General features: G+C 35.8%; 1 protein-coding gene across 2 annotated transcripts; it reads left to right on the top strand.

Moving 5' to 3' along the window:
• Positions 1-30,831: 30,831 nt before the first annotated feature.
• Positions 30,832-116,729, top strand: LOC138697595 (fatty acid hydroxylase domain-containing protein 2). Of its 2 annotated transcripts, none has more exons than XM_069822970.1 (8): positions 30,832-30,969; positions 99,977-100,151; positions 103,544-103,647; positions 103,970-104,115; positions 106,360-106,541; positions 107,207-107,479; positions 111,236-111,400; positions 115,690-116,729. In XM_069822970.1, exons 2-7 carry the CDS (start codon positions 99,985-99,987, stop codon positions 111,393-111,395), a joined length of 1,032 nt encoding a protein of 343 aa, XP_069679071.1. In that variant the 5' UTR covers positions 30,832-30,969; positions 99,977-99,984; the 3' UTR covers positions 111,396-111,400; positions 115,690-116,729. The 2 variants fall into 2 exon arrangements, with proteins under 2 accessions (XP_069679071.1, XP_069679070.1); XM_069822969.1 differs by lacking the exon at positions 30,832-30,969 and adding an exon at positions 58,359-58,844.
• The last annotated feature ends 799 nt before the right edge of the window (positions 116,730-117,528 follow it).

The following is a 117,528-nucleotide window of genomic DNA, read 5'->3' on the forward strand; positions in this document are numbered from 1 at the left end:
TAATATATTTAAATGAGTTTTGAAGTTACACAGTGCTTGAAACACGTTTGAGTTTCTGAGTGTTTGTACGTAATACTCAATATATCAAATCTTCGTATTGATTTCACATTCAGAAGATGATAGAGGAAATAGTCGTCCTATGTGCGCAATAGTCGTTCCTGAAATCACTTAGAAACATTGCAATATAATTTGTTTTATGAAGGTGATGTCAATAAGGACCAATGATGTCTACAGCTGTTATAACCTTGAGGTGTTCACGCGGAAAACACTTACTAGAAAAGTTATAACAACTGAGAAATAAAGATGAAATATGTACATATGTTTTAATTTTTCAGTGATTATAACTTTCTTAGTTAAACGTAATGTAATTTATACCTGTTGGACATAAATTAAGAATCTTAATCTTCAACACAGCAAATGTAATTATTTCAGAATTTCATCTCCCAAGATTTTGACCATTGAGAAATTTATACACTGCAGATGCGAAATGTAACATACCTCTTTCATTGACTGATATTAAACAGTTATTTATTATGTACCGATATCCGTAAATTGCATTTTATGTTCCTGGAATTTTAGTACATTTATATTCACTTATTACTTAAGTCACACCAGGTTAAGTGAATAAAAATAAATAAAACATTTTACTTATATTAACTTAAAGCAATACTTTGGAAGAGTGAATAAAAGTAAAGTCAGTAAATACTTGTAAGTGTGTACTGATACCTTTCAAATAAATTCTTAAAATAGTTTACTTGTAAGTGTGTACTGATACCTTTCAAATAAATTCTTAAAATAGTTTACTTGTAAGTGTGTACTGATATCTTTCAAATTTAAAATAGTTTACTTGTAATTTCAAGTAAATACTTCTGTTCTTATCAGTTTGTTTGTAAGCTTGCTTGAAATAACTAACACTTTAACAAATGGAAAATTTTGTCTACATTCGTCATGTAAAAATGATACCGGTAGGTAATATTTGGCAAGATGTCTGTAAACATTAGGTGTGTCTTTGTGTCTTCATGTGTTTTGTGTGTCGTGTGGAATTCATTACAAATTATTTTCTGCCCAAAGGAAATGAAATAAGGAGAGCACTCATCTCAATTAAGAAAATTGAGATTTTTCTTCTGTATGTGAATGATTAAATAGTAACTACTATACTACGATACCAGTACTTTCCCAGTTTAAAGAAATTTACAACATGAAGATTATTTGTTGATATAATAATTTAGGATGATGCTAGAATATTTACACAGTTTGAATTTACTTTGTGTGCTATCACCATTACCTATTAATTTCATTCTTTGGAAGTAACATGGCCTACTCTGTGAATTTATAAGCTGGAGTATTTACTGAATTTCTTAGTACACATTTACAAGTAAAAGCAAACGTTTATTCACTCAAAAATAAGTAATTGCTTTCGTTGATAAGTAATATACCGGTATATTGATTACTTATACTAAAAGTATTACTTATAAGTACCTATGGGTATTTACTCTTTTTTTATTCACCTCATCCATTTGTGCTGCGTAACTTTCATTATTTTAGAGTATTCTTGATAGTATGGACAGAAACTGTTTTCTGCCATTATTCCAGTTCTTGATATATCATCGTTTTATTATCTAGCATTGGCTTTAATTTCTTTTGTATCAATGAAATGCCTCTAACTATAATGGCTGTCAGATACGAAAGTAGCCAGCCAGTTGGTACCATAAATCAGTCAGCCAATTGCTGATGTAGTTGAATCAATTTATGCAGTATATTACTTTTAATAAGTAGGCTACTTCTGGTATGTAAAATAAAAATAATTAGTTCTTATACACAAAATACAACATATGTAATTAATTTTGTGCCCAGGAGATTTGTTTTCGAGATCATGTTATTTGTATATGTAGAAACGCCTTGAATTCCGTTGCCTGCATAACTGATAGCCAGTATTAGCAATTGTAACACCAATTTTACTATAACTTACCTGTTAGCGATCTACTGGTTTCATTTTCCTTACTACATTTTTGTCATTCCACGAATATGTGAAGAAAATCTTGTATTATGAAAAGGCTTTTAAAGATAATTTACCTTTTCTGATGTAAGCAGTCATTGAATTGTAAACAAATTTAAATAAGTGCTTATTAAGCTTTGATAAACATTTTATTTCATATAAACTTTATTCCATATTTGATGATAACCTCCATTATGCTGAGGTACATTGTAAAAAAATTACTAATGGTGCTTTGTAGCTTGTTTTAGGGAAAATATATGCATTTCGATTTTTTTTGGAAGTACTAACCATCAGTAAGCTATGGTAATGTTGATCAGATTCATAATATTGACAAGAAGCAAATTAATTTTAAAATCTCGATAAAAAAATTAGTGAATTTATACTTAAATTTGCTTTTCTTGTTCTTCATCATATCTTTATAACAAAGAAGTTTTATAATTTTTCATTAGAACATCAGTTGAAGGTATATTTTTACTTGTACATAAATATCCTTATTTGCATTGCATTCAGCTTTCTTTAAATACCAACAGAGCAAACTGTATGCAATATGTAGCATTTGCAAATGAAAATTCTGTCTAAATGCAAGGAGTCTATTTGACTGCCATTATTTCACGTTATGCCTTACTAGTCTTATACATAATACTATATTCTACATACATGATCATTACAAGACATGCTTGAATTATACATGAGATGAACATTATTAATTGTTAAGCAAGACCATATCACTTTTCTAAAATACATAATCAGATTTGGAAGTGATTAATAAATCATTGTTTATGTTCATTTCTACTCTTTACCAAAAACAAAAACAGTTTTTGTTAATACATTGGTACGGTAGTATAACAACTTTCTTCTTCTTTCCCTTGAACTAATTTGTTATCAAGTATTATAATTTGGTTCTGTCTGCAGATGTGATAAACAAAATGAATTTATACAATGCAATTTTAATTTCGTTTTTCAGAGATTAAAGACTATTAACTCAATATGTACAAACATATTGCATAAGTAGCATTTAAATATGAAGATATCCCTGTACTGTGCTTTATCCTTGAAGTTACCATACTGAGAAAAATAACATTGATCTTTTCAGATAACAGGTGTAGATAAAACAAAATTAAGAAATGTTTGAGGTACTACATTATCTTCTTTTATTAGAAGAGTTTTAATAGGCTATATCCTTTTTTAAATATATAGACAATTGAGACTTTTATATTACAGTATGATGGTAGAACACTCCATTATGTATATTGAAATTTAAATTTAATTTTTTATATGAATAATTAAAATAAAAGTCAGTGAAATTATCATTTCAGTCTACTGTACATCTAGTTTTCTAATTTTTTTCTTAAATTATAGATGACTCATTCTCGGTTTCACATTTTAGTAGGTTTTCCGAGATAAAAATGAAAAGAAAATTACGTAATGTATTGATAATTTTAGTCAACTTTATATCTCATTCCAGTACGTTTGTTTTCTGGAACTGTTTTGACGCATATTGTTTACATTTCCTTAGATGAACTGTTCAGAATGTCCTTCTGTCTGAATACAGGCCTCAGCTGACCATCTCATTGAGATCCGAACATGCTTCTAAATTTCTGGTAGTTTTTATTGTCTTTCAGCTTTGCAGAATCCACTAATGGAGAGTTTCTTCATTATCCGTAAGAGTCGAATACACAAACGACTTTAAATGCCCCCACAGAAAGAAATCCAATGAGTTGAGATCTGGTGAACGTGAGACCGAGCATGTTTGGATCTCAATGAAACAACGAGCTGCACCCTGTATTCAGGCAGGAGGTGGACATTTTGAACAGTTAGTCTAAGGCTATGTAAACATAATGCATCATAATAATTTCAGTAAACAAACATGCTGGAGTGCACTATGATCATACTTGTAAGTCTTACTCAGAAGCGAAGCATTTCCGGACCCATGTTGATATAAGGTAACCATTTTTTCCTCTATACATTCGAGGAATCCATACCTGAAGTTTTGCCCACTTTTTTTGTTACCCCCTACAGAAAATAAATCATACACTACTGAGGCCGTGTCTCAAAGCTCAAGTCCATACTACACACTAGTGACTAGCAACTAGCTGACTTGTAAACTACACACTAGGGAGCTTTGGAAATGTATGCTTGAAACATGGCCTTCTTCATAGACTATTTTTCTAAAAACCATGACATCACGGTGCAGCACTAAATTAAGAAGGCAGTGTCCTAATGCAGTTTCATTACGAGTTATGTGGAAAAGATAAGGGCTTAATATATTACAGTAATGTTTAAAACATTGTGCAGAAGGTACTAACAATGTCAGTGTTCAAAGCTAACGTGTTATTCTACACTACATTTACATTATTTCACTTCCAAAGCATTTTAAAATTTCATAACCCCAATTGCTGTTGAGGTATCCATGTTTGTTTAGTGAACAAGTCAACAATCAAGCAAGCATTTTCGTTTACTAGCTACTAAGGACTTGATTGCTATGCACTATGTAGCTTTGGATCATAACTTCTGACGTCACATCCGGCTATTTAGTCAAAAATCTAGTTCACTTCAGCTGAAAATGTAGCTTTGAGACACGGTCTCGGTAGACCTACCACTACTAATATTAACATTAGAACCATTTACCCTGAACAGTAATAATGTACTCGCAAAAAGGAGAAAGATTATCTATCTCGATTAAGTTAGACATGGTGCGAGATTTTTTTTGGGTTTTTGTCTCCCCAAATTACAAATGTCATCGCCGTTGTCTTTTTAAAAAAGATAAACTTTTTTTGCAGACCCACTAAAGGCCTGGTTTCACCTGCGTTATAGGTATTGTGGGTCTGATCATTACTCCACTAATCCTAATGCGTATTAGTGAAATTGAAATCACAGAAATGTTATTTATTAAACTAATGGTAATGTAGTACCACACCATTTCTTTTACAAATTTGTAGCATGGACAATAAACAGGGGTGTAGTCGTGCCAGGACGTCGCCCTGGTACTTTTGTCTGCAGACTGAGTGTGTGCTGCTTTTTTATTTTCAAATTTTTAAATAATAATTATCTTACTTGTTGCTTACTCAACTTTGTATTTTATAAGTATGTATTATTAGTAAATAGCAGCGCCATTACTACCACTACTACTGCCAGGGTGCGAATTAATGGGGGGATAGGGGATTTCCCCCCCTGTTGGTAAGTTATCCCCCTCTTATAAATTCATATTGACATCCCTGCCAGGAGTAACTTCTATCTTCCCTCACAAAATATAATTGTTTCAATACGAGTATACTTTATAAAGTACCGGTACAGTATAAAGTAACCAAAGAAAATAATATTGATGTGTTATCATCACCGGCAAGCTGACAACAATCAATAACTCAGGAATTACACATCTTATCTTAAGCCTGGTCATGGATATAATCATTATTATGATCAAGATGCAAGACAAGCAACTCAGTGCGACCAAGCTTTGAGCCGTATCGAATGAGGATAATAATAATTTTATGTATGGTATTCCCTATCTAGGATTCTATCCCCCTCATCAGAAATCTTAATTTGCACCATAACTACTGCTAATAATAATAATAATAATAATAATAATAATAATAATAATAATAATAATAATAATAGAGTTTTTACCTGTGCACTTAAGTCTACATACTGTACATAAAGATATGGAAGTAAAATTTGGAGCTACCTTATTGTATGTTTTGCTTATAACACTGTGCATGTACAGTAAACAAGAGCCCCTTTATATATGTTACTTGTGGACAGTCGTGCGAAATTATTGCCTACATACAGGTGGATTCCCATTTAAGACTCGCTCCAAATTTTAATTCCGTATCTGTACAATACCCCACCCTCTTATTCGGCTCTGTAACTGCGTGCTCAAGCCTACATACAATTACAATATCTAACCTTTTCCTACACCCTCTTCCTACACAACTTTCCTCAGTTGGCCGTAATTCTGGAAATTTTTTGATCAGTTTATTTTCTTTGGTGTATTGAAGTCTCTGTGACTGTGATTCTCATTACAATAAATGTTAAACGGAAAGCTCTTGTTCTGATGATATGCCATTCACTGTAAACTGATGTTTAAATCGTCTTGAAAATGTGATTATTCATTATAAGTATTCACATACCAGGAAAACAACTATAAGTTCTTAAAAGCTTCTTCTCCCCCCCCCCCCCGAAAGAATTAAGTACATACCGGTATTGTTAATGCCTTTGAGGTGTTACATAAAGGGGTTTGTACTACTGTCCATGAAAGTGTAATTCAATAAGAAAATGATAATAGATACTGTACTGGTATATAAGTAAAAATTAGACTACGGACTGATTATTTAGTCCTGACAGCTCAGCGACGCGAAAAAGGGGAAGTAATAGGAGTAGTGGGGAGAGTTCCGGAGTAGAGATAAGGGCGAGCGGTCGGTAAAGGAATGTAGTACAACTTAATTGTACTGGAAACACAATGCTACACCGCATGCGTGATATCCGATTGCTCTGTCTGCAGGCAACAGACTAATCTGAACATCTCTTGGCGTAACTAAAGCTTGGTTCAGACAGTGCTAGTTGCTGTGATGGATTCCAAGATGGCTGTGTTGATGGGTGCCCTGCGTGCTCACTTGGTGGCTCCCGTGTTGCCTACGGTGATGGTAGTTGTTCACACGGAGCTGGCTCTTTTCACAGTTCAAATTGGAAAATCATCTGCTGCTTCATCTGTTGCCAACACTCATGGTCAAAAAGAAACTAAACCGTGAGTGGAAAACAACTAAAGTCCTACATTAACAGTAGTAAATGTCGCAATAAAGTAATTATGCCGTAAGTGCAAAACAGCTAAATTCCGATACTTAATTGTTGTTTCTTAGAAACTAAAGAATATAGAAAAAACAGATTTAGTTGGAAAACAACGAACATGGCGACATGGTTTCATGGTGATATTATATGATCATCTTTGGATCCAGCCTGTAAACCATCACGAAAAATAGCAAGGAACCTACCCTCGAAATCCAGCAAGCTAGCCATCCACTGAGCCACCAGAGTGCATTACTTCCGGCTAGTGAGCACACAGGCGACCCATCAGCGCAGCCACCTTGGAATCCATCACAGAAACACGCACCGTTTGAACCGGGCTTTAATGGACTCGTTTGACCCAAGTGCACATTGCCGGCAACTGTCAGGACTAAATAATCGTACTTACCTAGCTTAATAGCCAATTGCTGTAAAGACGTGGTTTACACACGGTTCAGTGAATAGCGTTTTGTCGGGGTTTATCATAATAATAGTAATAATAATAATAAACTTTTCGCTATGCGCCTGGTACTGTTGTATTTACGACTACACCCCTGAAATAAACAATGAGAATAACTATGCTTGCTGTAAACACTCTTTGCCTATTCCTTCCACATTGATCTGCACCTGAATCACTTGTTTAAGTTGCAGGATATCAAATTTGTTTGCTTGTTATACCTCATGCTTTAATTCTAATAAACTATAAGGCCTACTCATCATCTGCCTAAGTTCTGCATTTGAATTTTCTCCACTTGCAGTAACTAGCTGGCAAGCACTTTTTGAGTGTGTTTATTTTGTAGATATTCTTTGTGACTCTGCAAATAGCTTTGCATTACTGTTCACTGAAAATGAATGAAGGTAATTGGAGTGAAAAATGTTAAGTATCAGAGTATTTCATACAAAATGTTGTATTGAAAACTTTTAAAAAGTAATTTGACCTGTTGTATTAATTTAAGTATTTGTTATTATTTGTATCTTTATGTAATGGCGCAAAATGCTATGTTTATGCAGCTTCTTCAAGAATGAGGCATGTAAAGTTATTTTGAAGGATTGAGCACATTCATTGATCTGTATGAATGTAATCATGTCAACATTTGACAAAAGGACAAATCTGATGGATGTTAGTTTAAACAGTATTTAACAACATTGTATTTTACCCAACTAAAACAAATGAGACTAAATATCAAGTTACCTATAAAAGAATGATCAGGATCAGCTTTTCAACATTTGTATGTGTTAACGTGCATCATGTCTTTCAATAACAATGTTGTATGTTAAATTATTGTGGGGAAGAGACATGAATAGTTCCATGTCACATGCATAGAAAATTTCATATTTCTTTCAAATTTTTAAAACTAATGTTTTATGAATTTTAAGTTACCAGTAGGCCAAATGTTATTTCTGCGAATTTTGACTGTTAGTCACAACACAATTATTGTTATTGCTATTTTTATTATTACTGTACTACTACTTCTACTACCGCTATTATTACTAATATGGTACTACTATATTATTACTAGTACTTCTACCACCACCACCACCACCACCACTACTACTACTACTACTACTACTACTACTACTACTACTGCTACTACTAGAGTCGATGGCAATTCGGAAGGTGGTTGTCTGCTAGCGTTTGCGTCGAGAGAGACAGATAGAGCAAGGCAGCGTACAACATTGCCACATCGTACTTCACGAGCACGTGCAATACAAATACCGTAGGAGAGAATTTAAATTATCAAAAGACAATAATGTCCTTAGCCGTTGATTGCTGTAAGCATGACACCAAACAAACCCTCTTTCCTTCACTAACAATATTCTTTGCACGGTTCTCAATCCGACACCACATGCTTCTGCAGTCGTTTCTTGCATGTTGGCAACGTTGCTGCCAGCATCAAGATGGCCAGCAACGTTCTGCTCGTTAACGTTTTTAAAGTAATTGTACACCTTAAACACTATTTTCCGCGCCTGCTTGTGTAATACTTGTGTTTTTACAGTCTCTTCTTCCATTTATTCACCTTACATACACACAGTAAATGTTAGTTTTACTTATTCAATGTATTGAAACACTCGCACGTGAACAAACGAACTCGGGAAGTGCTTGTTATAGACTGATTCTGATTGGTTCTACTGTACAAGCTTGTGACGCCACATACTAGAAATGCTACGGCGCATATAGAAGCTAACCGCCTTCCGAAATGCCGTCTAGTCTAATAATAATAATCCATGGCACTACAGACCCCTGCTGGCCTCACGCCCACATGTCGAAGCAGAGGTGGACGATCATCCAGCCAGAATGGAGGTATCGTGTGGTTAGCACGATGATCCCCCCAGCTGTTATAGCTGGCATTCGCAACCGGACTTCGCTACCTATCGTAGCTCCTCAAGTGCATTACGATGGTGGGTGAGCACCAGTCCCATACACTGGCCGAAATTTCATGAGAAAATTTCTTCCCCCATGAGGACTCGAACTAGCGCGCATTCCGTAACACGAGTCCTAGGCGAGATGCCTTAGACCGCGACGCCACGGCTACTACTACTACTACTACTACTACTACTACTACTACTACTACTACTACTACTACTACAATTAAATAAGAGGAAGAATCTGTTCAAGAGTCTTCATTTCATTCTCTGTTATTGGAAACTTTTATAAAAATCTACTATTTGACAGGAGTAGGCTACGTGCTGGCATTGGGTTTCCCCCTTTGAGTTTGCAACTGTCATGAGCATGCACACTTGGAATATATGAGCAGAAAAGTCGATGTGCGCATGCTTATGACAGTTAAAAACTGTCGGAAACTCCTGTACAAACAATCCTAATATAAAACACAATTTTTTCAACATTATGGGTCATAGATAGATCTAGTACAGTAATTATTGTGCTTAACCCACATTTTACTTTGTTTATATATTATTTGTAGCTATTATTTCACTTCTGATAATGGTGCACAAGTTCCATCCATGCAAATGTGTTTCGGACAATGTTTATAAACTTACCCACATGTAGGCCTATGACACACAGTTATGGTGTTTTAACATTGTAAGTAACAAAGACGTAGAAATAATGTACCTACTTAAATTCTTTGTGTCTCTAGAAAACCACCCCCACAAAGAGTGACCTTGAATGAAATTGACAACTTCTTTAAATGCTACAAGATGAATTAAGGAATATTTTTGTCTTAAAAATAAATTGCTTTCGATATATATTTTCCCAATATACTTTTAGTTCCAGAACGTTGCCTTATGGAACAGATGTATTAAAAATCATGCAACACATGTTGATAAGTTGATCCATTTAGTGTTTGATAATAATTATCATAAACGGCCAGAGAGGCTAAATTACATTTTCATGCCTTAACTGAAATGTGTATAGCTTTGTAGACAGGGATGAAACTCAAACACTAGACTTGCCAGTGCTGACTATATTGCACTTTTACATTCTTGCTTTCACTTTCAAAATCTCTTTTAGAAAAAAAAAATATTTAGAATATACGAATATGTTGGTCATTTATAGGTAACAGAAGTGCGGGAACATTTCAAGTTTTCAAGTTGAAAAAATATTTGTTGTACAATTTACATCTCACTAGTTTATTCTACTATATTATAATTGATATATTTTAACGATATTCTCTAATATATTATGTAAAATTTACGTTTATTTTTTCACAATTGTCCTTACATAACCCATACATTCATTCTAATGACTTCAAAATATGGTTAACCTAAAACTCCTTATATATGACGGCATTTAAGCACTCTGTTGCTGCAAGAAATATGCCGGTATGTTGGATTTATATACCGGTACCAGTAATTTAGTTCCGGTACTTGCAGAGATAAGGAGAGCAGGAAATATTTAGTTCTTTCATTTACTTTTACTTTTAAACGACCAGACATTTTTTGTGTGACCGTTGTGTGTGTCTTGTATTGCCTACAAACAGTACTAGGCCTAATTCTTTTTCAAAATCAAAATTCATTAACTAAAATAATGTGTGAAAGCCATAAGACCCATAAAATTAGCATCTTCATATATATTATTGTACTTCTCAATTTCAGTGACAGCAAGAATGTTTATTAGTGCTCCCAATAGCGGTACAAGTTTCTGTATTATTCTAAATGCCGTATATCGTTTTATGCCCATACTTATTTTATTATTTAAAGCATACATTAAGAATGCTGTCTGTTCTGGCAAAAATGTTTATTTTTTATCCCTTATTTAGTAAGTTCCTATGATTGTATAATAAATTAGATTTATCGTCTTATTAGGTAATATCATGTACCTTCCAGAAGTCAAGTAAGATGTAATTTTGTGATATGTTTTTAGATCATTACGTCAGGTGCATATAAACGTGATTAAGATTCTAAAGTAAATGTGTTATTTCCGTCATATCCTTAAGTTTAAAATGCTAGATATTTTTAGAATATCACATCTATCATCTGAAAGCATAAGGAATGTAGTACCTAGTTTGAAAATCTAATTAGTCCTAAGAAATAAGGGACTCTTGCATTTTAATCAAACTGAAGAGTCATTAAATTCTGTGAATGGTCATTATTATCAACCGTAATATCGACAGATTTAATTAAAATATGAAGTACTGCGTTTATATGCACCTGAAATTTGGTTACTATTTTTACACATGGGTTTGGGTGATGTTTATTGGTGTTTTGGAACTAATTTTGTAGCAGCCTAATTGTCCATAGATACATTTAGATTTTCATGTTCTACCATTATGTATTATGGACAATTTATAGCCAGATATTACATGTTTTCAATGTTGTTTAATGGTGATGCATTTCTAATTTCGGTTCGTGTTTTACACACATTCATTTCCACATTGAAATAGAAGCTACATTTATAAAATATATTGTATATAAGTAAGATATACATATGCATATGATATATTACTAAACTACTGAATATGTGTAACAAAGAAATTATTAAAACATAGAACTGTGTAAACATGGATGATAGGATCGATCATTCCAATATATTTTCCATGTATATTGTTTTAGTTTTAAATTAATATAATTTCTTATTCTTGAATCCATTAACACGTGGATAATTAAACTGTATAGAAACTTATTTATTATATCAGTGCAAATAAACATACATTAATTTGTACAGACTTTTGTTTGAAACCAGTCAAAATAGAATGATACAAACGTACAGGAGTGTAGCTAGGTTATTTAGTTGAAAATCTAATTTCTATGTAATAATTCAGGTAGCGACTCTCACTGCTTCGTCACTATAAAAAATTAAGGTGGGGTCAAGTAGTCCATCATACACTGACTGTTGGAACCACATGCAAAACCTAAGTCTGCTCTGATAATCGGATTCCGTTAACCTCTGAACTACACGAATTTTGTCAGGTTTTAATTTTAATTGTGTAGTACCTCTTATCACTGAAAAATTTGACACCCCTGCCTGCTGAGCTACATGGCGAGATGTTGTCATAGAACTTCTCTGTAGTCGGTGGCCAATTTCATCTAACATCTCCTGTTAGCCTGGTTGGCGCAGTTGGTATAATAATAGTTTTAATAATAATAGTTTTATTTTCCCTGGCAGAGTTAAGGCCATCAGGCCTTCTCTTCCACTCAACCAGGATCAAATCAGATACAGAAAAATACATACTTACTTACTTACAAATGGCTTTTAAGGAACCCGAAGGTTCATTGCCGCCCTCACATAAGCCCGCCATCGGTCCCTATCCTGTGCAAGATTAATCCAGTCTCTATCATCATATCCCACCTCCCTCAAATCCATTTTAATATTATCCTCCCATCTACGTCTCGGCCTCCCCAAAGGTCTTTTTCTCTCCGGTCTCAAATATTAACTTAAAAATAATAATAAACATAATAAAGTAAAAAAGAGAGATTGAATACATATACACAATCAGGATTAACTTTAAAATAATAATAATAACAAAATATATATAATAAAAAAAGAGACTGAATACATAATCACAAACAGGAAAATACATCTAGTATACAGTATTAACTTAAAAAAAAAGAATTAATACATATGAATACAATCTCACAACTAAAGGAATAGTACAATTAGTATTATCAGCACAGCACGGGTTACATTGAGACAATGACAATTACCTAGATATTAGTGTTAATGGAAAAATAAAGTAATGACTATGTAAAATAATAATAATAACAATAATAATAATAATAGTAATGATAATAAATACAAATTATTGCGTTGGCCTTCTATGCCCGAGGTTGTGGATTCGATCCCAGGCCAGATCGATGGCATTTAAGTGTGCTTAAAATGCGACAGGTTCATGTCAGTAGATTTACTGGCATGTAAAAGAACTCCTGCGGGACAAAATTCCGGCACATCAGCAACACTGATATAACCTCGGCAGTTCCGAGCGTCGTTAAATAAAACGTAACATTTTATTTTTCTAACATCTCCTCGTCCACACCTGTGGAGTAACGGTTAGCGCGTCTAGCCGCGAAACCAGGTGGCCCGGGTTCGATTCCCGGTCGGGGAAAGTTACCTGGTTGAGGTTTTTTCCGGGGTTTTTCCTCAACCCAATATGAGCAAATGCTGGGTAACTTTCGGTGTTGGACCCCGGACACATTTCACCGGCATTATCACCTTCATCTCATTCAGACGCTAAATAACCTAAGCTGTTGATAAAGCGTCGTAAAATAACCAACTAAAATAAAAATAAAAAACATCTCCTCAGTAAGAACATGCTTCATACATGTTCGTTTCTTATCCAGTACTGATCCAGTTGTACGAAATTTCTTCACTAAATTGTAAATCATTGCTTTAGAAGGCTCTGGCGAGTCAGGGGATGACTGACTGAAGTTTGTTACAACTGTTCTCCAAGATTCGTATTTCACAAAGTTGTCGTAAATAAACACTCGTTTTTCAAGGCTATATTTCATAATGGACACACTACCGCACTCTAAATGTACGCGAGCAAGAGTCTGATCACTGCGATAGCGCAGCAGTTACTACTCATACGACTTTCTGCTGACGCCGGTCTAGTCCTGATTGACTCATTGTAGTACTATTATAATGAAATTTAAAATATTAAATTTGTTCTTAACAGACCTATTGTTTTCAGTATATTGTTTTTATGTTTTATTTAACGACGCTCGCAACTGCAGAGGTTATATCAGCGTCGCCGGATGTGCCGGAATTTTGTCCCGCAGGAGTTCTTTTACATGCCAGTAAATCTACTGACATGAGCCTGTCGCATTTAAGCACACTTAAATGCCATCGACCTGGCCCGGGATCGAACCCGCAACCTTGGACATAGAAGGCCAGCGCTATACCAACTCGCCAACCAGGTCGACGTTTTCAGTATACAAACTTATCCAGTAGAAGGAAATAATGTGTTAATGTGTGAGCATGAGTGCACGTGAATTTCCACTTATCTATTCCATCAAATCGTTCTTAAGTTTAGCAGTCATTAACTCATGGAAATAATCTGTTAGGTCACGAGAACTAAAAATTCGGCTGTATCCAACATAACATTATTGTATATGCACGTTAATAACCTTAGCTATATGCTCTTGCGAACATAAGAAATGTCTCGAGGTTCAGATCGTTTATCATAGCTTGTTGTTCTTAATATAGTTTTATAAACAGTGATAACCTACAAAAAAAAAATCAATGTTTCACAATGATGTCTTAAAACATGAGTTGCGTATAATGTGATCTTACAAGGCGGGGTCATTGTTTCGCTGAAATTAGCATTTCAATTTCCAAGGCCTCCTCTAGACATTATCGGACGAGTGTGCTACGAAGCAATTGCAAATGTTTTCAGCGCGAGATAAAATAGTACCGGTACCAAAATCAATCTGAATAGATAATCCCATTAGAATGAATTATTATCAGGGCCGTAACAAGGAGGGGTGACCAACCCCTAGTTATGCTGCAAGCAACCCTAAAATTTTTCTTAAGCCTCAGGGGCTGCACTGTAAGCATTCGGGTCCCTCCTCCATATTAAAAAAACTCATATATGTGTAATTTAACGCGCAATACTAGGGGAACTTGAAAGAAGATTCAGTAATAATCAAAAGCTTGTTTCAGCTATTACTACAGCAGAAGATTTAAAGAAAAAGACAGAAAATTATGACAGTCTAGCTAGTTAGGCATAAACATACTACCTAAAGAAGGGGTGATCGTTGCAAAACGTTATTTGGATAAGTTTAACGAGGAGTAAGCTGGTGTTCTTTAAAAACTATGAGATGAAAGCTGTTTTTTAAGCTAATTTTCTGGCTAATGTAGAATTTTTGGCTGCAGTACAGCAGTCTGTGAAAGCTCCTCTACATTTCTTACCAGAATTAACAGACCACAACGACAGAATATGAAAAGTGAACATGAAGTGAATTTGGTGTTGTTGGTCTTCGGGAAAAATGAGACGAAGTGCTTGAATATTTCTAAGTTTCTGAAAGATTTTAACAGAAGACTATAGCTATTTTAGGTCCCTGATTATCATCATCATCATCATCATCTTACTTAAAAACTTACAAATGACTTTTAAGAAACCCGGAGATTCATTGCCACCCTCGCATAAACCCACCATCGGTCTCTGTCGTGAGCAAAATTAATCCAGTCTCTACCATCATATCGCACCAATCTCAAATCCATTTTAGTATTATCCTCCTATCTACGTCTCGGTCTCCCCAAAGGTCTTTTCCCCTCAGGTCTTCCAACTAACACTCTATATACATTTCTGGATTCGCCCATACGTGCTACATGCCCTGCCCATCTCAAACATGTTGTTGTTGTTATCTAATGCCAGGCCTTGGCAACGAAGCCATTAGCATTCTTGCTCTCCAATATTTCTCTGTGGTGGATCCATCAGGTAGAACTTCACAGGTTATGAGATGATCTTCAGTCATTTCTTCTTCTTTGTTGCATAGAGGGCAATTTGGATTTGTGTAAATTCCTATTTTATTCAAGTGTTTGGCCAAATAATCGTGTTCTGTAAGCAGTCTGAATTTTGCTACTGCAGATTTACGTGGGATTTCTGGAATAATTCTGGATTTAATGTTCCTAATTATGTCAGGTGAAGAATACAATGCGTGCAGTTCTGCGTTGTGTAACTTTTTCCATTGTCCTGTAACTTCATCCCTCTTAGCCCCAAATATTTTCCTGAGTAACTTATTCTCAAACAACTTAACCTCTGTTCCTCTCTCAAAGTGAGAGTCCAAGTTTCACAATCATACAGAACAACCGGTAATACAACTGTTTTATAAATTATAACTTTCAGATTTTTCGAGAGCAGACTGAATGATGAAAGCTTCTCAACCGAATAATAACAGGCATTTCCCATATTTATTCTGCGTTTAATTTCCTCTCGACTGTCATTTATATTTGTTACTGTTGTTCCAAGGTACTTGAATTTTTCCATCTTTTTCAGAGGATAAATTTCCAGTTTTTATATTTCCACATCAAATCATCATCATCGTTATGTCGATAAAATAGAGTCCAACAATCTAGGGATTTCTAATCCCACCTTCACTTTTGCGTGGCAGTGTTGCCAAATAATCGAACCAGAAAGAACGAATAGTCGTCCTCGGTGGTGTAATGGTTACCGCGCTGACTGTTGCAGTTTCGCGAATTCAAACCTGGCCACAGCGATGCACCATAAATGGAAATAAAAATTCTTAGCTTGGCTTCCTCTGAGAGGGAAATAAAGCTGTGGGTTCTGTGTCGTATATTTACGGGACGTAAATAAACCTTGACCCTGATAGAGGTTTCCAGGCAAAATTTGTCGACCATTTCTCACCCACATTGAATTTCGACACCGAAGATCTCTGCAGTTGGAAGCGTCGTTAAATAAACTACCGCCACTATTATTACGAATTAGTTCGCTAAGCACGTTTTGTCACTTATTATTTTCAAAGTATGAGAGACATTAATTCAGTTTCTGAGAATGGGTGGATTGAGTAAGCCGCAGTTTATACCCCGGATTCAGCCCACTGCAATATCTATTTAGCTTGTTAACAGTTTGCGCTGTCATAAATCATAATTCGCGGTGGAATGAAGATGCAGTAGTTCTTGTGCCCGAATCTGCTTAGCTTATTCTCAGATCGCGTTTTTATTCTTATACTGTAGTTACATTAGGCCTACATAGAAAAGATCCGAGTTTCTAGGTTTTAGTATTTTTTAACCTTGCTTCCTATACCTAAAATTTCGACGTAGTCTTTCATTTCTTGTTTCTTGAAATCATATAGACTAACAAGCGAACGTTCTGATGGGAGCAGATAAGAAAGTTAATTTTTTCTTCCACCCTGTTAATATGTTCAAGGAAGTGCTTACATAAATTCTGGCCACTCGAGCGCTATTACGAGGGCAGTCCAGAAAGTAAGTTTCCCCGAAACCGTTTACAGAAAGAAAACACAATTTCATGTAAAGATTTATTGGAACAGATACAGCAATTCTCAAGTTTAGGTTTTGGTTAAGACTGGTTTTCCTAGTGTTTATTTCTGAATGTCAACATTTCGTTCCCTTCTTGGTTTGTAATATTACGTTCTAATTGGAATTAATTCGCTCATATCATTTTAAATCTGTATTCTGTAGCAGATTTTTATGCATTAAAAGTTTATATTTTCAAGCGGTACGCCTATAGTTTATAAACATACTGCTTAATATCTTCAGACCTATTAAATGCCATTGTTGTAATTCAGTATTTCAACTGACAAAACTTTGAGGAAAGATAAATCGTACATTCGTAAATTCTCTACTAAATGACAAACGTTGGTATAACTGCAAGCCACAAAGTTAGGCCTACACCATTAAGTTTCTCTTATCTACTCAACACGAAAATTAGAATTGGATATATTTTCTGAAATTAATCATTTTTACAGGAAATAAGCCTACGTATTAATAATAGTACTATGAAAGAATGCTACTCTCACGCCTGTATTAAATCTTGTTGCTCTACAACAAAAGAAATTATGAAGAAGTAAACATGTATTTTCCTAAGAAAATACCGGTACTATGGAAAGCTAAGACTGTGCTTTAAATAGCTATATAAAAATGTTATTTTCATTAACAAAAAAAAGGCTAAATGCTGTTTACATAAAATTCTATCCTTGATCATAACCTTCATCACGATTTAAGTTAATTTACCTGTTGGGCATTACAAGTTTAGGTTTGGTTAAAACTGGTTTCCCTAATGTCTTTTTTTCTGTTTGTCAACATTTCGTTCCCTTCTTGGTTTGTAATTTTACGTTTTAAATGGAATTCATTCTGTGTACTTAGTAGTTAGCCTTTATTCTCAATAGTCGCTCATATCATTTTAAATCTGTATTCTGTAGCGGATTTTTATGCATTAAAAGTTTATATTTTCAAGCGGTAGGCCTATCTATATATATAATTTGAACTGGTAATGGAAATTACGGGAAAACGGCTGAACGGATTTTAATAAATGGCCCCTCATTTTGAAGCTTGGAACCAAAAGTTTTTCGGAAAAGTAGTAGTTTTCAGTGAAATGTCAATTTTCCTACATAATTTTCCTATTTTCCAAAATCCATCTGTTGCCAGTTTTCAGAACTAATTTTATCGAATCACGGCCGACTTGATTGAATTTCGGAACAAAACACAAACTACAATAAACAACAGGCTATTACACGAAGGCCATGACCTGCAGGATTGCCGACATATTTAGAGCTCAATTAAATTTGTTATTAAAAACTGATTCTGCAGTGTATAACAATTTTCTGAGTACAGCTGTGTATTGGATATTCAAATCTACGAAACTTGAGGTGGTTTGATGACATTATTATCATTAGAAATTAAATATTATTATAGTTAATATCATGATGCATCTATTTTTCATTAATTGTGCATAATATTGATGCTATATTGATGACATGAAAGTGAAACGTTTTGAGGTTATGTAAGTAAATGTAGAGAATATCTTAATTTAGATCTTCATTCCTATAATTTACTGAGTGGCTGCTATATATAACTACAAAACTTAAGTAAGATAATAATATTGTTATTAAAAATCAAATATTTTTATACTTATTAGCCCAGTGGGGTTGGGTCTTTTTCATATACTTAATGGCGGTGTAGTGTATATATTGATATGTGTCATTGTCTTCAGTATTGGCTCGAGAGAGCGCAAAAATTACAGTTCCTAAGGAAAGATCAAAAGGTATTACTTACTGATCAAATAAGAGGCCTAGAAAATTTTGTAGTCTCCAGGTCATTTCAGCAAGATCTCTTAGTAGGATAAAATGATTTTACGCTCTACATTTCAAGTTCTATATGCAGCAGCTATACGAAAATGCTATTGTTCGAAAGCTTAGCAAACCTGACATTTTTTTAACTTTTGCCTACATTCCACAATGACCTGAAATAGCTACTGCTATCGTCCTGACATTGATACTTGCGTTTTCGCGTTGAAACTCAAAAACTGAAGTTGGGTAGGTTCAAGAGAAAGTATTTGGCCTAAAAAAATCCATTCAGAGGGAGTATGTTTCATTATTATGGAAGCAAATAACTATTAAAAAGACAAGTATTCTTCATTGAAAATAAATTTGAAAAATGTTTATTTGAACGTCTAACGAACTTAGTTTGCAGCAGCATTTGCTGCACAAGCCACTAGTAGTTTATAAACGTACTGCTTAATATCTTCAGACCTATTAAATGCCACTGTTGTAATTCACTATTTCAACTGACAAAACTTTGAGGAAAGATAAATCGTACATTCGTAAATTGTCTACTAAATGACAAACGTTGGCATAACTGCAAGTTACAAAGTTACGCCATTAAGTTTCGCTTATCTATTCGACATGAAAATTAGAATTGGATATATTTTCTGAAATTAATCACTTTTACAAGAGATAGGCCTACGTATTAATAATAGTACTATGAAAGAATGATACTCTCACACTTATATTAGTTCTTGTTGCTCTAAATCAGAAGAAATTATGAAGAAGTTTTAATAACTTGCCTTCTTGTAAGTTACGAATGTGATAGTTTTAGGCGGGAAATTCTTATTCCTAGGATTCCACTGTTTTCGCTAGGTTGGAGAACGTGTTCATGCGATAAATGCAGCAATGTGAGCACAACAATGAACTTGGTGTTGAAATGTGACCTAAAAATGATGGTTGTCATAAGGTAGCCCCAGTTTACGGTACTTGTCCTTTGGTATCTCCACGGTGGTCCTTCATAGTGCTGACCACACAGTTAGGGAGGTCCGCAATGTGAACATAATGTTGATCAGCTCATAAATCCTCCTTGCAATCCATTGACGTGTAGGTTGATACAAAAGGTTAAATAAAACAAATTAAAAGAAAAGGTAAAAATAATGCATATATACTGTAAGCATTGGTGTACAAGCGCCTATAGAACCAGGAGATTTACAGGTTAAACATGCTCTGCTAAGGTCAATAACTTTCCTTATAAAATAGGAAAAACGACCTTAAAGCATATGCGCTGCGGGTTGCTTACGCCAGTGGTTACTCCACGTTACAATTGGACATTTTCTTTTTCTTATCTTCAAGTATTCAGGCTTATCGCCTGTTATGCCTCTATTTGCTGGTCTATCCAGCGTTTCCTTGGACGGCGTAAACTTCTTCTTCCCCTTGGCTTGTATTCCATTATTTGTTTCGGAATACGGTCATTATTCATTCTTTGAACATGCTGTGTTCTATATTCTTCTACTTTCTTTATTAAACTTTCAACATTGAGTTCCTTCCTAATATCTGTATTCCTTTTCCTATCCGTTGAACTATATCCAGCCGTTGCTCTTAGGAATCTCATTTCTGCTCCCTGCAATCTAGATATATCTCTCTTCGTCATGGTCCATGTCTCACTGTCGTATAAGCATGTTGGTATCGCTATCACTTTATAAAACTTCATTATAGTTTCCTTCCTTACTTTTCGTTTAAGCGTTCTTCTAATTGTGCCGTTCATTTGATTAAATTTTGCTATTTTTCCGTTAATGTCAATTTCACCATGGTAAGATATATCACATCCCAAGAAAGTGAAGCGATGAATCTGTTTAATAGGAGTGTTATTAATGACTATCTTGGATCTTACAGTATTTATACCTTTGAATGCCATTACTTTAGTTTTTGATGTCGATATTTTTAAATTATAGTTCCGTCGCTCTAATTTCCGGCAGCCAATCGCGTTGCAGGTCGGCTACATTTAAACGTGTGCGTCTTGTGATTCGCTGATTCATTTCTTAAGGCTCGATAAATACTTAATATAATCGCCCGCCATTTTAGCTCTTTAGTTGGCGTTCGCAGAAAGCACACGAAGACGTTATTTGCCGCTCAATTATTTGCTGAATTACATTGCGTTTGATTTATTATCATAGGAGTTACGACATGATAATGTTTAACGGTGTTGCAAATAGATTCCTCGTATGGTAGCTCGGCAACGTAGGAACAAAAATGGCGAATGATACTACCTACATAGACTTTATAGAGCCTTCACTTTCTAAGACGTAAGCAAAGAGGCGGAGTCACGCCGGAAATAACAGCGTCGGGACTACATGTTTCAACTATTTTTTGAAGTTCATGTACCGCTTTCTGTAAATTATTGTCATTATTGGCTATGATTACTTGGTCATCCGCGTATAATATAGACATTATACTTTTTCTCACAATTGGAAAATACTATAATGTATCGTTCATTATTTTTTACGCAGTCGTGTTTTTTGTTGTATTTACAACTATTGTTGTTAGACCTTGAAAGTTATAATTCACACACAGAAACTTGTTGCTACGAAAATCATTCTTCATAACATAAAACTATACTGAAATAGACTCATTACAGTGTACTTAGTTTATTGTTGTGTAGTTACCATTGCAGTATTGTTTTGCGAAGACTTCGGAATAATATTGCTGTAAATGTTCAATGCAAAATATATTGTATTTGCAATTTTAAAAATATGATCGTGCAAAAAATGTTGTACAATACAAGTTTGTGAAGTACATTAAAAAAAAGCACTTCCCAACTTGTATCGTAATATACTATAACCGCCACTTACAAGTCAGCGCGTGGTTTACCCATGTCCGCCATATTAGGCCTACTCATTCCTCTCTAGCTCTCAAATCCTTACACCATACCTCTGTTGGTGATGTGTCGCATCTTACTCATACGTATATTATCTACCAGCCTTTGGACAAAACCACGAGGAACAGTTGTTGTGACGAACGGCCAATTCGGCGTCACACAAACACAAGAAATGCACAACCTTACGTCCAGACGAAAATGATAATAAAAGGGGAATTGTGGGAAGGCTTGGTGGAATGACGAGAGAAGTACAGGAGAACCCCGAGGAAAACCTTCACAACTGCTCCCTGTTATTATTATTATTATTATTATTATTATTATTATTATTATTAATTTATTATATTGTGTTTAGGGTAAACTAGGGTCTGTTGGACAGTCGGGCATGTTGGACACTCTGTAGCCCCACTCGTGGCTACTTCCGTCATTGACTTCTAGCAGAATGTGGTGCCCACAAGTGGCGAGGTAACACGTTAAAGTACAGAGTGTCCAGCATGCCCGACTGTCCAACAGACCCCAGTTTACCCTATTATTAATTGTCATTATTGACTGTAATTAGTTACCATTGCCACCGGGTATATACCCATTTGCAGTGTGAATAAATACATAGGGCCTACATACAACTTTGGCTCTGTCCACCACAAATACAACTCCGTCATTACAAGTATTTGAACTCGTCTTCAGCCATAGCTCTGCCAACTAAAGGCTGGTTCACAATAAACCTGGAACGGAAACGACAACGAGAACGAGTACGGAAATAATGTTTTTTTTAATTGGTTATTTAACGACGCTATATCAACTACGAGGTTATTTAGCGTTGGTGAGATTGGTGATAGCGAGATGGTTTTATTTTATTGGTTTATTTTACGACGCTGCATCAACATCTAGGTTATTTAGCGTCTGAATGATATGAAGGTGATAATGCCGGTGAAATGAGTCCGGGGTCCAGCACCGAAAGTTACCCAGCATTTCCTCGTATTGGGTTGAGGTAAAACCCCGGAAAAAACCTCAACCAGGTAACTTGCCCCGACCGGGATTCGAACCCGGGCCACCTGGTTTCGCAGCCAGACGCGCTGGCCGTTACTCCACAGGTGTGGACGAAATAATGTTAAAATAAATGTATTTAAATGTGAGCATTCACAATAGGTAATTGTGAATACTCCCATTTAAATTAATTTATTTTAACATTATTTCCGTTCTCGTTCTCGTTGTCGTTTCCGTCCCCGGTTTATTGTGAACCAGCCTTAAGCGGTGGAGCGTCCCCTACACTAATTATAATGCTTTCAATATTTAACTCACTACCTATTTATTTTTTTATGATCAAGTAAACCGCAACTATTTGTTATAGTCTACAGCAGAACCTCGATTAACCGTTCTGTGGATTATCCGTCACCAAAAAAGAGCACGTTTTTAAGTAGTATTTACTTACAGTAATGACACATTGCTCTTTCCTACTTTCTGAATAGTGCCCACCACGAACAGGGTAACTTCGCTGAATATATAATTTTCGTTCGTTTGTGTGTAAAGTTTAAATAAATACTTTCGAACCTATCCCGTGCAAGATTAATCCAGTCTCTACCATCATATCCCACCTCCCTCGAATCCATTTTATATTATTCTCCCATCTACATCTCTTCCTCCCCAAAGGCCTTTTTCCCTCCGGCCTCCCATACTCTATATATGCATTTCTGGATTCGCCCATATGTGCTACATGCCCTGCTCATCTCAAACGTCTGGATTTAATATTCCTTATTATGTCAGGTGAAGAATACAATGCGTGCAGTTCTACGTTGTGTAACTTTCTCTATTCTCCTGTAACTTTATCCCTCTTAGTCCCAAATATTTTCATAAGCACCTTATTCTCGAACAACCTTAGCCTCTGTTCCTTTCTGAAAGTGAGAGTCCAAGTTTCACAACCATATAGAACAACCGGTAATATAACTGTTTTATAAATTCTAATTTTCAGATTTTTTGACAGCAGACTGGATGACAGAAGCTTCTCAACCGAATAATAATAGACATTTCTCATATTTATTCTGCGTTTAATATCTTCCCGAGTGTCATCTATATTTGTTACTGTTGATATTTGAACTTTTCCACCTTTTCAAAGGATAAATTTCCAATTTTTATATTTCCATTTGGTACTATGTTCTGGTGACGAGACGTAATCATATAATTTGTCTTTTCAGGATTTACTTCGCTTCCAAACCTATCTCTTTACTTGCTTCAAGTATGCCTATAATGCCCGTGTTTTTCCTAATCATTTGTGGATTTTCTCCTAACATATTCACGTCATCCGCATAGATAAGCACCTCATGTAACAATAATAATATTTTGAAATTGTGCTGCGTAACAACTTATAATTTCAACTCCCGAAATATTACAATTCTTTCCAGTTATCCAGGTTCCCTTTTGTTCGTCACGATACACTTTTCTCCGCCAAACCACAGTAAAACTATTACATAACACTATGTTCTAGCAGACCATGACTAAACAAAAGCATACAAAACAGAAAAAAAGTGAGTTAATTTTCTTTTGTCCATTCTCAGTTAACCACACATTTTCTTGTGAAATCAGAATGCCGAGAACGTTGTTTTGAGTCTTGTAGGTCGAAAGTTTATCTACTGTATTCATATCAAGAGAGTTATAGTCTTCTTGATTCATATTAGCGAATACTGTCACTAGTACACACCAGACATTAACTAAACTGGCATTACCTACAACACTTTTAGAAGCGCTGCTAACTCGCTGCCGCTTGTGAAAAATGTATTTAAACGGAGGCCTTATAATAATAATAATAATAATAATAATAATAATAATAATAATAATAATAATAATAATAATAATAATAATAATAATAATAATAATTTTACTTGAAGCAAGTAAAGCGATCGGTTTGGAAGTAAATCCCGAAAAGACAAAGTATATGATTATGTCTCGTGACCAGAATATTGTACGAAATGGAAATATAAAAATTGGAGATTTAGCCTTCGAAGGGGTGGAAAAATTCAAATATCTTGGAGCAACAGTAACAAATATAAATGACACTCGGGAGGAAATTAAACGCAGAATAAATATGGGAAATGCGTGTTATTATTCGGTTGAGAAGCTTTTATCATCTAGTCTGCTGTCAAAAAATCTAAAAGTTAGAATTTATAAAACAGTTATATTACCGGTTGTTCTGTATGGTTGTGAAACTTGGACTCTCACTCTGAGAGAGGAACATAGGTTAAGGGTGTTTGAGAATAAGGTGCTTAGGAAAATATTTGGGGCTAAGAGGGATGAAGTTACAGGAGAATGGAGAAAGTTACACAACGCAGAACTGCACGCATTGTATTCTTCACCTGACATAATTAGGAACATTAAATCCAGACGTTTGAGATGGGCAGGGCATGTAGCACGTATGGGCGAATCAAGAAATGCATATAGAGTGTTAGTTGGGAGACCGGAGGGAAAAAGACCTTTGGGGAGACCGAGACGTAGATGGGAGGATAATATTAAAATGGATTTGAGGGAGGTGGGATATGATGATAGAGACTGGATTAATCTTGCACAGGATAGGGACCGATGGCGGGCTTATGTGAGGGCGGCAATGAACCTTCGGGTTCCTTAAAAGCCATTTGTAAGTAAGTAAGTAACTAAATAATAATAATAATAATAATAATAATAATAATAATAATAATAATAATAATAATAATAATAATAATTCAATCTTCCTCAACTTGGTGAGGTTGCCAAAGACAAAGAATGTTAAACAGTAACATTTAAAATGTCTTACAAGAAATTTGTTTACAAAAGGAACTAAAATTTGCAGTAGGTAATATTTCACATAATGAAAATTTATAAGAAATACAGATAAAAAAAATAGACTGAGAAAATTCAACTGTAATTTGAATTGAAACACAAATGTCGCCGTAAAATCTGCAGAGGCTATAATAGAAATTTCCTTAATAAGTTGTTGTTGGGACTCCAAATTTATGACAGAATGACACCTTCACGACCACAGAATCAGTCGCGCTGCAGACGCTCTGAGTGGCCACTAAAAGTAGCGCTTCTAGTCGTGATAGGCTACATAGAATTAAATGGTAGGTTTCAGACGGGGTCACAGCTAGGCCACTATTTCAGTGGCGCTTGAGTAGAGCGTTCGTGGCGCTGCTAGCGGACGTCTGTTGGGCCACCAATTTCCTACACCTACGCTGTCACGACAGTATATAGGCCATGTTACGACAGAATAATTTATAGAATGACGATAATAAAAAATAATAATAATAATAAAAGTAATAACAAATAATAATAGATATAACATAGACTAGGCAACTAAATAGCTGGACTAGTGCGAATTACGAATATATTATTTACGTAGTAAAATCTTCTTTATTTCACGTTAAAATAAAATAACGCATCTAAAATAATGTAAATAAATTAACAAAGAGATTAAAAACTAGATGATCTCAGGTTCGAACCTGGGTTCAATTACATCACGGCCTTTGACTTTACCATTACACTACAGACACCTATTGTACAGGGTTGGGCAGATGAAACCGGCCCCATCTCGTCATATGATTTGGAAAATAAATAATGTAGGGTATTGTTTTCTTTTCTTTCTTTTTTCTTGAAAATGTAATTATGTTGGCTATACTGTATCTTCCGCGTGTTTTGTGTCATTGTTGTTGCGCCATTGTTGCTTATAACCTCTTCTGGTCGCTGTTTAAAAGTCAGACGTTCTAAACACATGTAAAGAGTTGTTTTTTAAATAAGCATGACTTATTCAATACCAGAGCGAATATTCATTGTGGAGGCGTGCGTACAGACCAGCTCTATTAAGGAAACACAACAATTATTCAGAGACAAATATCCGCTTCGCTCAGTACCAGCGAAAAGCAGCATTCAAGATTTGGTGCGAAAATGGCGCACGACTGGATCCATAAAAAATGTAACAAGGAACAGAACTCCTTCTGTCCGGACTCCTTCTGGATCCATAAAAAATGTAACAAGGAACAGAACTCCTTCTGTCGTGACTCCTTCTGGATCCATAAAAAATGTAACAAGGAACAGAACTCCTTCTGTCCGGACTCCTTCTGGATCCATAAAAAATGTTACAAGGAACAGAACTCCTTCTGTCCGGACTCCTTCTGGATCCATAAAAAATGTAACAAGGAACAGAACTCCTTCTGTCCGGACTCCTTCTGTCCGGACTCCTTCTGGATCCATCAAAAATGTAACAAGGAACAGAACTCCTTCTGTCGTGACTCCTTCTGGATCCATCAAAAATGTATCAAGGAACAGAACTCCTTCTGTCCGGACTCCTTCTGGATCCATAAAAAATGTAACAAGGAACAGAACTCCTTCTGTCCGGACTCCTTCTGGATCCATAAAAAATGTAACAAGGAACAGAACTCCTTCTGTCCGGACTCCTTCTGGAACCATAAAAAATGTAACAAGGAACAGAATTCCTTCTGTCCGGACTCCTTCTGGATCCATAAAAAATGTAACAAGGAACAGAACTCCTTCTGTCGGGACTCCTCAACTTACGGCGCGAATTAATGAATTTATCACCCATGAGGAATTGACACGTGTTTTCATGAACCTGTTAAAACGTGCACAGAAGTGTCTAGATGCAGATGGAGGGCACTTCCAACATTTATTATGAAGGTACATGCATTTTATTTTCATTCCATTTGAAGTTTGTTTCAAATCATTAGTACCTATCAATGTCATAACACGGGCCGGTTTTATCTGCCCAACCCTGTAGTATAGCATATTGGTTGAATTACGTGCTATGAATGGTTTCATGTTTGCTGCCTATTATCCTATATATAATTTTGAATTCTTAAATATTAAACAAAAATATGTTTTATGCCATATTGTTCCTCATTTGCGCAATTTTTAATTAAAATTTTTTATCGTTCTGATGTAAATCATCAAATAAGGTATGGAGTAGTCCTCGATTCAGTCTTAAAAAAACTAATGGATGGATCCAGACTCTTTTTCTATTTTTACGTCCATTCTTTGACAAAATTGCCAAAAATTATATCTACTTCTACGTCCATGTTCACTGGAAGACTGAAAAATGCTCTAAAAAAATTAATTTATAGAGCAGCGCCACTGACGCGCGATCGCAGCGCCACTATAGTGGCCTCGTCTGAAGGCACCCTAAGTCTGAAATGAACTTCCGTGTCGGGGGATTCGTACATCACCCATCCTGAAACAAACTCTCTTCCTGTTAGCTCACTCTTTCCTCTTTTGCACAGCTCACATGCCACATTTCGCCTTCGCATCTCTACACAAGCTAAATCAATAAAGATGAAACTCTAGAGACTACAGGACATACGACTCTTTGACTTTCTTCTTACCACACACAGCTGAACCCAGCAGGAGAAGATAATTTATATAGTCGATTGTTAAATTGCATCTATACTACATTCAGGATATCTATAGAGCGGAGGTAAACAAAATAAGTTAAAAAGTGTGGTACACCAATCATATTTCTTCATGATAACGGAAATAAAACATATGTGACATAATAAGTTTATTAATACACAAATTGTATGAACCAGCAATAGCGAAACATTCGATTGCGATGTATCGATAGATAGCGAACAATTTTTTTAAATATTAATTTACTAAAATTAGTCAGAATATTAACAAGTTATTCATCTTACATAATTTATAGTTATATATATATATAATCAAATCTTCCTCAACTTGGTGAGGTTGCCAAAGACAAAGAAAGTTAAACAGTAACATTTAAAATGACATTAAAAATGTCTTACAAGAAATTTGTTTACAAGAAACCGTAAAATCTGCAGAGAACCCTTCAAAGCTGTAATAGAAATTTCCTTAATTGTTGTTGGGACTCCAAATTTATGACAGAATGACACAAATTGTTTTGTTATGGTCCCTCTAGCACCCACCATTAATCCGATGACTTCTATATCCCTGAGTTTATACGATGTTTTGTAATAAGGGATAGTGGGTCATAAATTCATAATTCACCTTATGCTAACTTGAAATAGAACCTTGTGAACTGAGCTTTTAACTTATATATATATATATATATATATATATATATATATGTTGTTGTTTTCTAATACCAGGCGTTTGACAATAAAGTCTTTGACCTCTTGCATTCCAATATTTTTCAAAGATATTATCATTGTCAGCCACTGAAGCACAGATTTTGAGGTGTTCCGAATCCATTTCTTGGTTTGAGTTACACAATGGGCAGTTAGGGGACTGATATATTCCAATTCTATGGAGGTGTTTGGCCAAACAATCATGGCCTGTTGCCAATCTAAATGCAGCTACAGACGATTTTCGTGGTAAATCGGGAATTAACTGTGGATTATGATGCAGAGAGTTCCATTTTTGCCCTTGATATATGTATTATATTTCCATTCTACAAATATCCTGAATGTAGTATAGTAATATAGGTTTTAAGTTAGTGTAAAAGACTGTGAGAAGGAAAGTTTCACTTCATGGGGATGGAAGACTGGATACCAGTGTGCGAACATAATAAACATTTTTTTAAGTAATAAAATAAAAGGAGCCTGTATTACACACGAACTTGTTTACCATGATATTGAGGACAAGCAACATCATTATTAATTTTGGTGGTGTTGAGAGTGACGGAAGTGATAGGCCTACTACCGAAACGGCGATGACTCTGATAGCGTTAAAGAACTAAATCGACTAGGAGCATTGAGGTAAGTGGTAAAGTTTTCGTTTTAGCGCATGTAACGTCAGTTATAGCTGTAGACATAGCTATAGTAATCCACGTAGCCTAATCCTATAAATCAGTGAAAAAAAAAAGACGAGTATTTTCCCTGGGCCATACCTTAGCAGCACTATGATGATGATGATAATGAACAGGAATACAAAGCTAATGGATAAAAATTAGTATTTTACGATCTACCAAACTTGTGTTAAAACTGCTTAAGTACACATTACCGTGAATCACTATAGCTGTTCCAAGTTTCGTTACATTGTCTCCAAAACTACGCAGCCAATATCATTAAGGGACGACATTTTGCATGGAAAATCGCTGTCCTCTAGTTCTCACCCCTCCCCCCTCCTATAAAACTGCTTTCTGTTCCGTCAGTTAAAAAACTGCATAGCGGTCAGTGTAGAATGTTGTCTACTCGTCTAAACAGGTTCAGTTCACTTTCAGAACACAGACAGACAATTAAGACAATCCCAACATTGCGCTCTGATTCAAACTAGTCCTAAGCTCGAACTCCCATATGCAGCGTTACAATTGCGTTTGCTTAATTGTTACGTACCATTATTTTTAACTGTTAAAAGATAAGATTTGCAGATATTATTTTGGTATCATTGAATACATTTATATCACAACTGACAATTAATAATGTGGTTAACAAATCAATTCACTTTTTGTTTGTCCGATAAAAAAGTAGGATTCAGAGGATGACGCAAACCATGTCGAAACTAGTCATCAGGTAAAATACCACAAGAATTTATAATATTAACACAGTGAAGTAGATATTACTTGTTCAGTAACATTCATCAGTGATTGTAGGACTGATTGTTGTTTCTAACGCAAAACTTATGGCGCTAAAGTATCTGTGTATAAAAAGGGCTTTATTAAGTCCGATAGGAATAGACCTACATACTTTAATTACTGTTTCAGCTTCTGCTGACTTTAAAATATATATCTGTTGAATATAACACTTGTAATTATGTTTGAGACTGGAATTCCCTAAATCTTTTGACTTTAAATTAATACAAAAAGGAACCTTTTGAATTATCTATAATTAGTAACAACATTGTTGTTCATTAATATTTTCCAAACGAAATGTTAATACAGTAATACATTCTGCTCATTTCTTCAAGGTATGCCCTAAAAATTACTTAACAACATTCGCAATGAACTATTCTTAATTTTATGATCAGCAATACTCCTTAAAATTTAATGTACGTTCTCGTAATCAGCACCATGAACTGATTGTGCGCGGTACGATCTTACCATGCATTCATTTGTTTAATAATTTTCAGTAACCCCGCTAGAGGGTTTCTTGAGTTTCCTGTTAGTATTTCATGAAATATTATTACAGCATTTCGTATAATTTTCGTGACTGTAGATAATGTGAATTTTTCAAGTGTGTGTAGATTATACATTACGTGTCTTCATTTCAAGTTGGAGTATTTATAAATTCTATTTCAGGTAAGCTTATATGAAACGTATGTAGCAACAACAAAATTCAGATAACCTGGTGGTGTTATTGCTGAAAGAGGGTGTGTATTGCATAATCGACTGTGCTTTTGTTCCTACATAATTATAGATAACAGTAATTTGAAAGTAATAATTGTATTGGTTTATGTGTTGATAATACGAACAAAGGCTCGTACGTAATCAATAGAACATCGTTGCGAAGCTTCTGAATCCGACAGTGCGCATGCTTGAGGTAAGAAGCGCGCGAAGTGAACGATTTCATAGTTCCATATTTTTTCTACAATCATTTATGGTTAATAATAGTTTATAAATCTACTATAGACTCATGCTACTATAAACTGCTCAAATTAATTTATACCGGACGAAATTATTTGATCGAAATAACACTTGGGGAACAAAGAATAACCTTGTTATTTTTAATAATCAACTCTCTTGTCATAAATGGTCTCTGTTTATATTCATATTACCCTCCCAGAATGTAGTGTTCGACTGTCAATGTATTAAGTTTTTATAACATTTTATCTTCATCTTGTTTATTTTTGTTATATATCCAGTAAAGTATTTCAGAATATTGCGGCCTTATGCTAGCCTGTTTGGAGTCCCGCTTTCCTTTTCAATTTATATTATGTATCGTCATTGTTATTGTCTTCATTAAAATTGTTATGAATATGGAGTCTACTTTATCATAACTTTAAAAACACTAAATAAGAAAGGGATCTGCTGATTTGCTACTTGCTCTAAAAAAGAACTAGTAAATTAAGAATGAGTGAGAAAGAATTTATTTTAAGTGAAAAGAAGAAAAACAGGAGTAAGTTTACTCTTACTCAAATTACGTAAATTTTAAAATTAGAGTTTGTAGTACAGCCTACTATCATCAGTATTACAGTAATATTTGCAATAAGAAAACGTATGTGTTCCTTTTTATAAATCACCATTGCTTAATGGTATCGGAATCTTCGATAGTATCTTCAATATCATATTATTTTACGAATGTAACATTTTATAAAAAAAAAAAACTTGTCAGCTGTTGCCTGACTGGTGTCTTTAGAGCAAGTCGTATTTTTTCTCTCCTCGCTCAGGGTTCAGTAGTAGTTTACCGAGCTTGTATTTGCTTCGCTGGAAATTGAGAGGCGATGACAGAACCAGTGTTGCCACTTTTGATACAATTGTACGGATTAGGTACAATTTTAAGTGATCTGTACCCTGGTACGTACAACTATTTTTTGGGACAATTTTCAATTTTTTGGTACAATCTGTACTTTCTTCAATTTTTTTAGTATGAAAACAGACATTATTATAACTGACATTAACAAAGTTGAAAACATTATTATGATTACTACCAAGTGGTAGTACCAACACTGAATCAGATTTATAGTTCACTTTACGGTCAACACATTAACAGAGAATGTAAATAATTTAACTTGAAGTTTTATTTTCTTTCATTCACCTCTTGACCCATTGGCTATTTTTGACATAGATTACGTCGATAACTGCCATTGCTGCAAAAATCAGGATGAAGTGATTATTATGATGTCATGTGTCTGTAATTCTGTATATTGTATTAAATTTTTTACTATAGCTAGTTACTATTTGTTTTTTTGTTTTTGCTGTAATTCGCAATATGGTATTTGTCGCAATGTATAGGCCTACCGGTAACACTATTTATGACTTTGTTATTCTAGTGTCCTAAATATTTTATCAACTTTGGCAACGTTGGTATGATTACCAATTTATTCCAATTGTGTATTGTTCAGCAATGGTTATCATCAATATTACAAGATTAAAAATAAAATTTGTGAGCTTTTTTTTAAATGTTTGTGATTTTGTTTGTTAAAATATGTTTGCAGATGTATTCTTTTTTTCGTAGTCTTCCTTGTCTACCTAAACATGTTCATGCTCTTTTTTTCTGTATTTGGAATTTGTACAGGTGTTTTCACGAGAAAATTGGGTTGGTAGATTATAGAACAAAAATCTGTACAATCTGGTACAATTTTCAGAGTAATCTGGTACACTTTATTTTCGGCCAGTGGCAACACTGGATAGAACATAGTTCCTGTTACAATGTTGGTAAATTGAACTGGAGAATTATCCGAAATTTCGAAACTCTTGTTACGCTACGCTCATATTGTTCTGTCCCCTCAGAACCTGTGGCTATCTCATTGCCTAAGTTGGCCTATGATTAATCCCCATTGTTCACATCAAGGTTTTTAAAAATTGGTTTATTTTACGACGTTTTATCAACTGCAATATAGTTATCTAGTGTCTGAGTGAAATGAAGGTGATAATGCCAGCGAAATGAGTCCAAGGTCCAACGCCAAAAGTTACTCAGCATTTGCTGTTATTGGGTTGAGGGAAAATCTCGAAAAAATCCAGGTAACTTGTCCCAACCAGGATTTTAACCCGGGTCCGCTCGCTCCGCGGTCAGACATGTTAACCGTTCGTGGAATTCCCTTTGGAATGGGGTTGAGGACGGCTCTGTGGGACTTGTAGAGCTGGAGTTGTTCGGGATTGAAAACGTTATTATTTAAAACTGTTTTACAGATTTTAAAAATGAACAACATAAAAACCTAACAAGATACAATAATCTTTCAAAAAATATATTCCAGTTTAGATCCCCGGCCACGGATCATTGAGTTTTAATGTTATACAACTATGTTGGTCGTCTAATGAACATAAACACTGCTTGCAAGGAACGATGGGTTACGTAAGAACATTTATAGAAAATTAAATAAATAATATATTAAACATTAAAATAACCTAAATACATCTGTCTTATGTAACGCAATGTACTATCGTAACATATTTTAAAATAATTTTGCCATAAGTGTTACATAGATTGGTAACTTTTTATTTGTGTATTTTTCAATAAAGACTTTAAAGTGGAGATTTTGTAGTTTAAAGAACGGGGTGCCAGCCTTTACCATACTCTCACACAAATCCAGTTAAAATTATGATTGTTTATTTGAAATGGAATTGCCTGTTGGCAGATCTTCACTTTCGTTTTTCGATGCAAGTTTTTCATATTCTGTGTGTTTTATAGTGTTACAATATCTCTGTATGTATATGTATATATATATATATATATATATATATATATATATATATATATATATATATATATATATTGACGTTTGTCATCCTGCATGTTTACGCTACACAGTTCGCAAGTAATATATTCCCCATTCACTTCAAAACACTCGCCTCCAAATTCTGTCACAAATTGATGCTTCTTAGATCCCTTTTTCTTCGTCATTACTCATTATGTACTGTACTACAGATGTACTATGTATTCAGATAGGTAGCATACTGACGGGTAGTTACAATCTGTATGTCCGGCATGGGTGGGCAACTCGTGCTCTCAAAGTGTCAACACTACCGCAGTCAGGTAGAACGAACTCTGTACTATCTGTAGTGTCTGTATACGGTTCTTGTAAGACACTAGTTTGCTCGCGTCTGCAGTAAGTGGCGGCTCGTTTTGAGTGAAAAACAAAATAATCACCAGTTCATTTCCATTTAGTGATGAATAGAAAGAGAAAGATTTTTTTTATTAAGAAGGGAGGTAAAGTTTGTATTATATTCTATTACACTTTCTTACCTTGACATTTTATGTTACAAATAAACAAAGTGAAGATTTTAGACCTGTTTTAGAACAGCTAAACGTAAAAATGGAATATCAACAAGGTGAGCCTGATATCAAATATCGTTAGCACATTGTGCGTGGGAGTTACAGAATTGCACGACATTATGATCGACTAGCTAAGAGCATTTATGGATAAATTTGAAATGTGGCAGTATCATGTAAAATAGTCGACCTGGTTGGCAAGTTGGTATAGCGCTGGCCTTCTATGCCCAAGGTTGCGGGTTCGATCCCGGGCTAGGTCGATGGCATTTAAGTGTGCTTAAATGCGACAGGCTCATGTCAGTAGATTTACTGGCATGTAAAAGAACTCCTGCGGGACAAAATTCCGACACATCCGGCGACGCTGATATAACCTCTGCAGTTGCGAGCGTCGTTAAATAAAACATAACATTTCATGTAAAATAAAGACAACTTCACTATTTAACTATAAAATATCTTGAAGAGTGATAAGAAAATCTTCTTATCAGATATAATATCCTACTTCAAGACCAGCAGATTCACTGGTAAGTTTGGAGAAACAGTGACAATTGACAAGGAATCGAGATTTTTCTGAAATTCTTTTGGCTTACAGCCGATAGAAAATCCTAAAAGTTTATAGCTTAAACTGATAAATCTACAGAACAGCACGCCACTCAGATTCCAGCGAAATCAGGAATCGGACTGTTCGTAATGCTGCCTAAGTCAGAATTTTAAAATGTACTCTTTGCTTCCACATTATGTGCTTGAGGCAGAGTTTAATACAAGAAAGAAGTGTAAAAGCTCTCAATGTACAGAAATAGCTCAGAAGTAAGTTTATTTCATTTCCCGTGACATGTAAAAAATGACTTCCTTGAATTTGTAATTGTTTGCGAATACAGACTTACCGTTCTGAGAACAGAGGAATACTCTTTAATAAATAAAGACTTGAATCCTCGCGTTCTGTGTTTAAAATGAGACATATAAGAACTATTAACAAATAGTGTATAATAAATAAGTGTTGCAGCTATATTTGTTGTATCTTCAAAAGGTTGTATTCAGTTTCTATCTCCAGTACTACAGTAAACTAATTTACAAAGCTAAGAAATAATATAATTTTGTTATGTGTGTTTAGGTGCATTCTGTTTAAAATTACTCTAATTATTGTACCATGCGTCATTCTGAAATTCAAATCATGGAGTAGACATCACGACCACCTGCATGAGCCGCCAGAGCACATCGTGGCAGTGAACTGTTTTTGCAGCGAAAGTACAATTTGTAACTGCTGCGGCTGGCTCTGTCTGTCTTTCTCTCATTCAAGGTTTTTTTTTAGCACTTTGTGAGCACGAGTTGCCGATCCATATGTATGTGTGTCGTGGTGAACAAACAGTTGTTCATTTCATAGTGTTCCTCCCTACATAGTCTGTTGTGTACATGTGCCGCTCTTGCAGCTATACACAAGCTTATGCTCCAGCATTCAGTTAACTTGCATGCACAGTGTTCCCCTCAATCGGTCCCCAAGATGCCATGTCTGCTTATGAAGCTTTGAGAATACAAGGGGCGAACTTAACAAATATACGTTTTGAGGAAAATGCACTTGAAATTATTTCATTTCAACAAAAAAGAACTTAAACAGAGTAGGCCTATGTACTTCTCAGTTAGAAATATTTATAATTGATTAAATGGCGATCTTACTCGTGTTATTATGTAAGCATGTGCGGCTTACAGGTGTTTCGGTGCTATTCGACACCATCCTCAGAGCCTACTAGATCTCGGCGCTATCTCAACTTCGCTGCCTGTTGTGTGGGTGCGTTCGTGTAATGAAGAGTTGTGTCAAATAGTGTGTGTGTTCTGAAATTGATCTGTGTGTTGAGAATTTGACTGGGATGTGTTTTAGTGTGTCTGTATATTTCGTATTGTTCTAGACTAGACGGCATTTCGGAAGGCGGTTAGCTTCTATATGCACCGTAGCATTTCTGGTATGTGACGTCACAAGCTTCTACAGTAGAACCAATCAGAATCAGTCTATAACACGCACTTCCCGAGTTCGTTTGTTCACGTGTGAGTGTTTCAATACATTGAATAAGTAAAACTAACATTTACTCTGTGTATGTAAGGTAAATAAATGGAAGAAGAGACTGTAAAAAGACAAGTATTACACAAGCAGGCGCTGAAAATAGTGTTTAAGGTGTATAATTATTTTAAAACGTTAACGAGCAGAACGCTGTCGACCATCTTGATGCTGGCAGAAACGTTGCCAACATGCAAGAAACGACTGCAGAAGCATGTGGTGTGGGATTGAGAAGCGTGCAAAGAATATTGCTAGTGAAGAAAAGAGGATTTGTTTGGTGTCATGCTTACAGTAATCAACGGCTAAGGTCATTATTGTCTTTTGATAATTTAAATTCTCTCCTGCGCTATTTGTATTGCACGTGCGCGTGAAGTATGATGTGGCAATGTTGTACGCTGCCTTGCCCTCTCTATCTGTCTCTCTCGACGCCAACGCTAGCAGACAACCGCCTTCCGAATTGCCGTCGACTCTAGTGTGTTGAGTTTTTGGTTTTTGGGTTGTACGTGTAGGATTTCCATGTCTGTATTTATGTTATTGTATGTGTGGTTAGCATTAGTTATGTGTTCGGCATATGTAGATGTATTGTGTCCTCTGGTTATTGCTTTAATATGTTCTTTGTATCGAGTTTGGAATGATCTGCCTGTCTGTCCAATGTAGAAAAGCAATAACCAGAGGACACAATACATCTACATATATGCCGAACACATAACTAATGCTAACCACACATACAGGGACATCATTTTATTTTTACTTCAATTTTTATTGTACCTGAGTTTTTGAATGTACTTCACTCCCACCCCTTCTACTAGTAAACTTCCAACCGTTCACGACACAGAACCGAGGGCGCATAAGCAGTACTGAGTTAGCGAGTACAGTACGTTCCAGAAATATGTTCGCGTTTTCCAGTGACGAAAGAGCTTTCAATATTGAATGACATTTTGGCACAGGTACTATCGTCCGTTTGCCTACGTCGTATCCCGGTTTCCCCCACCTGCTTCTGTTCGCCCCTCTGTAAAGTCTAGTAGCTGGGCTGTCTTAGCTCTTTTCTGAAAAAATTTCTGTTAGGAATTGGACGTCTACGTAATATTATACAACTGTTTAAAATAACTTAAATAAAAGGGCCTCGTTAAGTAATTAACTGTCACGTGACCCCTCCCTTTCTACGACCCTGCAACAAAACCACTTGAACGGACAGTAGATAGCATTTCTGAGTAATTTTATCTTTCGGATCGGGCAGAAGTGAAGAATGAATTTACAGTACATAAGGTACTCTTTTATAGAGTAGGTACTGAATTATTTCAACATGAGTTACTAGAACGAAGGAGGAAACTGGTAATTGGAATTAGGTACAATAGTCTATAGAGTGATAATATGCACAAAAGAACTGAAGCCTGTATCGAAATGAATGGCCACCATTTTCAAAAATGTGTTTAAATATCCATATTATGATTATTTTTCAATTTAACTTCATTCTCTATATTGTACGCTAATGTGCTGTAACAGTACAATATACATTGCTTAATTAATACGTCCGAATGGATAGCTCAATTCGTGAGTAAAAACACTAAGTGTTAATACATTACTGTATTTTGATTAAACAAAAACCTAATGAAAATTATCAAACTCAAAATTGCGATATTTCCTAGTTTACATAAATGGATGAACTACTTTTCTTCCCTCCTATACCTAGTAAAGTGATTTGTATTTTACGCCAGTATCATTGAACTCCAGTCGTGGAAGGGGAAGCAAACGGTGTTTCCTGTTTCAATCGTTAATAGAAAGGTATAGCCAGGTTAATATTAAAAATGTTAGTAAAAATAAAATGATGTCCCTGTACAATAACATAAATACAGACATGGAAATCCTACACATACAACCCAAAAACCAAAAACTCAACACACTAGAACAATATGAAATATACAGACACACTAAAACACACCCCAGTCAAATTTTTAACACACAGATCAATTTCTCACACACACTATTTGACACAACTCTTCATCACACGAACGCACCCACACAACAGGCAGCGAAGTTGAGATAGCGCCGAGATCTAGTAGGTTCTGAGGATGGTGTCAAGTAGCACCGAAACAGCTGTAAGCCGCACATGCTTACATAATTAACATGAGTAAGATCGCCATTTAATCAATTATTTATATTTAAGTGTTAAAAATAGTGTACGAAAGATTCAACATGGATTAGAAATATTTGTTTAAAAAATACAACTAAATCATGCTCTGCTTTTGTATTTCACTTTGTTTAATGTTTTCAGAGACTGAATGTCAGTAATGAACAAGTTATGGAGCTACAACACACATCCCCTCCTCCCAAATTTTTTCTATTACAAAAAATAAAAGTATGTTACTTATTCATAGTCAATGATGTCGACGTCGCTGTTGTCATTGTATTGTTTTTGTTTCTGCGTTCCGTGAGTTTGCGTGTCGATATCAATAAAAAAAACCTGCTCCATGATAAAGGAACATACTATTTAGATTATAATGCACGTGTGTCCTTTAGTTTTGCATGAGTCAAGGCTTTTCCTTTGCAAGGTAGAATTTTGCAGGGTTATAATTTGTTTATTCGTGGCTTTTCTTTCTTGAAATTTGACTGGTGTTTTACTCCAAATTATGTTCTTGTCTATGTAGAATCCTTGTTTGTAATCCTGCGCGAATTAAAAGATTATTCCATATTTAAACTTCGCTCCCATCTACTGAGCTTCGGTAACTTGTTTCTGAAGGGCAGTGAAGTTTATGACCCAAACCTCTGAGAGGCGAACGAGGCGAGAATATGTTTTCGTGCATTTCTCAATAAAGGCTCGAAACAGCACATACGCTTACTTAAAGGTGTTGAGTCGCAGCCACATCGCTCAAGTTCTTTCCTCTGTTTTCTTATTATCGAAAGCAAAGAAGTGTGAATTCAACAAAATTGTCTCACATTATTGTTCCCCATGGCTCATAATTCACAAAAGTAAATAATTAGAACTTTTCGTCCTTTGTTGAGTTCGCCGAGAGGAAATAAACACAGAATAAATATGGGAAATGCCTATTATTCCGTTGAGAAGCTTTTATCATACAGTCTGCTGTCAAAAAATCTGAAAGTTAGAATTTATAAAACATTTATAATACTGGTTGTTCTTTATGGTTGTGAAACTTAGACTCTCACTTTGAGAGAGGAACATAGGTTAAGGGTGTTTGAGAATAAGGTGCTTAGGAAAATATTTGGGGCTAAGAGGGATGAAGTTACAGGAGAATGGAGAAAGTTACACAACACAGAACTGCACGCATTGTATTCTTCACCTGACGTAATTAGGAACATTAAATCCAGACGTTTGAAATGGGCAGGGCATGTAGCATCCAGAAATGCATATAGAGTGTTAGTTGGGAGGCCGGAGGGAAAAAGACCTTTGGGGAGGCCGAGACGTAGATGGGAAGATAATATTAAAATGGATTTGAGGGAGGTGGGATATGATGGTAGAGACTGGATTAATCTTGCTCAGAATAAGGACCAATGGCGGGCTTATGTGAGGGCGACAATGAACCTCCAGGTTCCTTAAAAGCCAGTAAGTAAGTATGTTGAGTTCGCACTTTATCTTCATAATGCCTCTTATCTATTTTTTCGCCTGTCGGCCCTTCCACCCGTTCAACAGTGTGCGATATTGCATTTAAAATGCATGCTAGCGACCCGTGTGGATTTTTCGATGCGCTGCGGACCGTCCTAATGTGCGCTTATTAGAATTCTTAAAATATAAGGTGAAATGGGCGATTTTCAGATTCGTGTTTTTTCGGCTGTTGTCGGGTATTTTAATTGCTACATGCACCAGGCTATTCTTCATTCAATAGTATTCATTTATAATGGATGGTTGGACGGTGAACAATGTGCTTTTGCTATTAAGACATATTATAAAAATAATGATAGTTTCATTGCTGCACAACGACAGACATTACAAAATGCTGATAAAATAAACCGCATGACTTTTGCCAACAATTCTTGGATCTAAATGTTAACGAAGACATTGTCCACAATATGCTGATGAGTGATGAAGCTCATTTTCTTCTCTCTGGATACGTCAGTAAACAAAACTTTCCATACTGGTCACCAACCCTTATGAAATGCATAAGTAGCCATTACACAGTGTCAAAGTCACAGTTTGGTGTGCAATAGCGTAATTTGGAATCATCGGTCCTTATTTCTTTGAGGACGATAATGGGACATCTGTTACTGTAACATCACAGCGATATGCCCGAATGATTCAAGAATTTTTGTCTCCACAAATTGGCAATAATCCTCTCATCTATAGAGACACGTGGTGTCAACAGGATGGTGCGACCAGTCACACGGCTAGATGCTTCATGGATGCAGTCAGACGTTTATTTCCAAACCACATTGTCAATTCATGGCCTGCGAGATCTCCAGATCTGACAGCATGAAAATTTTTCTTATGAAGATATTTGAAGAGTATGGTCTTCAAAAATCCACCTCCACAGAACATAGAAGAACTCAAAGAAAAAATTGGTCATGAAGTTGCTGAAATTTCTGTGGACATGTTGCGTCGTGTAATGGGAAACATACAACTTAGACTTGAAGAATGTGTGCAACTAAATGGGTTCCACCTGCAGGATGTAGTGTTCAAAATAATAATTTCATGAGGTACAGGTAAATGCTATTGTATATACTTTAAATGTAAAGTGAAAGTTTTGTTTCAAAGAAATCAGTGCAATAATTATTAAAGTTTTAAAATCGTCCGTTTCATTAGCTCACCTTGTATAATCTCCTCCAAATTAAATAGAAAACTTGTTTCTGGACCGCAGTAAAAATCTTTCAATATTTCTGAATTCGCAGTAAATTTTACGTCCGGAGAAACTTTATTTATTCCGAAAAATTATTTACACAGTGCACAGTACCAGAAAAATAAAATATTGAGCCGAATCTTAATGGCAGTCCTCCTGTATGTACGCAACAAATTTGGCAAGACTGTCCACAAGTAGAATATAATATAGGCTGCCTTGTTTACTGCATATGCGCAATGCGTTGTATCTGTAAATTAGTCGTCCCATTTCTTTTATCTGGAACAGTACAGAACAAACTGGATTCTTCTTACATTTATTTTTTTGCAATATTTGAACAACCAATTTCAGAACATGAATTACATAACTAAATGGCAGAAGGAACAGTAAAAACCGCTTCACAGAGCTAGAATATGTCATATGTAGGTTGCAAACAGATATATTGATTTTAGTACTTAAAGATTCAAAGTTACTTACTAGTGCTGTTTGAGAAGGACGTGGAGTCACTTTGTTATTCAGAAGCCGGTATGTTGACTTTTACTTTTCGAAGTCCTTTCCTTAGGAAGCGATAAATTACTCGTACTTAATGTTTGTCCACTGTTGAAACATACTGTGCATCATTTTTTTTATTTCGACAGAACAGCAGAGCAGATAGTTTTTACCTCTTGATCACATCTTTTGCGTCGCATTTTCTTCTCGCAGTTAAAACTGTTCGTTATAAAATCTGGGCTCTACGATGGATTTACTAAGGCCTTCAGTTTACTTTGATAAGCGATCTCACTGTCACTTCAGTCGTGTGTGGTTTTAATTGTCTTGAAGTAAAACTACTTTTCCCTAAAAACAAATGACTATTCTTTCTCATTGCGTTTTTAAACTTTCTTCTGGGGTTAACCCTATAGACCTATTATAATATATTGTATTGTATATATTATTTTAATGTACCGAAGTACATATGATATTTCCATGCAGATATTCTGCGTCATCATACGATGAAAGAGTAATGGAACGGAGAAAAATTCTCTCCGGCGCCGGGATTTGAACCCGGGTTTTCAGCTCTACGTGCTGATGCTTTATCCACTAAGCCACACCGGATACCCACCCCGGCGTCGGACAGAATCGTCTCAGATTAAGTTCCAACTCTTGGGTTCCCTCTAGTGGCCACCCTCTGCACTACGTCATTACTCTTTCGTCGTATGATGACGCAGAATATCTGCATGGAAATATCATATGTACTTCGGTACATTAAAATAATATATATGATATGCGAAAGACGGCGCTTATTCCGTCGGATCCCGGCCAACTAGTCACTCATAACGAGTGCACCTCAGCACATGTGTGGACTTCGGTCCTACGTTCATAGACATCTATGACGTAGTGCAGAGGGCGGCCACTAAAGGGAACCCAAGAGTTGGAACTTAATCTGAGACGATTCTGTCCGACGCCGGGGTGGGTATCCGGTGTGGCTTAGTGGATAAAGCATCAGCACGTAGAGCTGAAAACCCGGGTTCAAATCCCGGTGCCGGAGAGAATTTTTCTTCGTTCCATTACTCTTTCATCGTATATTGTATTGTATTATATTCTATTGTACCGTACGTATTGCTACATACTACAATACAACATTAATATACACAGTAAACATAGCGCACACCCGTCTGAGCAAGCTCGTGTTCGGGGGCATTTCCTTTAAATAACAATTTTGTACTGAAATACAATATAACAAAAATTAAATAAGATTACAAACATAGTGTGAAAAATAAATATGATGTTAACGTATTGTGAGTGAGAAGAAGTAAAATGCGCCTATGACGTTTATATTCACATAAGGTTTTCTTACATAAGAAAAAATTGTGACGTTCTTTCGAGAAAATTCAATTGCGCCGCGCGGAAACTCGATGCAATGGATTTGAGATTCCTATTGTGATAAATGTATACGACACAAAACTATACGTAAGACACATTTTAGTTCTGGAGTATTTAGGTGATCTGCGAGCTACGACGTAAGACATCAACGTATAAAAATAAAATTATATTACAATTACATACAAATATCAGGGTAGATCGGAAAGTAACGCACAACTATTATTTTACGGAATAATATTTTGGTTAGGACGTTCAAAGTTGGCAGATCGTTAGTTTGAATCTTGCGCTACAGACAGCAATGATTCGATCGGATGTCACCCTGGCGGAACGAGCTGTAACTACTGAGTAAAAATAGCGTGTTTTCTACCATCGTTCACTTGTGAAGGGCAGCGAGGTGTAGTCCGTTTTTTTTGCCCCCTCCTCCCTACCCCGAAAAACGAAAAATTCGAGTGAAATCTACAGGGAAATATTGGAAGTAATGGCGCTTGATTGTCTGGACCACAACAATATCTCCAAGTGGTGCAGGTTCTTCGAAGAAGTCCGCCGACGAAGCACGTTCCGTCCGACCAGTCACCGCTGCAACACCACCCAATATCAGAGACATCATTAAGGCGACAATCACCCCAGTCCAGGTCTCGCACCGTCTGACTTTCACCTCTTCGGAACAATGAAGAAATTCCTAAGAGGACAACGCTCGGTTCGGATGAAGAAGTGGAATCAATCGTGCGCAGGTGGCTATACACCCATAAAAACGGAGTTTTATGAACGAGCGGTACTGAATATGATGTCACGATGGGACAAATGTGTCGAGAGACTTGGTTCCAATGTCGAAAAATAGGTAAAATAGCTTTCTTGTGCATTATTTCATTTTGCTTACGTATGAAATACGTTACCACAAAAAATTGTTGTGCGTTACATTTTATCCACCCTCGTACATAACGCACCTTCCGGATTAAAAATTATTTTATGCTCGACCATGCCGAAATGTAGTAATTATACACCTGGTAGCAGACCTTTAATGCATGTCATTAAATTACACCTACTCATTAAAGGTCAGGTCTTTCAGCCAATGACGACTCAGGTTACAACTGTTCAGCCAATGACAGGTCAGCTTTCTACCGTTATAAAACCGCAAGTATCGATTATTCTCGGATATGCAATCGAAAGAGAATTAGCGAAAAGTCACGGAGGCTGGAAATCCAATACTGTCGCAGAAGGTTATGTTCTGTTACTATAATAATTAGCGTTAATTGTAAATAATATTCAAATAAATTCAATTTGTCATCTCGTTTTTCAATGTCGAATTCAATAATCAAGGTTATAATATTATAATATCAAGTTTAACGGGACTACGTCAAGGTCAATGACATTATTGTTCCTCGGAAAAAATCAGTACTTTCGCGTCTGCGCACATCTCACAATTCACGACCTAGAACAAGGTCACTTCCGATCTTGTCAGTTACAAATAAAATGTATACATCTGAATACCGGTAATTTCAAGTTAGAAATATGGTCGAGCATAAAAAGTCGTATGAAACTCGCCTATAATGGTAATTAAGAAGCTCGTATGAAAATTATGAAACTCGCTTGCGCTCGTTTCATAAATATCCATACTCGATTCTTAATTACTATCATTATAGGCTCGTTGCATAATATACTATTAGAGTAGACCCTATGTGCATTTGTTTTTAATTCAAAAGTATACATTTAGATGTGAGTAAATATAAAATATATAACAGATTGAGGTTAGTCTCACAATATGGGTAAGGGTTGAATTCACGTCTGCAGAAACAAAATCATTACTGCAAGAAATACATTTTCGAAAAAGAAAGAGAATAAGAAAGAAAGAAAGAAAGAAAGAAACTTAACAATCTACATGAGAATAGCTCGAATAGTGTTGACTTGTTACTTTTCGAAACATTGTCAAAGGAACAGAAATGAAACAATTTACATCGAATAGCATCACGTCAAAACTAATTCTTTTGCGAACGAAACTATAATGACAAGGGATTAGCTACAGTTCTTGTCTTCCTTATTCACTACGACATCGACAGGCCGGATAGCAAAATTATTATCAGTCCTTATCAGCACCAGTAAATGGAAAATTCTTGTCTTGTATTTTCGCAACTTGTTTTACTAACAACCTCCACACTAATAGCTGGAAGGAAGCCTCACTAAAAAAAGCCATTGTTACGTTACGACGATGATTTATGCCATGTTGGTAATGTGGTACGGGGTCCCAATAAAATTGTAGCATTCATATTCAAAAGTATGGATGGAATGATTCTATTAACTCACACGCATCGATATCGCGATAGGCCTGAGTCCGTTATCTTGAAGGTCCCTAATTTCCCATAAACATGTTTTACTTCAGTATATACACAGTGAGCCAAAAAAAAAAAGGCACAAAATTTAAATGTTTATATTCCAGTAGCTAATGATTTCACTTGAATGTTTATTTCACAGGCAAATTTCACAGTCCTTGTAGACCGGGAAAGTATTGTAATATTTAATTTTTTTTAACATTTATTAAACATTATTTTTTATTTTTGTAAGGCAGTGTAAAATCGATCATTTATGCCGAACTGAGCATTATGATCTTACGAATTCAGCAGGCCAAGCCGTTTGTTGTGCTGTCATAATTTTTTTTTTTTTTTTTTTTTTTTCCATTTTGAGTTCTCATTTTGTCAATAATGGGTCGCTTAACGAACGGAGACAAGATTTTCATTAAACATTTGCACCAATACAATAATTTATCTGCCCATCAAACTATAAGGAACTACGCTCAGCGAGAATGGTCTGTTTCAAGTGTACAACGATTGATTAGCAACATACGAACATGATATCCCTCCTGAGAGATTATTGCGTGAAAGATCGCATTTCTCAGATTCTCTGATGGTTTCCACTGGAGTTTCAAACGAGATCTTAATCCTATGGACTATTTTGTATGAAATCACTACAAAAAGCAGTTTACTACAAAACAAGAAGTCGTAATATTGAACATTTAAGACAACGCCTTCTTGAATGTTGGGACCGGCTTGATCAAAGACATATCCAGTGCTATTGGACAATGGAGAAGACGCCTACAAATGGTTGTGCGGTCACATTTTTAATTTTGATTATTTGAAAGATCATTAATTATTATTAATTTTACCAACATTAAGTTTCTGCATTTTGAAGTAATAAATTGTCTTCAAAAACCACATTTTTCGCACCATTGTGTATTGACCTTCATAAGATTTTAATTGAGCCTCAAAACATAATAAAAACTCCTGCTCATCTTTAAAGTCTACTCTTTCCAACAGTATATTCATTATGAATTAATGTTATGTATTTCCGAAAATAGAGTATTTCTAATTTTGTATATACTTCATATTCCTCAGTGATATAGTGTTAAAAATGTGTAATCAAGATGTATAATCACATTTAATCTAATAATAATTTGTCCGCGTGTTTAAAAGAATTCTGAATCAGCGTTGCCCGATGGAGAGCTCACTATTGTAATCTATGCATCTTAACCTTTTTACTTTATATGTTACAGTACTTCCAGTCTACATCAATTATAATATACAGTGGTTCTATGTGTATTGCTGTCAAAATCTGTGGCACTTACTCATGCTACGAGCTTTGTTTCAAACAGCATCTGCACACAGCTTCTGCCTATAAGAGCGAATGTGGCCAACATTCAGTAACAAACCAGGTGACCAGGGTTCGATTCCCGGTCGGGGCAAGTTACCTGGTTGAGGTTTTTCTCCGGGGTTTTCCCTCAACCCAATATGAGCAAATGCTGGGTAACTTACGGTGCTGGACCCCGGACTCATTTCACCGGCATTATCACTTTCATCTCATTCAGACGCTAAATAACCTAAGATGTTGATAAAGAGTCGTAAAATAACCTACTAAAATAAAAAATAATTTATAACATTACGCTTATTGCGACTCCTGAAAATTAAAATATCAAGTGGAAACATTAAAACAAACTGTTGTTAAACTACACGTCGATATAAATTATAAAGTTTATAGCATATTATTGGTAAAATAGATTTATTATGAATAATAAAACAACAATGTAGAAACTTTTATGCCTGATGTAGTTTTATAAGATTATACAACCACGACTGGTTGAATAATTTTATAATAAATTTTATTAGGTACTGAAACGTGAAGAAGGGAAAATTTCGTGCTTGTAGAGATGTTTAATATCTATATGTATGTAGGCCTATATACATTTGTGTTGGTTTATCAAACTCTGAAGACAAATTCTTCATAGGAAACATATAATTAAAAAAAACATACATAAGTAAAGATGGGTCTTGTCTTACTGATTTGCTGTTGTTTTTGTTGAATTATCGTTCCATGTATAATTATTTGCACGAGTTTCACAACTCACCCGCATTGCCCCGCCAGCAGTTATCGCAATGCTGAATAACGATTACATGTTTATTGCTTTTAAAAATAGATTGTTAGCAAAGGAACAGAGTTGTTTCTATGGAAATTATGTTGTGTCTGCCACATGTCTGTATGTCATGCCTATCCATCTACCCGTCTACTTGTCTGTCTGTATGTCAGTCTACCTGTCTATCTGTCTCTATGTTCGTCTACCTGTCCATATGTCCATCTACCCGTCTACCTATCTGTCTGTCTCTATGTCAGTCTACCTGTCCGTCTACCTGTCCGTCTACCTCTCTATGTCAATCTGCCCGTCTACCTGTCTGTGTGTATGTCCATCTACCGTCCACTTGTCTGTGTATATGTCCATCTACCCGTCTATCTGTCTGTGTGTATGTCCATCTACCGTCCACTTGTCTGTGTATATGTCCATCTACCCGTCTATCTGTCTGTGTGTATGTCCATCTACCGTCCACTTGTCTGTGTATATGTCCATCTACCCATCTATCTGTCTGTGTGTATGTCCATCTACCGTCCACTTGTCTGTGTATATGTCCATCTACCCGTCTATCTGTCTGTGTGTATGCCCATCTACCGTCCACTTGTCTGTGTATATGTCCATCTACCCGTCTATCTGTCTGTGTGTATGTCCATCTACCGTCCACTTGTCTGTGTATATGTCCATCTACCCGTCTATCTGTATGTGTGTATGTTCATCTACCGTCCACTTGTCTGTGTATATGTCCATCTACCCGTCTATCTGTCTGTGTGTATGTCCATCTACCGTCCACTTGTCTGTGTATATGTCCATCTACCCGTCTATCTGTCTGTGTGTATGTCCATCTACCGTCCACTTGTCTGTGTATATGTCCATCTACCCGTCTATCTGTCTGTGTGTATGTCCATCTACCGTCCACTTGTCTGTGTATATGTCCATCTACCCGTCTATCTGTCTGTGTGTATGTCCATCTACCGTCCACTTGTCTGTGTATATGTCCATCTACCCGTCTATCTGTCTGTGTGTATGCCCATCTACCGTCCACTTGTCTGTGTATATGTCCATCTACCCGTCTATCTGTGTGTATGTCCATCTACCGTCCACCTGTCTGTGTATATGTCCATCTACCCGTCTATCTGTCTGTGTGTATGTCCATCTACCGTCCACTTGTCTGTGTATATGTCCATCTACCCGTCTATCTGTCTGTGTGTATGTCCATCTACCGTCCACTTGTCTGTGTATATGTCCATCTACCCGTCTATCTGTCTGTGTGTATGTCCATCTACCGTCCACTTGTCTGTGTATATGTCCATCTACCCGTCTATCTGTCTGTGTGTATGCCCATCTACCGTCCACTTGTCTGTGTATATGTCCATCTACCCGTCTATCTGTGTGTATGTCCATCTACCGTCCACTTGTCTGTGTATATGTCCATCTACCCGTCTATCTGTCTGTGTGTATGCCCATCTACCGTCCACTTGTCTGTGTATATGTCCATCTACCCGTCTATCTGTGTGTATGTCCATCTACCGTCCACCTGTCTGTGTATATGTCCATCTACCCGTCTATCTGTCTGTGTGTATGTCCATCTACCGTCCACTTGTCTGTGTATATGTCCATCTACCCGTCTATCTGTCTGTGTGTATGTCCATCTACCGTCCACTTGTCTGTGTATATGTCCATCTACCCGTCTATCTTTCTGTGTATATGTCCATCTACCGTCCACTTGTCTGTGTATATGTCCATCTACCCGTCTATCTGTCTGTGTGTATGCCCATCTACCGTCCACTTGTCTGTGTATATGTCCATCTACCCGTCTATCTGTCTGTGTGTATGTCCATCTACCGTCCACTTGTCTGTGTATATGTCCATCTACCCGTCTATCTGTATGTGTGTATGTTCATCTACCGTCCACTTGTCTGTGTATATGTCCATATACCCGTCTATCTGTCTGTGTGTATGTCCATCTACCGTCCACTTGTCTGTGTATATGTCCATATACCCGTCTATCTGTCTGTGTGTATGTCCATCTACCGTCCACTTGTCTGTGTATATGTCCATCTACCCGTCTATCTGTCTGTGTGTATGTCCATCTACCGTCCACTTGTCTGTGTATATGTCCATATACCCGTCTATCTGTCTGTGTATATGTCCATCTACCCGTCTATCTGTCTGTGTGTATGTCCATCTACCGTCCACTTGTCTGTGTATATGTCCATATACCCGTCCACTTGTCTGTGTATATGTCCATCTACCCGTCTATCTGTCTGTGTGTATGCCCATCTACCGTCCACTTGTCTGTGTATATGTCCATCTACCCGTCTATCTGTCTGTGTGTATGTCCATCTACCGTCCACTTGTCTGTGTATATGTCCATCTACCCGTCTATCTGTATGTGTGTATGTTCATCTACCGTCCACTTGTCTGTGTATATGTCCATATACCCGTCTATCTGTCTGTGTGTATGTCCATCTACCGTCCACTTGTCTGTGTATATGTCCATATACCCGTCTATCTGTCTGTGTGTATGTCCATCTACCGTCCACTTGTCTGTGTATATGTCCATCTACCCGTCTATCTGTCTGTGTGTATGTCCATCTACCGTCCACTTGTCTGTGTATATGTCCATATACCCGTCTATCTGTCTGTGTATATGTCCATCTACCCGTCTATCTGTCTGTGTGTATGTCCATCTACCGTCCACTTGTCTGTGTATATGTCCATATACCCGTCTATTTGTCTGTGTGTATGTCCATCTACCGTCCACTTGTCTGTGTATATGTCCATCTACCCGTCTATCTGTCTGTGTGTATGTCCAACTACCCGTCTATCTGTCTGTGTGTATGTCCATCTACCGTCTACTTGTCTGTCTGTATGTTCATCTACCCCTCTATGTCCGTCTATCTGTCTGCCTCTTTGTCCGTTTACTTGTCTATCTGTATGTCCATCAACCCGTCTACCTGTCTGTCTGTATGTCCATCTACCCGTCTACCTGTCTGTCTGTCTGTCTGTATGTCCATCTACCCCTCTATGTCCGTCTATCTGTCTGTCTCTATGTCAGTTTACCTGTCTATCTGTATGTCCATCTACCGTCTACTTGTCTGTCTGTATGTCCATCTACCCCTCTATGTCCGTCTATCTGTTTGTCTCTATGTCCGTTTACCTGTCTATCTGTATGTCCATCTACCATCTACTTGTCTGTGTATATGTCCATCTACCCGTCTACTTGTCTGTCTGTATGTCCATCTACCCCTCTATGTCCGTCTATCTGTCTGTCTCTATGTCCGTTTACCTGTTTATCTGTATGTCCATCTACCGTCTACTTGTCTGTGTATATGTCCAGCTACCCGTCTACTTGTCTGTCTGTATGTCCATCTACCCCTCTATGTCCGTCTATCTGTCTGTCTCTATGTCCGTCTACCTGTCTGTCTGTATGTCCATCTACCCCTCTATGTCCGTCTATCTGTCTGTCTGTATGTCCATCTACCCATCCATCTATCTGTCTGTCTGTCTGTTTCTATATCCGTCTACCTGTCTGTATGTCAATCTATCTGTCTACCCGTCTACCTCTGTCTGTCTGTCTGTATGTCCATCTATATGTCTATCCGTCTACCTCTGTCTGTCTGTCTGTATGTCCATTTACCCGTCTACTTGTCTGTCTGTCTGTCTGTACGTTTGTTAGTCTGTCTGCAATAATTTTCTTCATTTATTTCTTACTTTCGTTCATTCATTAGGTCTATTCTTTGTGAACATAAATATGTTATATAAAGTTATACTGATTGATTAATTATTTAGTGTCCAACGATTATAAACTATTTTCTCGCTACTGATGCTCACTTGATCGCAGCAGACGCTGACAATGACCCTGGCCGTTGGCCTTGGTGATGTCGACCTTGGTTACTATATTCACAAATTCGCATTATTTTGCGTGGTGCTGTGTTCCGCCGGTGTCTAATTTGCTCTTACGGCTCAGAAGAAAAGTTTGAGACCGGAAACAAGAAAGGACCTCACCAGTTCTGGAGATGACTAACAATGAAGCCGAAACTAGTCAACAGTCAACTAATTTAAATTTCCAGCTTACTTAATTTAACACAAGAAAGTTATTTCCATAACGAAACTTAAGCGATAAAAGTGTGTAATTTATTGTAATGATAAGAAACATCCGTTGAGTCCACCGCTGTGGACTAACGAATTGCCTTCCTGACCGTGAAACCAGCGGACCTGGATTCGAATCATGGTTGGGATAAGTTACCTGGTTGAAGTTTCTTCCGGGGTTTTCCCTCAACCCATTAATAGCAAATGCTGGGTAACTTTGGCGCTGGACCCCGGACTCATTTCGCCGGCATTATCACATTCATTTCATTCAACGCTACATAACCATAGCAGTTGACAAAGCGTAGTAAAATAACAAATTAAGAAAAAAACATCCGTTGAACTCAAATTACTGAGAAAGTATCGTCGCATTTAAGCTCACTTAAATGCCGTCGACCTGGGCCGGGATCGAATCCGCAACCTCGAGCACAGAAGGCCAGCGCTATACAGACTATGTTACTCAGGCCGACAAAGTACAGGGACATCATTTTATTTTTACTAACATTTCTAATATTAACCTGGCTATACCTTTGCATCAACGATTAAGAACCTGAAACACCGTTTGCTAACTCCTTCCACGACTGGAGTTCAATGATACTGGCGTAATATACAAACAAATCACTTTACTAGGTATAGGAGGGAAGAAAAGTAGTTCATCCATTTACGTAAACTAGGAAATATTGCGCTTTTGAGTTTGATAATCTTCATTAGGTTTTTGTTTAATCAAAGTACAGTACAGTATTAACAATGAGTGTTTTTACTCATGAACTGAGCTTTCCATGCGGACGTATTCATTATGCAGTGTATATTATACTGTCTATATACATTAGCGTACACTATAGAGAATGAAGTTAAATTGAAAAATAATCATAATATGGATATTTAAACACATTTTTTAAAATGGTGGCTGTTCATTTCGATACAGGCTTCAGTTCTAATGTGCATATTATCGCACTATAGACTACTGTACGTAATTCCAATTACCAGGTTCGTACTTCGTATCAGTAACTCATGTTGAAATATTTCTGTACGTACTCTATAAAAGAGACCTTACGTACTGTAAATTCAATCTTCATTTCTGCCCGATCCGAAAAGATAAAATTACTCAGACATGCTATCTACTGTCCGTCCAAGTGGTTACGTCGCAGCGTCGTAGGAAGGGAGGAAATCACGTGACAGTTAATTACTTAACGAGGTCCTTTTATTTAAGTTATTTTAAACAATTGTATGGGTATAATATTACGTAGACGTCCAATTCCTAACAGAAATTAATGTTCCCAGAAAAGAGCTAAGACACCCCAGCCACTAGCATTTACAGAGAGGCGAATAGAAACAGGTGGGGGAAACCGGGATGCGAAGTAGGCAAATGGAAAATGATGCAATATTGAAAGCTCTTTCGTCACTGTAAAACGCGAACATATTTTTGGAACGTACTGTTTACTATGACCATAAGGCTACTATGACTGTATTGCGGTCTTGGATCTGTGTGGAGGACGGTTTAAAGGGGTGGGAGTGAAAAAACTCAGGTACAATAAAAATTGAAGTAAAAATAAAATGATGTCCCTGTATATGAATGGTTTTCCCAAAGCACGCTGTGAAATGTTTCATATGCGAGTACTAAATACAATTTTTTTCTCGAAAAGGAAGCAAAAACGAGCAAAATGTTCTTAAACCTTTTTGTTTGAAATATCTCAAAGAATAACCCCATGATATTACTTACGATTCACCCTGTTGATCTGTTAGGTGTATTAACGTCATAAATGTCTGAAATTCCTATGTCTGTAAGCTGATTTGTTTTTGTTCAACGACGCCAAATGAAAATTCTTTTTTCCTGTTGTACACCTCTGTGCCATGACTCAACAGCATACAGCAAACAATTAAATAAATACGTATTACTAAAACAAAGCATAGCCTATCAGTAGATTGACTCAGCGCGACTCAGTGCGATTTACAGTAACAGCTTTATGAGTCAGCCTGTATAACACACGCTCAGGAGTTAAGAACTTATGCGGAACATACACTATCCGTGACTCAGAATTGGGAAGTTACGCTTAAAAATATTTTCTACACAAAACATAAAATGCGCAATTTATGTCTTAATAGCCTTACTAATAAATTGTGTATAATTTTTATACCAGACTTATGCGGAGTTGAGACAGAAAACTTTACTAATAAACCAAGCATAAGAGATGGATGTATAAGCAGTGTGTAATTAACTATTCATGGGATTTCTTTTGCCCCCTGTTTAAGCGTTGTATACAGAGAAATAAAATGACCGTCTTTTAACAGCTGTTCATATCGATTTCATTTTATGATGATGGTTGCTTTGTAACCACAGAAGAGCAGATCAAAGAGCACAGAATAATTAAAACAATATTGCTATAACTGTACTCTTTGATAAAAAGTATAGCGTGGTAATCGATTGCATTATCGATACTTAGCGCAACACACTAGCGCACACTATCGGATGAAATAAAGAATCTCAGTTATTATGTTACTTTCGTAATAAAATAATGACGCAGTTCTAGAACAGTTGTAATGTTATACATGACCATGGGTGGGCAACTCGTGCTCTCAAACTGTCAATACAACCTCAATCAGGTGGAACGAACTCTGTTCTAGCTGCAGTAAGTGTATGCGGTTCTTGAAAGACGTAAGTTCGCTCGAGTCTGAAATAAGCGGCGGCTCGTTATGAATGAAACAGTAAAATTCGATCAGACCGTTCCTTTTTTATTCACGACTGGAGAAAGAAGTACTTTTTTATTAAAAAGAAAGGTATAGCTATGTATCTTATATTATGTTCTACTACACTTTTTACGCATAAAATTTTAATATCAGAAGACATTTTAAAAATGTTCGCTTTTCCCCTGTTTAAAAAATGGCCGCCTTAATAGCTTCATTTTATAATGATGGTTGCTTTGTAACCACAGAAGAGCAGATCAAAGAGCACAGAATAATTAAAATAATATTGCTATAACTGGCCTCTTTGATAAAAAGTATAGCGTGGTAATCGATTGCACTATCGATACTTAGCGCGACACACTAGCGCACACTATCGGATGCAATAAAGAATCTCAGTTATTCTGTTACTTTCGTAATAAAATAATGACACAGTTCTATAACAGTTGTAATGTTGTACATGACCATGAGTGGGAAACTCGTGCTCTCAAACTGTCAATACAACCTCAGTCAGGTGGAACGAACCCTGTTCTAGCTGCAGTAAGTGTATGCGGTTCTTGAAAGACGTAAGTTCGCTCGAGTCTGAAATAAGCGGCGGCTCGTTATGAATGAAACAGTAAAATTCGATCAGACCGTTCCTTTTTTATTCACGACTGGAGAAAGAAGTACTTTTTTATTAAAAAGAAAGGTATAGCTATGTATCTTATATTATGTTCTACTACACTTTTTACGCATAAAATTTTAATATCAGAAGACATTTTAAAAATGTTCGCTTTTCCCCTGTTTAAAAAATGGCCGCCTTAATAGCTTCATTTTATAATGATGGTTGCTTTGTAACCACAGAAGAGCAGATCAAAGAGCACAGAATAATTAAAATAATATTGCTATAACTGGCCTCTTTGATAAAAAGTATAGCGTGGTAATCGATTGCACTATCGATACTTAGCGCGACACACTAGCGCACACTATCGGATGCAATAAAGAATCTCAGTTATTCTGTTACTTTCGTAATAAAATAATGACACAGTTCTATAACAGTTGTAATGTTGTACATGACCATGAGTGGGAAACTCGTGCTCTCAAACTGTCAATACAACCTCAGTCAGGTGGAACGAACCCTGTTCTAGCTGCAGTGTGTGTACGGGGTTCTTAAAGACGTAAGTTCGCTCGAGTCTGAAGTAAGCGGCGGCTCGTTATGAATGAAACACAGTAAAATTCAATCAGTTCATTCCTTTTTTATTCACGACTGGAGAAAGAAGTACTTTTTTTTATTAAAAAGAAAAGTATAGCTATCTATCTTATATATTATGTTCTACTACACTTTTTACGCATAAAATTTTTATATCAGAAGACATTTTAAAAATAAACATGGCGAAATTTTGATAAAGTAATACTGTATGGATCTACAAGAGAGAAAGTTTTAGAAGAGCTAAAGAGAAAAGTTGGATATCAACAAGGTGAGACCGATATCACATGTCAGCACGTTACGCGTGAGAGTTACAGAATTGGGCGACATATGATCGACCAGCTAAGAGTTTTGTAGATATGTTTAAAATGAGGCAGTATCAAGCGGAACATAAACAACTTTCCCACTTTCCTTCACTAGAAACTGTCGTGAAGAGTAATGAAGAAAATCTTATCAAATATATGGCTCTTCTTCAAGACGTTACAACAGAATTCACTGGTAGGTTTGGAGAGATAGTGACAATGGACAAGGAATGAAGTGTTTCTGCAATCCTTTTTGGTTTGCAACCGATAGAAGCTCCTGAAGAAGTTTGAATTGGTAAATCTACAGAACAACACGCCACTTAGAGTTTCTGTGAATTCAGGAATCTAACTGCTCGCTATGCTGCCTAAGCCAGAATTTCCAAATCTACGCTTATTTACCTCCTGTCTAGTAACTATATTTGCTTCTACATAATGCTTCCAAATTTGAACCAGATTTTTATGCAAGAAGGAAGTGTCTAAACTTTATACGTAGGCCTACAGATAGTTCATAAACCGTAAAAGGAGAATGACATAATTACCTTCAGTTCACAGCATCGTTCCGAAGCGTTCAGTAATAGTTTAATCAGCGATTTTGAAGTTACTAAAGAATCTGTATTAAAAATAAAAGTTGAAGACATGTCGTACGCAGGAAGACCTTTGTAGGCCTATAGTATGACGAACTTTGCTTATTCCTACAAAACTTGAAAATGAAAACTGCGCAGAATGTTAGCATCTGACTCCATAATTTTAAAAAACATAGTACAGAATCTTCAAGCACATAAAAGCGTTTGTAAATTATTAATTTCATTCCATGAAAATGAGTTGTTTTGTCGCATAGAAAATCGTGTAAAATATTAGTTTTTCTAGGCGACGTAAATAAATTGTAATTTACGTAAAATATATACACACAGTGTATCAGAAATACTTTGACAAACCTTGGGGGCATGTTCCTCACAACAAAACAAGAAAAAAAGTTCATATCAACATAATATGTCTGAAAATCCTTAGTTTTATAGTTATTAATGAAAGAACATAATGAAACATCTGTTAGATAGCTCATTCGTTAGGCCTATCTCGTGAAATCAAATGCATGCGTGCGTCGTAGATCATAGTAAGAACCTTATGGTGGGGTTAAGTGAGCTAGCTAGCAGCAAGTGGAAGCATAGCTAGAGAGGGAAGCTTCTCTGCCCACTTACTGCTTCCCCTCATGAGCAGGTAGATTTCACGAGATAAGCAATGGCATACATCATGTTTTAATTCTCTTTTGCTTTATTGTGAAATTTACCTCACTTTATAGTGCATTTATAGTTTCCACACATACAGTAGGCCTACATATAAGATACGTAATATACATGTATTTGCTGTTAATATGACGTAGGTGTGAACAAATGAACACTGAACACACACAATATTATTATTGATAAAGACATTTTAATTTCAATTAACAAAAATATTGTACTTTTTCCCACAATAGGTAGCAAAGGGTAACTCTTTGTTTCATTTGAGAAAAATCATAAACTAGCTCGTCTATTATTTTTTAAGCGTTTATAATAGTACATTATGCAACGAGCCTATAATAGTAGTAATTAAGACGCGAGTATGTTTGTTTATGAAACGAGCGCAAGCGAGTTTCATAATTTTCATACGAGCGTCTTAATTACCATTATAGGCAAGTTTCATACGACTTTTTATGCTCGACCACATTTCTAACTTGAAATTATTCATAAGTATTCATATTATGGTTATGTAAGTGAGGAGCGGAACTGACCTGAATTGTGAGATGTGCGCAGACGCGAAAGTATTGATTTTTTCCGATGCACGAATGTCATTGACCTTGATATAATCTAGAGAATAACATGAACATTAGTCTTGATATAACCTGGAAATTGATTTAGAATTGAAAAACGAGATGACAAATTGAATTTATTTGAATATTATTTACTATTAACGCTAATTATTATAGTAACAGAACATAACCTTCTGCGACAGTATTGGATTTCCAGCCTCCGTGACTTTTCGATAATTGTCTTTCGATTGCATATCCGAGAATAATCGATACTTGCGGTTTTATAATGGTACAATGGTGATTTCTCATTGGCTGAACAACTGAATTATAATGAATAGGTGTACTTTAATGAGGTGCATTAAAGGGCTACTACCAGGTGTATAATTACTACATTTCGGCATGGTCGAGCATAAAAATATTAAAAGAACAGTTCTCACATTTTTAAAGTACTCAATTCAGATTGTTTAAATCTTAAACTCAGGAGAGGGCAATTACCCTACCCTGCCTCCCCCCCAAATGGCGCCTCTAACTATTGTCAGTTTCCCCACCACGGGATTTATGCTCATACCTATGGAGGGGAAAATATGCTGCATCTTTATTCAACACTACTTGGACTTCTGCTAATAAACCTTGTTGTGTTCACTGTAGCGTTTGTGATCGTCTTTACACTACTTGCATCAAGAAGTCTAGCGTTCGAATTCAGTCATGTACATCCAAGACGTCACGATTACCCCGACTTCGTGAAATCCAGACTCGTCCCTCTTCCAAGAGCGCAATCCTGACCACTCACTGTTGAGAGTCGAGCATTTAACGATAGATGGCTGTTGAATTAGTGCCTCAGGTTGTTAGTAAACCGCATTGTGTGTTGCGCACATCGTAAAGTGAATCGGCTGGACAGTTTTTGACAGTGGGTGCGTGTGAAATCCAATGCAAAACCCATGCTGTTATCTGTAGCTGTGCTGATAGTTGATATTGTAGCATTGTGGTAGGTCGTAGTTGAGTACATCCGTACTTGACAGCGGCACGACAGACCGGACAGTTGGTAGGCATCCGCTCAGCTGATCGCTCCAAAATGAAGAGGCCTAGCAGTCGGAAACGCAGTAAGAAAAGAAATGTAGACAAAGGTGAGTGTTTGCTTTCAAGGAATTATTGCGGCATTGGTATTTTGTTCTACATGTTTTGTAAATAAGGATTGTCATTACCAAGGACATGCGACATGCGTCTTTGTTTGCGAAACTATTTTAGACCACAAAAGACTGGGATAGAATTTTTATACTGCGTTTCGTTGCTGTGTAGGTTCGACCCACGGGCGATTTGCCAAGATATTCCACACCTTTGTCCACCTTGCTTTAGTACAAAATTTTAAAACTATATACATTATTATTATTATTATTATTATTATTATTATTATTATTATTATTATTTTTATTGTGCCGGTATTATTATTATTATTATTATTATTATTACTACTATTATTATAGATAATGTCATTGACATCATTTCCCGATTCTTAATGCTAATAACAGTGTTTTTTTTTTCTGGCGGAACGCACCGGAACGTCGTCCCGGCACCTTTTTGTTACATTTTTCATCGAACCAAGAAATGTGTTAATATGTTTCTAACATAACTTTACTTTGAACTCCGATTATTATTTATTTATGTATTTAACCTCTACCAGGAGATTACAACTACAATATTAAGAATACAATTACAATTATAATTAATATTAAATTTACAGATACAATAAAAATCAAAGTACTAAAAGATTAACTGATTAATAAAAGCTAGACAGTTTATTGTAAAAGTTAAGAAGAGAGAAGCATTTCTTTTATTGATTAAGTACAAATTAAACCTACTCTACGCAGTAAGAAAATGCTTAATAAGCTTGCTTTTGAACGCTACTAAATTCCGACAGTCTCTGATGTCACTGGGTAGGGTATTCCACAAGCGCGAGAGCGAGATTGTGTATGATGATGAATATGATGATGTCTTATGTGTTGGTATTATTATTATTATTATTATTATTATTATTATTATTATTATTATTATTATAGCCTAGATAATGTCATTGACATCATTTCCGATTCTTAATACTAGTAACAATCAGTGTTTTTTTTCTAGCGCAACGTCGTCCCGGCACCTTTCTGTTATATTTTTCATCGAACCAAGAATGTGTTAATTATTATGTTCAGGGTTGCCATAAACTTTGGAACTTAATTAAAACATCCGTTCATTGTGCAAAAATTGATTTTTATTGGAAGTAAAATAATTTTTCAAAGAAATTAACACGATATTACTTGCTTCTTTTTTCATAATCATACCATTCATATTTCTCAGATTTGCTCACAGCCTGCATGCTGGATGGATATCTTTGTACATATTATGTACAAAGATATTCATCCATCCATATATTATATGTAAAATTCAGAATATGCCATATTCAAATTATAGTGGCACTGCAATATGCTTTCTCTAGTGTCTATGCTTAACCGATTTCTTTCATCAGTCCATTGTGCTGCCATCAGAGAAACTTTTTGTTCAAGATTTGCATTGTGAGCAGGCACAGCGAAAATATACTGACAGATTTCCATACTGTTCTGTATGGTTTACAGTCTCAAAAAATTTAAGCCACTTGTCTTGAACTTTTCCGCTTTCCCATTGATGAACACCGAAGTTTGTACTCACAAAGTTTTTCAAGCAAACAAACTGATCAAACACTTCAGATTCTGAAAGCTGAATGTCTCTCCTATATCACTATTTAAAGTTTTCAACAAGTTCGGCTAAATCACACAATAGATATACTGTAATAACCTTAAAATACAAAGAAGCTCTAAACCAACTCAAAATCGGGACATCTGACCGTCCTGAATGCATTTGTCGAGACACCGGGACAGTAGACACAGAAGGGTTACAGTCCCGGAAAACCGGACAAATGGCAACCTGATTATGTATCTAACATAACTTTACTTTGAACTCCGATTAGGCCTTGAAAGTCTTAAAGCTGGACGAAAATAAGGTTGAAAACGACAAAATTTCCACTGGTTGATAATCATCTTCTCATTCGTATAATATATTCTATACATTTCCACCACCTTTGTTTCCAGAAGAAAAGCACTGCTAACAACGAAGCCGTCTTGTCGGACGTGGGTTCAGATCTCTCTTGGGTTGATTATATTATTCTTTTTCCAAAGTTTTCTTCGACGTTAAGACGAATGTAAAAGTTGTCTCATGATGAAAACTTGATACTCGTCCCACCAAAATACCACATCGCAGTCACTAGTCGTGACGCTAGATATCCACACAGTTGATACAGTGTCGTTAAATGACCAATATAATAACCATAATAATAAATTACTATCTTATTACTTAACTTACATATGGCTTTTAAGGAACCCAGAGGTTCATTGCCGCCCTCACATAAGCCCTCCATCCGTCACTATCCTAAGCAAGATTAATCCAGTCCCTAGCATCATATTCCACCTCCCTCAAATCAATTTTTATATTATCCTGCCATCTAAGTCTCGGTCTCCCCAAAGGTATTTTTCCCTCAGGCCTTCCAACTCAGACTCTATATGCATTTGTGGATTCCCCACACGTGCCCTGCCCATCTGAAACGTCTGGATTTAATGTTCCTAATTATGTCAGGTGAAGAATACAATGCGTGCAGTTGTGTTATGTAACTTTCTCCATTCTCATGTAACATCATCCCTCTTAGCCCAAAATATTTTCCTATGCACCTTATTCTCAAACATCCTCAACCTCTGTTCCTCTCTCAAAGTGAGAGTCCACCAGTGGCGTAGCGTCAATGTAAGCTGAAAAGCTCAGCTTCCCCAGTTAATAATAATTTCATAATAAACCTGCAGTTTATGAACAAAATTATTTATTAATTTTAATAGAGTTTATATTTATGCGTTAAATATTGTGATGCGGCAGCTCAGGATGATTTGTGATGCAGCAGTAAACAAGAAGCCTGCACACACCAGCTTCCGAGCAGACTGGTTTCTTTCACTCATTCTTCTGTGTAATCCACTCCGCAGATTTTCCATCCCTTTCTAACTAACCTACCCTGGTCGCAAGGCACGGAAGAAGCTAGCTTTTACATTGAAAGTTTCCGAGTTATCGCTTTCGTGAATTGTGTTCAGTTGAAGTGTTAATGTGCATTGCGGATGATATAATACGTAATGAGCGAAATAACAGTTCCTGACACCAATTTACTTGAATTTTTTAGGACAATTCTATTATCAAGACTGACTTACGAACAAAAGTGCGATTTAAAAGACAAATGACCGTGTCTATTTCTTATACATATGTGTAAACCATGAAATCATATTTTACCACTTGAGGTCATGCCTTATTGGTGTTACGAAGTTCCAACCAATCTTCGGACTGCTGACTTGACATTGACTACTATTTATTTTAAGACTATATTTTTGTAATACGTTTTCTCATATGTACATGAAAGACAACTTGAGTTAGCTTCCCCTGCTCAAAATTTCACGCTACGCCACTGGAGTCCACTGTCTTATATTAAGCTTATTTAGCCGTGAAATGAGCGGGTTCGGGTTGAAATCCTGGTTGGGACAAGTTACCTGGTTGAGGTTTTTTCCGAGGTTTTCCTCAACCCATTAAGAAAAAATGCTATGTAACTTTCGGCGCTGAACCCTGAACTCATTTCCGTGATACTATGAAGACTTAGATTCGAAAATAAATTTAAAAATGACTAAATTTACACAGTAGTATTACATGCCATTCAAACTTGTGTGCTATGACGTCTTTAAATTTTCCTCCACACTTCACAACAATGAATGAAACCCTAATTTCATAGTTCGTAATGTTGAATTTAATTAAATTTGTATAAATGTTCACAATATTGTGCAGCAGAGTGGGAATGAATGCAAATCCAGTGAAACCTCTCTGAAAGACCACTACTATTAAGAGACCACCCTTCGTAGGGACCGATTTTTCTTAGAACCTATGTATCCCCATGAAACAAATGTGTTTTTACCTCTATTTAAGGACTACTCTCCACGACCACCGAATAGTCATTGAATAATCGTTTTCTTATGGACTCGAACTCGTGACCTCTCAATTAACATTATGTATGCTGTTTAAGCTCTTGAACTATCGGAGTTCCTGGGGAAAGTGGGAAGAAAGTAGATACATTACCGTTAACTAAAAAGGTGGCAGACCTTAATTGTCGTTGCTAGTAATTCGGCAACCTTCGAATGTTACATTATTTAACTTCACTATACTTCGTTTTACATCATTAACTTTTATCAGAAATAGAATTATCAAAATCAGTGACCCCCAAAAACATGCCCTCTCATTATTAGTAGTTTTTTCTTGTCTTTATCAAATATCAAGGACTTTCAGATTGGTACTGACTGACGTAGGCTTAATACAAAATATGTTAACGCATGTCATCGCTCTAATTTGTGGGCTTAAGTATTGTCCAAACTTAGGCGCTGTTAATGTGGGCCTACTGCTAAATAGGCTGCACCATTGCCAAGAGGTCATCGCTCTTTCCTGTAATCTTAGGAAGGTGACACACAGTTTACACTGCTGGTAAGGCGGAGTCTTGAAGTCGTACAGAACCAACAGCAATACACGACATTAAGATAATTATATGGATCATAATAATAATAATAATAATAATAATAATAATAATAATAATAATAATAGCAAACTGCCCCCCCCCATTGAGGGTAGCCCTTACGGACTCAGTATATCCTCAAAAAAATTATTATACATATGTAAACATAGATATTAAATTTTAAAGAAGGGAAACAAAGAAAAGGGTGTGAAAAATTACAATTGCTAATAATGTGGCACCATGTGATTAATTAGGATTTGGCAGGATTTTTTTAACACAGTTATCACAATGTCATCCCTCAGAGATGTTGGCAGAGCAAACTGCCGTCGAAATTCTTCGAAAAAAGCTGGTATAGTCCCTCGAGCACCTATGAGCAAGCCGAATACCTCAACGTGAATGAAGGCATATTTCAGCTTCAAATAGTTGACTGTAGGCTCATAGATCGAGTTCTTCTCAAGGTGGACCTCGACTGACTGATGACATTCTACTTCAAAACGTATCGTGGGGTCCACAATGATGCCCTGTTTAGTGTCAGCATTGTACGCTAAAATATCTACTCGTCTCGTTGACCCATTTTCAGCTAGACAGGAGATTTCTTCTCCTACTATCCAGCCCTTATTTCTTAATGTGGCAGCAATTTTGGATCGTACAAGATGATGTCTATAGCTCCTCAAGAGCAATCCCTGTTCACAGAATCCCAAGACGTGTGCTAAAGTTTCAATCTCCGGGCAGCCATGTCTGCACCGGGTACCGTCGAGAGATCTGCCGGGAACGGAACGAACAGCTGCTAAATTTGCTGTAATTTTCAGGCTAGATATCCATTCACTAGTCGAAAGTCCTTTCTTGTTTGCAATCCAACTGTTGGCGGCTGTTACTTCGCTATACATCTCAATAGGAAAGACTGGAGAATGCTGGTGTGCAGTGAAATACCTGTCCTTGGGTAGAACACTATGAATGAATGAATTAAATTTACCACTATACAATCATAAACGAACTCGTGTTATTTTTGTACTAGTAATGCAGGGATCAACGCAATGAATACCAACATATGAAGTGCGAAATTGACAAAGTGACTGTTTATTTAAACATACTTCTTTATTTGAAAACTACATAAAATTAAGTTTAGATTCTCACAAATATGTGAAGGCAAAGGGAAGATATTCCGTTAAAGAGATTCACTGAAAGCACGGATTCTATAATCGCTTACGACTGTGATATTTTTATAGGACTATCACGGGCAAAACAAACGTACCCTCTTAGATCTCTCTAAGTACCGTACCAATGATTGTTAAACACTGGTCTGTTGTAAAAAAGTGTATAAAATTCAATTAAAGCTTCAAGTATCGAGTCCAAAGAATTTTGGTTAACTAATGTTTAACTTACTGTAGCTACAAGAATCTGTCACGGTCTCACATAATTACAAAATGCATCGAGAAACTCAGGGAAGCGTGTTCAGAGTCTCTTCTACTGTTCTCCAACCAGGAGATCAATCGTGAAAGGAATGTGCTTACTATTGCGTCATCTATTGGAACGAAGTAGATAGACGATATTACCGTTATAACGTTAGTTTAAAAACCATGCGCTCTCCTCCATATGTTATTTCCTGTATGGAGAGATTAAAGGACCAGGAGATTAACCGTGATCTAATTTTGTAACTAGGGTAGTATCAATATGTGTGATCAATGTTATGGTTTGTGCTGTGAGAGCTAGCCAATAGAGATAAGAGTATCCACGTGTGTGACCTTATGACATCTTATGACCTCGACATTCATTCACACCATTATCCTGCTTCGTCTCAGTCCCCGAAGACTTTCTCGTGGTTGGAGTACAGTAGCATAAATATGTGGTTAAATATGGAATACAAACAGTTTTAAAACAATAACAGTTTTTCAGTTCAATAAAATTAGTCAGAAACCATTTCAAGAAACAACATTATGTTATAATGAAATTTTCTTTAATTTATACCTCTCAATACTGCGTACCTCTTATTGACGGACAGTTTAAATTTTCCCAGGAATTTTACACATGCTCTAATGGAAAAGTAACTGCTTAATAGCGGATATTCTCAATAAAGGATGCAGACACCTAATTACGCATGCAAAAATTTTAACAATTTTCAATAGGGGATAGACTGTATATTCTAACAAGCCCCCTTTGTCATAATTCCTCACATCTACTCAACTGCTATCGAGTGTAAGTGGACTGTTAGAATTACCATCGCTGATTAGTGATAATTAGTTGTCGTAGAAAGGCACCTAGAAATTAATTCTAACAATGTGAAAAAAGGCAAACAATCTTTTTCACTATTTTTAAGCTCTGACCATATTCATATTAAAATTTCAGCACGTTCTATGGATTTATTAAAAGAAAAAAACATTAAATCCGCTCAAGCTATAATTAAAATTGGTCTTAGAATACATTTAAGAGTTTTGGGTAAAGATAATGGAATAATACAAAACCAGTGCACTTAACTAAAAAAATCGATAAATATGAAAATAAAAGTGTTTTCATAACTTCAAAACCAAATACGTATCTCATTTGATTCATATAGTATTGGTCTCATTCAAATTTATTAAATTCTACTGATTTTTTCGCTAATAAATACTTCCCATTTCCGAAATGAGTTCGTTGAAGGAAAGTTTCGCTGTATTTTGAACGTCTAAGTTAATATCGGGCATTTTTTAATTTTAATAACAATGTTTTTCCTTACTTGCAAATGGCTTTTAAAGAACCCGGAGGTTCATTGCCGCCACCAAATAAGTCCGCCATCGGTCCCCATCCTGAGCAAAATTAATCCAGTCCCTAGCATCATATCCCAACTCCCTCAAATTCTTTTACTATTATCCTCCCATCTAGGTCTCGGCCTCTCCAAAGGTATTTTAACTAACACTCTGTATGCACTTCTGGATTCACTCATACGTGCTACATGCCCTGCCCATCTCAACTCTTAAATTGACAAAGTATCCTATAGGATACAACAGGTTAATAGGCTACATGCTATAATTTTAATAGAACAATAGGAAAAAAATTGGTAGGAAAATTAAAATTTCACAATACTATAATATTGTACAACATATAAAAATATGGACATTGCGATAGTTGTTTTCTTCACGGTCCGACAAAGTTTAATAAACTAGTGTGAGAAATGAAGCTTTGCCAAGTTAAGGGTTAACCAGGGCCGGGAAACAGCCACTCTCGGAGAGCTTAGCTTCTCCCGCTACAGTTGCTGTTGTACGCAGATACCCATGCTGACTGCTCTGTTTACAATACGAGTTTCCCACACCTGCTCTTATCCTCTGTTCCTCTCTCAAAGTGAGAGTCCAAGTTTCTCAACCATACAGAACCGGTACTGGTAAGTAACTTCTTCTAATTTTAATTTGTACGCAGATACCCATGCTGACTGCTCTGTTTACAATACGAGTTTCCCACACCTGCTCTTATCCTCTGTTCCTCTCTCAAAGTGAGAGTCCAAGTTTCTCAACCATACAGAACCGGTACCGGTAAGTAACTTCTTCTAATTTTAATTTGTACGCAGATACCCATGCTGACTGCTCTGTTTACAATACGAGTTTCCCACACCTGCTCTTATCCTCTGTTCCTCTCTCAAAGTGAGAGTCCAAGTTTCTCAACCATACAGAACCGGTACCGGTAAGTAACTTGTTCTAATTTTAATAAATTATTAAGAAATATGTTTGTTAATATTGAACACGTAAAATAATAGGTTTCGAGCGTTTCATAACGACTTTCTTGTTTAAGTGGGAATTAATTTCCTGACAGCTTACGCCTCCCAAAATCTGGTGGTCACTGCTGCTACAACACATTTCCTCTATCATCATAGTTATTACCAAGCTGAACAATGCTTAATACATAGAGATTCTGTTATCTTAATTGGAACCTTTTCAAAGAGTAGTTTGTGCATTCATGGGATAGGCGTCGTCCTTAAATGGAAATGTCACACCTAGCATACAAATACAGTACATTGGTTACAATAACAGAGCTTTTACTTCCACCTTTAAACTAGAGTACTTATCATGAACCAGAACCACCGACGTAGACTACACGTTAGCGTCATTTGCCTATTTACCCGGAACTGCTCTGGGGCGTGAGTTCGATTCCATCTTGGACTCACTACCTGGTTGCATTTTCCCCAACCATAAAGTTACAATTCCATCGACGCTAAAATGTAACCTAGTAGTTGATGCAGCGTCGTTAAGTAACAGCCCAAAAAACTTGGTTACTTTTTTAAAATAAATGTCAGACAAAGGAAAACAGGGGTACTCATCAAAATGAAATTATATCCTAAGAATAAATGTCTAAATAATTTAATATAATGCTGTGTATATACAGAACGTAACCAAAAAAAGTGGGCAAAACTTCAGATATGGGTTCTTCATTGTGTAGAAGAAAAAATGGTTTTATCAACATGAGTCCGGAAATGCTTGGTTTCTCAGTAGGGCTTGCAAGTATGATCGTAGTGCACTGCAGCATGTTTGTTTACTGGAATTATTATGAAGCATTCTGTTTACATCACCTTAGATGAACTGTTCAAAAATGCCCACCTCTTGCCTGAATACAGACCGCAGTTCGTCTCATTGGGCCATATTCATAGACATTCTTAGCGCGGGCTTCCGGTGGATGATCAGCGAACTAAAGGCTGTGTGATGTATCTTGTCTCATTGTGAAAAGAGAGAGAAAGGAGATATGTCTTACTTCGTCTATGTTGTTATGGCGATGGGGGAGTGGAGCGGTGCCGTTCATCCATCCAGTGGCGGAAGGGACTAGTTGATACATTTTGTAGCGCAAAATAAAATAAAATATCTCTCTTCATACTGTGTAGTTCCGTCACTGAGCTTGTCTTTCAAGAAACTGAGTTCCGGCAGCCTGTACAATAACAAGATTTTGAAAGTAATCCTGAAAATTTACAACCCTCCTATAATCTCCACCCTCATTTGAAGGGACTTGGTTTTATTGCTACTGAGACAAGATAAACCTTATCAGGTATAACGTTTTTCGTATTCTTAAACCAGTGTTAGCGATATGATATGATATGATATGATATGATATGATATGATATGATATGATATGATATGATATGATATGATATGATATGATATGATATGATATGATATAACATTGTTACTTCTTTCTTTTAGACATCATCCTGATTGTGCTGTATTTTCAAAATTGTCTCATAATAATCTCTTTCTATTATCTAATATTATTTGAAATATATTAACATTCTATGTATTTTAGCTTAATTCTGCTTCACAGTTTATTTCAGTGTTTAATTAATAGTTCATAGTATTTTGTTGTTTAATTCGTAAATAACTCTTGTATACATGTAACTCTCATCTAAATCAAATTGTTGAATTCTTTGTGTTCATGCATATGTATATACTCTTTTTGCTGGTTGAGTGGAAGAGAAGGCCTTACGGCCTTAACTCTGCCAGCTAAAACAAATCATTATTATTATTATTATTATTATTATTATTATTATTATTATTATTATTATTATTATTATTATATGATATGATATGATATGATATGATATGATATGATATGATATGATATGATATGATATGATATGATATGAATCCTGTACAAATAATCAGTCGATAGCCGGGGATAGTTTAGCACGCTCGTAGCGCGAGCTAGCGAAATGTCTATGCATAGCACCCATCCGAACATGCTCCCTGGCATATTTCTTATTGTCGTATAACGAACTGTAAACAGAATGCATCATAATAAGACGTAAGTACTTGTGTATCTTGGGGTGCAAGTTTTGAGAAATTAGTTGTAATACGTTGTTTAAAAATAAAATGAAGATATAAAATAGTGTAGAACTCAGTTTTGACATGCAATTTTTACTGTTTTTTTTTCTCTCCATTGTGCATGTTTTGTCTTATGACAGTGCATGAATGCATAGGTTTAGGATTTGATACTTACTTACAAATGGTTTGTAAGGAACCCGGAGGTTCATTGCTGTCCTCACATAAGCCCGCCATCGGTCCCTACCCTATGCAACATTAATCCAGTCTCTACCATCATATCCCACCTTCCTCAAATCCATTTTAATATTATCCTCCCATTTACGTCTCGGCCTCCCCAAAGGTCTTTTTCCCTCCGGCCTCCCAAATAGCACTCTATATGCATTTCTAGATTCGCCCATACGTGCTACATGTCCTGCCCATCTCAAACGTCTGGATTTAATGTTCCTAATTATGTCAGGTGAAGAATACAATGCGTGCAGTTCTGCGTTGTGTAACTTTCTCCATTCTCCTGTAACTTCATCCCTTTTAGCCCCATAATTTTCCTAAGTTTAGGATTTGATAGTACATGGAAATTCGGGCTCTACTTATTACTCATTAAAATGATTATTTAAAATCTGGCAAGGCTGCTACCCCTAAGTACAAACTTCTGCCGCGTAAACTGGCGTTTATTAGAAATCCCAGTAAATTTTTATTATCGTTTTTCGAGTAGCCCTACTCGAGGAAAAATGGCGAGGTCAAAATTAATTAATTCTGAAAAATTATCCGAAATGTGATAAGATTACATTCTCTCTTCATTTTAATTATTATTTTTGTTTTGATATTTTATTTCATAATAATTATTGATAAAAATATATTTGTAATCATTATCATAGCATCTATATAGGGCCTATAAGAGTTGAGACATCAATTAAAACTAACAGAAAAGCAACAATAACAATAAGAAATGAAACGTTACTTTCAACTTTTTATTGAACGAAGTACTATCACAGTCTAGTATATACAGTCGCGAATTTTGAGTTTATGAGGGTACTAGGAACAATAGTTTGTGCAGGTAGTATTTCGCATTGTCTGTAATGAGGCGATAGTAGCGATCCTAGTGGTTAGCAACTATCTATGGATGCATATTTACTACGTATTGAGCTTCGTGACTGTATATACTAGACTGTGGTACTATCGCACGAGCGAAATAAATAAGATTCGGTAAAATATAATAAAATATTTTTAAATTGAAATAATGATGTAACTAGGAACTTGAGTGGAAAATAAATATCGACTAAACATGTTGAACTATATCAGATGTTAAATATTGACATTTATTTTGTTTATTTACCATAGTCCCCGATAACATTTTACTAGGATATAAAAATGTAATGGGATTTCTAATAAACGCCAGTGTGGGCTTACATTAGTGCCAAATAGTACTGTATAAAGCTGTTATTTTTAAAATAAAAATAGGTCAATTATCATGGCCTCGTTAATGAAAGACGACAAAGAAAACAAAAGCATTTAAAATTATTTTCACAGGTGGAGCTGTACGCAGTCCCATCCCAGCAGCCACCACTGCTGCAGGACCTATTGTACAGAATTTGTAATTAAAACTTTATGGTATCAGCCGTCAAGCAGTAGTTCCAGCTCCACAGCTGGCACATGATGATGCCTGCAATAAGTTATGCAGACAAAGCATAGTGGCGCTCCTTTTCCGGGAACTCTAATGTCGTTAACCTACATAAATAACAACAAAGAACCGGTGACAGCACAGCACGTGTTTATCGGAAGTGGTTGAGATTATAGGAACATCATCGTACACGACACTTATTTACGAACTCGTTTGAAGAAACAAAGAATATACAGTTATTAGTAGCCTACCAATCACAGCAAATTAAAATTTGCATCTCTTCCCTCCTCCCTCGATTTACAGATGTCTGTAAGGATGAAACAGGAACATTATGCTGAATACATAATACATTTCCGAAACAATAAAAAAGTAATAATTCACATACAGGCGTAATAATAATAGAGGAAAGTGCCCTAAACCGGACTCCTCCCCCTAAAGCTGACCCCCGGTCTCCTGGCTCTGCATTCTCCTGAATTCTAGCAGAACTAACGATAAAAAAAATCTGTTCCTCCATTCACTGTTTGAGTCGCTTGAGAAACTTCTTGCCCCAGCAACTAAAACTTACCCTAGTGCAAACCCTAGTAACGCCGCACTTCGATTATTGTGACGTTTTGTTAAGTGACCTAAGTTCTGAATTGTCAGTCAAGTTACAGCGAGCTCAGAATATGTGCGTCAGATACGTGTGCAACATCCGACGGTATGATCACATATCACCATCCTTCGCAAGTCTCTCGTGGCTCCGACTTAAAGAACGTAGAACTTTACACTCTTTGTCTTTACTCTTTCGAATTCTGCACACTTCAACACCAAATTACCTTTCGTCTCGTTTCTCTTATCTATACTCTAACCACGACGTAAATACCAGATCACTTATCTGTGGCACGCTAAGTATACCTCTTCATAGAACATCTTGTTATTCATCATCTTTTACAATATCCACCTCGCGTCAATGGAATTCCTTGTCACAAAGTATTAGGGGCTGCAAGACAATAAACACCTTTAAGAACAGCTTAAAAGATAACCTTATTAGCATTTCACTTCAATCATACTGATTTAAACTATCACTGGCTACATTGTTACTTTTTTCTTTAGACATCATCCTGATAGTGCTGTATTTTAATTGTCTCGTAATAATCTCTTTCTATTACCTAATATTATTTGAAATATATTAACATTCTATGTATTTTAGTTTAATTCTGCTACACAGTTTATTTCAGTGTTTAATTAATAGTTCATAGTATTTTGTTGTTTAATTTGTAAATAACTTTTGTATACATGTAACTCTCATCTAAATCAAATTGTTGGATTCTTTGTAAGTTCATGCATATGTATATACACTTTTTGCTGGTTGAGTGGAAGAGAAGGCCTTACGGCCTTAACTCTGCCAGCTAAAATAAATCATTATTATTATTATTATTATTATTATTATTATTATTATTATTATAAATATTAGTTTAGGCTTCTACCACTCTGTAGCGGAGCACACACGTCGCCCGCTTCACTTCTTGCTTAGTAGTCTCCCATTACGTGTTTTGACAGTGGAAAAAGTTTTTATATTGTGCTACATTTTTCGTTTTTTCTCCTAGATATTGGGAGGTAAGCCACTCGACCTATATATATATATATATATATATATATATATATATATATATATATATATATATATATATATATATATATATATATTCTTAAATGGTAAGGTTTAAGGTTATTTCTTGTCATTAAACCGTTTAATTTAGATGTTTGGTTAAAAATCTATTGAGTTAACAAAATGTTGGCTATAGTGGCGTAAACCGGACCCCCTTCAGTTGCCTGAACCGGACCCCTTATTTTTTCATGTTTAAAGTCTACCTGTATTTGTACACACTCTTATTCTCTTGGGATTCTGTTCCAAATTTCAAGAGGATAATGGGGAAGGAAGAAACAATCTTTACAGCGTACCATTCAGGGTGAATCCAAATGAACATCTTCACTCAGTAGTTTCGACACTTCATCGAGTTTGCCAATCTTAAAAAGGAAAAACCTGTGCTGTTGCTCTTGGATGGCCACTTTAGCCACACACAGAATATTGATATGATCAACTTGGCAAAAACAAATCATGTTACCATTGTGTCGCTGCCACCCCACTCTTCACGCAAACTACAACCTTTGGACAAAATTTTCATGGGTCCCCTCAAAGTTCACTACAGCAAGGAAATCAGGAAGTGGTTAAGGCACAATGAACGTGCTGTCAGTGGACGTGCTGTCACTACAGCAGGAAATCAGAGCTTTCCAGAGAACAGAGAAGAATGTGATGTGAACAAACCCCAAGTTATTTGACCCAAATCAACCATCAACATCTTCGGCAGGTCAGGGTATTTCTCTGTCATCAGCTACACTTGAGGATCCTCAGGGTTCCACAGCTTCTAAGACAAGCCCGTTTGATATCACTCCCATTCCAAAATTAAAAAAAGAGGTTCTCGAATAGGGGGCGAAAGACCTGCAGTTCTACGGTCATCACATGTGCGTCTTATAAAACCCAATTGGTGGAAGCTAAAAAAGCTAAAGAAGCCCTGGAAGCTGAACAACAAGCATGGAATCGTGCTCAAGGACGCAAAAGCAATCGCGGCCAGGGACGTGGTTCAGCAGTACAGCCTTCAAGAAAAGGGAAAGGGCTCGTGAAAAGCGTCTAAATTTTGAGAAAAATGTGAAAGAATCAAGCACTGAAGATGAAAACAACGTGACCTCTGGAATATATGAATTGGATCTTTTTCTCAGGAGTTTCCTCATCCAAAGATGATGCTTGGTGTGTGTGTTTTGTGACAGCAAATTTTCGGAGGATTCTAAAGGGGAACTTTGGATCATGTGCGCTATGTGCTGGGACTGAAAAGGACATGAACATCTGCGATTTTTGTCGCTAAACGATTTAATTCTGTTGTACGTTTTGTGTAACTTTTTTAAAAATACATCCTATATCTCTCTTTAAAATCTAAAACATGAATTGTAATATTGTACCTATACTTTGTAACTAGATTATGTTTTCTCTCATTTAATACCTTTTCCCAAATTTGTTTACTGTTATTTTGATTATTTTTACAAGGGGTCCGATTTCGGCAACTATTTTTCAAATCGCCAAAGTGTAAGGTTATTGAAAATATTTGTTTTTTCATACTAATTTTTAATTATATTTTCTAAAAGTAAAATGTAAATGGTGCATAACATTATAAAGTAAATATTACATGCCTTTAAAACATAATTGTTTACAATTTTATATTTTTTAAAAATCAAAAACAAAATGGGGGTCCGGTTTTGGGCACTTTCCTCTAATAATAATAATAATAATAATAATAATAATAATAATAATAATAATAATAATAATAATAATATTGAATTTTTAATACAGTATTTCAAGATGAACGTTACCAAAGCAACAAAAAATTAAACAAAATAAAAGGATCGCGATGTTGAAAGCTATTCCTTTATGAATGTATGCCGTCTTCATTTTTGTGCAAAAATATTTTGGTAGCATGTTTTTAATGTTTATCCAACACAATTTTAACAGAAACTTAGCGATTTAAAATGGCTCCGACTTTTGAATTACTGCATACATTAGTTTAAAGTGATGTCTTCTTATTGGTGTCACTTATGAGTAGGGAGCGGGTTTCTATGTGCTAAAAATTTTAAATATATTTATTTTTTATGTGCTAAGAAGTACGAAAATATTTGGTAAAAATAAAAAAAAATATATATATATATATTTTAAATATGACAAAAATACCTTACTTAGCTTGAAAAAAAAAATGTTATTAGGTAGGCCTACTCACCAACCACACTTGAGTGCTAGTAGTTGGCCGAGAATTGCAGTGAACAACAAAGATCATCTCCAAATTCTCCATCACAAATGCATGTCGATTATCTCTGAACAACGACTTACACTGTGAAAACGATCTTTCCACATCACAGGACGTCAGACGTGCATATTTAAAGAGAGGAATGTCGCAAACACATACACTGTCAATTTCACCTACAGGCATATCCTCCAATACTTGAGCAATTTTACACATTTTTTTTTATATCCACTGTTTTTCCCAAACACGTTCTGGAATTTGTCCCTTAATAATTGTGCTTCTGAACCTGGTAGCGAGTCTAGTTTAATTTCCACGGCACGCACCTCCCTGTTTCAGACAACAGGTTTTTGGATGTTTCGAGTTTTTTTTATGGTGTCGCACAAAAAGCTTAAATTTGCTAATAGGAAAGCCAAATCGTTTTTTAAATAACCTTCTTTCGGTATATCTTGAAGGATATCGGTTGACGAAGCCCGATAACAGGGAATCACAAGATATATTGCCTTACTTGATAGACATGAGCGAGAGGCGAGAGATTTGTTTAAATTAAATAATGTTCATACCCGAGCTCTTAACTGTTGTGTTTCACAAACAAAGCGTGGAATGAAATCATCTTGAGCAACAATAAACATTCCTAGGATAATTATGTGTTGCAAGATCTCTCCTCCTTGTCCATGTTAATTTATTCTCTAATGTATAATAACACTGATATGCTGCCTAGCAGTTCTCAGAACTTGAGGAGATACTATTACGAAAATTGGATCCCAGATACACCACACAGCGCTTAGAAACACGAAGCAACCAAGAATTCTTAAAAAAAGATAACGTACTTCCGAGTGATATAATTTATTTAGTTTTAAAATATTTAAAAGTTCTTGTAAACAATAATTTAACTAAAAAAACTCCAAGATTTATGTGTTTTTAATAGATTTCCTGAAAATATGTATTTACATAATTTTTGTGAAAATATGTGTTTTTATGCGAAATAAAATTCGGGTTTTAAACTTGAAACTTCATGTTCGGAATTTTTAACTTTGTTAATTGTGTTTTATCAACAGTAATCTCACTAGAGGTTTTGATTTATCTAGAGAAAATCAAAACTCGAGTGGGATTTGACTATTACACGATTAGAAGAAAGTATATAAAGATTAGAAGTAACAAAGTACTCCAATACAATAAAATTTTAATTGGCTTACGAAAACACAACTGTCTTCAAATGTATTATTCTATCATCTCAACATTACGCTAGATGGCAGTAGTGTTTTATGATTATGTTTTCTTGTTACCGGTATCAGTTGTGCCAACTATGGAATCATCATTGAACTCTGTGGACTGTTACTAGTCAAGAAGGCTTTGTTGATTCAGTTTCATTTTTATTAAAACATTTGCATTCCACTTCAATCATCCGGATCCCAGTAATCAACGTCACTTGACAGATGATTTCCAATAAATCTTAGTATTAAACAATCTCTGATACGTGACTATCCATAATATCATATAGTAGAAGCTATAACAAACATAACCTAAATAATATAAACGAGTGTTAGAAAAGTTTTAATTAGGGATGATGAAATAAACAAGAAACGTTTTAATTAACGATGATGAAATAAAAAATAAACATGAATAATTTTAAAAGAAACAATTATTGAAAGTACAATTTTCAAATTTGAATGTTTTAGTGGTTGGTGGTTCAGTTGATGTTATATTGGACATGTGCGTAAAAGAAGTGAACTCGTTGTTGTACATGGTGTATCCCTCAACTCAGTGGCGTATACTGGTTAAAGGGTTTGGGCTACCGCTGACCCTATTATTACACAAAATATATCTAACAATTACTTTAATTTTAATTACTATGGTAAAATTAATAATACAAAATTATTACATTATGTTATATTATAAACTTTTTCTTTTGTAATTTCCTTGGGCTACCGCCGGTAGCCCCGGTAGCCCGCAATCAACTTATTCAGGATTTCCGAATGGTGCTCCTCATATATGACCAGTGACCTTTATTAATTCTTGTTCTTGAATGCCAATGCGAATCACATTTGAAAGTGCTGTGCATCGACTGGAGTGGTTTGTAATTTTCTGTTTTTTTTTTACGTCCAGACCAGTGCAGTTTGAAGTGTTGGCAAACAAGGAAACAAATGCTAGGGTAATGATAAAAATAAACAAATGCTAGGGACGCGATAAAATTAAGCAAATGCTAGGGACGCGATAAAATTGTGCGATAAGCAGCCATGATTGGTTGAAAGACGTCCTTTCGTACCGTTTTATTGGTGGAAAGTAGTGTGACATAGTAAAAGTGTAATAGTCACACGAAAAAAGAATATTTAATTACATAGGAATCCGCTCCTTATGAGGTTCCAGTCAGTCTTCGGACTGTCGACTAACCATACATACGTTTGTCGCTTTCCCTTCTACGAATACCTACTACCCGCTTATGGTTTCATGACATGGCATATTCGTGACTTTGGCAACGTTGTGTTGAGTACAGGAAATCAGCGTATGCTTTAATTTACACAGTGAAACACAAGCACAACTTGATGAGGCTCGCGGGCGAGAGTGTAGGCACAAAAGAAAAGAATAAAACTGCTAGTGACGGATAAGACACCGTGGTACATTTTATCCAACTTTTCCTGAAAACAACATAATAAAGCAAGTTTTAGAAAATAAGAGTTGTCTTAAATATTATCCATATTGGCTATGGTGAGCCAGTCCTCCTATTAAACCAATTTTACGAACTTGGCACATATCTGGAATTCGTTACCTAATGACGTCAGGGACTGCCGGACTTTATCACAATTCAAAATTAAATTGGAAAATTTTGTCTTATTTAATGCTTTTTAGGTATTGCTAGAAGTGTTTTTTTTTTTTTTTTAATCTAGACTAAAATTGCAAGTTTCTTGTTCATGTTAGTTAATTAGTTAGGAAACAATTAATTATGATACTTAATCACTCATTTAAAGTTTGTGTGACTGCAACCTGTGTATATTTTTGTTCGGGCTTACTTTGTTTATAGTGTTTTTGTTTCCTTCTTATTTCTATTATTGTATTTGTATTTCTGGTGGTGTGGAAGAGAAGGCCTGATGGCCTTAACTTCATAAAAAAAATTGATAATATTCAAGAACAATCCCATTATCACAAATAAAAAGGAGAAAACAAGTCGGAAGTCTTATTTTTTTCATGGAAAAAATGTAGTAAAAATTTTAAAATTTTGTACTTCAGAGTACATTAAGGTTACCAGAATTTTTTAATTATTTCCGGGGACATATCGATGGCCCAGAACCAGACTGTTCCGAGTACATTTTACTATTTCTTTTTTCAGGAGCGCTATTTTAAGCTCCTGACATTCAAAGCTTCATGAAACAATTTGGAATAGCTTCATAGCAACCTTATAGAGAGGAATATTTACAATTTTACTCGATTCATATATGCAGACAAGAACTGGAACACAATGAAACACAGGTATCTTTCTTATAAAAAGTTGGACTTAGAACAGTCTGGTTCTCAGCCATCGATATATCGGCGGCCCAGTTCAAAAAGGGAAACAACTCAAAATTTAAAGTTTTGAAAATTCTGCATTGTGAAAAATCAAAGAATCGTTGAAATTGCTCCAAAATGTGTTAATGTTTTATAAAGGCTATACTAGAAGTTTCAAATTAGAATGTGTTAATTGGATTTTTCACACCATCATTAAGCTTTAAAATTCAGTTTTCTTAAAACTGTAACTTTTGAGTTGTTTCCCTTTTGAAATGGCCCGTCGATATATACTTTAACATTTCTGTTAGTTTACCATTCGCATATATTGGTTTTACACATTTAATGCAGCAGTCCTCAGCACATTGCACCCTCGGGCTAGCGTCTCACCCATAGAGAAGACACTGCACTATGGTGCATTCGTAGCTGCTGGCGGGTATGCTCTCTACCTCTTCCTGCTGCATGACGGGGCACAACACGTCGCTCCGCTTACCCTTTACCCATTTCAGCGAGTGCTAACGATCACTGCTTTAAAGAATTAAAGTAATCAGTCTGTTTGCACGCTAAAAATATTAATTATACTTACCTACTACTTCAACTACTGATATTTTTCAGAAAAGTGAATTTTAAGCAGGTATTCTCTCTGTCACAATTTGCAGCAAATTTCTTGTTTTCATAGGCATAGAGAACAAAGCTATCAGGGAGTAGACCAAAAAGATCGTAACCGACGAGTACAGCGAAATTATGAAAACATAAATGAATACCGTATTTGTGCATATGAAAAGAGTATGTTTAAACAGCCTTGTAATGTTTTACTCGACGTAATGTGAACCATATTAATAATTAACACTGAAAATCCGGGATATCTCGAGACAAATGATTAAATCCGGGGACAACAGGAAAATTCGGGGACTCTCCCCGGAAAACGGTGACGTCTGATAACCTTAATTTATAACCAGAGCTAGGAAGTTGGTACCAAAACTGTTAGGTAGGTTGTAGAGCTTGGACTATATCTCTACCGAATGAAAAGTAGTAGCGCAACTCTCATTGTCAGTGAACCAGAACGACAAACATGTACAGCCGAGTCGACCTGGTTGGCAAGTTGGTATAGCGCTGGCCTTCTATGTCCAAGGTTGCGGGTTCGATCCCGGGCCAGGTCGATGGCATTTAAGTGCGCTTAAATGCGACAGGCTCATGTCAGTAGATTTACTGGCATGTAAAAGAACTCCTGCGGGACAAAATTCCGGCACATCCGGCGACGCTGATATAACCTCTGCAGTTGCGAGCGTCGTTAAATAAAACATAACATAACATTTGTACAGCCGGATAGTATATAAACGTATATTTAAATTGTGCATGGCCTTAGAACAAGAAAACAATAACGAATAATATAAAAAAACAATAATTTTAATTATAAATTCTTAACTCCCAATCTAAAATAATTTATCCATACATATATTTATAACTACAAAATATACTCGTACAATTGCAGCCTCATTATAACAAATAACAATCAACATTTTCATTTTATCAAAAAAAATAAAATTCTCCTTTTATGTTCAGAAATTTTTATTTTATTTTAGTAGGTTATTTTACGACGCTTTATCAACATCTGAGGTTATTTAGCGTCTGAATGAGATGAAGGTGATAATGCCGGTGAAATGAGTCCGGGGTCCAACACCGAAAGTTACCCAGCATTTGCTCATATTGGGTTGAGGGAAAACCCCGGAAAAAACCTCAACCAGGTAACTTGCCCCGACCGGAAATCGAACCCGGGCCACCTGGTTTCGCGGCCAGACGCGCTGACCGTTACTCCACAGGTGTGGACCTTATGTTCAGAAAAAAATACAATATTTGTACTCTGAAAATATTCGTTCTTCGTCACAAGACGTTAGTGGAGCAAATCTGAAATATGATACAACTATCATCAGGTGAACACTACTTTGTGAATTTAATAGTGTATCTCGTATGTATCACATAATATTTAACCCATAATTTTATTGTTTTCAAGAAAATTTTTCATTTCTATTGTAATGACAGCTAGAAAGTTCGTATCATAATTCCGATGTTGAACTTGGACTGTAACGCAACCGAATGTAGTATTTAGTAGTATTTATTTATTTAACCTGGTAGAGATAAGGCCGTCAGGCCTTCTCTGCCCCTCTACCAGGAGATTCCAACTACAATATCAACAATAAAATTACAATTAAGTTAGTATTAAATTTACAATTACAATTACAAATAATATTACAATTAGTATTAAATTTACAATTACAATAAAATCAAAGTACGAAAAGATTACCTGAATAATTAAAGCTAGATAATTTATCATAGAGAAACAAAGAATATTTTATATTTACTGAATTACAAATTAAATCTAGAATAACTAAATTGTATAGTGATGAAATTACTGAATATTGAAATATTTTGTGATAGATTAAAGAAACTATTTACATGTAATCAATTACTGACCAAGAGCCTAGTAAGTTTTCGTTTGAATTCAATTTTATTTCGACAGTCCCTGATGCTAGCAGGTAGCGAATTCCAGAGTCTTGGCAGGGCTATTGTGAAAGAAGATGAGTATGAGGAGATGCGATGGGATGGTATTGTTAGCATTGTTTCATGACGAGAGCGTGTGTTCAGATTATGGTGGGAAGAAAGGTAAGTGAAGCGAGACGACAGGTACGAAGGAATAGAAGAGTTCAAGATTTCGAAGAGAAAGAGAAGTGAATGTAAATTTCTTTTCTTATCTAGTTTAAGCCAACCTATTGCTTCCAGGGATGGGATAATATGATCATATTTACGAACATTGCTTACAAAACGTACACACAAATTATGAGCATAGCCTAGCAGCACGAGACGTCAACATTTAATGAAGAATAATTCGGGAAAAAATAAACGTGTTACACACTGCTGTTTGCATAATTATTTAATAACAGGTGAGTTTACTTTTTTGGAATCATCATAATATTTTTTTTATTCAATGCAGTTTTTGACTGGAGTCATTGGCCGTACAATGGCGAACATGCATAATATTAACATTACATAAATAACACAATAATTACAGAATAGCTCAGAGGCTAAAATATTAATATAAATTGACAATACTCATCAAACTATTAACGACTCTGTACAGCTCCACAGAATGCCACTATGCGTTGTTTATGGAACATACTGTGTATCGTCTGTTGTGAGCGCGAGCAGAGCGAGACGCGGGTGACATCTGTACTCCTCGCTGTACTCAACTGAAATCTACTGTTTTGGTATGAATTTCCTACCGATGCTTATAACTAGACAGCGGAAAAATGTCAAATAAAAGCCATGTTTACGGTTTACAAGTACTGTACAGGCATGAGGTGTGCATGCATCCCAAGTAGGTACAATACGGTACCGTCCGCAGAGAGCAACACATGAACATCGAAAACAACTGCCACTCTGCGTTCTCACTCAGTCCTCGTCCGTAGTTGAACAGAGAACACTGAGATACGTAAACATATTCTTCATTTGTGATCAGTGAAGTGATCATAATGTCGAAGACAGATGTTAAAATAGTAGGGTGTATTCTTTAATACAAGAATATGTGTCCACATTTTTAATAGTGATCCTGATGAAACAATTAGTGTCGGTTATGTATATGTGCATTAAAAAGATAACAAAACAATAAACAACACTGTAATACACAGAAACATATGAAAAATGTTGTTCATATGTTAGGAGAAAATAAGGGTTCAAGTTCAAATTCCGCCTCAAATATGAAATATGACTTTTGCCAGGATTTGTGTCGAATGATGATAAATTGCAATATTCCATTCAAAAGGTTGGACAACCCTCACTTTATAGCAGACGTCTCCAAAAGCCTACTCGCGAGTAAACCCCTGAACGGATCCGAAGCCAGTACGTAATGAGCGTGCTCCGCCTCACCCATCTCCACCTGTACTGTACTCAATGTTTATGCGCAAACGAAGAGCAGTGGTGGACTGCCATTATCATTGTGTTGGTCGGAGTGTTCCACGTTTCACAATGTCTTCTAATCATGGACGTAGTACATACATGGATGAATAGGAAGAGAAACTTTATTGTGTTAGTGGGAAGAATGTGAAATGCTTAATTTGTTCGAAAATTCTTAAGCGTGTGTTAAAATTCAACACGCGACGGCAATACTCGACTCTTCACGAAGAATATCATACAAATACAGGCATGTTGGACATGTGAAAATAGTTTATTTTGGGGCTATCTGTGTAACTGTTGGCTATACATAATAATCAGTATATTACAATACGTTTACACTCAGTTCCGCATGACAAACATATGTTTTTCGTTTAATTTTAGGCGAAATGCGTAGGCATACAAATATTTTGATAAATATAAAAGAAGAAAATACAAATACAAATCACACACGTGTCCTCAGTCTTACACAAAAAAGCTTCTTGCTAGCTATGTTCTAGCTTGGAATATTGGAGAATCAATGAAGCCCTTTACAGAAGCATCATTTTTAAAATCGTGCATACAGGACGTTACTAAAATACTGTATCCAGAAGAAAGTCAAAGTTTAAGAAAATAAAATTGTTTCCAATTACAGTTCAGAGAAGGAATTTCAAGAATGTAAATGTAATTGAATCTGAAGTCGAAACCACAATTAACCAGTTTGTAGCTTACTCACTTGCATTGGACGGAAGCACAGATAGAAATGACAAAGCTCACTTAGCCATTTTCATCCGAGTAGTTAACGAACATTTTACTGTGTCTGAATGTCTTCTAGATGTAATTACAAAATGCAACTGGAGAAGATCTTTTCCAGGCACTGAAAGGCACCATAGAACAGAAGAGGTTGAATTTGCAATGGCCACAGACGGGGCTCCAGCTTCATAGTATGTCAAACGTATGATATTTCTTATTCTTTTGATGTTATTATTTGTAAACATAACCAGACCGTTGCCGCGATCCCCCACTGGTCGCTCCCATCTGTTGAGGTACGAGTCTCTCCCCCTTCTCTAGCCTTACAGCACACTGTGTTCGGCGGGCAGCATCGAGAGCAAGAATGACTATACGCTTTTTGGAGACCTCTGCTTTAAAGGGTTTATAGAAATATCAGGCACCTTCTGAATCATCGATTCGAAAACAGTTCTTACCTGTGTTATACCGGAGTTACAAATCGAATTAGGAATACAGTAGCAAACAATAACATTTGGGTTTCAATAGATTAAACCACGGACGTGAAGGGTAGATACGTAGAAAATGTAATCGTTGGAATAATGTCACCTAATTGTCTGGGTGAAACATTTTTATTGACGTCGACACACTTGAAAAAGTTGACCATGCACAAATAAGTTAGATACGTTATTTGAAAATGCCATGTCAGTTTTATGGCCCGATGGAATCAAATATTATACCTCCACGCGCCTCTAGTGTACCTACTGTGCTTACGTAAGCAACAACCCTCTGACGAGACAAAATACTCACGTTGTACAGGGACATCATTTTATTTTTACTTCAATTTTTATTGTACCTGAGTACTTCATTCCCACCGTGAACTTCCTACTTTTCTCCTCACAGAACCAAGCGTATGCAGTCAAAGTCGCCTTAAGGTCGTAGTAAACACAAACAGTATTGAGTTAGTGAGTGTAGTACGTTCCAGAAATATGTTCGCGTTTTCCAGTGACGAAAGAGCTTTCAATATTGAATCATATTTTCGCACTGGTACTGTCGCATCCCGATATCCCTCACCCGCAACTGTTTAAAATAACTTAAATAAAAGTAATTAACTATCACGTGATTTCCCCCCTTTCTACGATCCTGCGGCATAACCTCTTGGACGGACAGTAGATAGCATGTCTGAGTAATATTATCTGTGCGGGTCGGGCAGAAGTGAAGATTGAATTTACAATACGTAAGGTCTCTTTTATATAATCGGTGTAGACTTATTTAACATGAGTTAAGGCTGATTCATAATAAACCTCGAATGGAAACGACAACGAGAACGAGAACGGAAGCAATGTTAAAATAAATGTATTTAAATATGAGCATTCACAATAGGTAATTGTGAATATTCACATTTAAATAATTTATTTTAACAATATTTCCGTTCTCGTTGTCGTTTCCGTTCCCGGTTTATTGTGAACCAGCCTTCATAGTACGAAGGACGAAACTGGTAATTGGAATTAGATGCAATAGTCTATAGTGCGATAATATGCACAAAAGAACTGAAGTCTGTATCTAAATGAATGGCTACCATTTTCAAAAATGTTTAAATATCCATATTATGATTATTTTTCTATTTAACTTCATTCTCTATATTGTACGCTAATGTGCTGTAAACAGTATAATATATACTGCATAATAAATACGTTCGCATGGATAACTCAGTTCGTGAGTAAAAACACTTATTGTTAATACTGTACTGTATTTTGATTAAACAAAAACCTAATGAAAATTATAAAATTGAAAATTACGATATCTCCTACTTTACGTAAATGGATGAACTACATTTCTTCCCTCCTATACCTAGTAAAGTGATTTGTTTGTATTTTACGCCAGTATCATCGAACTTCAATCGTGGAAGGGGGTAGCAAACGATGTTTCCGGCTCTGAACCATTAATCCAAAGGTATAGCCAGGTTAATATTAAAATGTTAGTAAAAATAAAATGATGTCCCTGTAGTTACCTTCACATCCGAATGACTTTTTTTCCACTGTCTTAACTTACATCAATCTACAGACCAAGACAGCAGCGATATTGGGTATAAGTGATAGACTACTTTAGCGCCAATTGAAAGAAGTCAAAGCAAGTCATGATGGTCTATTTGTGAATTAAAATGAAGAATACAAGTTTGTTATATCCAGTTGTCGAATAGAAGTCGAATGCCTTTCCACAAGGTGAGCGAATCTCTGACGTTATCTGTTTACGAAATGTTGCACTTAACGCTCGTAAGGTAATAAAGGAGAGCTAATTTGTCCCAGAGTAATACATATTTCGATTTTACTTGAATAAGGCTTGTGTAATGTCGTTTCAACGACACAGCTTTAATCTGACTCGAGGAAATTAAACATTATCAAGTTCTCCATTGACGATTACCGAAACCATATCGATATTAGATTACGAACCTAATAATAAAATCTATTGAACTCCTTAGGAGGAGATGGAGTAACCATTTGTGATTTGTTGTTGATTTTGAACAGGCTAATTGAGTCTAACTACTACTAGGTTCAAAAAGTTCCCGGAATTTTACTACCATTTTTCGTATTAATATATAACAAGGGATATTATACATTTGTTTTGTTGGTAACATTCATGATGTCATTTCCTTAAAGTTTGTTGATAATGGCGATTGTTGGTTTTGAGTTGTAGGCAATTGTTTATCATAGTGTTTTGTTTGTTCGTCGCTTTTTGTAATTATGTCCACAGAGCAACGTACAAACATCAAGTTCTGTGTTTTGTTACACAAAACTCCTGCAGAGACATTAAGATTGTTGGAAGAAGCATATGGCGAAGCAGCAATGAAAAAAACTCAAGTGTATGCCTGGCATAAACGCTTTTCTGGTGGCCGTGATAGCATCAAAGATGATGTACGCAGCGGCCGACCAACAACTGCAACAAATGAAGCAATCGCTCAGCGTGTGCGTAATGTTGTGAGGGACGACCGACGTAAAACCATAAAAGAGATAGCAGCAGAGGTCGGAATATCAGTCGGAAGTGTACACAATGTTCTTCACAAGCATCTCAACATGCATTACGTGTCTCAGAAGTTAGTTCCGAAAATGTTGTCGGCAGAACAGAAAGAAACAAGAATGACTCTTGCTGGGGACATGATCAGTATGGCTGATGAAGATGGTGATTTCTTAAACAAAATTATTGCTGGTGATGAAACTTGGTGCTACTTGTACGACCCAGTCCCTAAACGACAGTCATCTGGGTGGAAATCGAAAACATCTCCTCGGAAGCAAAAATTTCCTAGGGACACTTCCAAAGGCAAAGTTATGTTGGAAGTTTTCTTCGACTCTCAGGGTCTCATCCACCATGAGTTCATTCCAGAAGGTCGTACTGTAACGAAAGAATTGTACGTAGAAATCCTCCGTCGCCTTCGGGACGCAGTGAGAAGGAAACGTCCAGAAAAGTGGGTAGAAAACAACTGGTTCCTTATGCATGACAATGCACCTGCTCATCGCGCAATTATTGTAAAGAATTTTCTTGCCATGCACAACATAACTGCTTTGGATCACCCGCCATACTCTCCTGATCTCTCACCACCTGATTACTTTCTGTTTCCCCGTCTGAAAAGTGATCTGAAAGGACGGAGATTCAATGCTGAAGAGGTTATCGCAAACGCGACGAGAGCACTAAGACGGGTTTCACAAAATGGCTTCCAGGCCTGCTTCCAGGAACTCTACACGCGTTGGCAAAAGTGTGTTGTTGCGGAAGGCAACTATTTTGAAGGGAATGCTGTAGAATAGTGTTTAAGGTACGTTGTTTCTATGATATTAGCAAATTCCGGGAACTTTTTGAACCTAGTAGTAGTACGATGACGACGGCGACAGTGACGCGATTTTATAAAATGTTAAATAAATAGTTTCAAGAATGTAGATGTAGAAGTCTAAAAGGGGGCAATCTCGATTTTCTCACATCCTCTCTCCCTCACACAAACACTTGTACTTTCTCGCTCATTTTCTCTCACACATTCTCTCTCTCAGGCTTGGGCGCTAATAAATCAATTGAGTCATGGAGACCACCCCTTAACTCCTCACTCCATCTTCCCTGGCTGAGACATGTTTTGGTGCGATACCAGCAGGCAGGAAGGTCAGTGACAGGTTGTATCAGGCGGACATCATAGCTTTCAAGTATAGTTCTAGCCGCATCTGTGGCTACAGTGCTACAGCTCGACCAAGTTAAGTCTGCGAGCCGAAAGGGGAAGTTGGAGACAGTTCTGTAGTGAAAGGAGGCGGTAACGAGAGGAGACCAGTACAGTCTCATATGACAGCAAAGTTTTCCTACTGTGCTTCAGTTCATAGAGCGGTAACAATTTAAGACGCTTTGAAATAGACTGTACTTCTACTTCTGCTTGGCAGTGAGGTTTGGCGTTCTGATTGGCACGCGTGGAGAAAGTTGCATGAGGGGGGGAGGCTGGGAGACAGCGTAACTGTTGCCTTTATCTGAAGACAAGGACAACAAATGCGTGCGCTCCGTAGTGCATTTTAAACGATGTGCACACGTTGAAATCTGAGCGTCAAGTGACCTATGTGGCAACTGTGTTTTGCCTCTACATTCCTCTACATTCCATCCTGTTATCCCCACTCGCAGACTTGACTTGGTCGAGCTGTAACGCGCTGGATTTCCATCCAGGCTGCCCGAGTTCGATCCCCGGCCAGGTCGTGTTGGAATTTGTGTGGACAAAGCAGACTTGCAGATGATTTTTCTCGAGTTACTCCCGTTTCCCTCTGTCGTTTCACCAACACACTCCACTTTCCATTCATTTCATCTGTCATCTGCAAATAAAATAAAAATAGACTGATGTGAAATCTGGGGGTAGTACGGGTTTCTGATGCTGATATAGGAAGGCCTTGGTGCTCCGGACCCCTGGGACGTATCAGACTACTCGTATGCGAACGGGGTCTGGCTATCAAAGGCTGGGGCAGTATGGTCCACCTGTCAGCGTCGGTTGATCAGGAAGGGATGCAAGATTTATTAAATTGTAAAAATTACAAAACTCAGTAGCGCGTCGCCTTGATCTATATGTATATATATATATATATATATATATATATATATATATATATATATATATATATTGGGTTATTTTACGACGCTGTATCAACATCTAAGGTTATTTAGCGTCTGAATGAAATGAAGGTGATAATGCCGGTGAAATGAGTCCGGGGTCCACCACCGAAAGTTACCCAGCATTTGCTCCTAGTGGGTTGAGGAAAAACCCCGGAAAAAACCTCAACCAGGTAACTTGCCCCGACCGGGATTCGAACCCAGGCCACCCGGTTTCGCGGCCAGACGTGCTGACCGTTACTCCACAGGTGTGGACTATATATATATATATATATATATATATATATATATATATTTACTTGCAGCTAGGCTTATATTAATTGCAATATATAGGCTATTACGATACAAAGTTGAGAAGTGCTTTTTACAAAAATGTTTGAAAAACGAGCACAGCGAGATTTTGTAATGCATTTCACAAATGTGTATTGTACAACATTTTTTGCACGATTATATTTTTAAAATTGCGAATACAACATATTTTGCATTGAAAATTTAGAGCAATATTATTCCAAAGGCTTCTCAAAACTGCACTGTAGCCTAATGGTAACTAAGTAACAATAAGTGCACTGTAATGGTAACTAAGTAACAATAAGTGCACTGTAATGAGTCTATTTCAGTATAGTTTTATATTATGAAGAAAGTTTTCCCTAGCAAAAAGTTTCTGTGAGAGAGAGAGGGAGAGAGAGAGAGAGAGAGAGAAGAATCCAAAAAGGATAGCTGCCCTTGAAAAAGGGGTACCGAGCGGTAACAGCACCTAAATTAATTGTAGATCAACAATATTCTGTTTTACATTTTAATTTTATTTTTATTTTATTTTAATTTAATTTATTTTTGTGGGGCAGCTGTCCTCGACATGAATAACGTGCAAAAATGTCATAAACATTTGGTTTCCATGGCAATCAATACTGTGATCTATGAATTCCAAGTCTAGTAAGTTCAAATAACTTGGAGCAACAGTAACAGATATAAATGATACTCGGGAGGAAATTAAACACAGAATAAATATGGGAAATGCCTGTTATTATTCGGTTGAGAAGTTTTTATCATCCAGTCTGCTGTCAAAAAATCTGAAAGTTAGAATTTATAAAACAGTTATATTACCGGTTGTTCTGTATGGTTGTGAAACTTGGACTCTCACTTTGAGAGAGTAACATAGGTTAAGGGTGTTTGAGAATCAGGTGCTTAGGAAAATATTTGGGGCTAAGAGGGATGAAGTTACAGGAGAATGGAAAAAGTTACACAATACAGAACTGCACGCATTGTATTCTTCACCTGACATAATTAGGAACATTAAATCCAGACGTTTGAGATGGACAGGGCATGTAGCACGTATGGGCGAATCCAGAAATGCATATAGAGTGTTAGTTGGGAGGCCGGAAGGAAAAAGACCTTTAGGGAGGCCGAGACATAAATGGGAGGATAATATTAAAATGGATTTGAGGGAGGTGGGATATGATGGTAGAGACTGGATTAATCTTGCTCAGGATAGGGACCAATGGCGGGCTTATGTGAGGGCGGCAATGAACCTCCGGGTTCCTTAAATGCCAATAAGTAACTAAGTAAGTAAGTAACGAACCAACACCGAGAAAGCCTCAAATCATACATAAGTAAGTATAGATTACTATTTTAAAACATAAACATTATTAAACGATCGTGAATAAAATGTTGTATACAACTAGTAGGATAAGTGCATTATCATCGCTGTCTTGTAATAATTAAAGAACTTGGCTAACGCCTTGTTCTTAAAAACACAGTCTGAGAGATAATAATGCACTTATCCGACTAGTTCCATGTCGAATAACAGCATACAAATATGCATAATGTAGCATTGTCTTGGATGTCGCCTCTGAACTACCAGTTAAAGCGGGGTGAGAAGCCAGAGCTTGGAAAAGAGATAGCATTCCATTGAACATTGGAGAGGTTGGTCCATAGCATTCCATTGAACATTGGAGAGGTTGGTCCTGGTTTAAGACAACCATAAAGAAAGACACTCAGTCCTTATGGAGGGAAGGTAAATCCCTTGTTCCTTGCCACGGATCGAACCCATGACCGCTGGATTTGTGGACGGAATCGCTACCATTTCAATTATAGCGGAAAACAATGCGTCGTAGTTTTTATTGCTAATCGGCACTGAGACTGGCAGTCGGCCAACGCAACTTCCTTACTACCGCGCGGATTTAATTGCAGAACTCAGTTTGCGAAATTCTGGGACGTTTATATATGGACACACACATATAATGCCTAATCACGAATTTATGTACGGAGTGATTCACGACTTATGACCCGCACTTTAGGGATCAGTTTTATAGATAATTTATTGAAACAATTATTAACATATGTGAGACGAATATGAAGTTGAAGTTGGACTATTTTTATTGATGAACGAAATGTCACTGACGGGCTTTTGCTTTATGGACGAATAATTGTCTTTGGACATTAACTAATGGACGAAAATTTTAGGACTAAAATTTTGTGGGCGAAATTGTCTAATGGACGGTCTTCACAATGAGTGAAATATCTGTGGACCTAATTCCGTGTACGAATAGTCAGAGGACATACAAATGTGGACGAAATGTTTGAAGCACACAATTGATTGGACATTCTGTTCTTGAAGCAAACGAGACCCTGCAACTTATATTGATAACATAGCAAGCCGCTCATCTCACAGCTATCTTCTGTTACATGAAAAATGTGTAATAATTTTACTAAGGCCTACAAAGGAGTTACCATGATATGTAATAAAATAAAATAAATTGTTTGCTATGGATGGTAACGTTATATAAAGGTATATTAAATTTACATTTTATCAGTCTTACTACCAGTATGCCATACCGGTTTGTTTGCCTGAGTTTGTATGTGTATCAAGCTCACTCCGACCCACTTTAACCCAATTATGCCCAAAACTTTTTTTCTTGGTAAAAATTTGACGAAAATCGAATATTTGTAAGCTCTTATACCAAAATTAATATCAAATGTCTTTTTAGGCTTTTCAATGCATGGACACTTAGATACAGGTGAGCAAACGACCCAGTGAGCAAATCGGGTATAGTAATGCCATATAATACTCTATTCATTCATTTATTTATTTATTTATTTATTTATTTATTTATTTATTTATTTATTTATTTATTTATTTATTTATTTATTTTCAGAACCTCATAGCGTCATTATATAACTCATGCAATATTTCATGTACTGTATGTTATAAAAAGGAAAAGAGCGTGTAACTTTTCTCTTAACCATGTGAAGTTCGGAAAACCGCGGAGTATTTCGCATCAAGCGCTTGCCTTAGTTGTTTTTTTTTTATTTTAGTAGGTTATTTTACGACGCTTTATCAACATCTTAAGTTATTTAGCGTCTGAATGAGATGAAGGTGATAATGCCGGTGAAATAAGTCTGGGGTCCAACACCGAAAGTTACCCAGCATTTGCTCATATTGGGTTGAGGGAAAACCCCGGAAAAAACCTCAACCAGATAACTTGCCCCGACCGGGAATCGAACCCGGGCTAACTGGTTTCGCGGCTAGACGTGCTAACCGTTACTCCACAGGTGTGGACCCTTGGTTGTTTTATTGCGACATCCTGCTCATCGGTGACGAAGTTGCTATGCCATTTATATAACCTCTACGAACATCTCTCACAGATGGAGATATATGTTATTTCATTTGGTCTGTTTACCGTTGGTTCTGTTTGAAGGTGAGCTGTGCTGTTGTGGTGCTGTCCATTATGTCTACTCCCCCAATATTTCGGATATACAGAGCGTTCGCTTACAGGTGGGGCCAGGAAAGCGGCCTGCCTGCGGTGTCGCTTGCGGGAATCGTCTATCCGAAGCTTCCGCTTTCTATACTAATAGCATGCACACGAAAATTTTTCTACGTGGTACTAACCTTGTTATAAGCGATATTGGAAGTGATGTCATCTGAATCCACACATTTCTGGCATCTTTTAATAAAATTATCATTCACATGAATAAGTTCGTCTTCGGTAATATTCCTAATCTCTCTTGTTATATTCGCCTTCAATTCATCTGATTTCATCAATTTATTCTTTCGTCAATGCTCTTCGTTTTCGCTTAGGAATTGTAGCATTTAGCGACCCTGTTGTCCTTAATTTGTTAACAAGACGTCTAACAGTTTCTCTACCCGGAATTGGAGCACCCGGATATTTAAATTCAAATTGCCTACGCACCTCTCTACATGACTCTGTTTTCACATATGCATCATACACAAAAACTCTCTGTTCAAGCGTGAATTTTGCGTTTTGCATTGTTAAAAAATTTTACACACGCTGATTATTTAAGCAACAGTGTTAAGAAACTGCACTGTAAATAAAAACACTGCAACAACTGGCTCACAACTGATAACTTGTCGACCTTGATTGTCAAAGTGTCTCAACAACTGCGCGCACAAAGCGGCGTGTCAGCACATGACTCTTTCTTGGCCCCAACCGTAGGTGAACGCTCTGTAGTTGCAAATACACTTTGGATAACACTGTGATCATAGCATTGTCTTTCCATTTGTCTCTGCATACGAGACATTCATAAACTCTGCAAACCATATTCTTCATCTGTTGGATGCCGTCAATGGGAAATTATTATTATTTAGTCAACTATCCGAAGACAAATCTGAACCTCACAAGTGCTACCACCAAGGCACCACTTATGAGGTAACTAGGGCATGATATGAGGTAGGGTGGCTAGTTCCTTTCTCCCTTCATTGAATAACTTACATCGCCGATTAGAAATTATCAGTCTTATTTTCCCTTATAGCACCGATAGCACTGAAGTTGTCGTCATTCCCTACAGCACAAACGAATTTAACATAATTATGTAAAAAATTTGTCGAAGTACCGATACAAGAGTTGATATGGGGGTTTTCTGTTTGTTGGTTCACGAAGTAATAAATGATTGACTCTCCGAGCTCAAGCTTATTACTATTAGTATTTTCAGTACGGCCTTGAATATTTTTAGTAGGTTATTTTACGACGCTTTATCAACAGTTAGGTTATTTAGCGTCTGAATGAGATGAAGGTGATAATGCCAGTGAAATGAGTCCGGGGTCCAGCACCGAAAGTTACCCAGCATTTGCTCGTATTGGGTTGAGGGAAAACCCCGGGAAAAACCTCAACCAGGTAACTTGTCCCAACTGGGAATCGAACCCGGGCCACCTGGTTTCACGGCTAGACGGTGTGGACGCCTTGAATATCAAAAGACATACAATACCCTAGCTGTTGAGCCATAACCCAAATGTTATAGCCAAACCGAATAGGTTTCCTATCTTCCTTACCCTGGATGTCAAGCTCAGCTCTTGTATTTTAGTTGGTTACAGCATAATGATCAGAGTTGTTATTCCGTCTTCAATGAGTCAAGGCCAGTATCATCAGCATTATCAGCTGGAGGAAGTAGGTATAATGGAAATATTTTCTCAATTACTGTAACCTCCTTCTCTTCTAGAGTATACAAAATCTTGTGCCTATTTACACTGGCAGATCAAACAGTAAAGACAATAAATAACATTATATATGAACTGTACACGACAAAAAGGATGAATAGAGTTGCCGGAACATTCAGCGTCATATGCTAATGTTGTATGAAGCTTAGAAGGCAGACCGAACCTAGCCGTAAACACAGAACAAAGCGAATACAGTGTCATTCTATGAGTATACGAGTGTATAGTATATGTTTGTGCGAGATCGTGCGCATTTGCTTGCTTTCCGCACAGAACCAATACGCGGTAAGTGTGAAATACCACATTCAGTATTCCCAACGTAACATACATAACAATTTCCCTCTTCTTACCGCTTAAGCGCGACATTCATTTTACTGCTTTAGGCTTTTAACATATTATTTTTAGAGACGTTTAACATAGTAATAATTATAAATTGGAAACTTACCACTGCAATTTCACCTAAATTGCAATGTTAATTATTGTTTTTTAAATATTTGCAAAAATTAAGTAAAGTCTACTACTCCACGAAACTTATTGCATTTCTGATACAAGTAACATTAAGGAAGCCGTGAAAAAATCAACGAGATTCCAGATGCCGATGTTATTACTGCAATATGTTATATAAATAATATTGTTAAAATATTATAATGAAAAATAAATCATTACATAACCTTACCGTTTGTTTTAAGTTCGCATTTATAGACTGGGGGAAAAAAAAAGACAGACGTATATCACGGCCTGCTGGAGTATAGTAAACACAGAAAACAATTTATAGCAACAATGTTGAAGAAAGATATTTTGGTGTTCCGAAGTTGGCGTCATTAAACAGAAACCAACATGGAGATTTCATTGCAACTAATTAGAAATTCGTCTTTCAGGTATGTAATAAACGATCTTCGCACAAAATTATGTACGATACACGAGCGGTAAATTTTGTTTTCATGTTCTCGGAAATTAAAAAAGCTCAACTACGTTTCGCTTTTTCAATCTTTTCCTCGACCATGAAAACGTCAACATACCGCTCTTGTAACGTATATTACTATCACGTACAGGAAGAAAATACACAATGTTATCAGAGAGTTTATTTTCATAAATTTGAGATAGCCTGAAACTTGTCACATGTACGAGTATTGCAAAATGTCACGACATGGATATCCAAATGATATGTTAAAATACTCGTATCTGGTGTTGAAACTCTTCTTTCTTTAGTATTCATAAGACATGTTTTCATACTTTTTTTTTTTTTTTTTTTTTTGAGATTATTGGGAAGATATATTCGATCACTTTTTGACTGACAATAATGGCTTTTCCTTCTCTTGAATGATTTAATGTGGTTGATCACACTTTAGAAGACGTCATCAGATTTTTTGTTGTGATGATTATGATGTTTTCCTCGTTGATCTTTAGGTGGCATACCTGTAGACTTGAGAGAGTTCTGTAGTACCTGAAGTCACTTATAAGAGATCCCATGGAAGGAAATGAATGCTTTCAAACGCATTGTTATTTCTTCTATATCAGATTTTAACACCCTTACCTTATAAGAATACTTCCTATAATGCAATTTAGCTGCTGCAAAGGAATATTTCAGAAGGTCCCTCATAAGAGGAAGTAAGCCTATAATTTCAACAGTCAGCCCCTGAGCACGAGTTCTACTCTTTCAGGGGCGAGCTAAAGTTTTTCAGTATATTATATTTTATGTTACAATTATTAGCAAAATAATAAATGAATAAATAAATAAATAAATAAATATGTGAATTAATTTTTTATGACAGTTCCTAGTGCCTCTTTATTACATTATGCATTAATTGTATCAAAACACGTAGAGCATACTAATATTTTTCCCTTAAGAATTTATGCTCATTAAAGGCTTTATTTAAATAGCTATTCGGCTATATTATAACAATTTATTTGGTTTTCTTCTTTAAACCGATCATTCATTCTCTTCTCTTACATATTATATTACTTTAATAGTTATTAAGCTAATTAATATCGTAAATTGTATGCAGTAAATAACATAGACCCTATGACTGCATCATAAGGAAGTACATATTGCAAACTCTTTGCTGCAGCTTATAGGCCTCGCAAACAGGGAATACCGACGGAAGGAATGCGAATCAAACAATGCGATAAGGAAGAGCGGGCGACAGGAAAGGGCACGAGATAGCTTGAATGATATTCAAGAGTAGGCCTACAGTCGGAAGAGACATCGATAGAATCAGTCTTGCGTTGTGATAGTTCCATTACGACTTTAGTTTGTTCCATTGCTTTTGAATACGTGTCTTGTAACGCACGGTATTATTACTTCATTCGTAAACTTATGTTGCGCGTTTAATTAGCTTCGAATTTTGCTCTTGCTACGTTCTTAATTTCCACAGCGAAGTCCTCATTTGTTCATCTTGTTGGAAGAGACAGTACAGTACTTCCATCGGTCCGCATCTGTCGCCCCTCGGCGTGCCTACATACACACGTCAAAACAGACAGCAACGCCACCATTGCTTTTCGGTAATCGTTTCTAGCGCGAGCTATACTAGTAGAGTTGGAGGGACAACTCCTTGGTTGCCGCTCCTTCCTCCGCGCAAGAAAAGCACAAGGAACATCATGCGCTCGAATGCCTATTCATCCTTCTTGCCGTGTAGTTCTCATATGTGAAGAACGTGACACACGGCAATGCATGTGCCCACTGGGTCGAAAACGACCCACTTCTGTTATCAGTCTCCCTGTATTGCAGAAAACACCGTGTAATTATTTCTAACCTCGGGACTTACACTCCTTAGCTCAAAATGTGTGTACTAATTTCAACAAAATATGTAATGGTTTATTACCAATCTTAGATTATTTGGGATCATCTGTAGCGCCAAATGCAGCGTGTGATTATGTTAGCCACAACAAAGCTCATCTAAGGAGAAAATTGCGCGAGAAGAAAGAAATGATACCCAGTCACAGTCCACTATATACAGTCGCGAAGCTCAATATGTAGTAAAAATGCAAACATGGATAGTTGCCCACCACTAGGATCGCTACTATCGCCTCATCATCGAAGCTCTCTCTCTCTCCTAGCAGCCGACAAAATATGTTACACTTTCGTTGTGTTCTTTTGGAAAAATTAACACCTTCCTTCCATTATTGAAATATTAAATGCATAAAGTTAATTTATTATTTTAATGAAGTAGATTAAATCCCACCATAAAGTCGAAGATACCTGCAAGAAATAGGTTAATATTATTTTTGTTCGTGCAAAACGAACTGAAATTTACTATAATCGCTTCACTCATTCAAGATTATAGCGATAATGAACTATGAAACCAATAAATATTAATTTGCATTTCCCTTTACAACAATAATAATGGAAATATGAATTAATGGATTAACTTACGTGTACCGGTACTTGTAGTGTAGGCTTACGTAGTTGAGGTTAAGCAATAATAATCACACCAGAATTGGAAATAAAACGTGATTAATAAATTTTATTGTAACAGACTTTTTCTACGTCTCTAGTAAAGTAACAAATAAAAATAACAACAAAATTAACAGCTATAATTAAAAACATATCCTTTGAAAAAAAAAAGTAGGCCTAAGCAATAATAATCCCACCAGAATTGGAAATAAAACGTGATCAATAAATTTTATTAAAACAAACTTAATTTTTCTACGTCTCTAGTAAAATATTATTATTCCAATTATTGTATTTTAGCCATTAACATTTTCATTACAACCAATAACGAACATTTCACAAGCATCAATGTGAAATACGCAACGAGCTAACGCTCGATGGAAATACGATTCAGTCCAAAGTCGACCGTGGACAGTCTATTGTTTCTAGTTGCTAACCGCTTGGAGCGCTTTATTATGAGATTTGCAAAAAATCACCTCAAGCTTCGCGACTATATATAGTAGACTGTGACGCAGTAATGTAATTAATAACAATCTCATCAACAATAAAAGAAAAAAAATCTTTAATAAGGGAAATGAAACTAAAATTCCCCTTCTCTTCTAGAATATACAAAATCTTGTGCGTATTTACACTGGCAGATCAAACAGTAAAGATAATAAGTAAGATTTTAGATATATGTGAAGAATGTGACACACGGCAATACATGCTGGGTCGAAAACGATCCACTTCTGTTATCAGTCTCCCTGCATTGCAGAAAACACCGTGTAATTATTTCTAACCTCGAGACATAATTCTGTGGCCGGGAGGAAAAAGATCTTGAGTAAAAATTTTATACTTTTCAGGAGAGCAGGAGAAAGACTGAAATTGGTGTCAATTATAGAGCTTTTTATTTAAGAGTTTTTTCCTGGATAGTATTGGTTTATATTTCTTCTAAAATAGGTAATGTTGCTCATTTAACAAATTTCTTGATTATTTCCAAAAGTAGCCGCACTTAAGCCCTTTTAAGACTAGAAGCCAGACTGAGTAGAAGGGACTATTTAAACATAAGACCTTTTTCATGTCAAAATAAATGAGAAATGTAAATTATTAGGAATGCAAAATGGGTCTTAAACAATTATAGGACTGTCTATCCTGGTGCTTAAAGTTTTAAAAGGAAAGGGCATCAGTATGTGATAAAATGGCTAAAATACAAGTTAGACCTTTTTAATAGGGAAGCATGGAAAGTAAACATATGATGGTTTGTAAGAAATAAAGTATTAAATATTCTTAAGCCCTTTATTCTGTGTATGATCGATTCAAAAAGTACTTAGGACATTTGGTAACGGTCTATAAATCCAGTCAGGAGTCTTATTTGACTTTAGCCGTTTTACCAGATTGTAGAGAATTGTTTCTGCTTTCAGAATATATAAAAATCTCATTTTCACAAAAAAATTGACGTAAGACCTTTTTCCTCCCGGCCACAGAATTATAGTCTGCCACGCCTTAGCTGAAAATGTGGTGTACTAATTTCAACAAAATGTGTAATGATTTATTACCGATCTTGAATTATTTGGGATCATCTGTAGCGCCAAATGCAACGTGTGATAATGTTAGCCACAACAATGCTCATCTAAAGAGAAAATTGCGCGGGAAGAAAGAAATGATACGCAGTAGTGTTAATAACAATCTCGTCAACAATAAAAGAAAAAAGATCTTTAATAATTAAATGAAACTAAAATTTCTGGGTGGGTCGAAAATGACCCAGTGGGCATAAATGCACTGTTTCGAGAAGCTCCAGAGGAAAGGGAACTTTCTTCTTTCCTGGGTCATCTGCTGAATTCATCTCTCTTTGCTATGACGCGTTAAAATTAGAGTGACATCCACCCGCATAGAGATATTTTCCTGACCGTAGTATTGATGTTCAGCTTCAGTCGCAAATTATAAACTACTTAATCAGGAGTGTTGCGACGTAGTTATATGTCGCCATTTCTGCTTCCCATTCAAAACGTAACATTGTGTTCTAAATGGTGTTTTGAAAAACTGCAAGGACGCCCGTAGGATCCAATCTCATTGGTAGCAAGATGGTTAGAATATTATAGGAAATGGATAGACGAGGAGAGAGAAAATTGAACATGAAAAATAGCCAGTTCTGAAATATAAATTACCTTGCGCATACATTCGTAGTTTAAATCACTCATTTTTTGTTGAATTGTTTAACGAGAGTTTGAGAAAATATGTATCGTGCACGCAGAGGAAAATAAAGAAAACCCGTAAAAATAAAATCAATTGCTACCACTGGCTATCCCCTGTGGGCGCCCTAGAAAAACTGTTGCGAAAATAATGTATTATTGAAATTCTATATAATTATGTAAATATTTTCTAATTTGATACAATATTTCCACTTGCAGTCACTTTTTTATATATATTTTTTAATTGGTTTACGTCGTCCAAAGGTTTAATTCCCATGTCATAAAAGTTTCAGGTTTTATCTCTGACTAATACTTTTATTTTCTGTAATAAAATAACATTGTAATTGCCTGAAAAGTAAAATTACCTATTTTAATTGCAAAGACGTAGAAAAGTAGTAGGATACTCCAGAAAACTAATCAAGGATACCCACTTCTTGTATCTTCTATCTTTAGCCTACTGTTGCCATCATAGTCACGTTGCACATTCAGATTGTTTTCTTTTTATGTTGTACTGGGAAAGGTAGAGAGAATGGACAATCGACGTGAAACAAATTGTTTTCTTTTTATGTTGTACTGGGAAAGGTAGAGAATGGACAATCGACGTGAAACAAAAAAAAAACTCATAACCCCTTTGGACCAAAGAAATTTTATTACTTATAGAGGGAGGTTAAGTCTAATATTTAAAAATGGCTCTGGTAACAGAGATATCTATACCTAACGGTCAGCGCGTCTGGCCGTGAAACCAGGTGGCCCGGGTTCGAATCCCGGTCGGGGCAAGTTACCTGGTTGAGGTTTTTTCCGGCGTTTTCCCTCAACCCAATACGAGCTAATGCTGGGTAACTTTCGGTGCTGGACCCCAGACTCATTTCACCGGCATTATCACCTTCATTTCATTCAGACGCTAAATAACCTAGATGTTGATACAGCGTCGTAAAATAACCCAATAAAATAAAAAAAAAATCTATACCTTCAGCCTGTCACGCAGGCAGGGTTCCGGGTTTGAGTCCCAGTCAGAACTGGGATTTTTCATTGAAAAATCTGTAGTGATAGATACTTGTAGTGACAAGGTCGCAGTTGAGGTTTTTTTTCGGAGTTCTCCAGTTTCGCGACTGAGAAATTTTTATTTTTTTTAACAACAACAACAATAATAATAATAATAATAATAATAATAATAATAATAATTACCTACTTTGTTCTTTACAGGACCAAATATGACGGAATTTCAGTCAGCAAATGCACTTCCTGCAGTTGATAAGAAGACAGCTCATGATGCGTCTGGAGTACAGCAGCCAACCTTGCTGTCATCTCTTCGAAGTGTGCTCTTTGTAATCAGCTCAGCCCTAATTGGATTTGCTGCTTTCAGAAATACATTGACATGGTAAGGAAAATGAATCAAAATCATTACAAGTAGGATTGTGAAATAGTTCCTGACGATGGTCCCTTTATTTTTTTTTTACGAAGACCAGAAGAGATTAAAGTAGTAGAGAAATGAATGTTTATAACTTGAAATTACGTTTATATGGATACGCATTGAAAAACTCTTTCATACCCCAGTTTGTGTTTTAACTCTTAAGCCCCTCTCCCAGTAGACATTTCGCCTGACATGAAATGAACACATGGTGGGATTTCTGTAATGGAAGTCATCACGATTCCTGATCACCGCTAAGATAGCACAGAATATAGAATTAACAATTGACGAACATCCTTGCCCTAGGTGTAACTCCCACTATTGCCTGCTTTCACTTCATTCATGACAGACTCCTATTGTAACTTAAGCCGAGCACCATATCCAATGTTACATCAGTAGGCCAGGTTTCTTTCATTACATTTTACGTAAAATTGTTTTTGTACTGAAAAAGGACATGTGGATGTAGTGAAGATAGTAACTAAGGATTGTAACAATGGATTAACAGTACTGTTGGGGATGTGTGATATAATAATAATAATAATAATAATAATAATAATAATAATAATAATAATGGTTTATTTTAACTGGCAGAGTTAAGGCCATTCGGCCTTCTCTTCTCGTTTATTGTCTGGCAACCCCTAGTCTCCTGAGGTAGAGAATTCCATTCATGGGGGACTGAGACAGTAAAAGAGGATGAATAGTGGGATGTTCTATGGGCAGGAATTGCTAGGATTGGTTTATTTCAAAGGGTTTTTGAAAAGTAAGAGGTGACTTTAATTGCTCATTTCTTCATTTTCTGCACAATCTAAAAAATTCTGGCACTGACTTATTACATAAGAAATGGGATTTTTTGCATCACCATGACAAGGGTTTGTTTCTGATGGTCGTGTTATCAATAGACACTTTCCTGTAACTTGGCCTGCAAGATCGCAAGATATTAACCAGCACATTATTGGTTGTGGGGCTATTTGAAGCAAAGAGTGTTTTTGAGCAAACCTACGACAATTAATGAGTGAAGGACTCCATCGCACACACTGTTGCAGATATTCCAGAAAACAAACTCAGAGCTGCTGTACTTTTACAAGAACAAAATGTTGGACAAATACAATATCTACGATGAAGTTATGGCAATGGGTGATGATGCAAACAATTACATTTCTTGTATAGGCTAATTATGTCAGTGCCAGAAGTTTTAAGGATTGTGTGGAAAATGAAGAAAATACGTTCAAATAATGTTACCTCTTCCTTTTGAAAAACCCTCTATTTATTTATTTATTTATTTATTTGTTTGTTTATTCCTATGTTTCTTTATTTGCTTATTTATTTATTTCTTTGTTTATTTATTTAGTTATGTATTTATTTTGTTATTTATATATTTATTTAGTTATTCATTTAGGTATATAGTTACTTACTTACTTACTTACTTACTGGCTTTTAAGGAACCCGGAAGTTCATTGCCGCCCTCACATAAGCCTGCCATTGGTCCCTATCCTGAGCAAAATTAATCCATTCTTTGTTATCATATCCCACCTCCCTCAAATCCATTTTAATATCTTCCCATCTACGTCTCGGCCTCCCTAAAGGTCTCTTTCCCTCCGGCCTCCCAACTAACACTCTATATGCATTTCTGGATTCGCCCATACGTGCTACATGCCCTGCCCATCTCAAACGTATGGATTTAATGTTCCTAATTATGTCAGGTGACGAATACAATGCGTGCAGTTCTGTGTTGTGTAACTTTCTCCATTCTCCTGTAACTTCATCCATCTTAGCCCCAAATATTTTCCTAAGAATCTTATTCTCAAACATCTGTAGTCTCTGTTCCTCTCTTAAAGTGAGAGTCCAAGTTTCACAACCATACAGAACAACCGGTAATATAACTGTTTTATAAATTCTAACTTTCAGATTTTTCGACAGCAGACTGGATGATAAAAGTTTCTCAACCGAATTAATAACAGGCATTTCCCATATTTATTCTGTGTTTAATTTCCTCCCGAGTGTCATTTATATTTGTTACTGTTGCTCCCAGATATTTGAACTTCTCCACTTCTTCAAAAGATAAATTTCCAATTTTTATATATCCATTTCGTACAATATTCTGGAGGTACTATATAGTTAGTTAGTTTTTAGTTATTGAGTGATATAATTAATTATTCAGTTAGTTGTTAGTTTAATTTTCATTTATATATTTATTCAATTATGTATTTATTCATTTAGGTATTTAGTTATTTATTATTAGTTACTTGGTGATTTATTTAGTTATTTAGTTATCCATTTATTTATTTAGTTATTCACTTAATTATTTAGTTACCCATTTATTTATTTTGTTATCCATTTATTTAATTAGTTAGATAGGTACTTAGTTATTTTTTTTAGTTATTTAGTTACCCATTTATTTATTTATTTATTTAATTACCCATTTATTTATGTGGCTATTTAATCATTCGTTTAGTTATTCAGTTATTAATTAATTAATTTAGTTATTTAATTATTCATTTAGTTATGTAGTTATTCATTTATTTATTTACTTATCAATTTATTTATTTAGTTATTTAATTATTAATTTAGTTATTTAGTTATCCACTTATTTATTTAGTCATTTAATTATTCATTTAGTTATTTAGTTATCCATTTGTTTATTAATTATCCATTTAGTTATCCATGTATTTATTTAGTTATCCATTTATTTAGTTTTTCATTTATTTAGTTATTCTTTTAGTTATTTAGTTATCCATTTATTTATTTAGTTACACATTTATTTATTCAGTTATCAATTTATTTATTTAGTTATTGTTTTAATTATTTAGTTATCCATTTAATTATTTTTTATTAATTTAGTTGTTTAGTTATTCATTTATTTATTTAGTTATTCAGTTAGTTACTTAGTTATCTACTTATTTATTTAGTTATTCATTTAGATATTTAGTTAGTTATATTAGTTATTCAGACAGTTATTTCGTTATTCATGTAGTTATTTGGTTATCTATTTATTTGTATATTTGTTTGCTTGTTACTTATTTATTTACTATGTACTTATTTATTTAACTTACTATTTATTTATTTATTTACTCATTTATTTATTTATTCATTAATTTCATTCATTCAATTTATTAATTTCATTCATTCATTCATTCATTCATAAGGGAACTCATTCTATAAAACATTTTTAGAAGCCATCGTCTGATTTCAAGTATGTTTTAGGATTTGTTGGCTATCGTCCCCTGTCTTTCAATCACTTGAAGATGTGAAAGTTCATTTTTATGTCTTTTGCACTTTCTTGCAACATATATTTGGTACTATATCAACCGACTTTTATTTTAAAATAACATATGAAATTCAAACTTGGTCATTCTTTATTTCAGGCATTTGCAGAGATTTTGGGGTGCCTCTGGAGATTTCTGGCAGGCTCTATGGGACAGACTTCTTGATGTAATGGGAGAGGAACCAGTAACCTTCTGGGTTTATGGTAAGAATTTTTATAAATACAGCAATATTATTACCATTTATGAGTGTCATATAGTAGTTTTAAATTAATAGTGTCTTATGAGATAAATGAAACCTTGCTGCACACACATTTAAATATTATATATAATTCATAAGCAGAGTATTACTCATGTCTGTTTATTGGGGAAAATAAAGATAAAGGTAAATTTATTGCTAGCAAAAAGCATTTATATAAATATAAACAAGAATCCATGTTATAGCACATCCGTGAAAGAGTGTTAGTGTTCATTTGTATTTAAAATTATACTTAATATTATTAAAAACCTTGTTCTTCTTTCTTACAGGGACAATTGTACTTACAATGACCGTGTACTGGTTATTTGGTGCTATTTACACGTTTATGGATGTTACCAACTCACCTGAATTTCTACGGAAGTACAAGATTCAACCAGGAACTAATGAACCAGTTGATACAAAACGCTTGATGAGGGTATATGTTTTTTTTCTAGTGTTCTTTAATGTAACATCTGAGTAATAATATTGAGAATGTTTGTATTCATAATCAGGAGTGGCGCCAACAGCTTGGTTTCAGTGGGCTATTGTATTGTCAATCCGCTGTTGACCTGTGTTCACTTGTCTTCCTCCCTTTACTCTACACAGTTATTGGAACTGCACTGAAAGTTCTGTGAGAACACTTCCAACCCAATTTGCTCGTTATTTTATTTATTGTCTTATTTAACATAGAAATTTCCCTTAGCAGTTACTGTATAGTTTTTCATTTCACTATAAATCGGCAATGTTGATATTGCATTTGTTAACCCATCTTTAAGTTTTAGCCCATCTCGTTCTTTTTCTGTTTTATATCTGCTGTAATTAGAATTATGCGAATCTGTTACTTAATACAGTAAACCTCAATTTAACGGACTATTTTTGTTATTATCAGTTGATTGTAGGATGAAAACACAGAGTGTTTTGTGTAATTTCCTAAATTTAATCAGTAAGGATTATTTATGTTGACTCTTGGAGGGTATACACCATTTTAAAATAATTTATGCTCGACCATGCCGAAATGTAGTAATTATACACCTGGTAGTAGCCCTTTAATGCACCTCATTAAAGTACACCTATTCATTATAATTCAGTTGTTCAGCCAATGAAAATTCACCATTGTACCATTATGAAACCGCAAGTATCGATTATTCTCAGATATGCAATCGAAAGACAATTAGCGAAAAGTCACGGAGGCTGGAAATCCAATACTGTCGCAGAAGGTTACGTTCTGCTACTATAATAATTAGCGTTAATTGTAAATAATATTCAAATAAATTCAATTTGTCATCTCGTTTTTCAATTCTAAATCAATTTCCAGGTTATATCAAGCCTAATGTTCATGTAATTCTCTAGATTATATCAAGCTCAATGACATTCGTGTTTCGGAAAAAATCAATAATTTCGCGTCTGCACACTCTCACAATTCAGGTCAGTTTCACTCCTCACATAACCATAACATGAATACTTCTGAATAATTTCAAGTTAGAAATATGGTCGAGCATAAAAAGTCGTATGAAACTTGCCTATAATGGTAATTAAGACGCTCGTATGAAAATTATGAAACTCGCTTGCGCTCGTTTCATAAACAAACATACTCGCGTCTTAATTACTACCATTATAAGCTGGTTGCAAAATGTACTATTAATACACAAACACAAGTATTAAATAAAATGCTCAATAAGTTTTTGTAGCTTTATTCTCTTGAGCTCTAATCAACAATAATAACAATCCAGGTTGCCAGGCGATGATAGAACACAAAAGATGCGAAAGCGAATGAGATGTATAAACAATTGAATACTCTTTCATATTTAAATATAAAAATATAGGGGTGTTATCTGAAATCTCAAAGTGGGGGGCGACTGGGGGGTGGGGGATGGAATCTAAAATGTAATTAACCCTGGTTTCAGACTTCCCTCTCAATATCTAAATTGAAGTGTTTTTTGTTTAAATTGAATTCAATTTAAATAAATGGTTGTTTAGATTGGGAAGTTCTGAAATGAAAGCCCTGTATAATAATCACATGTTATTAAATGAAGATCGTAAAATTTTGTCTCATCCCACTGGCTACGTATGTAAAAATACTGACATATTTATTATATTATACTTGTTGATAATTATTGCAGTTTACATGGTTTTTTTTTTTTTTTTACATTATCAACTCCTATTTTTCCTTGCTTCAGTAACACTTTACACAATTCATTATGATTACCTGTATCCATAACTACCGCTTCTATATGTATAATAATAATAATAATAATAATAATAATAATAATAATAATAATAATAATAATAATAATAATAATAATACTTACAAATAGCTTTTAAGGAACTTGGAGGTTCATTTCTGCTCCCAAATAAACCCGCCATTGGTCCCTATCCTGAGTCAGATTAATTCAGCCTTTGGTATCATATCCCACCTTCATCAAATCCATTTTAATATTATCATTCCATCTACATCTCGGCCTCCCCAAAGGTCTTTTTTCCCTCTATATCATTTCTGGATTCACCCATACATGCTGCATGCTCTGTCCATCTCAAACATCTGGATTTAATGTTCCTATGTTGCAATGTGTGTACTAAAAGTTACGAGTTGTGCATTGCATTATAAATAACAAAAAAAGCAGGAATTAAAATCTTTACGAGACAAGAATGACAACTTACAGAATGTTATAATGTTTTATAGGTAATAGGTTGGGTCTTCTTCAACCAAATAGTGGTCGGTTTGCCGGTCTCATATCTGAGTTTCTTATTGATGAAATGGAGAGGTTTTCCTCCTCTGCGAGAATTGCCTACCTTCCACTGGGTGCTTGCGGAGATGGCTATTCACATTCTGCTAGAGGAAATTGGTTTCTATTATTCTCACAGGTAAGGACTGATTGTGCCTCATTACACTGAAATTGAAGAAGCTAAATAATTTTGAGTAAATTTCAGTTTCATTCTCCACTTCCAGTCTGGATCCATCTGTATAAATATGTAGTCATTGTAGTTCAGAGTATAGATTGTGAATAGTTTCCAATGTAATTTGTTTCAATTCGTTAGGAGTCTTATTACTTTTTTAGGACGTTATTGTTGTTATTATCATCATCCTCATCATCATCATCATCATCATCATCATCATCATCATCATCATCATCATCACCATCACCTCTATTATGATTATTACTACTACTACTACTACTACTACTACTACTACTACTACTACTGTTATTATTATTATTGTTGTTATTATTATTATTATTATTATTATTATTTTATTATAGTTGTTATTATTATTATTACTATTATTATTATTATTATTATTATTATTATTATTATTATTATTATTATTATTATTATTATTATTATTATTATTCGTTCTAAATGCCTTTTACAACTAAAAACAATTAATTTACTTTTCTTCTTCTTTTGCTCCTATGACAGTGGTGCCTGTGCGCCCATATTAAATTGTTTTATTAATGCCGAGATTATTATACTGAAAGATTTTTATTGATACATATTTTTATTTCCCTTGAAACTTTTCTTTGTTTTAGGTTGCTTCACAGTCGTCACCTCTACCGTTTCATTCATAAGAGACATCATGAGTGGACGGCTCCAATTGCAGTGACGGCTATCTACTGTCACCCAGTGGAACACATATTTTCGAATCTGCTACCTCCATTCCTCGGAGTATTCTTGATGGGATCACATGTGGCAACGGCGTGGCTGTGGTTCTCACTAGCCATTCTGTCTACTCTGAATGCCCACTCAGGCTACCATTTGCCGTTTTTCCCTTCCCCAGAAGCCCATGATTTCCATCACTTAAAGTAAGTGAATAAAAAAATCACATGATCTAATATTTGTTGTTGTTGTTGTTTTCTAATGCCAGGCGTTTGACAATAAAGTCATTTGACCTCTTGCACTCCAATATTTTTCAAATATATTATCATGGCCAGCCACTGAAGCACAGATTTTGAGGTGTTCCGAATCCATTTCTTGGTTTGAGTTGCACAATGGGCAGTTAGGGGACTGATATATTCCAATTCTATGCAGATGTTTGGCCAAACAATCATGGCCTGTTGCCAATCTAAAAGCAGCTACAGACGATTTTCGTGGTAAATCTGGAATTAACTGTGGATTTTGATGCAGAGAGTTCCATTTTTTCCCTTGAGATTGTGTTATCAAATTTTGTTTGTTGAAGTCTAAGTATGTAGATTTAATAAATCTCTTCACAAAGTAATACGTAGATTTAATAACAGGTCTGTAAGTAGCAGTGCTGCCCTTCTTTGCTAAAGCATCCCTATGTCGATTTATACACAAGAGTTAAGTAAATTTAACCTGATTACTGGTTTTTCCTACTAACTTCATTTGTGTTATATTGAATGCTGTGAAGAGGAACAACTTAATGTGTTGTTGCTTTTTGTTGTTATTGTCTCCATATCTACCACAAAAGTTAGAGATGATGAGTTTCTTTAGTCCACCATTGTGGCTCCAGTTGATTTCATTCTCGGTAGGAAAGTGGAGCTTTATCTTCATTTTTTGGGGACTGAGTGTGTTCTGTGCTGTGTTAAGGAGTTAGGTACAGCTTACAGCAGTACAATTTTTGGAAATATTCAACATTTTTTTTCCTCTGTTACTGCATCTTGTACAATAATGAAAATTGGTATGTGTAAAACACTGTTCTTCTGCTATATGAAAAAATATATTTTTACGATTTGAAAAAAAATTATTTATATTTTCTTTTCAAAATTCAATGATGGCACTTCACTGTGTAGTGATGAAGCATTTCCCTCGTAACTTATAAACTTGTTAACGTTTTCATGTTCTCTCTCTTTTATTTTATTGCTGAAACTCATGTTTACAGTATCATGCTCTTTCAACTACATTCCTTAATAAATAATATTTTTTTTTTTATTTTGTGTTATAAGAAAATACTGATATTTGACCATTTTTTTAAATTAATTTATTTTTATCAGGCAATCTATCAAAGGTACAGAAGTGATCTTGCATCATATTGTAGATATGCAATGCATAAATACACACAAAAAATTTCATCACAGAATTTTGGATAGTTTTTTAGTTATATGGAAAACACTTAATCACTACACAGTGAACTGAATTTTGAAAAAAAAAAAAAAATGTAAATAATTTTTTTTAAATCGTAAAAATATTGTTTTCATATAGCAGAAGGACAGTGTTTTACACATACTAATTTTCATTATTGTGCAAGATATTGAATATTTTAATATTTCCAAATGTTTATACAGCCAGTGCTGACATACTGCGGAGAAATTTTAATTACTTCACCTTTCATAAACGAAATAGAATATGTTCAAAACCAAGCTCTCAGACTCATTACTGGTGGAATCAAAACAACTCCAATAGATTCTATGAGATTCCTCACTAATATTAACAGCATCAAAATGACAATAGAAGAAAAAGCACTGATTCAATATAAAAAACTTATCAGATTACCAGGTAACAATTGGCATTCATACAGTCCTCTCTGTAGATTGAAAACTCAAAAAAGTTTCATATCCATTGTTCAAGAATTAAAACAGAAAATCAATATCCCGAATTTAAAAGAAAACTTACAAATTAAACCAAACCCTTTAACTCTATTAAATATAGAATATAATCTAAATTTAACAGAAGAAATACTGAAATCAGAAGTAAACACTGAAATACTGAAAAAATTGTCTTTAGAGACAGTTAATATTAGGTACCCTCCACAAAACTGGCTTCATTTGTACACCGATGGATCCTTGATCTCCAGAGAACAAGGTGCCGGTGTTACGTGCTGTCTCTTCTCACTTTATAGATCTCTTGGATATGGAACAACAAGTTTTGATGGAGAAATCATTGCAATAAGTGAAAGTCTCAGGAATCTTCTATGCCACATCAATAAATTTAAGAATGCAGTTATATTGTCAGACTCTAAAGCAGCTATTCTACCAATAGTCTCTAAACACACACCTTCATCTCAAACAGCAGAAATAAATAAAATACTCTCTCAATTAATATCACTCAATAAAAGAATTGTATTCCAATGGATACCATCCCATTGTGGAATCCTGGGAAACGAGAATGCGGATGCTTTAGCAAAGAAGGGCAGCACTGTTACTTACAGACCTGTTACTAAATCTACATATTACTCTGTGAAAAGATTTATTAAATCTACATACTTAGACTTCAACAAACAAAATTTGATAACACAATCCCAAGGGAAAAAATGGAACTCTCTGCATCAAAATCCACAGTTAATTCCCGATTTACCACGCAAATCGTCTGTAGCTGCATTTAGATTGGCAACAGGTCATGATTGTTTGGCCAAACACCTGCATAGAATTGGAATATATCAGTCCCCTAACTGTCCATTGTGCAACTCAAACCAAGAAATGGATTCGGAACACCTCAAAATCTGTGCTTCAGTGGCTGGTCATGATAATATCTTTGAAAAATATTGGAGTGCAAGAAGTCAAATGACTTTATTGTCAAACGCCTGGCATTAGAAAACAACAACATATTTTAATATTTCCAAAATTTTACTGCTGTAAGCTGTAGCTAATTCCTTAAGTGTGTTTCACAGTACATCAGCAGCATGCATGTATGTTGCATTTTGAGTGGCATATTAGTTTCGCATTCTTTCGCTTCGACTAGAATGCTATTTCCAACCTCCTCAGTTGTCTTCATTGTCTCAGATAATTGGCAGTTCGTAGATAGAAAAGATTATTGACGAAGTGGACTTCAAACCGTGGCAGGAATCTTGAAATAAGTACTGTATCTTCGGGATTACAGTCTAGTGTAAAATATATTTGTATGGTTTAAAAAATGCCTAGTTTTTATCATAATCTCGTACATCATTAAAATGAAACACAATATTACGAAAATGCTCCTTCCACAAATTTTTTTTATTATGCTAGTTAAGATTATGCATTCCTTCTTGAGCCAACTTCCTCTTGTATGCAGCACACACAAAGTGAATTTGTAACAAAGAACTGCTAATATCAAAATAAATAAGAATAATAGCACAATAGAACCTAATCTTAATATACACACTAATTTGATAACAGAAACTGTTCCAAATGTTGAATAATTTCAAGGGAAAAATTGTTCTGGGGCCAGGTATTGATCCCGGGACCTCTGGTTGAACGTACCAGCACTCCACCAACTGAGCTACCCAGGAACTCCACCCGACACTGTCTCAATTTTTCCACTTATATCCACACAACTCAAGTGTGCTAACAAGATGCCAGAGACCCACATCGAGTGCACGCAAACTCTGTGTGACTTGGAATTGTGCTTTTCTGTTAACGTACCTACAGTAACGTATATATTATGCAAGTGTGCTTCACAGGGAACTTTACCTGAAAAACTAGACTTGTTCCAAATGTTGTTTGCATGTATATTTTCTTGACATCATTTTAAGAAGTTGCCATTAATTCTCAGATTTCTTATATAAGAAGAGCTTTATAGTTGGTTGCTGTGCTGATATTCGTAAATACTTACTACAGAATAATAATTACTTGTCAATACTTGTTTAATTTTTATTCGTAACATTAATTTGTTACTGTCCTTCACAGGTTTAACCAGTGCTTCGGGGTGCTGGGAGTATTAGATCGGATACATGGGACTGACACTTTGTTCCGCAGCAGTAGAGCTTACACACGCCATGTCATGATGCTGAGCTTAATTCCAGCACGTGAAGCATTCCCTGATGAAAGCAAATGCAAAGCCAAGTAGCTAAGGTGAGTCCTGAAACTCGAAATAAACATAGACTGGATTTTGCAGTTTCATTTGTTGTGGTAAATTTTACAAGAGGTAATACCGGTACGTGTTTCTAATAGTAGTATAGTATAGTATAGTATAGTATTTATTAGCTGTCGTTATATTAAAAGCTAATGACATTTTCAAATACACGTGTGAAATTATCGTGCAAAAATGAAAATTATTCTATTACAACACTAAACATAAAACAAAATGATCACAAATACTCCTTAGAGTTTACAATTGAGAGTCAAGATTATCAAAAATAGGCTAATATCTAGATGAAAATTGTAACACACTGATCACAAATATTATTTGATTTGCTCCGTTTATATACAATAAAACAAGAATTAACTTAACAATTTATGAGAATTTCCTAATATATTACAAAATAATAATACAATTCAGAGAAAGAAACCTAAAAAATATCTACACCTTGATTTTCTGATTCAAAATATTCTTGCACAGAATAGAATGGGTTTCTAAGAAGACACGTTTTCACTTTGACTATAATGCTTCCCTAATTTCTAATGAGTGAAGGAATAAAAAAAAAATCCTGCTCTGTCATGTGTCAGGCAATGTCTTATTTAAATACATTTGTTGTTACTCCTGCTTTTCACTTTCTGGTTATTTTAAATTTGAATCCGATGAAATATCTACACATCACACAATATTTCTTTATTTATACTTCGGACATAATGTAAGAGATTGACCATAATATCTATTAGTTTAGAAATTAGTTGCTACCGAAATTTTAGGATGTGTATAAAATGAAAATAGAGGAAGACCACAGTAGTCATGGAAACTCAGCATGGAAGAAGAGGCGAAACAAGAGGGGAGTACCTTTGGAGAACTTAAGGTTCTGGCACACTGGTGCTGCTTCATCAAGGCCCTATGCTCTGCTAAAGAATAATAGTATATTACGATACAAGGTTGGGAAGTGCTTTTTAAAAAATCTAGCAGAGCAAGTTTTTTCATTTTCAGAGATTTTGTAAGGCACTTTACAAATATGTATTGTACAGTACAACATTTTTTGCACGATCATATTTTTAAAATTGTAAATACAATATATTTTGTATTGAAAATTTAGAGAAATATTATTTCAAAGTCATCGCAAAACTGCACTGTAATGGTAACTAAGTAACAATAAGTGTACTGTAATGGGTCTATTTCAGTAGGTATAGTTTTATGTTATGTTCTATGGTTTCTGTGTGAGGATTGTAACCTTCAATTTCTAACAACAATAGCTGTAAATACAACAGAAAGCACGATCGTGCAAAAAAGAACATATCATATGGGAATATGTTGTTTTTAATGTCAGGCATTTGACAATAAAGTCATTTGACCTCTTGTACTCCAGTATTTTTCAAAGATATTATCATGGTCAACCACTGAGGCACAGATTTTGAGGTGTTCCGAATTCATTTCTTGGTTTGAGTTGCACAATGGGAGTTAGAAGACTGATATATTCCAATAAAATTCTATGCAGGTGTTTGGCCAAACAGTCATGGCCTGTTGCCAATCTAAATGCAGCTACAGACGATTTTCGTGGTAAATCGGGAATTAACTGTGGATTATGATGCAGAGAGTTCCATTTTTTCCCTTGAGATTGTGTTATCAAATTTTGTTTGTTGAAGTCTAAGTATGTAGATTTAATAAATCTTTTCACAGATCAGATTTAGCAGTGCTGCCCTTCTCCAGTCTTTCCTATTTTCTGCCTTCTTCTTAGTCTGAGCATATGATCCATATATCTTAATGCCGTCTATTATCTGATATGTACTTCTGCCCCAAACTCTTCTCTCGTTTACCATTCATTCCAATTCATCCTTCAGTAGGCAGTTTCTTCTCAGTCAGATTCGTTTTTCTCTTCGTAATCAGTTCCAGCATCATTCTTTCTTCACCCACTCTTTCCTACACAGCTTCATTTCTTATTCTGTCTGTCCACTTCACACCCTCCATCCTTCTCCATATCCACATTTCAAATGCTTCTATTCGCTTCTCTTAACTTCGTCGTAATGTCCATGGTTCTGCCCCCATACAATGCCACACTCCACACAAAGGACTTCCCTAGACTCTTCCTTAATTCTTTTTGAAGAGATCTGCAGAAAATGCACCTATTAAAAGTTTCCTTCGCCATTGCTATCTTCCTCTTGACTTCCTGGCAGCAGGTCATATTAGAATCTGTTTATAAACCACTAAATACACTTTTATAATTGACAAGGATGGTGGAGCCTTTGAGGATGTAAAGAACCGAATAAAAAATGCAAATAGTACATTTGTCCAGTTGTACCCAATATGGAAATATTATATTATATCTAGATCTACAAAAATTAAAATCTTTAACAGTAATGTGAAATCAGTCTTATTATATAGCTGTGAGACATGGAAAACAAGTAAAATTATACAAAATAAACTGCAAACATTTGTTGATAGATGTTTACGAAGAATTAAAAAAATTAGATGGCCAGATATAATCACAAACTCAGAACTATGGAAGATAACAAATCAGAAAGAAATCACAATAGAAATCAAAAGACGAAAGTGGAATTGGATAGGGCACACAATCAGGAAAGAAGATGGAGCAGTAGAAAGAATGGCTTTGGATTGGAACCCCCAGGGTAGTAGAACAAGAGCAAGGCCAAAAAATACATGGAAGAGAACAGTTTTGGAGGAAATTGCTAGGGAGGGGAAAACATGGAGCGAAGTGAAGAAGTTGGCTAAAAATAGGGTCCGATGGAGGCACTTTGTGAATGACCTATGCTCCTCATGAGGAGATACAGGAGTTTGATTGATTTGAAATACACTTTTAACATTCATGTCAGTTTTAAAAGCAAATTAATAGAAAAACAAAAATAATGTTAGAAAAGATTATAATATACATACATACATACAGTTATTGTATATAATTTTCAGTAACAGTTGTATGAAGAATGTTCATTTCGGGCCACTTGAAGACAATTCCAGCAATAAACACTTAAAAATTCTGTACTGAAGATGTTTCGATAAGTTTCAGTTTACCACATAAAAATCCAAATTTCTACACATTTAATTCAATTGTGTGGATTGTACTCGAGATATTTTTGTACACATTTCATTGCTGTATCATTCTGATTATATTTTTGCTACAATACATTTCAAAATCCCACAGGTGCACATAGCTGTCATTGTGATGTGTTTGGTATTGGAAATTCAAATGTTGTAACGAGATGAATAATTTGCAAAGATGTTTCGGTATTGATCTCATTTCATTTATAGGGCCTATAACAATTCATTATTTCACAAGGCTGTTAGAATCACGATTCATAAATAGCGGAAGCACTCTTGTCACGTGTTTGACTCACAGTGACTATGAAGAGACGACATTGCTGATGATCTTGGAGTGAGAACGCTTTGGCTTATGGCAGTGGTTCCTAACCTTTTTTGACTGACGACACACTTTACTGAAAGCCCACGATATTGCGACACACATTTCTTTTTATTAATAACAATATAATAACAACTAGTGATTTTCTTGTGGAGGAAAAGGTGATGAAACTCTGTGTAGAATATTTTATAGGACCAGCCTCATGGTCTAGTGGTCAGAGCTTCTGGCTATAGTTCATGAGGTCCTGGGTACGATTTCCGGTTGAGCACAGGGGATTATTCCTGTGTTCGTCCATGGTCTGGAATTTAGGTTAAGTTTAGATTTAAGACCTCTCCTGGCACCACATTATCATAATCATCCTATCACATCATCGGGGTAATGTAACTCCACCTTCCAGGCGCCCCAACCTCAGAAGTGGGTTACAACTAAGCCACGGCCAGGAGAGAAGACCAGAAATGTCGAAAAGACAACCTGGTGGCATTGGATTAAAGGTAAAAGGTAAAGGTATCCCCGTAACATGCCATGAAGGCACTTGGGGGGCATGGAGGTAGAGCCCCATGCTTTCCATGACCTCGGCACTAGAATGAGGTGGTGTGGTCGGCACCACGCTCTGACCGCCTTTTACCCCCGGGAAAGACCCGGTACTCAATTTTATAGGAGGCTGAGTGAACCTTGGGGCCGTTCTGAAAGTTTGGCAACGAGAAAAAATCCTGTCACCACCTGGGATCGAACCCCGGACCTTCCAGTCCGTAGCCAGCAAAAAAAATTATATATTTTTGCTACAACAATAATTAAGTCTCGTTGTTAAACTTCTCTCTCGAAACGCAGACTGTTCTTATCAAACGGTTACATTTGTCCTAAATAATGTGTAATACACGTGACGTAAGACTTGGATTTTTCTTGCAGGAACTGATGAAATTGCAGTCATGTCAGGGAACATTACAGCGCTGGACACCAACTTTGTCAAATCATTCGGAAGCACTTGGTCCATACTTTCCACCTTGCAAAGGGTGGAACTATAAAATCATTTACATTATTAAGAGTATTCATTGCAACATAATGCATACTGGTGGGCATGTAAGGGAATTAAACTTATAAAAGTTTCTTCTGTGTTGAAGAGTAAAATATTTTATTGCGTAGCTGTTGGGGTCTGCAGCGTCTGTTTGGTTCTGTTTATTTGAATTGAATATTGACAATCTGTTAATTAGTAATACTGCAGTGGAATTTGAGAACTGTCGAAAATGGGATCAAATCTTTAGCTTCAGTTTATAATCGGTGTAAAATAACAGACTTGGATGTGCTACTTAACAGACAGTACAGACAATAATATATCTACATAACAGTGACTCAGTTATATTAGGCACGAATTAAAGAAAACATGTCAAGTGGAGCTGAGCGAAATTGATATTAGTATAATTAACAACATAAAATTTATTGTTGATTGGTAATGTGTCACTACATATATATTTATATATATATATTTTTTTGTAATATGAATCAATTCATAAATTGTCCTATCACAGTTAGCTGAATGGCTAGGGTGTCAGCTTTCCACACTGATATCCCGGGTTCAAATCCCAGTATTTTCAACTGGTGGACAAGACAATGTTTGGTAGTAGGTTTTCATGGGACACTGTTTCCCCTACCGAAATTCCACCACTGCTCCATTGATCATAATCATTAGGGAGCGGATTTTTATGTGCTAAAAAATTTAAATATGTTTATTTTTTATGTGCTAAAAAATACGAAAATATTTGCTAAAAATAAAAAATATATATATATATATATATATTTTTTAAATATGACAAAAATATCTTACTTAGCTGGAAAAAAAGAATGTCACTAGGTACTCACCAACCACTATAGAGTGCTAGTAGTTGGCCGAGAATTGCAGTGAACAACAAAGGTCATCTCCAAATTCTCCATCACAACTGCATGCCGATTATCTCTGAACAACGACTTATACTGTGAAAACGATCTTTCCACATCACAGGACGTCAGACGTGCATATTTAAAGATAGGAATGTCACAAACACAAACACCGTCAATTTCACCTACAGGCACACCCTCCAATACTTGAGCAACTTTACACATTTTTTATATCCACTTTTTCCCAAACACATTCTGGAATTTGTCCCTTAGTAATTGTGCTTCTGAACCTGGTAGCGAGTCTAGTTTAATTTCCATGGCACGCACCTCCCTAACTGTTTCAGACAACAGGTTTTTGGATGTTTCGAGTTTTTTTTATGGTGTCACACAAAAAGCTTAGATTTGCTAATAGGAAAGCCAAATCGTTTTTTAAACAACCATCTTTCAGTATATCTTGAAGGATATCGATTGACGAAACCCGATGATAGGGAATCACAACAAGATATATTGCCTTACTTGATAGACATGAGCGAGAGGCGAGAGATTTGTTTAAATTAAATAATGTTCATACTGGAGCTCTTATCTGTTGTGTTTCACAAACAAAGCGTGGAATGAAATCATCCTCAGCAACAATAAACATTCCTAATTATGTGTTGCAAGATCTCTCCTCCTTGTCCATGTTAATTTATTTTCTAATAATAACACTGATATGCTGCCTAGCAGTTCTTGGAACTTGAGGCGATACTATTACAAAAATGTATCACGGATACACCACACAGCGCTTAGAAACACGAAGCAACCAAGATTCTTAAAAAAAGATAACGTACTTCTGAGTGACATAATTGATTTAGTTTTAAAATGTTTGAAAGTTTTTGT

Source organism: Periplaneta americana, chromosome 4 (assembly GCF_040183065.1).
Source record: "Periplaneta americana isolate PAMFEO1 chromosome 4, P.americana_PAMFEO1_priV1, whole genome shotgun sequence".
NCBI classification, from domain to species: Eukaryota; Metazoa; Arthropoda; class Insecta; order Blattodea; family Blattidae; genus Periplaneta; species Periplaneta americana.

Bases quoted from the DNA above. Each gene is read 5' to 3' on its own strand.
- LOC138697595 (XM_069822969.1), top strand. From the start codon at position 58,793: ATGAAGAGGCCTAGCAGTCGGAAACGCAGTAAGAAAAGAAATGTAGAC. The intron at 58,845-99,976 runs GTGAGTGTTTGC...TGTTCTTTACAG, and splicing joins GAAAAGAAATGTAGACAAAG to GACCAAATATGACGGAATTT. The intron at 104,116-106,359 runs GTATATGTTTTT...AATGTTTTATAG, and splicing joins ATACAAAACGCTTGATGAGG to GTAATAGGTTGGGTCTTCTT.